Below are 144,179 nucleotides of genomic sequence, written 5' to 3' on the forward strand. Positions count from 1 at the left end.
TCCTCATTACCAAAGTACTTAAAGCCTTCGGTACCCAGGTTTCTTACTTAAAAGCATACGCATTATTCCTGAGTAGTCAGGGAAAACAAACACGAACCATAAACGAAATGGCCGAAGCACCGTGAAAGAGAATAGGAATGTAAAAAAAAATCCCAAAATGTGGACCACGAAAGGAACTTGCTGGACAGATGGCTCACTAATAGGATATCGTATGTGGTTACAAATGAATAAAATGACCCTGGGATGATGTTTCATGATTTTTCAACAATTGATGAAAATTTTAAAGTCAGTTCATGATCTTGATCCTAATTGAATTTTACTGTTAGGATATCTCGAATTGAAAATGGGTGCTTTCCGCTATAAAATATTGTTTTTTGACATTGAGAAACAATAAGATCATGATGACTGTACATGTATTACCTCAAATTGCTTCCTTTACTTTTTTTCGTTTCATGTGGTAAGAGAGAGAGAGAGAGAGAGAGAGAGAGACCAAACAAATGAAACACAAGGATATGGTTTACGATTACGATTAGATAGAGCATCTGTTCATTAAACATAGTATTGATAATAGGCGGATATAATACATTCTCATACCTCACACGGTGATAATAAAAATATTGATGAAGCGTCGCAAAATATTTATGATGAGGATTTTCCGTCAGGAAATGAATAATGTTACCTTGATCACTGCACGTGAAGTATTGTAGTATAGGATTTCGTTTGCTTTCTAGACAGGGTTACTCAAATTGCTTGATTTTTCGACAATCTTTATGATCGTTCTTCATCCGGTTTAATTCTGATTAAATTGACTTCTCTTTAAACGCAATGATAAGTCTGACATTTATAATGTTGTCTGATGACACATTTCTGATTCAGTTTGTGTATTCATCTTGTTTCGATGTCGCCATGAGGGCTGATTATGTTTCAATGATTTTCTTGTATGAGACATGATGAAGTTTATAACCAAGAGACCCAGCAGGTAGATTTCCTCTGACAGCGACAGACCACAATGCTGAAAAGGGTCAATTTCGGGCCAAGAAACAAGTCAATGGTGATGAGTCTCCTCACCTTTCGGAGCAGGAATCAGTAGGTCTACACGAAATGAAATCATCACGATCAACACCCCCCTCCCATCAAGGGCGTATCCAGAGGGGGTGATGGGGGCGCTCACCCCTCTATTTGTGGACAACTCCCGTACCATCAGGTTCTAAACTTTTTTCAAGATTGTACAAGTATAATGTTTTGAGGGCGCCCCTCTATTTTGTAAAAAATATCGAGGTTTCATGGACAGTTCCTCTATTTCAAACTCTTTACCCCGTGATTGCATCCTTCTCTCCTCCTACCCTCGCCTCCTTCCTCCCTCACTCCTCCCTCCTCCCTCCCCCCTCCTCTCTCCGTCTTTCACTTCCCCTCCCTTTTCCTCCCTCGCTCCCTCCCACCCTCGCTCCTTCCATGCTCCTTCCCTCCCGCGCTCTCATCTCATCCTCCTCCTTCACCTTTTAAATTTTTCTCCTTTTCTTCCCTCCTTCTACTCTCCACCGGCCCTCCCTCATCCCTCCTTCCCACCCACCTTCCGTCCCTTCGTCCCTCCTTCTTGCATTTCCTCCATCCTCCCATAGGCCATAGTACACACCCACTTCTCCATAGCAACATGGAACATGATGTGATTATCAGTCCAGATCTCACCTTTTCACAATGTATTTCGATTAATGTCTGAGGTCGGTAGATAAAAAAAAAATCCTCTGCTCAAGGAGTTAACCCTGGTATTACCCTAAATCAAACTATGATTGCCTTCGAGCATGTCGCGTAGTGATAGGGTGAAGATCTGATAGATCGGAAGAGGAGAAGAAAAAAGAATCTCCATTTTGTTTTGATGAAAAACATTTTTCTCATCACGGCATATATACGATAAGCATTACATTCAGTAAATTAAAAAATTAAAGGGTACCTGCTGCCCCCCCCCCCCATCATACTCATCCCCGCCGTAGATAACTCAGTGCATTTGCTCCCATTAAACATAGGCTATTATCTTACAACATCACGATAGCTGAGACCTTCGAGAAATCAGATTATGCGCGATTTCAAAACCTTCTTGCATATCCCATACAAATTCACGTTCGGATGGCATAATAAGTCATTGTAATATTTGCAAATTTCAGTAGATGATAAAAGGGACCAATGAACATCTTTGATACCATATTTACGGTATCTTGGAGGCCATGATGGACTATGCCTGGTAATACTATGTATGAACTGGTTCAACAGTCCACCATAAAAATACGAGATGAGGGGGCGGGGTGGGGCGTTTGGAACATCTTTCTTCCCTGCAGAATGCACCCCCCTCCCCCCCCCCCCCCCCCCCTCTGCCTATGGCGTCGTTGCGATCGTTCATGAAACCTTGATATAAAACCATTGGGGATGTGTTCAATGAAGGATACATGGCGTGTATGTGAGCAAGGGCGTTATGAATTCCTTTCCAATGCAATCCTACACTGTCCGTTGCACCAATCGCAAGGTCCTTGACGTAGGGTCATTCAAGAGTTAAAGGCGTTTTGAACACCCTTTCTTCTCTTCAGAATGCACACCCACCTTGCTCATGCCATGGTGACGGTAGGTAGGAAACGTCCTTTGAAGCCTTGTGTTTCATTAAAGGGTCATCGGTGTGTATGTGAGCTGGGGCGTTATGAACTCTTTTCCTCTCGAGCCCAGGTTTATCGCAGATGGTTCGCCTCAAGACGGAAGCCTGCCATTTAAAGCACTTCCGGTATAGACAGTCACGCACAAGATGGCCAGTCTGCCTATTACCAAGTTTTTTTTTCTCCTGTTAATTTCAATTTTGTTTTATCTTTGTATTATGGAACAATTTACCCCCCCCCCCTCTCTCTCTCTCTCTCTCTCTCTCTCTCTCCAAAACCCTTTTTCCCGATAATTATGTCATCCTGAGTTTGAGGTATTTCGAGGTCATTTCATATTTCGCCTTGAATCTATTTAGTACATAAATAATAATGTTTATCGTCGGGATCATTCTCGGCAGACAGAGAAAGGACGGATATGTCAACATATTTTGTCCATATCAAAATTGAAGGATTACTAATTTTTCAACCCTCCCCCCCCCCCCCGATCTCTGACATACAAGAAGTCGGGAAACGTCATCCGATTTACAAAGTTGGTGGACCTGCATGTTGATTTTAGAATACACTCAGGACAGTAATTAGATATATGACCAGGAAGATGTAAGCGACATCTTCCTGATATGATAGAGAAGGTTCGAAATTGACTATTTGCTACCCCTCCCATTCAAACAACAAGGGTATGGCAAATGATGATTATCTTTCATGTTTATTCTACATAATACACGCTTGGGGATTTATAATTAGTAGGGTCGGAATGTATTCTATTTACCAACTCCCCCCCCCCCCCCCCCCTTCCCCTCGGGTTGATTTTTTGAAAATATTTGCGATCGTTAAGGTAATAATAAAAGTGAATGAAGCAGTGACTCGAGGAGAGAGTAAAGAAGCGATTTTGATTTTTGTCCTTCAAATTTTTAGAAAAATGTGTTATTGACCATTGAACATTAGTTTCCATCTACATTACAGTGTAAATCACATTATGGGCCGTAGCTATGATTTAGCGATTTAGTATTTTATCAGGACTAAAACTGATATCTTTCACCGGTTACTAAGGTGATCCAATAGAACGCATCATCATAACAAATAACATGCATCCTTCCTGGTCACCTATATTAGGGGCAGTGGCGTATCCAGTGTACAGGGTGTAGCCGACGTGCGCCCCCCCCCCCCTTCTTGATTATATCGATCTTATATTATCTAGCTTGATAACTTATGTAGCTCCTTATGGTATTACATTATCCAAGAATGATCATTCTTTCCACCTTGTATTGTGTTGGGTGTTGTGGGGCTGTCAGGGTACATCCCCTCCCATCAGGATTTCACTTTGAAAAAAATTATCTTGGTGGCTACGCCATTTCCTGGAGACAGTCTATTGCAATCTCAAGGCAGGGCAGATGGGGACGAGTTCATCCCGTGTCAGCCCCTCTGTATTAATCCCTGTCCAGGCCGCTGAGGGGGACAGTATAAATCGCTATCATGGAGGGGGAGGGAGGGGTAGAAGTTCAACCCCTGTTCATTAAAGGAAACCAAAACCTTCATACTAGTTAATTTTATTGTAAAGTTTAAGATATTTGAAAAATATCAGTGAAAATTTGAACAAAATCGGGCAAGGAATAAGGAAGTAAGAGCTTTTTGAAATGACTAGTCACCAGAGGGCGGTATTCAATTTGATGACATCATCTGTGGACAACTCTCCATGCCTTTTGTACATCAAATTTCATGTTTTTCCTTCTTTCTTGTGATTGAGATAATGTACACCCCCGAAAGCAAGATATAGAATGCAAAATGATATTCTACTTTACATGTTATGAAGTCGGATCAAGAACACAAATAAATACGAAGAAAACAAAAAAATTGTGAAATTTTATGTACAACAGGCATGGAGAGTTGTTCACAGATGATGTCATCAAATTGAATACCGCCCTCTAGTGACTAGTCATTTAAAAAAGCTCTTACTTCCTTATTCCTTGCCCGATTTTGTTCAAATTTTCACTGATTTTATTCAAATCTTTTAAACTTTTCAATAAAAGTAACTTAGTATGAAGGTTTTGGCTTCCTTTAATCCCTGTCCACGCCACTGAGGAAGGCAGTATATCGCTATCACGGAGGGGGGGGGGGGGGGTCAGAAAGGTAAGATTCCACCCCCTTTGTTTTCAATAATCTCTGGCTACACCACTCACGGAGTAGAGGGAGATGTAGTCTATCGCAAACTCCACGGGGGAACAGATGCTCGCGTGATCAAATACACACAGCGTGTTTTCATGTCCATCCAAGGAGGCTTTTACTAGGATGACACTTTCCTCTGTGAGGATATATCCTACATCCTCTGTCACAGTTATAAGGAACCCCTGCAGTCTTGAACTCGACCAGAAGGGCTCACTCGTAAATCAGACGACTTTATGACATGTTTTCATTACTCTGCTAATCACCGTTCGGATGTTTAATTAGACAGAAATTGGTCAAAACGATGACAAATAATGCTGGGATTATGAGACACTATTATCACTGCTCTTCTTCACTACCCAGTGGCGTATCAAGACATTGATAAATAGTCGACTCACCGGAGAATAAAGTTCAAGTTAAAGTTTTATTGTTCCACATTTTACAGAAAAATATAGACATACCTATCAAATAAAAATTATACAATACATGTAGTATAAATGAGCACGTCTCAAAGATTCTCAATTCATAAACTAATTAGAATGTGAGGAACCTATTAAAAAGCAGTGCTTGTATATTGTAGGTTCTTGGCAAAATAAGTATTGTAGATGAAAAACCGTAGCAGTAGAGAAAGACGTAATGAAGATAGAAAGTAGTAGGAAATAGAAGACAGTATTCGCCCCCCCCCCCCTCCAAACGGTCAGCGAGTTGTGGGACTGTGGATCAGGACTCAGGTATATATTTTTGTGCTCCTCCCCCTACCCCGAGAGTTTTTTTAATCTTTTTAATGGCTGATTAAATCATATTATTTTGCCTGTAATATTAGGTCGACCTGGAAACAAACATTTTTCGACAGCGTTCACCCGTGAAATTCTGAAGTTGCTACCGAAAGGAAGAGATGGGCGGAGAGAGGGAGGGGGCATGTACCTGGATAGCCAAAAGACAACCATCATAATCAACAGATGAGAGTGACAAAGTAATTATCCTGTTTAATGTGGCATGATGATTTTTGATATGAGGCGTGTTTTAAAAACAAGCAAACAATCATCAACAAACAAAAAGCAAAATATCGAAAGATAGAAATCAATGTCAATGATGACACACACGAAGAGCAACATCGAGGAAGTTTCAGGACTATGCAGGCCTGTGCTTCCAAATATTTGTTAAAAACAAAATAAAATAAAATCGTATACGGTCATCACGTTTAAAGCTACAAGATATCATACATGTATGGACCGAATATTGATACAAGTTATAGACAAGAATTTGAAAGCCGATGTTCATTCCAATACGCTGCCTTACAGTATTTGATACACAACAATCCCACGATTTATTTATGAGTAACAATAATAGGAGAAATCGGGCGAACTGTGAAAATTTATGAGATACCTACCATAATTTCATCTACTGAGGTGTTTTGTTTTGTTAATCATGCCTGAGTAGAGCTCTATGGGGCAGAGTGTCAGAGCGCTTGGATAAAATCTTGAAGATAGTTACGAGGAGATGATTTGGTTTGTTTCCGCGTTGAGAAACTGAGAGGAAAGTCTAGCCAATTTCCCTGCTGACAAGCCTTATTAAGAGCCCGGATGCGCGCCAACTCCACTGCTGTTGCTTACCGCTTATTCAAGATCGTCTGCCGAAGCCAAGTCGTCTTTTTAGGAGTCTAAAAGTAGCACACCATGAAGAGCGTGATGAAGTCAGAAGAGTATTTGTAACATCATTATGATAAATAATGAAGGGAAGCCAACGAGGGGCCAAGTGATCCCTATCGAGTGGGAAAAAGGGGGAGAAAAAAAAGAAGAGAGAGAGAGAGAGAGAGAGAGAGAAGAGTTTTAGAAAGTTGAGTAACGTGGAAAGGGAACGTAAAAGAAGGAGATAGGACCACTCCTACTCCTTGCTGTGGGCGTTGTCAATCCATTCCATCCACGAAGTAAGAACGTTGACACCCCCCCCCCCCCAACCTGCCATGTTCAATATCCCCTTTATGGCTGAACCCACATTACACCACTTAAAAATGTGTCATTCTAAATCTCGTATTATTTCCTTCATGTTGCACATCCATCAATTTCGGCTGGAGATATTGTGTTTTTAAGTGCTATAGTCATCTACCCTAGATAGCGAAATAGTATTTTGAGGGGCATATATACATCTCAAACCTCTGAAAAGCAAGAGGAAAATAATCTTGTCACATAAAAACATACGTAGGCATGATTGACAAAATCAAAGAGAGACCCCCCCCCCCCCCCTTGTCCCCTTATAAAATACGACCCCTGCTACATCATCGACATTTATTTCCCCACTCCGTATTATTTAGCCTGACATAAAGTTCCCTCCTGGTTATTACATTAATTCACGATATGTTGCTTGTGTTGTTGTAATCGGTCAGCACTTGTTGGTGTAGTATCTTTTTCCTTCCTGAGTCAAATCAAATATTTATTTTGATATAATCAACTTCTTCGACGTCTTCTCAATCGTCTGTTATGCTTCTTCATTTTGTTCTATTTTGCTTCCTTATTTTCCCCTTTACCCCCACAAAGGGTACAACCGCTCCAAGAATACCCTGGCTTTAGATAGGCTGCTTATACTCACAGCATTCAAGGAATTCCTTCCTACCAGGTACCTATTTAGTACGCATGGGCGCAAAAGGGCAGATGTAAATTGCTAGTATTTGCTACTCTTAAATGTATCTGTACTATTTCCCATTTTGAGGGCCGCCCCCCCCCCACCCCCACCCCTCATTATTTAAAGGAAACTTTTTTCTAGTCTTTAGTGGCGTAGCGTATATTCAGTTTTTGAAGGGTCATGGTGTTCTGGTACGTGCGTGTGTGTGTGTGTGTGTGTGCGTGCGTGTGCGTGCGTGTGTATGTGTGGGGGGGGGGGTAACCTGTATTCCTCGTTTGAGAAATACGAGAGAACAAGGATATCGAGTAGTTTGCAGGCACAACTTGACCCTTATCAGTCCTTGTGTGTGATAGTGTATGCACTACGAGACTACAACAGGCACTGTACTTTAGCCGCTTCTGTTAGTAGGTCCTCGGTTTGACTGTAGTAGGTCCATGGTTTGACACAGCCAGAAACTGGCTGGCAGATCTAGGCTCTGTTTAAGGCTTTTTGAATCGTGATAAAGTGACAAATTAGAGTCTGTGCGTGCAAAAAGTCATCAAGTAAGGTTGAAGTATACGATGGATCGTGTTGGGATCAAATTGCATTGGTGTCCACCTCCCCCCCCCCCCTCTCCTCCTGATAACAGATAATAAGACAAATAAGATGAAAAGAAGGGCTCATAATTATTTTGCCCTGTTGTACACGTACGTTATCATTGTGGATGTTTTGAACTGGCAGTCTGTGTTGTATGCATTGGGTTTATCAGTCAATTCAGTTTGACCCTAGGATATGTAATATGTCTCTCGGATACAGGTGGACGGAACATAGGGAGATCGTAACACTGATATTTCAGTTAATCATACGTAAACCAATGGGGATCAAAGGTAGGTCAATAGCCCACTACTTGTGATGGCTAAAAATTAAACTGATTTAATCGTTGTGCAGCACAAAACGTACGACCATTCGGTACAAGTGTCTGAAAATCGGACTACTACTTGAGTGATTGTAATCACTTATGTCGAGTCGACAACTAATTGTCGCTTTCTCCCCACAAAAAGCTATTTTCCAACCCTTTCGTTTTAAAGGAAGTTTTAAATAAGCCAGTATAAGGGAGTTTACAGATACAATCTGCGCATGAGCAGATAAAGGTCATTTGTACCAAAATGGTAAACCCACAGAGATGAATACTGGATATGCGCTCATGAAAGTTATGTAACATTATTCATTTATGCACCAACGGTACATTCTATGATACGCAGGTGGAAGTATTCTTTTCAAGAGGTCAAACAAAAGGTATTCATGAAGCACATCTTTGGCAATTATTATTCTAAGATGCTCAAAGTGGAACTTCTCCATGTGTAAAAGATCTGTGGATATTTGGGGTCATTTGTACCATGTGCTATCTGTAAATTCCATTATTGTCTTACAAATGCCGTTGGAATTTATCTTTTCATTTTATTGACCTGCAAATGGGACATAGTTCCTTTAAGCAAGGTTGATAGGTGGAGGTATAATTATATGGTTATTATCCGATAAATCAACACTGAATCACCACTGCAATATCTTTTCCTTTAATGGGTCAGTTCATAGATGCTATCTCCTCAGGGCAGATAAAGGTCATTGCAACAACCGTAAAACCCATCGAAACGAATAATGGATTCGTGTTCATGAAAGTTATGTAATCTGTATTCATTTATACATAGGTGGTTGATAAAACTGCAATTATACGGGTTATCGACATACTTGGATTCAAAAGATGTCCAAGCGTCTTACTTCAATACAACACAAACGTTAGATGGCGCTGCAACAGCTCGTAACAAAGTCAGTGTAACAAAAGAATATCAACTACAACTACAACAACAAATACATGTCATATACGGTCAATAAAAGATATAGTTTCGAGATTTGTATGTAAAAATGTACTGGATTATATAGTTTTGAAAAGTTACAGGTACACTGACTAGTTTTTAAATCTTCATAATATCATATAAGGGCCTTTTTAAACGGAGTCTTCTTTTACTTTAATTATCGCTTTTGTAAATGATTTTGACGGGCAGAGTGTTTTTTTAAGTGCTGCAAATTGTCGTCATCAAAGTCATCGAGTATATCATTGACCTCATCTTAATTGAATTTTCAGTAAAAAAAATGTATTTTTTTATCATTAAAGGAGAGATGGGTAAAACATTTATTTCTAAATAATATTTGTTTATGTATATTTCTACGCATGCGTTACACGTATTACACCACAATATCATAAACACTTTCGGATTAATTTCTAAGGGAGTGGTGAAAATGCCCTAGTCATTGTCTGCAGGCCAAGACCCTAATTTGACACGTTACCGCAACTCATAAAGCCATGAGCAGAGCCTATGTCTGTCAGTCTCCGACTGTGTCCGGAGCAGCTAGTACAGAGGCTGGCCAGAATGTTGTCAGCCTAGTCTTATAGTGCGGACACTACGACGCACAGCGACTGATAGGGGTTCGTGCCTGCAAACGACATTAGTCACGTGTCTATGTCTTCTTCCGACTCAGAATCAACCTGTTCTCAAAATAACCACCTAGCTGTCATTCATAACAGAGGAATCTGTCATCGGTTGTTGGTGTTGAAGATATGACTTATCATGTGGAGTCATTAGGGAGTAGGCGCAGTGCCAAAGTAATAGAGTCACGCATTGAATACGTCCCGACATCGATGAAGTGTATCTAAATAAGCTGAGGACAATAAATATTTTGTGTAATCATTTCATCCTCAAAAAAACTTAGGGACATGCTGGGGTACAAAACATAAATGTAATTCCAACCTGCACCAAGCCTCCCTTCTCCGACCGAATAAACGTCTTGTCTGAACGCCAGTAGGTCAGAAAAGTAAGATATTCGTTTTATAAAATGTCATTTTCACGTAGAGATGAATTTACCTGGTATAATAACTGATGCAGAGTCGTTTTCAAACAGTGTCAAATGCAAACCTTTTTGTCTGACTGGTTCTTTTTTAAATTTGTATTTATGACATAACACTCACTTTAATTTGCAACATGGCTCTTTCCATGTCACTTTTTTATTCTTCACATGATAAATATTCTAAAACTATCTGTTCTTTTTTGTGACAGTTTTCCCAATCATCAGTATCCTCCCTTTCCCTTTTCTTTCTGGATATTTACAGGGTCCATGGTCTGTTTTTCAGTCTGTCTGTCTGTCTGTCTGTCTGTCCTTCTCTTACAAAACAGATTTACAGCGTGAGTCCTAAATGAATAGATGGAGAATGTGTGTCGAAAATAATTATATAAATTCATGAAAAGGATTAATTAAAAAAAGAGAAAAATAACGAGAGATGGAGAGAAAGAGAGAGAGAGAGTGATAGAGGGAGAGAGAGAGAGAGAAAGGGGGAGAGATAAAGGTTGAAAACATTAGGAAATCTCATGACTACTCAATAATCCATGCCAATTAGATTTGGCTGTACTGAAGACAGGCAGGATATTCGATGTGACATTACTTTAAGTTTTTAAGTCAATTGTAAATTATACTCTACCCGATATGTTTCGCGCATGTATCTCCTACTTTGGTGGCATTTGCACTTTATAATCATTTTATCCGTCAGCAATCAAATAAACAGATGATTTGTATTGTCATGACTGTACCAAATCCACTCTAGAAACCGCTGGTCTATTATACAAACATTTTGATTTGTATAAAATCCGATTTCCAAAATGAAGAGTAAAAGTCATTTGCGCATGGGCAAATTTTCGAAAGGAGAGCTGACGCCCAATGCCAGAATATCAACCATCTTATTATTCGTAATCAAAATACACAAGGGAAGATAAACAATATACATTCGTGCACCTTGCTGCCCGAATATGAGCATATTCGAATATATCGTTGTCCGGAATAATCCCGTTTTTTAAGTTTTCGAGTGAACGAAGTGAGCGAGCCAAAAAAAAAAAGTTGTTAAGTTAAAAATATAATTTTGTTCCCATGTAAGAAGTAACATTATATATTCAGATACATCGCTGCCGAATATGTACTGTTGTAAAATTATATTTAGCCTGTAACATTTTTGCCACTATAGAAGAAATTATAATTATGTTCTTTTCTCTCGTCACGCGTTTGCTACTTTTTGCTCCGATCCGCTATTGACTACTCTCTCTCTCTAAAAAAAAGTAAGTGATCACGGACGTCACTCCTCTGGAGAGTGAAAATGTAGTGAAAATAGAGTGAACATTCACTCTTTTCTTCTTAGAGAGCACTCAAAAATCAATCGATATTCACTACTATAAACAAGTGATCCCTGACGTCACTCCCAAGAAAGTGAAAATAGAGTGAAAATTCACTTTGTTTTTTAGAGAGAGTAGATTGTGTGTCCAATCACACCAACGTGTGTGTCAGAATGACTTTTCTAACTCAATAAACCATGACACTGGGGCCCCTCCTCTCAACATTATCTTATTTCTTCCCGATTTTCCATAACTTTAAAAAAAAAAACTGCGACGCTATTTCTAGTTTTGATAATTACATTTGTTTATATATCGACGAATTAAATCAATGTGATATGATGAAGATAATCCATTGGACAATCTTAAATGTCAGTCTCGTAAATTTTGACGCATAATGCAATATCTATTTCTGAAACCACGAGAAGTAACATTAATACCTCCCATCGAATGCGGTAACTATAGATTCGTACTTTGTTTGATAGGGGAAAAGGGGAATTGAATATATTACGCATAATCAACAAACTTAATAAAAAGGTCTCACGAAACTATCAGTGTGACATTTTGGAAAGAAACTCAGCACATTGTTTTTTTAGATAAGAAAGTTACATAAAAGACGAATAAGGAAAGATTCAGTGCTACGCTTTTAAAATCCTCTGTGACCTGCTCACTACTTTTCCAATTGCAGCATCCTTTCTTGTCATTTCATTTACACATTTTTCATCCCTCCTCATTTGTAGCGTCAACATCCAAAACTAAAACTTGTTTGTTGTTATTCTGTCAATCCGCATGTCCATCATATCTGTAAAGCGCTTATGCCTGGATTACATTTGCCCCGGGCGCCGTACGATAAATTAGTCTACGATTATTCGTAGACATCGTAGGAGGCTACGGGCTCCGATGTTTGTGTTTACATTATCTACGAGCATGGTGCCGTTTATTGTATTGGCCCTCGGGGGCAGGCCGGGGCAAATCGGTACAGAGGCTGCTCGGAGATTGTACGGAAATCGTGCAATTTGCATGCATTAGCCGTGCAGTCTCCGCAGCCTCCGCACGGAAATCATACGGAGCCCGTGCAGCTTCCGTGCAAAGGTTGCGCGGAGAAGGCGCGGTGACCGTACAGCAACCTTGCGATAGCTGTGCAATTGCCGTGCGAATGCCCCATGAGTCTACAATCTCCGTGAGATTTTCTTTGCCCCCCCCCCCCATGTTCACCGAAAAATCGTACGTTTGCTGCAAAATCAGTGCGAGCCCTCCGGGCGATGCCCGTGCGGGGATTGTGCAATGCCACCTACGACATGTATACGGGCTACGGGCTTACGATTTTTTTCAAATTTGTTTAACTTCTCGTAAAACAAAAATCGTAAAGGCTGCGGAGCCCATGAATCCGTACGAAAATCTCACGGCCGCCTCCTGCCACTGCACAGAGCCCGCACGGAAAAGGGGATACGAGCAGGATACGGGCTCCATAGACTTATCGCAGGCCAAATGTAATCCAGGCATTAGAGACTGTATTTCGTATTAATCGCCTATGTAAATCCACATTATTATTTTTATTCTTAACTTTTCGATTAATTATTATTATTGTTATTATCCTATTGTAGATTTTACCATCATCTGGCGGAATGATAATCCAAAGCTCTTTGGAAGCACATGGAAATATTGTTGAATATGTGATGTACCATAACCGACTAGGATTTGCAATATCATTAAAAAATGAACACGGTGTATAAAACGAACTATAGCCCAAAATGTCATAATCCTCATCAGTCTCCCAGTCCTGAAAAGGAAGTGAAAAGCCTTTAAAATTACCCTCATGATTAAATTTATGCTTGGGCTCGAGGCCAAGGAATGGTTATGAATAAAGGTGCCCCTTTATGGTCATTATACATTATTTCACAGGAACCCCTAATAATATTACACCCCTCCCCACTCCCCAACTCCCCTAAGGCCATTATACATTCACCCGCAGTTTCCCTTATTCGATTTTGTCTGCCCGTCTAATAAGTAATTTTAGCCATAGTTGTATTGACGCCGGTGTAATCTGTAGCGTGGCTGCAACAGAAAAAATACCAAGACATCATAAAGGCAACAATAACATAGATGATTGAAAAATACGGTGGCAGAAAGTGCAGATTTAAAAAGTTTGTTAGCTAGGCAGGAAGCATCGCCCCTTACCTAAAAATATTGAATTGCTCCAATTTGTTCTACTTGAAATCATAGTCTTCTGAGTCGGAAGACCTCAGCGAAGCTTCAAAGATAGGAAGGGTCGCTCGACCTCTCACATCAATATGGCATTTATCGACATGACTGTATGTAATATCCACCTGAAGGCAATTCAAGAAACATCAATTAGGTGGTACAGATTTTTCAAAATAATGAAAAAAAACATATTAAGCAGTAGGACTATATTATGTTTGTGATTAATAGAAACAGGCCTGTTCAACAAAGTGCATTTATAGTGAACGAAGTCGCCCATCGAAAATAAGAATTTAAAAGATAGACGTCGAAGACAGTTTCATTTTGTTTCATGCATTTCCACTGCATGGGTCTGTACAGTCCTGAGAGATCTTAGTCTTGTTCTTCAACGGGAAGGTGTGGCCTGTCGGTCTAGATCAAGAGAGGTTGCTGAAAGGGTAACGGGTTATTAAGAGACATAACAGACATGACATGCATGCATCAACACAGGGGAAACTACAACCTGGTCCATGCATGCAGGACGATGCTGACATTTTGGCGATCTCTCTCTCTCTTTTCCACAGGAAAAGGGAGAGGAGAAATGGGTAAAAGGAATGACCTTTTGCACTGGCAAAGAATAATAGGATAAGAGGACATATAGTGGACATATGGCCACCACATGAGTGTCTCTCTTTTGACACGTTAAGAATCTTTCGCATGTGGTGAATGTATAGGTTGTCCTCACGGTTTCACACACTGCAAAGAATTTATATACTATACATGGACCTGCAAACTGTGAAGTGTACCATCGACTTAACACACTAAAATGGTTTGCCTCAGTTTTTATTCAGAAAACTAATTGCATTATGACATGTGTTAGGTCCATGGCTGTGCGCCATAATGCTCCTGCGACAATAATATTGCTTCTCGGTCCTATACTAACCGAATTCCTAACTTAAACCCTGGACCCAATTAACGCTATACCTAACCATGGACCTAACCCTGACCATGGACCTAACCTGAATCCCAATTGCAATCCTAACCCTAACCCGCCATACAAACCAAAATAAAGCCTGATAAAATTTGTCACAGAAGCAAATGTCAGCTCACGCTTAAAATCCTTTGGGCTAAGATACAATCAAAGACAAAACGAGCTATTTCTCAAAACGGGGTTCGATCTGCAGGAGCGATGGCTTCGTGGTTCTGGTAGATCAGAACCGCGTGATCAGACGCGGATCCAGGATTTCTTAGGGGGGGGGGCACTTTTTTTTTTTGGTCCCCCCCCCAAAAAAAAATCGCAATGACTCAGCCAGCCGCTGAATAAGCGGGGGGGGGGGGGGTAGGAGGGCACTTTTTTGTTTTTTGGTCTCGAAATGTGAACATTTGACATTTTGTTCCGTTGGGGGGGGGATGAGGTCACCTTTTTTAGGTCAGCCATTGGCATAATTTATTTTTTTATTAAAAAAAACAAAAAAAACAAAAAAACATCACAAAAGGAGGGGGGTTTGCTTCAAGATACACAAATTAAAAAAATGAAAGGGGGTCAACCCCATCCCCCCCCCCCCCCGCCCCCTGCGTACGCGCCTGCTCGTCTGAATACAGTTTTCTCCCTCCCGCTTTTACATTTCATTAAATCATTAGAGAAAGAAGACGATTCGTTGTACGGTTTTACTCTTAATCCTCGTCTAAATTCAGTTGCCCCACCTCCTGCGCGAAGCGGATGCTTTTACGTTTCATTAAATCATTAGAGAGAGAAAACGATTCGTTGTACCGTTTTTTACTCTTAATCCTCGTCTAAATTCAGTTCCCCCCCCCCTCCCATCCTCGCGCGCGAAGTGCAGAAGCGTTTACGTTTCATTAAATCATTAGAGTAAGAAGACGATTCGTTTTACCGTTCTCGACTTTTAATCCTTATCTAAATTCAGTTACCCCACCTCCTGCGAGAAGCGCGGAAGCTTTTTTCTTTCATTAAATTATTAGAGAAAGAAGACGATTCGTTGTACCGTTTTCGACCCTTAATCCTTGTCTGAATTAAGTTTTCCCTTCCCCCTCCCGCGCAAAGCGCGGAAGCTTGTACGTTTCATTAAATCATTAGAGAAAGAAGACGATTCGTTGTACCGTTCTCGACTTTTAATCCTTATCTAAATTCAGTTACCCCACCCGCTGCGCGAAGCGCGGAAGCTTTGACATTTAATTTAATTACAGTATTAGAGAAACAACACGATTCGTTGTACCGTTTTCGACCCTTAATTCGTGTCTGAATTCAGTTTTCCCTTCCCCCTCCCGCGCAAAGCGCGGAAGCTTGTACGTTTCATTAAATCATTATAGAAAGAAGACGATTCGTTGTACCGTTCTCGACTCTTAATCCTCGTCTGAATTCAGTTCCCCCCCCCCTCCCATCCGCGCGCGCGAAGCGCAGAAGCTTTTACATTTCATTAAATCATTAGAGAAAGAAGACGATTCGTTGTACCGTTTTCGACCCTTAATCCTTATCTAAATTCAGTTACCCCACCCCCTGCGCGAAGCGCGGAAGCTTTGACATTTAATTTAATTACAGTATTAGAGAAACAACACGATTCGTTGTACCGTTTTCGACCCTTAATTCGTGTCTGAATTCAGTTTTCCCTTCCCCCTCCCGCGCAAAGCGCGGAAGCTTGTACGTTTCATTAAATCATTATAGAAAGAAGACGATTCGTTGTACCGTTCTCGACTCTTAATCCTCGTCTGAATTCAGTTTCCCCCCCCCTCCCATCCGCGCGCGCGAAGCGCAGAAGCTTTTACATTTCATTAAATCATTAGAGAAAGAATACGATTCGTTGTACCGTTTTCGACCCTTAATCCTTATCTAAATTCAGTTACCCCACCCCCTGCGCGAAGCGCGGAAGCTTTGACATTTAATTTAATTACAGTATTAGAGAAACAACACGATTCGTTGTACCGTTTTCGACCCTTAATTCGTGTCTGAATTCAGTTTTCCCTTCCCCCTCCCGCGCAAAGCGCGGAAGCTTGTACGTTTCATTAAATCATTATAGAAAGAAGACGATTCGTTGTACCGTTCTCGACTCTTAATCCGCGTCTGAATTCAGTTCCCCCCCCCCTCCCATCCGCGCGCGCGAAGCGCAGAAGCTTTTACATTTCATTAAATCATTAGAGAAAGAAGACGATTCGTTGTACCGTTCTCGACTTTTAATCCTTATCTAAATTCAGTTACCCCACCCCCTGCGCGAAGCGCGGAAGCTTTGACATTTAATTTAATTACAGTATTAGAGAAACAAGACGATTCGTTGTATACCGTTCTCGAAAATAATCCTCGTCTGAATACAGTTTTTCCCCTCCCGCGCATAGCGCGGGAGCTTTTACCTTTCATTAAATTATTAGAGAAAGAAAACGATTCGTTGTACCGTTTTGGACCCTTAATCCTTGCCTGAATTCAGTTTTCCCTTCCCCCTCCCGCGCAAAGCGCGGAAGCTTGTACGTTTCATTAAATCATTAGAGAAAGAAGACGATTTGTTGTACCGTTCTCGACTCTTAATCCTCGTTTGAATTCAGTTTTCCCCTTTGAAGCCCTTAGAAGCTCAGGGTTTTAGGCATTACATTACTGTAAGTTTAGCATCCAGTGGGGTCCAGGGGGCAGAGCCCCCGGAAGCTCAGGGGTTTAGGCATTTGATTACGGTCAGATGAACATATTTGTATACTTTATTTGTGACACTGGCAGGACACTGATTGGCGTGAGGTCCAGCGGGCGGAGCCCCCAGAACAGAAGAATAAGGGTTTTAGGCACTTAATTGCGGTCAGATGAGTATCAAGGGGCCTGCCCAAGGGCCCTTGGAAGCATAGGGGTTTTAGGCGTTTCATTACGGTCAGATGAGCAATTTTTGATACCTTATTTTGTTGTGACACTGGTAGTTAACTATTCTTTCTTTCTTGCTCTCTTTCTTTCTATTTCTCTTTCAAATGCTTTTCCAAAAAAATTGGGGGGGGGGGGGGGGAACTGGAGGCTCCCAATCCCCACCGTTCCGCGGGCCCTGACATGTAGGCATCTCAAGAAGCATATTTCTCGCCTGGATGTTATTTACAAACGCGTAAAAAAGTATAATTTACTAAAGAATGAGGAAAAATCTCGGAAAATTACATCATTATGTATAAACCACCGTTATGGAATTATAAATAAACTACGTTTAATTTTTATTTCCCCCGAGTCCCCTCCCCGATCAATACGCCAGTGCCCCGCAACCCCCCCCCCCCCCGATCTACACTTTATTGGCGGAAAAATCGCAACTGATCTCCCCTACCTATCTTATTTCTCTTTTTATCTTTCCCTTTCTCTCCTCTTTCCCTTTCCCTTCCCTTCCTTCTCTCTCTTTAAGGTTTAATGGGGGGAGGGGAGGCAAGGTCATTTCGGCCCCCACCCTTCTCCACACGTTGTTGGCGGAATTAACTGCAAATGATCTATTTCCCCTTCTTTTCACCTTTTTTCGGTCCCTTTTAGCTCTCCTTTTTTCATTTTCCTTCTTTCTCTCTTTTGTTAGCGGGGCGGGGGGAGGCAAGGGCATTTTGTCCCACCCCCACCCAGATACACAACTTGTTGGCGGAAAAAATGCAACTAATATCCCCTTCTTTCTATTTCCTTCCTTCTCTCTTATTTTGTTGGTTGGGGGAGGGGGTAGGCGAGGCTCTTTCGCCCCCCCCCCCCACCATCACTTCTTCCTCCTTTTCTTTTCTTCCCCTTCTTTTTTCCCCTTTCTCTCCTCTCTCCCTTCTTTTCCTTCTCTCTCTCTCTCTCTTTTTCCCTCCTTTTTTTCCCTTCTTTTTTTTTTCCTTCTTTTTTTTCCCTTTTTTTTTTCCTCCTTTTTTTCCCCCTTTTTTTTACCCCTCCTTTTTTTTTCCTTCTTTTTTTTCTCCCAGGGGAGGGGGGGGGGGCGGGCCCCCCTGGCCCCACCTGGATCCGCCACTGCGCGTGATCACAGGTTCAAACCGAAGTCAGTGAGAGCTAGTAATAATATCCGTTAAGATAATCAATCTTCGGATGAGGCAAATGTTGCTTCTTTCTTGCACATCAAGTAAAATTGATACTTGCGCCCCAAAATTGCAGGGATGCTTTGCGTGATTTTGGTGCTGCATTACTCTGAACAAGAATTGCCTTTGCACGCGAACAATACGGTCAAGGCATGAAAACTACATGGGTTGCTAACACCTCTAGCACAAGGTTTTGTAAATTCCAGACAGTATGTTATGTAACTATACCGGTTTAGAAAGGTCGTAAGTTCATTCTGAATCTATCTGTAGTCCACGTTTCCGTCGTTTGCGATATGCTTTCCCATTTCTTTGTAATATACTTGTTAGAGTATTATGGGTATTTCGTAAAATTCCTTATTGTTTATAAAAAAAATTAAAAAAAATTAAAAAAAAAAAAAAAAAAAAAAAATCGTTTTTCAGACAGAGATTCTATCAAAAAGGAAAGAAGACAGATAGAAAAGAAAACGAGAAAGAGAAGGATAAAAAAAAGATATGGAAATTGGAAGAAAGTAAATTTATGTTTTAGAAAGAAGAAAGGAATTAAAAGGAGACAAAACTTCATAAAGAGATACAGAAAATATAATATCATTAAGGAGAATGAGGAAAGAGAACGGTAATGAGAAATATATAGTTCAAGAAGAAAGAAGAGAAAGAGAGAAAGAGATAGAGAGAAATATACGTGAGTGAGATGTGAGAGAAATAGTGAGATAGATAGACCTACCAAGGAGAGGGAGAGGGGGGGGGGGGGTTCGTGATTATGTTATGAAATCACAGATCCCAGAAAGTGAATCGAATGAACGTGTGACCTTCTTGCAGTCACCATCATAGTTGGGTCACTTTGAAACCCAGCAGCACCCCGTCCCACTCAAGTTCAATTCACAGGTAGGAGGGTTTAATGCCACATCTTTCTTGCATGCCCAAGTTCGACACATGGAGAGAATTATCAAATAATCTGCCCCAACCCAGTGTTACAGACATGACCGCGAGACGGCAAATGTAAAGCACGATAGGGTGAATTTTAAATGCCCTTTGTAGCAGTGTAAAACGCGATTGATATTATTCGAGTAATTATTGTCTGATGATTATGTGTATGACGTAGAAAAGTAGGTGTTAAAATACAAGCATCATTATTGCGAGGTCGTCAATATGTTCTAAAAAATTTGGGCAGTACTTTGCGAGAGAGCGGATCGACGGAACGGGGGAGGGGGGGTTGGGGTGAGAGGTAGCTGGCCTATTAACACTGGAAAAATGTGGGTTATTAACCAAAAAGATAAAGCATTTCAATATACCATTGAGTAAAATTTAAGCAGAATGTACCATTATGCACAGAATTCATGTAGAAATACAGACACATACAAGTATAGATACAAGCTTTGATCGAAAATCCAGACATTTACTTAACGGTTTGCTTTTTAATTATGGTTCTGATCAAGATATTTTGGCAGGGGAACACGTGCCCCTGTTCCCCGCCTAGATGTTAACGTCCTTGGTTTAGAAATGTATTATTTTTGGAACATCAAGGTTCGACGGATAAGTATATCGAATCACATGTTTTCAATAATCATGGCGCTGGATTGATCAAGAAAATCAGATTTCATCAGTGGCGTTTTGTGTGGATTTTGTATAAATTTATTGTAAATCTTCAATAAAGGAACATAGTATGAACATAAAAGAATTGCACAATCACAGACATATTATAATAAGAAAGTCCAGATCATGGCTCATAACTGCCGAAGCAGGACATACAATACAAAACGTATAAAACATAGAGATGTTATGAAATATGATTGCCTAGATATTTAACAGTAGTTATTGTGTTCATGCCAACTAGTTTCTTTTCAGATTAAGTGTAAGCCACTAATTCATGCACCTTATATCCCCGTCACACCTCCACGCTGACCCTTAACCGATCGCTAGTTAGCCATTCGGGATGTTTTATTTTAATTAAAGTTTTTATTGATCAAAATCAAGGACTAATCACAATGAAAAAGATATGCTGACGATATTTCAGGCAGGTGGCAATGTCTGTTGTCTGTCTTCTCAAAGTAAATGGATCAGTGTGTTATGACAAATTTTCAGTTTATAGATTCGTGAGCTAAGCTCGAATTCGCATAAGGGAATTGCCTGAGTAACACAACTGTACCCCTCCCCCCCCCCCCTCCCAAATTTGTACCTGAGCAGGGTAGGGTACCATCCTACAACTAAAACATTTTCACAAATGAGGGCGATCTTCCACCAAATTTTGCAGTCTCCGTCTTTGACCCCTTATAGTTTTTAGTTTGGCTCAACTATACGCCAACTGACCTATATACATGTACGTGTATGAACAATAATTATGTACAATAGTGGCGGATCCAGGTAGGGGCCGAATCGGCCGCGAACCCCACCTTTTGGCGGCCCATTAACAAAAAGGGAGAGAGAGAGAGCGACGGAAGAAAGAGAAAAAATGGGCAAAAGGGAGGAAGAAAGAGAGAGAGAGAGAGAGAGAGAGAGAGAGTGCGAGAGGGGAAAAAAGGGGGGACGGAGGGAGAAAAAGTGATATGATATTAGAGAGAAAGAGAGATTAATTCTAACGAAATGAAAAGATACGTGCTGCGTGAATTTCTATCGCTAGTGACGGCCATTTTGAAGGTTCTACATTGTTAAAAACTTGAGGGCGTCCGTGGGGGGGGGGGGTGGCTCTTCCCCTGCAACTCAAAAATGGTCTATGGCGGGCCCTAGACACCCCTATTCGCCAGACAACCCTTTTTTACTATGTTATAATTGTCCTTAAGAGAGAGTCTGTGGGTGTGTGATGGTTGATTTTCAACGAAATAAAAAAAATATAGGGGCAGTGCAAATTTCAAGGAATGGCTTATAATTTGTATAGGTCAAGACGGCTATCTTGAATGTTCTGAATTATTAAAACTCGAGGGCATACGGGAGTTCCGCCCCTGGACCCCACACAATGGCCTCCCCCCCCCCCCCCCCACCCCCCTCCGTCTTTTTGAAAATCCTGGATCCGCCGCTGTACAATAATATATACATACAAAAAAAATCTTTATCCAGCGAGTCGCTGTTAAGCATAATTAGTAAATCACCATTTACATGTTTATTATTTCACTTAGTTCTTGTTATGATATACATGTATGTATCCTACGGGATTGAATGACTTAATAAAGTCCACGCATGCGCGTGTCTTATATATCTGAACTACGTCTCAATACATGGTGGCAGCGGCGGAGCCTTAGAATTTGACATTTTCACAGGATAGCTTAAATCCTACGAGAAAAAGGACAGTGCTAAATTAATAGCGCAAGTTTCAAGCTGAGGTGAATATATGTGTGAACAAATTTTGAGGTCTTGAATAAGTGAATCCAGCCGTCAGAAAATATGCCTACAACAGGCGAACATGAGACAGCCGCTCAGCAGCAGCCCGATGGCAATGTCGAGCAGAACGGGACGGCTGACCAGTCGCCTACGCAGCTAGCGACGGGTCGCACTCAGCAGAGAGTGTCAGCACCGCCTCCCGTGAGCGGGATACGACCACCACCCCAATTGACTATAAATCGCGGAGTGATTGAGGGGTGGAAAACATGGCGTCAGATGTGGACGAACTACAGCGTGGTAGCACATCTGGATCGCCAAGCATCAGTGTACCAGACGGCATTGTTTTTGCATACAATCGGCCCGTTGGGACTAGAAATATACAACAGTTTTGTTTTCGCTAATGCCAATGGGGAAACTAGCAACCTGGATGAGATAATAGAGGCATTTGAACGGTACGCTGTCGGTGAGAAGAATGAAACCTACGAGTACGAGAGATACCTCTTCAATAAACGGCAACAAGAACCAGGTGAGAGTTTTGAGTCATTTCTTGCCAATCTCAGATCTCTCGCCAAATCATGTAATTTCTGTAAATGCATGACAGACAGCCTCCTCCGGGACAAGATAGTGCTGGGCACCAATGATGCGCAGACGAGGAAGCAACTACTACAAGAAAGGAAACTGACACTCGGTGGCTGCATCGACATCTGTAAGAGCGCAGAGACAGCTGAATCGCACCTCAAAGCTTTCAGTGAGGCCGGTAGCAGCAGATCAGCGGCTCATATCCATAAGATCCGGCCAAGCTTTAAGAAAGGAAAGCAGAGCGGTGGACCAAAAAGAGATAACAGCAAGCGCAGCACTGGCAAAGCAGCAAAATCTCAATGCAAGTACTGTGGCAGGGAGCACCCGAGGGACAAAAACAAATGTCCAGCCTACGGACAAACCTGCAAGGCATGTGGAAAGCAAAACCACTTCGCCAATGTGTGCATGCTGAGCAAACGAATGCACCAAGTAAATGATCCAGCCGACAGTGACTCGAGCACCGAGTATATAGACAATGTCACAATCACCATCAACACCGTTAAACCGAGAGATGAGGTGTATGCCAGAATGATGATCAATGAGAAAGCAGTAGACTTCCAGGTGGATAGCGGGGCTAGTGCCAACATCCTGCCATTGAGACACCTGGAAGGGGCTGACTACGTCCTGAAACCTAGCAAGAAAAAGCTCATGATGTGGAACGAAATCACAATGGCCATCGAAGGCGTCAGCAGGGTCAAGATGCTAAACCCCAAGACGAAGCAGAAATATTCGGTGGAATTCATAGTGGTGGACAAGGACTTCACACCGTTGTTGGGAAGCACAGTCAGCCAGCATTTGAAGCTCATCACGGTCAATAATGAGAACTTCATAAGAGTTCATGCAGCTTCCAGCCAGAAAGACAAGGCATGCAAGCCTGAAGAACGCTATGCAGAAGTCTTTGATGGAGAGCTGGGAGAGATGCCTGGAGAGGTCAACCTGCAAGTGGATAAAGAGGTGCAGCCCACCATCTTACCTCCAAGAAGACTACCCCATGCAATCAAACAAAAAGTGAAAGCAGAGTTGGATCGCATGGTTGACCGTGAAGTGATCGCGAAGGTGACAAAACCGACGAGTTGGGTCAGCCAACTAGTGGTGGCTGAGAAAAAGAATGGTGACCTTAGGATATGCATTGATCCACGGCCACTGAACAAGGCACTCAAACGCGAGCACTACCCTCTACCTATAGTTGAGGATATCTTGCCAGATCTCAACCAAGCAAAGATCTTCAGCAAGCTTGATATGAGTTCTGCATTCTGGCAAGTGAAACTTGATGAGCCCTCAAGCCACCTGACGACATTCAACACGCCCTTTGGCCGCTACCGATGGCGCCGTTTACCATTCGGTACAAGTGCCTCATCAGAAATCTTCCAGCAAAGATTGCATCAAGCACTTGAAGGACTGCCAGGGGTGATTTGCGTAGCAGACGATATCCTTGTGTATGGGAAAGGGACAACGATGGAAGAAGCAATCATCGACCACGACTCGAAGCTTGAGCAATTGTTCCAGCGATGTGTTGAACAACACATCAAGCTCAACAAGGAGAAGTCCGTGTTCAGAGCAACTGAGATTCCTTTCCTAGGACATGTCGTCACAAGTGCAGGACTACAGCCTGATCCAAAGAAGGTTGCTGATGTCCTCAAAATGCCAAATCCCTCTGACGTACAAGGCGTGCAGAGGTTAGTGGGATTTGTGAACTACCTAAGCAGATTCTTGCCCAGTCTGTCCGATACGCTAGAACCCATCAGACAGCTGACACGCCCAGACATAGCATGGGAATGGTCTACAGAGCAAGCCAACGCAATGTCAAACATCAAAAGAATGGTTTCAGAAGCACCACTCTTGGCCTACTACAACCCTAAGGAAGAGCTAACCATCCAATGCGACGCAAGCAACAAGGGTTTGGGAGCAGCACTTCTGCAGAATGGACGCCCCATAGCGTATGCCAGTAGATCCTTGACCGACACAGAATCGCGGTACGCCTCAATTGAGAAGGAAATGCTAGCTGTAGTGTTTTCAATGGAGCGTTTTCATCAATACACGTTTGGTCGATTTACTAGCGTTGTGAGCGACCACAAGCCGCTTGAAATGATCATAAAGAAGCCGCTGGTGAAGGCTCCGAAACGCCTTCAGGGGATGCTCCTCCGTCTTCAAAAATATCATTTTGATATCAGCTATCAACAAGGAAAGCTCATGTATCTCGCAGATACCTTGTCGCGGGCAGTTGGTGGTGATCCAAGCGAAGTGAATTTCTTTGAAGAAGTGAATATGGTAGCACATTTACCTATCCGAGATGAGCGCCTTCAGCAAATTCGTGAGCAGACCGCTGCAGATCAAGTACTTCAGAAGCTCAAGAGCGTCATCGTCAGCGGGTGGCCGAATGACCGGCACACTCTGCCTGAGGAGCTAACACCATATTTCGGTTACAGAGATGAACTAGCAGTTCATGATGGTCTAATCTTCAAAGGAGAGCGTGTGATAATTCCAATAAGCCTTCGCAAGGAGATGAAGGAAAAGATCCACTCATCCCATCTGGGCATGGAAGGGTGTCTTCGACGTGCTCGCGAATCAATCTTTTGGCCTGGTATGGCTAGTGAAATCAAGCAGTTTATCGCGACATGTGATGTATGCCGATCATACGAAGTCAAGCAACAAAAGGAGCCTCTGATGGCTCATGATCTGCCTCAAAGGCCATGGGAAAAAATAGGCACAGATCTTTTCTCATTGAAGGGAAAAGATTACATGGTAACCGTCGATTACTACAGCAACTTCTTTGAAGTTGACCGATTGGATAACACAAGTAGCCAATTGGTGATTCGAAAGCTCAAAGCACACTTCGCGAGATATGGAAGCCCTACGCAAGTCGTTAGCGACAACGGGCCCCAGTATACATCAGCCGTGTTTCGGCAGTTCGCAAGTGAATGGGATTTCGAGCATCTCTGCAGTAGTCCCGGTAACAGCAGAGCCAATGGAAAGGCAGAATCCGCAGTCAAAACAGCAAAACGCATCATCATGAAGAGTGATAAGTCGCGGTCCGATACTTACCTTGCATTGTTGGATCACCGCAATACACCTTCGCAAGGTCTGGATACAAGTCCGGCCCAACGACTTATGAATCGCCGTACACGCACGCTCTTGCCTACTTCAGCGAGTCTACTCGAGCCAAGGGTAATACGTGAACGTGAGAAGATGCAATTACGTATCGCAAAGCAAGCGTACAACTACAACAAATCTGCAAAAGATTTGACCCCACTGCAGGAAGGTGATACCGTGCGAATGCAACCTCTTGTCCAGGGGCAAAAGAACTGGGAAAGAGCAATCGTGAAGCGACGCTTGGATGAGCGTTCCTACGTTGTCGAAACGCCCTCCGGCATCTACCGTCGCAATCGCGTACACTTGCGTCAAACACCTGAAAATCCTCCTGATGAAACAACCACGAGCAGCAACGAAACCGCGGAAATTCAACACGCAAATGACCACAATGCAACACCTGATGAAACTGAAGCGCGGCCTGCCCCTCAGGCAAGCCAATCAAATGACATTGAACTAGCGCCGAAAACTCGTTCAGGGCGTACGGTCAAACGTCCAAACTATCTGAAGGACTATGTTACTCGTTAATTTGCATGCCCGTGGATAAATATTCATGCTCCTATAACTGACATATTCGATTATCACGTTTATTTGAACGTTATACAGGAAGTGATATTTTCTTGATCTTTGAGTAAAATGTTGATCTATTATTGCCATGTGGATCTCAATTCACTAGTAAGAAGTTTACTACATTTTATAGATATGTTCAACTGCAAAGCAAAGGACCTACACTAAGTCGTGTATATGCTTTTTTTCCATACAGGATGAGATGGGAACAAACTTGTAAATATCATAGAGTTAGTTATTAGAGTTAGAAAGTACAAAGTAAGACATTACATTGATTCATGTTCCAGAGCTGTACTCATCATTTATTATGGTAAAATACAAGTTCATAGTAATCATAGCAGATGAAAGTGAAATGACATTGATTCGTAATTAAGCAGAATACGAGTAACGAGGCGACAATTTGTTAATTGTCTGTTACATATTTAGACATTGAAATAAATCAATAAGTTCAAATTACCGTAACATTTGTCAGAGACACGTAACAAGTGTTTTATACAAACAATGTGGAAATTTATTATTATTGCTTAGGAAAACAGTAGTAACTGATTATACTTGAGTGTAATTTTGAGTTGAATAAGTGCACGTATTTACTCAAAGTTGTATCAGACAGTACAAATAATTGGATAACAATATTATACAAGATCAGCAAATGATCAACCTGACCTCACATTCCAAAATCGTATGAAATTAATAAGTTTTACAACAATAACAAATATTTGAGTTTTATTTAAAGAAAATCATTTAAGAGTTTTTCTAAGATTTTCATATTAGAAAGGAAAGTTTTTTATCTAGCAAAAGGCTATAAGTGTACATTCAATAGTTAACATTTTAATTTGAAAAAAAAGGGGATGTTATGATATACATGTATGTATCCTACGGGATTGAATGACTTAATAAAGTCCACGCATGCGCGTGTCTTATATATCTGAACTACGTCTCAATACAGTTCTCCAGTGAGCTGCCGACCCACATACGTGTTGTATTTCTAACAAGGTACATGTACATGACAGAAACACATTATTTAATCGGTGGAAACACGTTCACTAAGCCCATACACAAGGAAGAAAATGAGTAGATAAGACGTAATGCAATCGTCTTTACTTTTCAGTTCATTATGAATACTGAACATAAACTTAACATTTCTCTAATCACTCTTCCTTTCTCGGTAGGCCTATATTTCACATTTACGCATTGTCGTGACAATTTGATAGAATTCGCCCCTATTTTCACGAAGTGACGGTAGTGAGGAAAATCGTAAAGCAAAGTGAATGCAATTTTTTGTCACTACCGTCACTTCGTGGAAACAGCGACGAATTACACAATACTGATACTATTAATTTTCTTTCAAATCTTTTAAATATAATTTTTGTGAGAATAAGACCAATAGAATATGCTGTTTATGTTTTCACTTCAGTGTGGTACAGTGAGTACCCAGGCCTAGCTCCCCCATGCAGTCAAATAAAGAAATGTCACGTGTAAAAATGTTCAGGTATAGCCCTTCTGATCGACAACACTTGCAGACGTTTCGTTCTCTCGTCATTCAATATTATTGTACTCGATTGTTGCCTGGTATATAGAACTATCATTTGACAAACCCCTTTTGTGCTGTACAGTCAGTCACATTTTCATAGCACTTTTCTGTAAAGCTCCATGTGTACCCTGGCGAAACACAATGACTGATTGCGCGTCCCTGATAAAAAGCAACTTCTTCTGCGTCTTATCCTCCCCTCCGACAACCCCTTCTCTTGCCTCGTCCGTTGTCTCATCAGGAACAGACGATGGGCAGATGGCGCGCAGGAACCCTAGAACCTTGTCACATATCTCGGGTGGTGCATTGGCCCTGAATCGAACAGTGTTGGTTAAGAAATCCAGGACTTTATTCCCATCCTCGGACTCCGGATTGAAACAAGAGCTCGCCTCGGTCCGGGTATTGACTGTATGCGAGGTGTAGGCGAGTCCGAGTTGTTCGAGAGCTTTCGTGATGTCTTTGCTGGATAACTTCGTGGTGGATGGCGTTTTCTGTCCCACGAGGAAAGGAAAGTTATCCAACATTCGGTATAAAACGTGATCATCTGCCAAAAGTGCAAAAAAAGAGAAACAAAAACAAAAACAAATGACTCATCTCGAGACGTAATATATAGTTATCATATATTATGTTCATCATGGCCCAAATAATATAGATATAACAGAATTTAAGAAAGTTATATCCATTTCAAACGGTGAAAGATTCATAATAGAGCCCCCAGTAAATGTGCAACGGCCATTGCCGATTGGACTTTCGTTTTAACTATTGTCTTTACCGACAAATCCACTGGATGGAGAAAGAAAGCTTGGCGCAAAAGAAACTTTACCAATGGCTCCCTCCCAATAGGTCACATGACCATAACTCACCCGTCATCAAAATGATGAGCATTGCTCCTCCTTCTTCAAGCATCTCAAACATATCCCAAATGGTACCATTCAAATCATCCGAATAATACAAGCTCTGGATCGCGTGGATGAAGTGAAATTTTGGGCGCGAATCGCCGGTTGACGCCTTTTTTGTTTCCGCGCAAAATTCCTGGATGGTCGTCTGCTTAAAATGAGTTTTGACCCCTTGAAGGTTGGCCTCTTTCTCTTGGAGGAGAGCTGTATACCTGGTGATTGCTTCTGTTGAAGGTTCGATGACAGTGTTAGTGATGGACGGATACCTGGATGATAGCCGCTCTAGGAGACAGACATCAATCTCACCTGAAAGACAACAACGGTTTAGGAGAAGCGAACTATATAGGAGGCATACAATTTTCATGCGAAGGAATTAAACGTGCAGAAATCCAGATGTATCAAAATAAGGATAACAAAAATAGCATGAAAAGGGGGTGTAAACATCCAGTAACATTTAGAGTGGGAAAAAAAATCATCCGTTCATTTTAACAGAGTACATCTGTTTGTCAATTAGAGGATTTTTTTCGGAATGATTCGAAGCAATAATTGCAGGCGAATCTTAGAGAAGGTGTCGGGTGGGGACCGCCCGTTAAAAACGGAATGCATTTTATCAGACCTGCTTGTCAGACAATTTTGAAAAACCTGCATGTGTCCCTTCCAAACCTTGCACCGTCTGGAAGATCTCTAGTTTATTATCAAATGCCCCATCTTCTTCTTACGAACCCCTATTATCTAGAGACAAAATACTTTAGTATTTCTATTTTATTTATTGTGGTTTTTTTTTTCTTCTTCTGTTTGTTTGGGTGTTTTGTTTTAGGTGTGCTTTTGCTAATGTAATAATTCATTTTCTTTTAGTTTTTTTCAATTGATCATAAATATTGTATGATTCAAAAAGTCTTATTTTTAAAAGATATAATTATTTTTTTATTTGATATTTGACATGTATGTACAATTTTTAATTGTTGTATTATTATACTTATGTTTTTATACTGTCATTGTATTATGAAGGGCTTTCTTGAAAAGCAGATCCACCGGCTTCCAGTGGAACTGTTGAAAGAAATCATGAATAAATAAATAAATAAATACCTCCTCCGCTCCCAATCCCGAGGATCCTGAACTCCTCAGCTCCTTGAAAGGATCCATGGAGCTTGTCCACAGCTGTCGGAATGAAGACATCGTCTGTCCATTTCTGATAAGTCTTGAGTTTTTGGCCAGAGAATCCCGCGTAAACTCGGTAAGCCTCCGCGTAGTAATCAAGATCAGATACCAAGGGTTTCATCTCAAGAGTTCTCATCTTCTCTCCAGACATCTCCATGGCAACAACTTGGTGAACTTAGAGACGGCAGCTGACTGATGAAAGAGATTTTACAGCAAGTGGAAATGAAATAAAATAGAAGTATTCAGTGCATTGATTTGTAACAAACGTAAACATAGAGGATTAAAGAACGTTAAAGAGATATGAATCAGAGGGGTAGAGGCATACTGATTTCAATAAAACAGAGAGAGAGAGAGAGAGAGAGAGAAAGAGGGGGGGCGAAAGATCAGGATCAAAGTTGTTTAACTGAACGAGATTTTGGCGGCCGAATTTGTATTTGGTCGAGTTTGCGGTTAACTCCGCCTCACGTAAAAAGACATCACAAGAATCGTATACAATAATTATGTCGACTATAGATCTACCTATACATGCTATATACTTACATTTTTATTTTTGCCGACTGCTCTTTGGTGTTTCGTAATCCTTGATGTAAGTCAGTCAACCGTGCATAAAACAGCTGTAATGCACTATATAGCCTATCTGTGTGTGTATATGAATGCTATACCGTCTCCCCACTGCGGATGTTTTCTGAAAGCCAGCATGATCAAAGGTTAAATCGTGTTGTAAAAGTAAATGAAAGGTACATTATCTGCAATGGTTAGTCTGGCTTACAGACGAGCTATTTATACCACTGTCATTGGCAAGATGGTGTCTATATTGTATAGTGACCCAAACATCGTGGAGCGTGTGTGCAGCGCTTTCTAACTGCAAGGAAAAGGCGCTTTTTCAAATATCTTTTGGATTGGATTGGATTGTAGGCCCGTATAAGTGCTATCTGAATTATATATCCCTCTATCATAATTATTATTACATCATGATATTTTTGGTTTAGTAAAATGCTAAAATATGAAATAATTACTTAATGTTATTTTAAATTAAATATACAAATCATAGATAGACCTATATATTTACAGATGATCAGGCCTAGATCCGCATAAAATATGCATGCTGTTTACAAAAAAAGAAGTTTGTTTAAGACGGATTAGTGTTCCTGTTGTTTTGTATGTTTTTTGTTTTTTTTAGAAATAAATTTTATTAAAAGCACAATCATGATATTTGTGTAGTAAAATGCGACAGTATGAACAATATGAATAATTTTCTTTTAGAGGGGTATGGGAGGGACCAGAGGCGGGCCCCTCCCCAGGCCCAATGGGGGGGGGGGTGTTGATTCGGCGCTAAATATTGTCTCACGAATTTGGAAGAACAAAAATTAGTGCTCCTCCGGCTTGATATGAATTAACTAATTTGTATGTGCATATTTCAGCTCAGTCTATTACACTTCCATACGCTAATGATATATTCCGGGAGAGAAGAGTATATAATTGCACACCTATCACAAAAATCCTACATTTTGATAAATGATGCAATATGAAACAAGGCACAACGGTTGCTCTAGTATGGATCCGCGTCATAGCTCCATCAGTATAGGATATATTCAACACCCTTCTTTATTAAATAAAGTTGGATGTTGAGCCCCTCTCGACATGGCAATCCCGTGTGGTCTAGTGGTTAGGATTCGTGGTTTTCACCCACGCGGCCCGGGTTCGATTCCCGGCACGGGAGACCTTCATTATTTTGGGGTCCCACAGTATAAAATCAGCCTGATAAATATTGTAATATATGTGCCTACATAATAATGTGCATGTCCTGAATATAGTAACGGCCTTCATATGAATTATTTAGACATAGGCTAATCAGTACCAACATTTTTTTCTAATATGATACACATGTACTTTGTTCCATTGGTTTTGGTGGTACAGTGCAGGTTGAAAATCAACCGTCCTTAATTGTTCTCTCTTTCACTATTTTTGTTTCACCCTGCCTTTGATTTGATTTGATTGATTGATTGATTGATTTATTTATCTATTTATATTCCATCCCATTAGGGCACGTTCCCAGTGACCCATGTAGCTACCTTGGTCCAGCTATATCGGAGGTCAGTAGTTCAGTACAGTGGCAGATCTGGGGGGGGGGGGGGGGGGCTTGGGCCCTCCCCTGGCAAAAAAAAAAAAACAGTGCTGGCGATTTAAGTCAGATCAACATCAGATCCTCCAATCAATAATAATAATAATAATATTTAAATATTTAAATTTTATATGTCTCTAAGCGCTTTACAATACTTATACCCAGGCGCGTACACAGTGGGGGGGGGGGGGGGGGGGGGGTTTAAACCCCCCTTTGGTATTTTTATGTGTGTAACCCCCCCCCCCCCCCCCATTACCCCCCCCCCCCCTAAACCCCTTCCCCTTTGTTTGTTTGTTTTGTTGTTTTGTTGTTTTAATTATTTAAAAAAATAAAAAAAATATTCCCATGGCTGGCCTAAAAAGGTAACCTTACACCCCCAACGGAGCCAAATGTCAAATTTTCAAATTTCGAGACCAAAACAAAAAAAAGTGTCTTCTTTTAACACCCCCCCCCCCCCCTTTAAATACCTTTAAAGGCAATACAAAGTTTTGGTATGGGGTCGTGACTTTGGTTCAAATTCACATATTGGAAGTATATGCGATCCTACGATTATATTCACTGATCGTTGTCGCGGTCGAAATCGACTCTAAAGTTATGAAATTGTAAACTTACACTCTATGTTGTATAGCTCCCTCTCAAGGTAAAGATATTAATTAAGCTATAAAACAATGTTTCTTGACTAAAATCGACCGATTATCTATTACCGTTCGAAAATTATATACCACAACTACATATTCTGAGATTTTCATGGTCGCAGCTACCATTGTATGGCCGTAGGAGCTATCTGAAATTCATCAAAATTTACCGGGAGCACCGGTTAATCCTTATATTCAATTTTTCTCGAAAGCAGAAGTGTTTTAGGGGCTAAAGATTCTAGTGTTTTTAATACATCCACAGGGGCATCCAAATATATCAACATTTTCCAAAACTTTGTAATACCTTTAATAAGCTTTGCCTCTAGTTTGCAATCAAGGATAAGATACCTAAATTTTCTACACCAAAAAAGTATACATTTGGTTTATTTGGGTAAATATGTCAAAAGTATGATTTATTTGATATAATTTATGCATTATCTTGATTTTTCTGATTTAAGTTGAATGAATCATGATTTTTAAATATATCCTTTCAATATTTCATTTGAAAATTATAATAAAAATACTACTGCGACTTAAATTAGACCATATTCGGAGCGTGGGGACGCATTCAAAGTTTCGTAACACCAGCCAGAGAATCGATAAAACCTGTCTTTGTCGAGCTTTCTGTAACCATAGGCATAGCATTGTATTTCTCGTAAGAATTCTGGTGAGTTTGGTCATGTTTACCTAGTTTTATGCAGATAAAATGATTAGATAAATCCGGGAACTTATCAGATTAAACTAGCAACAAGAGTGCTAATCTGTAAGTGTAATTTGTAAGCTTATTGTACGGATGCCTCTCCGCCATGCCATGGAGGCCAAGCGCAAGGCCAGGCCCAGGGGCGCGGCGATGCTGTGACTGTGAGCTCTCGCTCGCGCTCGGAGCAGTGCAGCTGCAGTGCAGTGCGGCAATTATTACATCCAAAGCCTTTGAGTTTGACTGTCACTGTGTGCTGATGACTCTATGCTTAGTCAGTTAGGCTTTCTTATTTATGTCTTTTGCGGTCATTAAGCTTAGTTTGAAGTTTAATTTTTATGTCAAAAAATCTAACTTTGTTAGATTTCAAAAGTCGGGTTGTTAAAACTTAAATTTGAAGTCACCATTTTTATTGCAAGTGTACTGCAAAATAAGTACTCGCACAGTCTCACTTGACTCTCAACTCATGCTGTCACTGTCACAGTAACACTGCACTGTAGTGTAACAGATTCTACATTTATAAACTAGATCTAAATAATGATTAGATTCTTCTAAGACTCCTCTTGAAGTTCTAGATTGACTGTGCCTAACACATCATGCATTTTGAAATGTAGATTTCTATTATAGAGTCTAGTCTAGATCTACATTGTTTAAATGCATTAGCCTTCATAAACATACTTTTTAGACTCTTTATACTTATTATAACTGTTAGCACATTTACCATTGTCAGGTCACAAAACTCAAAAGGATCTTTGAGTGTTTAGCTAAAGAAGATCTTGGAATATGGTTGGATAAATGACTGAGATCTGCCTCTTTTGAAACGTGTATTCCTCATTGTTGTTCCCCACTTCCCCAGCACTCAAAATCAAATAAAGATGGCTGTGGATATTGCATCTATCGACACCCCTGTCCTGGTGGGCGTTAGCCTCCTGGTTCTGGCTTTCCTGATTGGTTGTTCTAGAGGGCGTGACACCTGGCTCTTCGTGGACTTCCTGGCTACCACTGCGTTTGGTCTGGCCTGGTACTTTGTCCCTGATGTCATCTTGGGATTCCAGGTAAGTTTCTGTGATGATGATGATGGTGGTGGTAAGTAGTGGTGATGATGATGGCAGAGGTGATGAGGAGGAGGAGTTGATGATGATGATGGTGGCACTGGTAGTGGTAGTAGGGGTGATGATGATGATGGTGGTGGTGGTGATACTAGTAGTAGTGATGAGGAGATGATGATGATGGTGGTAGTGGTAGTAGTGGTGATGAAGACGGATGATGATCGAGGAGGAGGTGATGATGATGGTGGCACTGGTAGTAGTTGTGAAGATGACAGAGATGATGATGATGGTGGCACTGGTAGTAGTGGTGAAGATGATGATGAGGAGGAGGTGATAATGATGATGATGGTGGTGGTAGTAGTTGTGAAGATGATGATGAGGAGGAGGTGATAATGATGATGATGGTGGTGGCACTGGTAGTAATTGTGAAGATGACAGAGATGATGATGATGGTGGTGGTAGTAGTGGTGAAGATGATGATGAGGAGGAGGTGATAATGATGATGATGGTGGTGGTAGTAGTGGTGAAGATGATGAGGAGGAGGTGATAATGATGATGATGGTGGTGGTAGTAGTGGTGAAGATGATGATGAGGAGGAGGTGATAATGATGATGATGGTGGTGGTAGTAGTGGTGAAGATGATGATGAGGAGGAGGTGATAATGATGATGATGGTGGTGGTAGTAGTGGTGAAGATGATGATGAGGAGGAGGTGATAATGATGATGATGGTGGTGGTAGTAGTGGTGAAGATGACAGATGATGATGATGAGGAGGAGGTGATGAAGATCATGGTGATTGCTCTGGTGATGAAGACAAAGATGATGAGGAGGTGAGGATAACTGGTGGTGGTGATGACGATAGTGATAATGAGGAGGTGATGACGATAGTGATAATGAGGAGGTGATGATGATGGTGGTGATGGTGATTAATAGATGATGATGATATTGATGATAGTGATGATAATGATAAATATACAATGAAGGTGATGCAGAAGAAGACAATGATGATGGTGAGGAGAATGAAGATGAAGAGGAGGAGGGTGGTAACTGGTAATGGAAATGATTAATCAAAAAAGTATTATTATGATAATTAAGATTTTCAGGTAAATTATTTTCATTCTCTTGAGACCATATTGGGAAATAGAATTTGAAAATGTAGTACTAAAATGGGATAATTGTATATTTCAAATGATATTATACCTAGCCTCTAATGTTAATCATTTGAAATGTTTCACATGTATTTATCCTCTCTATTATCACATTAATGAGTTTGAAACACACTTCTGGTCAAAAATGGTAGAAGAACCTTCTGCATGAAAAGGATTATAGTCCTTTACTGAATAGGGATTCTAGCTATACATTGTTACATTTTTTCACTCCAGTATTCTCAAGACATCAGGTAAAACATTTCTTGTGGGATGTTATTACCGTGTTCCTGACAGCCGAGTAGGAGACTGGAAGGACCTCGAGGAATCGTTGGATAAAATTCCTCGGGAGACTACAAGCATACCACATGTAGTTCTGACTGGAGACTTTAATGCAAAATCCATCAATTGGGGTGATGGTATACAAACGGCAAATTCAAGTGAAATGCATCTGCTAGATATTGCCAATAAACATTTCTTAACACAGCATGTGCTTGAACCCACGCGCACAACTGAGTCAACCGCCAATATTCTGGATCTGCTGTTCTCTTCGATCCCGAGTAGCATTCAAGGAATCGAGGTTCATACTGGAATGAGCGACCATGATGTGGTTGTATGTTCTATCAAAACCAGACCAAAGCAGCTGCCTAAGCCTCGTCGCAAGATCTACTGCTACGGCAAAGCTGACTTCGGAAGAGTGCGCGATGGGATCACCAGATTTTCACAGGAGTATTTTAGTAGTGAACCTGAATCAAGACCCGTCAATGAAAATTGGACTAAGTTAAAGAGTCTTGAAGACTTGAAGGAGTCATTTGTTCCATCAAAGATGTCGTCAACGCGTGACACAATACCATGGATCAACACCAAGATCAAACGTCTCATTAGAGTTAGGAATCGTATCCATAAAAAGGCAAAACGGTCAGGCGATACTGCCCATTGGGAACAATTTAAGGAGGCTAGGAAAGCTGTAAAAAGGGAACTTAGGAAAGAACATCGTCATTTTGTACAGAACATTGTGGAAAATCTGCGTGAAAATCCTTGGGGTTTATGGAAATACATCAGAAGTAAGAGTATGGAGAATCAGGGTATACCGACACTCAGACACCAAGGAGTCCATTTCGTCTCTGACAAGGACAAGGCGCTATCTCTAGCTGACTACTTTAAGTCGGTGTTTACACAGGAAAACCTGGACCAGATACCTTTCACTCCTACCAACTTGCCAACTGTAGAAAATGTCAACCTTACGGTAGAAGGGGTTCTGAAGTTGCTTAAGACAGTAAACATTAACAAAGCTACTGGTCCTGATGGAATATGTCCCAGGATGCTAAAGGAAACTGCAAATGAAATAGCACCAGTACTGCGCGACGTATTTTAACAATCCTTAGACAGTGGAGATCTACCTGAGGATTGGCTTTTAGCCAATATCACCTGTTCGAGCGCTGTTCAAAAAAGGTGATAAAGCCCTACCATCGAATTATAGACTGGTATCCTTGACAGCGACATGCAGTAAACTTCTTGAGCATATAGTCCATTCTCATATAAGTCGGCATTTGGAACGTCACAATATCCTTACTCCCAAGCAACATGGCTTCAGAAAGCATCATTCTTGCACCTCCCAGTTGATACTTGCCTCCCATGATTGGGCTAAGGTACAAGCTCCGATTGGCACGACGTGAAGTCAGGCGTACCACAGGGGACAGTCCTCGGTCCCTTGCTATTCTTACTCTACATAAATGACATCACCGAAAATCTACAGTCTGAAATACGTCTATTTGCTGATGATTGTATTTTATACAAGGTTGTTAAAAACCTATCCGATTGTGAGAACCTACAGAGGGACATTCATCAACTTGAAAAATAGGGGGATGAGTGGCAGATGAAATTTAATGCTAAGAAATGCTTCGTCATGAATATGACCAACAAGAGGAAGAAGTTGAGTTTCCAATATACTCTTCATGCCCAAATCCTGGATCCAGTTCAACATCACCAATACCTTGGAGTCTTCCTAACCCACAAATACAAGTGGGATTTCCAGTATGCTCACATTACCAAGAAGGCTAACAGGGTTCTCGGAATGTTAAGGCGTAATCTTAGAGGTTGTTCGAGAACCATCAAGAGCACTGCTTATCTTTCGCTAGTAAGACCTCATTTAGAATATGCAGCTAGTGTCTACGACCCCTATGAAACCAAGTACATCAAGCAGCTGGAAATGGTCCAACGTCGTGCTGCAAGATTTGTCAACAACAACTACAACCAACGTGCTAGTGTCACGGACATGTTGAGGGATCTGAATTGGGACTCGCTGGAACATCGGCGAGAAGTTGCAAGACTTGCCCTCATGAAACAGATCCAGAGTGGACAATCTGCCATCCCGAAGACCCTAACACCTCTTGCTGTTACTAGATCCCGTCGTTCCTCAATAAGCAATAGCCATCATTTGAAACAGACGTACTGCAGGACAGACTTCTTCAAGTTCTCCTATTTCCCTCGTACGTGCAAGGACTGGAATAAGTTACCTGATAGCGTTATCAACACAGGATCAATTGATTCCTTTAGGTCCCATGCGCTACAATTCCTAAAAGATTGCTCTATTCCATGACCATGTGCTTCGTTTCCGTGTCTTTATATGGACTAACAAGTCTGTCGACACGTATAGAAGAAGAAGAAAGAAGAAGAAGGCAGCAGACAGCAAGAAAATGTGTAAAATAGAGTTTGAAACGCACTTCTGGTCAAAAACGGTAGAAGAACCATCTGCATGAAAAGGATTAATCTTTTACTGAATAGGGATTTTAGCTTTACATTGTTACAATTCTTCGCTTCAGTGATCTCAAGACAGCAAGAAATTGTGTAAACAATACAAGGTCCACAGGAGTGTTTTTTAGAAGCTTTAACTAGATCTAGATCAAATCAGGAATTTGTAATGCAAATTATGGGCATTATATGAGAAAGATTGAATGAAAAGATATTCAATTTTAAGAACAGTGCTGGCGATAAGTCAGATCAACATCAACATAAGAGTTGCAATTGATACAAATCAATCGCAAGTCCTCCAAAGAGATAGTCCAATCAATTGCAAGTTTGCAGTCTCCTTATCTATCGCAAATAAGTTACGATGAATGAGCGGTTTGCCTCTAGTTTGCAATCAAGGGTAAGAAACTTAAAATTTCTACACAAAAAAAGTATACATATCGTCCTTGTTTTCACGAAGTGACGGTAGTGAGGAAAATCGTAACGCAAAGTGAATGCAATTTTTTTTCACTACCGTCACTTCATGAAAACAGCGACGATATGGTTTATTTAGGTAAAAATGTCAAAAGTATGATTTAATTGACCTGATCTAGTTAGAACTTCTAAAAAACACTCCTGTGGACCTTTTACAATTTATACAATTTCTTGCTGTCTGCTGCCTTGAGATCACTGGAGCGGAGAAATGTAACAATATAAAGCTAGAATCCCTATTCAGTAAACGATTAATCCTTTTCATGCTAGATAAAACTCGAACTCTCTCCAATTTTATACAACAAAAGTTTGTCTTGGGAACCACTTCTTTCTTTACAGATGAGGTGCAGGGGGAGAGCCTTTGTCGGGAGTCTGGGGGGGGGGGGAGGGGTGACTGCCAATGCCCACATTTCCTGAAACATCACAGAGGAACTCCAAATCCTTAGTACTTTCTCCACTACTAAATGTCCAATCACTTTTGTCAAATTAATATACCGAGATATTGGCCAAAATTAGAGGGAAAAGATCTTTTAAAAAATCACCTTTTTGGTTTAAATTTATATTCCACACATTACATAACTCATTTAAACACCTAGCTTAACTCATGTTGGTATAAAAAATGTAGGTAATTTAATTTTCTTTTATATGACACCATATTTATGGTGGTAAAATATTATTCACAAAATACTATTTTTCGTCAAAAGGGCCTCTTTTTTGGACGCCCCCTCTAATTAAGGGGTGTTCGCTACAAATTTAAAAAAAAACACCTCTGAATTATTGTGTATCATGATAAAAAATCTTTCGAATGAAGAAGGTGTGCTTAGTTTGTGTGGTAGTGGCAGGCAACTCAAAAACTAAGCATGATATTTGACTTTGGCCCTCCGCTTATAGTTATACTTGCTTAATTGTCTAGAGTGCTTAGAGAATTTTTATGTATCAAAGGCTGTATACATATACAACTTCTTATTTGATATCATTATTATTTTTGTTTTGTTTTCATTATTATTATTATAATCATCATTATTATTATCATTATTATTGTTATTGTTACTATTGTCAATATTAGTATAATCATTATCATCATCATCATCATCATCATAATAATTATAATAATATTCTCATACCCTTTCAGATCAATGTCACACCAGACGGCACACACCTTACTTACTCTCGAGCCTTTGCTGCCTGTATGATCGGTGATGCTGTAACACGCTATTTCTGCCGCTCATCCAAGGATGCTTCAACCCTCGTCTATCTCCTCTTTTCACGTATAGTTGTAAGTTTTCATCCTATTTCTTGGCTTTAAGAGCGGTGAAAAAAAACAGCAAGCCAGCGACCACAATAAAGTCAAGTTTTAGATTTATGACAACTTGTCTTGCTAGCAGTAATCTGGCAGGAAATAACTGCTCATGTGTGACTGTAATGAAGGAAGAAGATGTGGAAAAGAAGAAGAAGGAAAACAGGAAAGGCGGAGGAAGAGGAGGAGGAGGAGGAGGAGGAGGAGGAGGAGGAAGAAGAAGAAGAGGAGGAGGGGGAGTGGGAGAGGAAGGAGGAGAAGGAGGAGGAGGAGGAGGAGGGGAAGGGGGAGAGGAATGAGGAATGAGGAGGGGGAGGGGAAAGAGGAGGAGGAGGAGGAGGGGAGGAGGAGAAGGAGGAGGAAGAGGAAGAAGAAGAGGAGGAGGGGGAGTGGGAGAGGAAGGAGGAGAAGGAGGAGGAGAAAAGAAAAGAAAGAGGAGGAGGAGAAGAAGAATTGTAAAGATGGTGATTTTTGTAGTCAAAAAAACAATTTAGATTGTGCCATTTAGTAATAAGCCTTTACAAAACTCTCCTATGCTTATCTTTTCTCTCAACAGGGCTGTACAATTCTCATCGTTTCCATGGTGTACATTCAATACTTTGGTGGAAATACTTGGAATCAAAACGTAAGTATCTTTTAATTTTATGAAAGAATTCATTGATAAAGATTAAGTGTTGCCTTTCGCAAATGCTGCAGTTCTGACATGACTATTTATATTGTAGGAAATAGATCAATCAAATAATCATGCTTAGTTCTTGTAGCACACTTCCACATACTCATCATTGTTGCTCTCTGTTTCCAGCCAGTTGCCCTATTGAAGGCACTGAAGCTCCAAGGAATTATTTCCTACTCATTTACATTGTACCTCGCCTGGGTTGAGTGTGGCAAATGAAGATCAATGGTATGTGAGTTTGGGAAATACTTGTTACTATGAAGTATATTAAAGCCCATGTGCACTAGTTTGGCCAGGGGGATTAGACCTCCCTGCAAGGTCACTGACAGGTGGTTACTTCATCAAATCAGCTCTCAGCTAACATAACAAAAAGGGGATCATGAGGGACTAACGGTCACCGCTTAGGCATTGTTTGCTATATAGGGCGCAAGTAGCTATAAGTAGTGCAGTGGGGCTTTAAAGCATAGTTACCAATTTCAAGCACATCCATCCTAATCAGTATGATCATATATGGCCCATTTGCTATTCCTTCTGCAGCATATCTTCTTTGGCATGGTTGGAAACATGCTATGGATGATGGGAAGTGTAATCTACTACTACCAGTCCCGCTACTCCGGTGGCCACGCCCAGCTGGAAAGCCGCCTCAACATGCACCTCCGCTTCGACGGATTCCTGGTGCTGGTGATCGGCCTTACGATTTTTGGCTTCCCTGATTTGTTCTTGAAAATCCAGGTAATTATGTCCTTTCTTTTCCTTTTCAACCAAGCAAATTTTGGATCTTTGCTCCATTTGGTAAATACAGTCGAACCTGTCTATAGCGACCGCTCAAGGGAAACATAAAAAGTGGTCTTTGTAGACAGGTTCCTTTAGTACTTTCAATGAGAAACTATTTTCAAGGGAAACAAAAAATGTGGTCTTTGTAGACAGGTGGTCACTAAAGCAGGTTTGACTGTATCTCACACTAGCCAACAAATCTCGACCAAACACTGTTCCTAACCCTAAACTCTAACCTAACCTGAAACCTAATACACAATCCAAGCTATCATTCTACATCTTTGAAAGAAGGAAAGTTTGCCGTGGTTAATGTGGGATCACTCTTCATATTGGACTAGCAGGATAGTTTTTCTTTCCTTCAAAGTTAAGATTTGCATACCGGTAATCAAATGGATACAAAATGTGATTATTGCTTCCTTGGAGACTAGGTTTGAAAATTTCAAATGTTATTCTTGATATATGGTTTTTTTTAATCATTTTTATAAGTATCAAAGTAAACTTTACACTGGACACCTCTTCCAGTTACCTGGGAAATAATACTGTCAGTGTTTTGGTTAGTAATGTTGCAACTAATAATAATATGTTCATTTTATATAGTGCAGCTATTTGATGAATATACTCTACTGCACTAAATACAAAGTATCATATTATCACCCCTCCTTTATAGCTGAGCCGCCGTTTTAAGGCGCTACAGCATTCAAGGAATTCCTTCCTACTTGGTACCCATTTACTTCACCTGGGTGGAGGGTGGCAAATGTAGATTAATGTCTTGCCAAAGGACATAAGTGCCATGACACAACTCGAACAGCGAACCGTGGGATCCAAAGTCTGGTGAGGTACCGGTATTCACTAGACCATGCAACCTCTACAAGGCACTTTATTTATTAAAGGTATAGACCAGTTTTGGAAACGACCCCCCCTTTCAAAAAATAAAATGGAAGCTCGTATTACCAATCATGGGAAAGAATATGTTTTGACTATTACGTGATGATACAAATTTACTGCGAAACCACCTACTAATTGATATATTTGGTAAATTATCATATCAATCCGGCCTGGATAAGTATCGCGGATGCACTTTAACATTGAATATTTGGGCATATATTTCTGCTTTTTTGTGAATTTAGGTTGTAGTATTGCCATCAAAACCTCTGAAGGCAATATTTAAACAATATTAAATGGATATTTTGTACCCAAAACCCTTGAACCGCAATATATTAATCTTTGCAGACTACCCTAGAGTCATACGATGGAGCTCATCTTCACATGGCAAGATCAACCGGAGCTCTCCTGATTGGCTCGTCTATCTTGAGCTTCATGGCTCCGGGATTCCTCTTTGACTGGGACAAGAGGGCCATCTTTGTCGGACGTATTGTGGTGAGTAATCTTTCAAATACAATTGTATTACATTTGATTGTGAATAGAACATCAATGGTTAAAGGTAATACAAAGTTTTGGGAAATTTTGAAAATTGGGTGGATAGTGATTCTTTACCATTTTCATATATTTGGATGCCCCTGTGGATGTATTATAAGCGTTAGAAAAATTAGCCCTTAGAACACTTCGCTTTCGAGAAAAATTGAATATAACAATTTACCGGTGCTCCCGGTAAATTTTGATAAATTTCAAATAGCGCCTACGGCCATACAATGTTAGCTGCGACCATGAAAATCTCAGAATAGTAGTTGAGATATATAATTTCCAAACGGGAATAGCTTATCGGTTGATTTTAGTCAAGATACACTGTTTTATAGCTTAATTATATATCTTTACCTTGAGAGGGAGCTATACAACATACAGAGTTTATTATTTACAATTTCAAAACTTTAGACTCGTTCTCAACCGCGACAACGATCACTGAATATTGTAGGATCGCATATGCTTCCAATATGTTCATTTGAACCAATTCATAACCCCATACCAAAACTTTGTATTACCTTTAAAGAATGGTTCAAAATTGTAGCATACTGACTTGGTTTAGACCATAATTTCCCATTTCCGTGACAATTTTTTAAGTCCTTAGCGTTCAATACCTGGTCATTTTAGTGTTCGTTTTCCCTTCTTACTACTTAATAAAAACAGGAGAATGAAAATAGTCTCTTAAAGTGTGTGTAGCATGACGAGCCTGACTCGGGGGCCAATCGGGTATAATACGACTACAGACGACGCGACCGCAGTATTCACGTGTGTTCAACATACGCGAAGCTGTAGCGTGAGGAGAACTTTGATCTGTTTTCGCTATCGCTAGCGCGCACTGACCGTTGATCAAGTCCATTTGTTAAAGTGCAGTCGTCCAAAAGAAGTCGTCGATGGGGTTAACCAGTATTTGCCATGCTACACCCCCTTTAAGGAAAAGATAATATTTCTGGACAATCACAGTTGATTTTCATCATCTTCTTTTTTTTTTCCTTCTTTTTAACAGAAACTATTTCTGACCGTGCTGGCCGTTCTGTATGCTGCCGCCAAGTATGATGCCTGGGGAGGCAACCTCCATCTCTACTTCCTCATGGAAAGCATTGTGACATTGAATGCGTTGCTAGGTTACTACGCCCCTCATGAGACGGAACGCTACAAGAGCAATTAAGAGGATGGTCAAAGATTACAGTCTTTAAAGAGAAGGTTGAGTTCTGGGAAGAGGTGAAAATAATTTGAGAGCATTTCCATTGTTATTGAGCAAGTGTGGAACAACATCACAGGAAAAAGTTCCCTGAAATGCATGGCTCTTCAAATGCCTTCATATTCTGAATATGACATGAAACAGCTTAAAAATGTGGGCCCTTATTTTTATGCTATATGTTTGTGTGGTCCCATACACATCTTTCTGTGTATAATGCTTGTTACTTTTACCAAGACTAGGCCAAATTTATATAAATTTGATGATACCAGAACCTTGCAGTACACACCATTACTCATGTGCTACTTATGTGATCAATTCCACACTGTTTCTTTCACAATGCAATCGCTGGACCAGAACTCAACTTTATCTTTAATCACTAAGGTGGATTAAATGGAGCCTGATTTAACTGGTAAGCATAATTCAATCGGTCGTTGAGGCATGTCTCTAGATATAGCCATAATGTTATGTAGCTACGGCAGTTAATTTGCATGCGATGCCATGTGCATCAGGTAAAGTTAGGGTAAAGGGTTAGGGTTGTGGCTGTTTTTGGAAATGTGCCTTTACGACTGGTTAAATAATGCCTACCAATTTTCACTTGGTCCACTGATTTACAAAGCGCCATGTGTCATCTTCTCTTTGCTGTAGACATTGTGGACATTCTGTAACAAAATGAAGAAAAAATAGTCATGAATTGGACATTGAATTCATGCTGACAAGACTTTTGTTTATTCATTTAGTTAAATAACCATGGCGATTTTAATAATGGGATGAAGAGGTTGACTTATAGCACTCTGAAATTCGGTAGACTCTCTCTACTCACTAACATGGGATTGAAACCCCCTGCCACAGACGAGAATCTCCAGCCATTTTGGTTCTCCTGATAAAAACATGAAAACTTTATACAAATGACACAATCTTTGAGTAGTATAAAGTACATCTGGTGTCGTTTAACATCAAATTGTTAATTCATTTTCACTGTTTCTTGTTTACTTTTTTTCCGTGGAAATTCATCAAAAATTATTTTCAAAAAGAATATCTGAAGTGAGTCTGGGAAAGGAGACTATGTATGAAAATGCACAACCTCCTTGCGTACCAGAAGAAGTGATGCAGTTGGAGATTCTCGCCTGTGACACCGGAATAAAGCTAGTATGCTTTTATGAATTCTTTCCAATGTGCTTGCAACGGTCAGAAATAAGCATTCCACAGCTTGGATGTCTTCACCTGTACAACATTATAAAGTCAGGGAACTAATATTGAAATATGTATTACAAGACTGTCTAGTTTCATACAGATATGTTTTTGACTGTCCTTGAGTGAATATCAAGTACAGCCGGACCTCATTCTGACGGAACACAGTTTTTACAAACTCTCTTTATATGAAGGTAATTTCACTGATCACATTCCTTTGTATTCCATTGGCTTTATTACCTCAAAGATAACAATCTTTCAGTATAAGAATATTTCTTTGGTTCTAGGAGTTTCTTACAACGAGGTACTGCTGTATACAAACAGATTGTTTGTTGATGATCTCAATTGTTAGCAGAGTTGTTAAAGAACCAAATCGCGTCTGACAGGTATGACATAAAGGCTTTATAGGTTTGCAGACAGTCAATAATAAGGTTGTATAACTGCTGTATGGAATCAATTGAATCGAAGAGTCGAATGTTACCAAATGTCACAGTCTGCACCTCAAAGAGGGGCTATTTGCATTGATGAGTGAAGGTGACAAGCTCTACTTGTTAAGAAATGGGATGGCAGGTTTACCTGGACCGTGGGAACATACTTCAATTCCTAATGCATAATGATGCGATTCCATGGATGCTTAACATTTCTTCCATTTTCGACAAAGTATTATCTTAATGTTTAGAAACGGTCTTCCTATATAGTAAGTAGGAATTCTAATTTTATTTTGAAAAGATGATGTTGGGAGAGTAAGTCTTGCGATTATGCTTGAAAATTCTTGGAAGACATGAATTTATTTAAGGATTAATATATGATAATGATGATGAAGAGTAACAATGTGTATTGTAAATTAAGGCACCCAGGTTCATTGAAAGTTACTAAACACATATATAATAGCACATAAGGTACATGTTTCATCTGTTGAGAGCCAGCAGGACATTAATTCTGTGTGAGAGTATATGGGTTAACGCTCTTCTGTCTCCATACAAACAATGAAGCGCTTTCGCAAAGACGACAGGAGAATTACGGCAATACAGCTCCTCCGTCGTGTTAAGGGAACGAACGCTATCATGGCCGCGTACAGTCGTGAAAAGATTCTTGTTCGTTCAAGCGCAGATTATTTTTTTCGCTTGCATTACCGTCATCTTTGCCTTCCGTTGTCTTTGCTAAAGCGCCCTAATATCATTTAAGGTAACATATTTTTCAAGAAGAGGTGATAGATTTCAGGGTTATGTTATAAGAGGCAATAGATGGCTTGATTTCGTGTGCTGTATCTCTCACTTTATAGACACATGGGGAAAAATCCCCCCCACCCTTCCCCCCCCCCCCCCCAAAAAAAAAAAAAAGAGAACAGGGTATTTGCAGTTTGGCTTGAGTTTGATTTATCATGAATCCTTTTGAGAAATAGCACGTTTTCTGGTTGAGGTGTGTACCAAATCATGATAAGTCATTATTTTTATGAAGAGATCTGAATCTTGTGCTTTACCGTTTTCGATGTTGTAGTGTGGAGAGATTTTGAATTCAATTCCCTTTCCATTCAAAGCAATCCACTAAAATACTTTTTTTTTTCTATGCTATTCAGTATGAAAGAAGATGATGTATATATATTTTTGTTTCAGAGGAACCAGATATTTTCTTACTCTTGCTTGGTAATATATAATTCAATGCAGCAATTGTTATCGGTGTTTACCCCAGGTGAAAATATTCTTCTCTTGACCCCTCATACATGCTGTATTATGTATATACAGTCAAACCTGTCTGTAGCGACCACCCAAGGGAAACACAAAAAGTGGCCTTTGTAGACAGGTGGTCTTTGTAGATATGTTCCTTTAGAACATGTTTCGATGAGAAACCCTTTTCAAGAGAAACAAATCATGTGGTCTGTGTAGACAGGTGGTCACTAAAGCAGGTCTGACTGTATTCTTCTTTCTAGAGTTGTTACATTTTGTCCTGATCATGATGCAGTCCTGACCAGTTGATGTGGGATTCAAAGATCAAATAATAGATTTGCAAGAAGGCCGCAACTACCAGTGACAATACATGGCTCTTACAGCCTTCTTGCGTGTAGCCGACAAAGTTATTGTTCACTCAGTCTAATATCTATAGAAAATCCCACCATGCTAATATGTCACGATTGTTGTGATGTAAAGAAACTGGAAATGGTATCAACTCTAATTACTCTACGCATATTTGTAATTTTGTAATCGTTTATTTAAATTTTATTTTCTGTAGATGTATGTATTCATTACTTGGTCATAGACTATTTATCATTTTGTATACCGGTATGTGTATATGCTTTGTATTTGCACGATTTTGCTAACGTATTTAGTTTATATTTGAAGGGCATTGTATACAAATGAGAGGCTGGGTTGCAGTAATGTATTACTGATGTATGATGTCTATGTGCTTTGTATTTGGGACCCTAATTAATATGCAATATCCAACTAAATATATCTTATATGAATATTTCTTATGTTAATATTAGTCGAAAACCTAGTTTTTAGGTAGACAACTTCTGATTTTCTAAGCTTTAGATTTCAAGGTATCACAGTGCTGTTACTCCTCTGACAGACACTAAAATAGCTTATAAAGGATATTATTGCAATCTATGGCTTATAAACTTTCCACTGATATATAATTCATCTATTACATTTTTCACTTCCGGACAGGGTCTTTAATCTTTCAATGTTACTATTATTTGTATTATTAAATGTCAAGCTTTTTAGTGATGCTTGGTGTTTTGATTGAAAAGAGCCTTTCTTTCAAACACGGCTGTATAAGAACAAACCTTGTGAATTCTTTCAGTACTCCTATAACACCTTGAGACTTCAGTTTATTTCTCAGGATAATCACCTTCCATTTGTATTGGCTTTCTGCAGGGCATTAATGCCATTCGCCCTTCGGTACCCAGGAGGGGGAACATGTCCATATTTAAACGCCCTCATGATTAAAAAATACATCCATTTGAGAGCCAGAAGGGTGTTAACTCTGTGTAAAATGATACAAGTAAACGACCTTCTGGCTCCGAACAGATGCCTTGCTCTTTGTTATGAAGGAGAATTCGGAAATATGAAACTAATTCATCAAAGGGTGAATGCTCTTTTGTATAGAGTTGCAAAATAATTTATAAACACAAACACTTTTTGGTGTTTAATCCTCCCTATGTAACAATCACCAGAAGTGCTGTCATGATTATCAGGTTGTAATATTTTAGCCCCTTTTCATTTTTCTATCCAGTGGCGAAATTGAATGTACAAAAACGATTTTCAGTCTAAATATGTCTGCAATACCCACTTCTGTATGTTAATTTTGTTACTTCTTCTTGTGCTTTAATTTGGTTTCTCTGCGAAATACAGATGTTTGCTTTTCCATAAATTTTGCTCTCATGTTTCTTACTTTTGTGCCATTTTGTGTTTGTTTATCAGCGTAGTGATTAAAATGAGTATGATTTTGTGATATATTATTGAAGAAAATTCAATGGTAACACTTTCAATGTTAGGGGTGGATTTTATATTCAATGATGATAGCTAGCAGATTATCTGTTGCAGTTGCTTTATATCGACAACATAAAAAGATGAAGACAAATTTAGACGTTATTTTTTTCTTTCAGTCCGGTCTTTAATCACATCAAAATCAAACTGAAAGAAGTCAACACATGCAAATTGATATACAGACAACAATAAAACATGCAGTTACATGTATGTACATGTCAACGATTGATGGCAATAAGGTGGAGAAATTGAGAAAAGTGCTCATTTATCTTACCAAAAGATGAAACAACAAAAATTGCATTTTACAATATGCTTTTTAAATGACAAAAGATCAAATTTACAACGGACTAAAAAGATACTTGATTTAAAGACAAAATGTCGTGATATTTGGCTCAAACTAATACAGCAGTGACTTATTTTAGTTATGATGTAATATGCTGTCATGTGGATCACGAGTAGTCTAATTGTCAGAAGAATATATTTTAATCAATTTGTTATCTACTCTTAATATTTCAATAAACTTGTTATCTACTCTTAGTAGTTTCAGTAACGTTGTAAGATGCTCCCTTGTGAGTCGCGATGAAGTCTAAACTCGAGAATAATAGACAATAATATTACAAGTTCAATTCATTAAAAAGTTTATTATTACATGCGAATACAGATGATAATATACAAAAACATTGTAAGATAAACCCATCGCGGGTAAAAAAAACCGATTTGCGGAAATTATCACAAATGAAGAGATTGAAAACGTCAAGTACAAGGAAATAAGTAAAGAACAAGAAAAGAAAATCAGTTATTACTAGTATAATTAAACACTGTAAACTGACATAATAAGCAAACAATAATTGTTTATCTGTTGTTTTTAAGTTTAAGACCTGCTTGTGATGAGTCCAACGACTATAGTATAATTTAAGCCTCCGCCTCTTGCGTTTCCAAGCTGGAAGTACCCACTGTATTCTGTGGATCAGAAAATGACAAAAACATTATCTATATACTTTCGAAAAATTAATCTGAAGCAAATTCAACAGCCTTGTGCTTATAACCTATTGAACTGTGTGAACATGACAATGGCAAGTTACTTAATCTAAACATGATTTATAAAGGACGGAGTTGATTTTTCGAAAATAATTGCGATCGTGTTCAAAACATTTAAAAAATCTCAGAAAGCAGATTAATTTCTATTTTTTTGTATTCTTCTTTTTTCCCCTTCTTTTTTGAAGGTGTCTTGAAATAAAAGGGGGTATGGGGAGAGAACGGGGAATGAGAAGGAAAGTTAGAGAGAGAGAGAGAGAGAGAGAGAGAGACCTACTGAGTAGCAATCAAAAAAACAACTTACATGTTCATATGAAGGGTTGGACATACCAGGCGTCATTTCATTGCTGATAAGCTTTCTGTAAATAAGACAAAATAAATATATCGATTTACATGTAGTTGGGTAACAAGGGCGATTAATTGAAGTTTTGTCTGTTGTTGTATAATAGTGGTGAAAATAGGGTATGCTATTAAGCAGAGGTAGATTAACATGTTGGATTGATAACTGGAAATAGTGGAGAAACAGCTCTTTAAACAAGTTGCAAATGGTTATACATGGGGGAACACATCGAAAGAAAAAGAAGACATCATTTACCAAATGTTATTCAGTACCTCGAAATATAAACAAAATGAGAGACCATTTTTAATTGACAATTAATTGCTTAACTGGACAATTGGAGATGGAATTTAAAGAATATGTGTGCCAGTAAACATTTCGTGTGAAAAAACATCCTGTTTTCTTTCACATAACATTGTAATGAATTGTTAATTAAACTGCAGATTTCTAGAGTGACTTACTGATTTTTCTTTGAGTAAATCCTGACGTAATAGAATATACCGCCAGCCGCGGCAGCTAGGAACAGAAGACCGAACGTTACGCTGAGACCAATAACCATCGCTGAATCTGCAGTATAAAATGGAATGTAATTAGTTGGATTGAAGTGATACAATCATAAACGTTAGGGGCACAATTTCGCCATGGGGGCTGACTTCTCGCGCCCAAACATCAACTTTCAAGTTTCTAACGTTTGCGAACGAGAAAGCAAAACAATCCGCAGTATTTTTGTGAAAATTTAATGCGACGTCGTCATCGGAATGAAATAGATAATTTCAAATTTCTCAAGAGCCCCACCCCAAACCCACCTTATATATACACGTTAGTTCCCACTTGATACAACACAAGATTAATCAGATCATTTATGAGTGAAAATAAACTAAACGTCAAAGAGGGTAGTAAACGAATATATGATAAATTGTATAAACCTCATGACGTCATTGTTGGTGAAAGTAGAAAATATTTAATATTGTACATCGATATTATCATGAATATAAAGAAACTGAATTATTCATATACATATAAAAGAGTAAAATCTCGCACGTCTGAATTATCATTTGTTAATGTTTTATATAGATCATATAGTTTTACGTTAGATAGGAGATACAATTACAAATGCTTCAGAAAGGCTTTGACAATTTTACGTTCTCGGTGCCATTTTGAGGTGAAAAAATGTAAATATACTTACTACCCGATGTAGCTGCAATGGGGAAACAAAATGAAAAGAATTGGTTAAATTTCATTCACATATAATATATATTAAAAACAAAGTGGCATCATTTTGGTAACAAAATCAACTAAGCAATATACATGCAGACAAGTTGATTGTTTGTACTATTTTTATGAATTTAAATTCGGTGGTTTATAATATATACTCTTTTAGTAATTTAAAAAGAAATTGGTCGAGATACAGAACCATCAATCATTGAAGCAAAGGAAAAGTCCGGATGGGGGACTACACAATGACACCCCCCCCCCCCTACTCCGAGCTTTGACCAACACTCGTTTCCATTTTTATCTCTTTTACAGTCAATGTAGGTCTATTAAATTTGTTTAAACATTGGCAGGCTGAGAAGATTCTTTTAATTTTCAATGGCGCGTAGTTTCGGATGTCGCAAATAATATGTACTTTTTTGCAGTACATCGCTTTGTCACTGACAATGTCACATCAAAGAGAAGAATAAGAAGGTACCTAACGCGATTATCTCCACGAATACCGAATTATCGTGGTTCTGACTGAAGTTCAGTTTCCAAGAGGCAAGCAGAGGCAAGAAGATGTGATAGACGATAGGCATATGCCTAATCGCCGTGAGTCGCAGCAAAATGAAAAAAAGAAGAGAAGAAATCGTCTTAAGACAACTGTGAAGTGTTCGCAGTCTATTCGTGGTCTGTTCGTGCTCTGTTCATGGTCTAGCTGTTCATGACCAGTTCGTTGTCTGTTCTTTAGTTTGTTAGCGGTATGTCCGTAAAGTGTTCTTATAGTCTTTTCGTGGTATGTTCATAATTATATGCATAATACTTACGACAAGATGCCTCGTCTTGCGAATCTGGACAGTCATTTCTTCCATCACACAACCAGCTTTGATCAATACACGAACCATCTGCTGTACATGTAAACTTCCCCTGTAGACAAGAAGGCAGAGTGGGCAGATTACCTGTCAAAGATAGGTGAGAAATAGTTTAGTAAAAACAAAAAATACTGTACACTCTTCGTAAGATTTTTATGTCAAATGCTATCTACTATAATGGCTCCGTAGTTAATTGTTTACAATAATTTAATTCCAAATTTCAGCCCCAACGCAACAAGCTCCTTATCCATGACTCTACTGAACCTAACTTAAACCCTAAATGCAACTATAATTCCATCCCTAAATCTTTGACGAATGAATCCTGAAGCGATTGTAGCCAGTGCAAATATCTGGGCCTTGTTTCATAAAATTTATTGCCAATAACAAGTTGCAATAAGCGTTATAAGCTACTAAAATCGTGGCATTTGATTGGGTGAGAGCAAATCTGTCATAGAATTTAATAATTTTGTATTGTTAATAAGTTTTATGAAATAGGCCCTTGGTCACCAAAGTAAAAACGTAGACAGACGTAAGGAGAAAAGAAAGACACAGACAGAGGGAGAGAGAGAAAGAAAGAGAGAGGGGGAGATGAGTAAAGGAGGGAGGGGATGATAGAGAGAGAGAGAGAGAGGGGGAGAGAGAGAGAAAGAGGGAGAGATGAGTAGGAGGGAATAGAGAGAGGGGGAGGGAGGGAGGATAGAGAGAGACAGAGAGAGACATAGAGAGAGACAGAGAGAGAGAGATACAGAGAGAGAGAGAGAGAGAGAGAGAGAGAGATAGAGAGGGGTAGAAAGAAAGAAAGAAAAAGAGAGAGAGAGAGAGATGTGGGGATAGTTAACTCTTACGCTTTGGTGTCGTGATTTCTTCAGTCGGGCTGACCGGTAGACCAGCGCCTGAACGAAGACAATCTGGTGTAAAGCTGACATCGTCCAAACCTATATCACTCTCAGCTGTAAAGCCGACAACTACTTCAAATATTACCTAGAGAGGGAAAGAGAAAAGGGTGATTACAAGTTCATGTGAGTAGCTAGGCATACCTTACTGTATGATTAGATGATTCGAGACATAACGATTCTTCAAAAGTAAAGGACGTGAAATATGGAGGATAGATTAAGGTAGAAAAGGAAATAACAAGACATGCTTTTTTTCATCCTGCAGTAAATTTATAGTTGTTGTCTTTGCTTTTAATTTATAGTCTACAATGCATGCTTTCATGATGTCGTTTCAGATTCACGTGGTTGCAATAAGCCAATAAATGATGTTCTACGCAGGGGCTTTGTCGACTGTTTGCGAAAATTCAATTAAGGAAAAGAAGCATAATAAACCAATAAACAAACACGACAAAAGAATAGAAAAGAGAAATTCTCCATTTGTTTTGATTCCCGGCAAACATCTAAATATTTCTTATTTGGCAAGAAGAATTACAGCTTTTCTGAGATAAACTTTGAAAAGCGGTACCCCCCCCCCCCCCAACGTAATATATAGCAATGCCCGGTCTTTATTATACTCGGATATTTCTTAGCCACCAGAATCTCAGCAAAAATATTGTTGCAATGTCGGGCAAAATACAATAAAACCGGGTACTGTCAGTAACTGTTGAGCTTACTTGGAAATCATTAGAGACTTTGAGCTGTAGATTGGCGTAATTCCACTGTTCTCCGAGTGATTTGTCTTTGCTCCAGAGCTTCTCCAGAGGACCGTTGACTGCTTGTCTGGTATACACATTGAGTGTGCCGATACCCTGGCCTTCCATGTGGTAGAAAAATCGGATCTATAAAATAAAGTAAAGGGAGATCAACAGAAGCATTAAAAAGTGGTAAAAATTTACTTTTAGGAGAAATGTAACCCCCACTTAACTACTTATAGCTATACTTGCGCCCTAATCGGTGTATGTTGGTTCCCCTATGGTCCCTTTTTCTTATGTTAATTGAGAGTTGATTTGATGAGATAACCACCAGTCAGTGACCTTACAGGGTGGTCTAATCCCCCTGGCCGAACTAGTACAGACGGGCTTTAAAAATATTTTTTTTTAGATTTTCTTTTAAAAATGTTAGTTACTTGAAAATAAGTGAAGTTGTTCCTGATTCTCTTTGTAACGTTCAGTTGCAAGAAGATGTTTTTAAGTTCCCTTTGTAAAGTGTTTGTTTCAGAAAGGATGATCTACAAATAAGCGTCTCATTCGCTTTGTAAAGTTTCTATTTTAAGAAAGAAGGTCCAGAAACTGATTCAGTATTGATGAAAGAAGGAATATCTAGAAGAAAACAAATCTGATTCTACTTGAGTCCGGGAAAAAATATAACGGAAAAAAGAACACGATAATAAAAACAGATAGATGTTATAATTTGCACCGACTATATTATAATTGTTTCAGCCTACATCGACACTAATCAATATACACCAACACCTCTATACATTAGTTTTCAATAAAATTTACACTGATTAATTTTGTTCAAATTGGTTCATATTTAAATACTCCCTTCAGATGAACAAGAAACCACTGTGAAGTGGTAATGGTGTCCTTCGATATTACTTTTTTCCCGGGACAATGTATTTCCAACTCCATTAAATAGTATACATACTCGTATGGGATTCGTATCATGAAGCTTTGGAATAGAAACACCGTGTAATGATCATTTCGACATCCGTTCGGCATCCCTATCTATGGCACAATAATGAAATAAAATATTTGTGTCGACAATAATATCGATAGTGATATTCGTTTATCTCGCAATGTATGGTCAACAAGGGATCTAAAAGATCACGATGTTTCGTGCGCCGCTGCACCACTTCGTCAGGTGATAAACTATTTGTTGTTCGAAATTCATGGCATTGATTGCCATCCATTATAATCTATCTTGGATGAGAGCATACCACACAGCTGCCCGTCGTTGTAGCCGCGATAGCAAAGGTAGCCAGTCTTGCTCTTTCCCCGTTCTTCCGTCTTTGGCTAGACTCTGTATAGTAGTACCAACCTAAGTAATATCAATACGAAAAAACAAATTATGATTAATATTAAAAAACCCCACTGCACTACTCATAGCTACTTGCGCCCTCTATAAAGCATACAATGCCTAATCGGTGACTATTGGTCCCCCATGACCCCCTTTTTCTTATTTTAATTGTGAGCAGATTTGATGAGATAACCACCTGTCGGTGACCATGATGGAAGGTCTTATCCCTCCTGGCCAAACTAGTACAGAGGGGCTTTATCAACAGAGTCATAGGGTAGCATGTGTCTACGTTTGCTGTACATTAAAGGTAATACAAAGTTTTGGGAAATTTTGAAAATTGGGTGGATAGTGATTCTTTACAATTTTGATATATATGGATGCCCATGTGGATGTATTATAAGCACTAGAAAATTTAGCCCCTAAACTACTTCTGCTTTCGAGAAAAATTGAATATAAAAATTTACCGGTGCTCCCGGTAAATTTTGATAAATTTCAAATAGCGCCTACGGCCGTACAATGGTAGCTGCGAACATGAAAATCTCAGAATATGTAGTTGTGATATATAATTTCCGAACAGGAACAACTAATCGGTCGATTTTAGTCAAGAAACATTGATTTGTAGCTTAATTTATATCTTGACCTTGAGAGGGAGCTATACAACAAGAGATTTTATTATTTACAATTTCATAACTTTAGACTCGATTTCAACCGCGACAACCATCACTGAATATTGTAGAACCGCATATGCGTCCAATATGTTCATTTGAACCAAATTCATGACCCCATACCAAAACTTTGTATTACCTTTAAGGGAGATGAATGTATTTTTGGTACTCTTAAATAATGTTCCTATATACCTGAGGATACCTGAAAGTGCCAGAAATAATCATTTCATGCATACTGTAGTGAAATATTAAGGAAATTATCACTTTATGGATATTAAAAATTAAAAAAACGAGCTATTTGAACCATACATTTCTTTAAAGTTATAAAACGATTTCACACGCCTTTAAAAAAAGGTTGTTGATTTGATGTATTCACTTCTTCAAGTGTATGACCAGGACTGTCAGGAGGAGGAGGGGGGGGGGGCAAGATTGTAATATGCCGTTATTTTCCTACTTAACTCCCTCTTCTCCTTTTGAATTCCTATGCTAAATTTCCTGTCAGTTCTCCCACTTTTGCAGACTCTCTCCTTGAAAGGGAGGGGGGGGGGAGTCATTTTCCGCCTGAAATCATTCCTTTTTCCATTTGTTCTTTGTTCATGGGGGGGGGGGGGGAGGCTGCCTCCCATTTGGCCCCTAGATATTTACCATCTTGATTGCCTTTAGTGTGGTCAAACTGCGGTCCCGTTCTCCTCCAGTTGTCCGGGGTACCACCTTGTTGCCAAGTCCAGTCAAACTCATCGGTTTTTAGCTGCTCCAATTCATCACACATGCCCTGTTCAAAATCACATTGAATGTAGCCTTGGGACTCTGCGAAATAGAGAGAGATAGATAGACAAGAGGCATACAGAGAGAAGGAGACAGACAGACAGACAGAAAGGGAGAGAAAGAGATAAGGAGGGAGGGAGGGATGGAGAGAGAGAGGGAAATAGACAATCAGACAGACAAATAGATGGCAAAAGAGATAGAGAGAAGTATGAACAGATATTTAATATTTATGAAATGTTTTGTTGACTTCCAATGTGAAGCGCATTTATAAGAATGTGGCATATATTGTGAGAAAAGATCGAGATAAAGATTAAGAGAGGTAAAGACTGACATAAATTATGAGGTTGAGGGAGATAATGAGAAGGAGAAATCGGAGAAAGAGATCGAAACAACTTTTCGGACAGGTTAGCAGGAAAAAAAGACCAAAAATTAGTCATCACAAACCTTTGATTTGTGATTTGCCAACAAGGCTTAAAAACTCAAAATTTTGACCCGAAAATTGTCAGGAGGAGGGGGGAGGTGGTATCACACCCCTCTACACCCGTTTCGCGACGCCCCTGAATCTACTGTTGTCCTACCACAATTAGTTTCATCGGTCATGTCACAGCAATCTAGCTCCATGTCGCAGTGTTGGTCAGCCGGGTAGCACTCCCGGGTGCCACACTGCATCATATCCGAGGGACAGGTGCCGATAGCCACCTGCTCAGTGAAAGCACAGTCCGTGAAGAATAGATCATCCACGGCGAAACCGCTCTCAATAGGAACCTGGAGTTTGTCCTCTGATTCTATCACTACCTGTGAAGGTATAAATGAAAATCAACTTTGTTTGTTTGTTTGTTTGACCTGACTGCTAAGAAAGCATGACTGTGTATGCTTGATAGTAAGCAACCAGGGGACCGACGGCTTTAAGTCCTCTCCGAGGGATTTAGTAATGACGATTGACGCCTTACCAAAGGGCACTAACGCATCCAATTGTTTTCGGACCCGGGACCTGCCGGTTACGAGACCATTGCTCAACCACTTAGCTATCTCAAGGTGAGAGCGCTCAAACTTATTTTTCAATTTGGGGTAAATGAGAAGCAAATAAAATGTTCTAAGATTGAGAGTAATATTTTATCTCACTTGGAAGAAAGTACAACTACAGCTGTATCAAAGATCACAGGAATTGAGGAGAGAAATATATTTATTAACAAAATTAGGGTGGGGGTGTGGGGGCTAAACATACGAACGAGCACAATGCGGTGTCATATTGCCAGTTTAAATTTGTTTAATCGCTCCTGAATAAAATTTCATTTCAAGAGAAGCAATTTTCCTCCACTTTCATGGACTTTCCTTGAATTCCATGATTACGTTTTGTCTGATTGTACTTTCTCTGAAAATTTAGTTTATAAGTCATTAATTTCTTGAACGATGTAATATATATATACTTTTGATTGTTTTGACAAACTGATGTAAAGCGCTGAGAAACATTTGTATTAAACGTTATCATAGAAATATAATATATTTTTACATGCACTTATTATTATTATCGATGTAACAATAGCAGAATATTTCTCCTTACCTGAAAGTTTGCTGAACAGGTACGGATTTGCGAATCCCAGAAGTACCATACATTGTACTGCAATGCGTTGTCTAAAACTTTGGTCACATGATCCTCGCCAGTGTCATCCACAAGTTTTACTTCCAGGTCACCGTATTCCGGGCCGAACATGTAGAACCACATGTTGAAGTGACAACCCCTGGGTGCCAGTTTGTACTGGGGACTGATCAGCCTGGCTTTCTGCCCCGTTCTGGAGGTAGACCCGTCCACATAGATATACCGACCTGGTTGGTGGTCAATTTAGGACACCATGAATATATACACTTTATAAACAAGTCATCATCACTATCATCATCATCATCATCATCATCATCACCATCGTCATCATCATCATCATCATTATCATCATCATTATCATCATCATCATCATCATCACTATCATCATCATCGTCATCATCATCATCATCATCATCACTATCATCATCATCATCATTATCATCATCATTATCATCATTATCATCATTAATAACAACGATGTCATTGTCTTCAACATATGCGATGAGGATCAACTTTACAATGAATATTACTAATTAAAAAATCCTCATCATCATGTTTATCATCGGAATCATCGTCACCGCCGTCATCACTGCCATCAGTATTGTAGTATTTATGATCTCATCAATGTCATCACCACGTTCATCAGCATGATCGTCACTTATAATAATAATAATAATAATAATAATAGTGGGTTCTTGTATAGCGCTCATGTCAGTCAGATTTGACTCTTCTGACGCTCCCGATTATTACCCTGGCTTTAGTACGGCTGTCATACGGCGCTCTAGCATTTCAAGGGATAAATTCCTAACAGGTTCCCATTTACTTCACCTGGGTGAAGTGTGGCAAATGTAGACCAATGTCTTGCCAAAGGACATTAGTGCGGCGGCGGGACTCGAACCGCGGACCGACAGTCCGGCGACGTAACCACTCGACCACAACACCTCTACATAGCAGCATAGTTTCGACACCACCAATAATATCGTCATGAGCATGTCCTAGACATCATCATCGCAGACATTTTCATGCGTATTGACATTGTATAAATACATAACATAACCATCATAATCATAACGACATCGTCATCATTACCATCGACTTCATCACTGTTATCATTAGTAACACTGCCATCATCATCATTATCATCATCATCATTATCATCATGGTCGTCATTACCATCATCATCACCGACATCACTTTGATAAGTAACATTATCATGACGAACAGATCATCATCATCATCATCATCATCATCATCAACAACAACACAGTTATCATCGTCCTCGTCATCATCATCACCATTATCATCATCACTTGCATCGTAATCATCATCACCGTCGTAGTCATCATCATCATCATCATCATCATCATCATCATTATCATCATCATCATCATCATTATCATTATCATCATCATCATCACCGTCGTAGTCATCATCATCATCATAATTATCATCATCATCATCATCATTATCATCATCATCATCATCATCATCATCGTCATCACTTTGATTGATAACATTATCTTGACAAACACATCATCATCGTCATCACCATCACAATTATCATCGTCGTCATCATCACCATCATCATCATCATCACTTGCATCATCTCATCATTGTCGTCCTCGTCATCATCAATCACCATCACATTCACCGTCATTATATACTTTTTAGGTAACATTATCATGATGAACACGACATCATAATAATCATCACAATCATCCTCATCCAGGATCATCATAAGTCTTCCATGTCACCATGGTTACGTACCCTGTGCAGTTTCTGTAGTATGGTCTGTGGCTGGTCCTTTGTAACCTCCAGGGACCGTCCTAGATGTGTAGACGGACCAGTCGATGTCATCCGTATCATCCTGAAGCCATGAACATAGATCTCTCTCAAAGTCACAGCTATCAGCTATACATCAATCGTGAAAAAGATGGTTTAATGATAATAATGATAACAACAACAACAGCTATAATAATGAAAACTACATGATAACAACAACAATAGTGATTATAACGATTTTTTTTTTTGTTGATTTTTTTAAAATATTTTTTTATAGTATTATTCTTTTTATTATTTTTTTTTTAAATTAAATAAATATAATAATAATAATTATAATGATAATGTAAGATTTGTAAGATTTGTCATATTCCCCCCTACGATTAACATCGAATTCTACGACCTTTTGACATGCATAGACCTCCTAAGTACCCGAAGTAACATAGCATTTGCAGAGGTATACTATATGATTATTGTTCGTTCTTCTCCAAACAGAATGAGAATTGCTTGAATTGTTGACATAATCTTCTTCTGGTAAAATAAGATTTGTCGTACATATTAATATGCTTTGAGATTTGGTAATAAACAGATGCTACGCTGGTGTGCTTTGAATGGGGTTTAGGGCGTCAGAACAAATTTACTCGACAAGGTGGCCGAAAATTGCGGACTGGGGTTCTGGGTAACTTTTCAACGAGCAAATAAAAGAAAGAACAGGGAAAATATAGTCACCACTAAATTTTCGGACGAAGCTAACAAAAAAGTAGAATTTCTGCCAACAATTGCAATGTATTTGACATGAATCTTGAGTGAGAAAATATTTGTTAAAGTAAAAATGGAAAGGGAGAAATCTTACGGCAGTCCTTTTCATCCTCGTTATCGTCTTCACAGTCTTGTTTAAAGTCACAATACTTGGCCCGGTCGATACAAGTATTACCATTGCATGGAAGCTCTTCTGGGATACAAAATACTAAAATGTTGAAGCAAAAAGAGAAGAAAGAGATACAAATCAACCTTAATACAAATTGATCAAAATGAACTGGATATTGTCGTACATATTATAGCTAAGAGTTGTACTCTTTAGCCACCCTCCGTAATATTTTGTTTAATTGTATAGCCCACATAAAATACGTAGTTGTGAATAAATTATTTATTTATTAATGACAATAATGTATTGTAAAGTTCATATATCCATCTTTAGAAATGCTCGTCTACAAAATAACGTTAATGAAATACTACAAAGGAAATCAACATTATATGAAGTCAATTGTAGTTAACAACTGCTCTATTTGTACCCCTTAAACTTTGATGTGTTTTTGTTGGTGTGTTTCGTATAAAGTCAAGAATGAAAGGTGGACTGGTTGATTTAGGGCCTTTGCTGAATGTTTTTAGGTGTATACTTTATTACCGTAACGTCACATTCTCAACAATCAAAAATCGAGATAATTATTTTCCACGTACTTAAACAAATTACAAAAACTTGGTAAGGGTATGAATAATTTAGTTGTTAGGACATATTGCATAAAATTGACATTTGACCCCACTAGCCGTGTTGCCCTCCTCCTCTGGCTCCGTCCCTGTTATTTACCTCCATCCGGAGTTGAAACCTCTGGTAGACTATCTGTCCTCGTACAGTCTGGTGTGAAGCTGATATCATCTAAGCCAATATCACTCTCAGCAGTGAAACCCATCACACCTTCAAATACAACCTAAAATGTAAACGCAACCATATCAGAAACATCCGGGATATAATCTTCGTTGGGTCTAGATAGTTAATTTGTGTGTGAAGTATTATCTATTTTCTGTAAACTGTAATTAGTTTATGATGACTTTGACTTTCTGCTGTCTGGAAACTAATTTTTATAAGATTTCTCAGATTGCAAATTGTCATTACCATGTCACTCATTGTGATTGTTTTATATTGGAAACACATGTATTTGTGCATGTTGAATGAACACTTCATAATTTAATATTATCGAATCATTTAAACTTATTTAAACCAAACCATATCTTATCGACACGAGTTTAATCGAAGAAAATTAAATCAAATCAAACCAAAGAAAAACACATTTAAATCAAATCAAATCATATCGAATCCAATGGAATAAAATATAAATAAAATTCACATAACCATATCCGAAATACCTCATATCATATCATCATATCGTATAATATCATTTCGTACCAGATCATATCATATCATAATTATCATAACATACAATTTCATAACATATCAAAACATAGTTATTAAGCAAATAATTACCGTTGGTGAAGGTGATGGGACAAACTATCACTTCCGAGGCGATCTGGATGTAGCTATCTTTTCGAAGCGAAGCTGAGGAAAGATAGCGTATGTTCTGATCGACGAGGAAGTGATAGTTTGCCATCGCCTGAAAACCAAAAGGTGATTATTTACTTTATATTCCACATCTAAAACAATTTAATTACAAAAAGAAGAGGACGTGTATGCATCTACATAAAAGACACCTAGGCCCAAAACTCACACCAAAAAAGTTTAAGTTTAACCCAACCCCTTGAGGGTAAGGTGCGCGCATGTGTTTTCTTTAATTGCGCTCATTGGTAATGCGCGCTTAATTACGCCTGTTTTAGTGCGCGTTTGGATAATCTTCAATGAAAGTGCGTTGCACTGTGTAGATAGTAGTACTATCTACACAGTGTAACAAACTTTTTGCTTCTCCCATCAATAATGGGCGAACTATCTTTCCTCACGTGATTTACTTTTCACCAATCGTAGAGCAAGATTCTTAGTATGTGGGATATAACATATCATATCATATCATATAATATCATATCATATCATAGCTTATATCATATAATATCATATCAAATATCATATAATATCATATCATATATCATATAATATCCATATCACATTACATTATATCGTTTCATTTCTCATCATATCATAACATATCATTTATCATATCATACCATATCATATCATATAATAACATATCACATATCATATATATAATCAAATCAAAGCTAATCAAATCAAATTAAATCGAATCGAATCAAATCAAATCATATCAAACCAAATCGTATCACATCACCTCATATGATATGATATGATATTATACAAATATTGACTGCTCATGAGGATGATGGTGGGAACTATCACTCCAAAGGTGGTGTTTACACCGGCCCTTCTATCACCCCCGAGGCGAAGCCGAGGGGGTGATAGAAGGGCCGGTGTGAACACCACCGAGGGAGTGGTAGTTCCCACCATCATCCGATTACAGAGCAGTCCATATTTGTTTTATATACCTCATCCTTTTTATTGATTCATGATTAGGTCTAGCTGTAGGTCTAGATCTAGCTCTAAAAACAGGAAACGAGATCAAGAGGAATTTACTAACCCAAATAAGAAAAATCCAACATCAAGTCCAAGGCAAGAGTATTGAATTCCTACGCGCTGCGCGTAACCGCGCGATTGCGGTAGCCTAGCAACTCAAAAAATGTGTGTGCGCAACTAAGTCGCGGGAGGGGTTAGGGGTCCTATCCCAGGGTTTGATAGTAGCTATCAATCCCTCTGACGTAATGATACTTGATAGATCGAAATGCTCCTTGACATGTGATATAGTCTTGACCAATCAGTGAATGACAATCTATGTATGAGGTATACATTTCATATCACATCACATCATATCACACCATTAGCATACCATATCAATATCATACCAAATCTAATCATATCAAATCCTGTCACATTATAATCACATCATATAAAGCTAACCTGGAAGTCATTCTGTTCATTCAAATCTAAGTTCGCGTAGTTCCACTGTTCGCCTAATTGCTTATCCTCAGACCAAAGAAGAGTTAAAGGTCCATTGATGGCTGTCCTGGTGTAGACATTTAAAGTCCCGATTCCCTGGCCCTCCATGTGGTAGAAAAATCGAACCTATTGATGATGTGAAAGGTAATACAAAGTTTTGGCATGGGGTCATGAATTCGGTTCAAATAATCATATTGGAAGCATAATGCGATTAAGCAATGTTCAATAATCGTTGTCGCGGTTGAAATCGAGTCTAAAGTGATGAAATTGTAGAAATAATAAACTCTTTATGTTGTATAGCTCCCTCTCAAGACTGATATTACTTTCGCTTTAAAACAACGTTTCTTGACTACAATCGACTAATTTGCTATTCCCGTTTGGAAATTATATATAAAAACTGTATATTCCGAGATTTTCATGGTCGCAGCTATACCATGGAATGGCCTTAAGCACTATTTTAAATATTCGAAATTTACCGGGAGCACCGGTAAATTTTTGATTATTCAATTTGCTCGAAAGCAGAAGTGTTTTAGGGGCTAAATTTTCTAGTGCTTATAATACATCCACAGGGGCATCCAAATATATCAAAATTTTAAAGAATTACTATCCATCCCATTTTCAAAATTTCCCAAAACTTTGCATTACCGGTTAAGGTTTGGAAAATGGATTATCTGTTAGTTAACATTTAACATGTTTAATGTTTAATATAATGTCTCGTTACTCCGGCCCTCCATACATGCAGAGAAGAATGCAATCAATTCATGGTGGTTTGGAGAATGGACATGTGTTTTACAATTAAAGACCCGATTTACTGGCCCTTCATATGGTAATAATAATAATAATAATAATATGCCTTGTTTACCCAGGGTAGATCTCTTAAGTGGTTTAAATATTTGGAGAATGAACGTATCTTGGTTAACATTTAAAGACCCGCTTCCCCATCCCTCCATGTTGACATGGTAAAAGAAACAGTTCTATTTACAGTGTTACGGTTGGAGAATTGATATCGGTTAAAGAAGACTCATTTAAACAAAGTTGTATCGGCATTGGGGTAAATCTGATTTAAAGTGTAACTGGAAGCACTTTAACCATAGTTAAATAAACATTCGATAAAATATTATATATATATATATATATATATATATATATTATATATATATTATATATTATATTCCCGCATCAAAAACGGAATTTGTAGGTGTTTGCAGGAAGTTGGAAAAAAATTACCCCACATTTTCGAGATGTGTACGCACGAACAAAAAATTAAACTTCTGACAACTCGAGTTTGAAAATAATTTCCCATTACGTACACCATTACTAATTGTTTTCCCTCAAAGGATTTTTTCTTCAATCTTCGAAGTACAAGATTATTAACTATATATCCTCGTTTTTATTACCCCCCCCCCTCTTGCGCAACAGTATATCTCAGATAATCTAACACACTCTCTCTCTCTCTCTCTCTCTGCAACATACATGTATCAATATTCTCTTATTTACAAAAAAACAAATAAATCATATAATCATGACATGGAATAGCATAAAATAATTGGCTAAGAAAATCTTCAATCACAAATGTAATAATTTTGCATAGAATGTAATAATAATGATTATTCCCCTTGTAGTCTAAATATTTCTTCAGTGAAAGTATATCAAACGAAATACTTACGGAACATTGTTTTCCAGATGTTATGCCAACGATTGGATAACTGACTATGATAGCTCTGTCTCCATTTCTTCTCCTGTCACTGGACTCAGTGTAAATGTACCAGCCTAGAGTGATAGAATAATGGCAATACAGGTTGATATATTACTTGGTTGGATTGTTTGTTTTACTTGACTGCTGAGAAAGCATGCTTAAACGTAAGCAACCAGGAAACTGACTGCTTAGGTCCTCTCCGAAGGACTTGGTTTTGAGGAGTAATGCCTTACCAAATGGCACTGGCGCAGGGTATTACGAGACCACTGCTCTACCACTGAGCCATCGCGCCTCCTTAGATCGTCAACGTCTATCGAAATCAATAAGGATATGACAGAATGCTATTGGGCACTCAAATTAATGGTCCTTCGATGAGGCATTATTCTACATGGCAGGTTGATATATTAGTTTGTTGGTTTATTTTACTTTACTGCTAAGAAAGCATGCTTCTACATGTACTTCAGCAACCAGGGAACCGACTGCTTTAGGTCCTCTCTGAAGGACTTGAAGATCAATGCCTTACCAAAGGGCACTGGCGCATCAACTTGGTTTCGATCCCGGGACCTCCAGGGTACGGACCACTGCTCTACCACTGATCCATCGCGCCTTCTTAGATAATCAACGTCTATTGATATATATTGTATAAGAATATGACAGAAGGCTATTGGGACTTGTAAAAGCAATGGATCAAATGAAATATGACACACTTGTCACTTTTAGGGATGTCATAGTCTGGGGGTTTGAACACTTGGTTGGAGGAGCACCGGCACGGCACTCAAATTAAAGGTCCTTCGGTGAGGCATTATTCTACATAATTTGGTACCATAAGGAGCGAGAAAAGACCATGGTATAGGATGACGAAATGATGGCGAATGCCATTATCAGAGCCATCTATACACAGAGTTTGGCCAACCCGGTTCGAGTTGGACACAATATGGCTAATACTGCTTTGTTGGGCAAGCAAAAAACAAAAGAATATACGCCATGTTGTGATCTAGTGAAACCAAGTTGGCCAAACTCTAGTTGTAACATGCCCTCACGCTGAGGATAAGGTGGAAATACTCCCAGGGCGTGGAGATGGGGCACACATTGTGTGCGTGAATGAACTGATTACCGATGTCATAATGTTTATTTTTGTAAAAGCACTTCGGAACGTTTTATCGTCTTTTAAAAGCAAAGTAACCGTTCAATTTATTTTACGTGTCCAAGCAAATTTTATAATGTGAATCTCTTAAATAAACTGATATTTCACGGCATCGTCATTGGCGATGAAAGCATTCTATTATCAAACATACTATAATGTGCGGAAAAGGGTCCTATCGGCTTCGCAGTATCAGTCAGGAAGATGATATTATATATATACCATGTATACTCTTTATTTTAAATGCTCTTTTTATATTTTTCAACCTTGCACATATAAAAGTTGTAACTAATGGAACTAGACTCGTACCTTCTGTAGTTCCTGTGGTATGGTCATACTGTGGGCCGGTCCTTCGCCAGTTGTCCGGCGTACCGCCTTGTTGCCATGTCCAGTCAAACTCATCATTCACAAGCTGCTCCCAGTCACAGATGCCATTCTCAAAATCACATTGAGAGTACCCCTGCTGATCTGAAATACATCAATAGTCTCATTTTCATTATTTACATTATCACTGTATCACTGTAGATCTAGATGTGTCGTGGTCGAGTGGATAGGTCATCGAAAGATCCGCGGTTCGACTCCCACCGCGGCACTAACGTCCTTTGGCAAGACATTGATCTGCATTTGCCACACTCAATCCAGGTGATGTAAATGGGTACTTGGCAGGAATTGGCAGGTATATTTGTAAAGCGCTTAGAGACATTTGTATTAAGCGCTATATAAAAATTAAATATTATTATTATCATTATTATTAATATAAATTCCTTGAAATTGAAATGCCAGAGCGTCGTAATGGCAGCACAGCTAAAGCCGGGGAAATAATTTCCAAGTTTGTCAAGGCGCCTTGTATTGAGCATCCCTTAGGGGTGGATATGTACGCATTATAAATGTTGTTATTATTATTATTTTTATATAGGAGGGGTCTACAGATAAACTTTTAATGAAATAAATTCGGTTACATATAATCGGTTTTAGGATCATCCGCTCTCAGAGAGATAAGTTGACATTGGTAGTTGGTACAGAAAAAATAGTGACAAGTTTTCAAACCAAATCAAATCCCAGTTTTCGAGGAAAATAATCTCCTGCTTCAGGGGTGGCTATCTTTAAGTCCTTCTTTAAAGCCACATTGCACTACTACTAGCATCCTCTGTGTAGCAAACAATGCCCAAGCGGTGACCGTTGGTCCCCAATGGTGCCCCTTTTCTTACGTTAATTGAGAGCTGATTTGATGAGATAACCACCTGCCAGTGACCATGCAGGGAGGTATAATACCTTCTGGCTAAACTAGTGCAGACAGGCTTTAAAGATAAAACATTTGAGATTGGGTGAGTGTACCTTTTCCAGAACATCTCTGCTCGTTCGTTAAGCTTCCTCTCATATCGCCATTCATGAGAAATCCACCCCTCCCCCCGCCCATCTATCTACAAACAACTGGGGGTGTTTCTCAAAACTTGTCATCAGTGACAAATGACAGTTTTTGTTATGAGCTACTGAAATCCTTGCTTCTGATTGGTTATCAACAGATTCGTCACTGATTTTTGTCATTTGTCATTGAAAAAAGGCTTTGTGAAACGGGACCCTAGTCCCTTACCACAATTAGATTCGTCAGTCAGATCGCAGCAATCCAGCTCCATGTCACAGTGTCGCTCTATCAGGTAGCATTCCCCTGTGTCGCACTGCCTGTAGCCTAAGGCACACTGGCCAACGGCTACCTGGTCCGGGAATTCACAGTCTGTAAAGGATACATCATCCAGCGCAAAACCACTCTCGACAGGAATCTGGAGTTTGTCTTCTGATTCTATCACAACCTGAAGGGTGAAAATACAGGGGGTGGACAGGATAAGTGTGGGGGGGGGGAGACAAATGTATTTAAAAAGGCTGTTGCACGTTGCATATTATTCTCGAAAATGGTTATATTACATTATCTTACTCAAAATTTCGTTACGGTTGTAGAGGCAGCTGACTTGTTTACTGATTTGGTTCAAATTGTAGGAAAATCATCCGTGTAGCCCACCCATGGAATTACCTATATGTCTAGCAAACCACATCGGTCGTATACCCTAGTATTAAACACAAATATGACACACCCACTTTTGCCACGCCCACCTGTGAACTTTCCTGATCCATCTATCAACGACATAACCTGTGGATTTCGTTCAAATATTGTAGGAAAATCATTTGCTTAGCTCACCTGTGGAATCACCTATATACAATATGTCTAGCAAGCCACATCGGTCGTATACCCTATTTTAAACATAAATATGACACACCCACTTTTGCCACGCCCACCTATGAACTTCCCTGATCCATCTGTCAAGGGCATAACCTGTGGAAACACTGGCAGTTCTCTCATTACCAACTATATGCCCTGACCCATGCCACGCCCATTTTATGCCACGCCCATCCGTCATTCGTGTAAGACCCCACCCAATATGGTTGTACTCACTTGGAAGTTCTTGGTACAGGGTGGAACCTGAGACTGCCAGAAGTACCACTTGTAGTACTGCAACGCATTATCTTGAACTTTGGTCACGTGATTCTCGCCACTGTCATCCAAAAGTTTGACTTCCAGGTCACCGTATTCCGGTCCGAACATGTAGAACCACATGTTGAAGGTACAACTCCGTGGTGCCATCTTGTAAACGGGGCTTATCAGTCTAGCCTTATCTTTGATTCCTGACGTTGTCCCGTCGACGAACAAGTAGTGACCTGGTTCCAAAGAGCATTTTGTAATTAACTTAATATCATGCATTGGCCTTTAGCTAGATCATATCTGTTGTACTTCAATCATATAAATAGAAAACACACCTATAGATAGACCCTCTAGAGCTACTTAGAATAACTCTATCTCTATGACATTCTGATACGAGTATATTCCAAACAAGTGTGAATATACGACATTCAAACTTTGTAATATTAATCGAAGGGTAAATTGATGACATATCTGATTTCATTTCTCAAATCGTTTCATATTGACCGAATACTCGAGAAATCCCCCGAAAAACACCTTTTTTACTTACCTCCTTTGGACATTGTTCTCGCATATTTCTCAAAAACCTGGATGATTCCTAACATCCCCACTATCAATGTCCAAGATTGTTCCGATATGAAAATTATTCATCAGAGGTTTTCTCACCCTCTCTTTCTCTCTTTCTTTCTTTCTTTTTTCTATTTTTTTCTCTTTCTCTCTCTCTCTCTCTCTCTCTCTCTCTCTCCCTCTCTCTCTCTCTCTCTCTCTCTCTCTATATATATATGTATATATATATATATATATATATATATATATATATATATATACTATTTCTTTCTCTTTCTCAGTCTTTTGTTTCTCCCCATCTTCAGCATAATCCGTCTGATTTGAAATTATAGTTGTGCTAACGATAAATTATGTGTAGGCCTATATTATTTAAAACCCAGTTGCTGTCGTTTAAACTCACTTGATCATAATTTGTATCAATACAATATCGTCACATCAGGTACCAACGTAATTTTTCTTTAACCTTTCGAATCACTCATTGTCTTTACCTGCTGACGTTTCTGTGGTATGGTCTGTAACTGGTCCTTTATAATCATGGTATATGGTGTTGACGTCGAACCAGGTCCAGTCAATATCATCGCTCTGGTCCTGGGTCCAGTGACACAGGTCTGAAGTCTCAAAGCCACAATCAACAGCTGCATTTACGAAGCAAAATAATGATTAAAACAAAAAAGATTATTATACCGTAGCTAGATTGGTCAAGTGTGACGTCATCAAAAAACTGTTTTTAGAGTTTCCAAAATTGAACTTCATTTCCGAAAGAGCATCAAAAATAATGTCCAAATGTTGGAACCAATTGAATATGTTAAGTATTGGCTGAGATATGTCTATTCGAATGAATTTATGTCAATAGGAAATCACTGTTATTTTGCTCATGTTCATAATAATTAACATTACATATTCCATTGGTTTTCAATATTTGGACATTATTTGTTATGCTCTTTCAGAAAATGAAGTTCTAATTGAGAAATTTTCAAATTAGATTGTTATGATGTCACAGCTTCGGTACTCTATTATCCCAATGTGTGACAATGGTGTAGCTGAGTGGGCATGGTAAGCCCCCCCCCCCCCCCCCCCCATCGAATGACCAAACAAAAAAGGGAGCAGAACAAAAATACGTAAAGGGAGAGAAAGAGATGGTAGAAAGTTCATGAAGGGAGAGCGGAGAAGGAACGTGAACAAAAGACAATGGGACCCCTTCCGGCTTCCTTTGCTGCTCAATTACCTCGTTGCCTTGCTTTTACTCCGATGCCCCGATGCCCCCGCCGCCCCCCCCCCCCCCCCTCCCACTCCGGGGTCGGAATTTATACCAATGTTTAGAGCATGGGTCAAGCATTCTCAATTTCCTTTTCAAAATTGTCAAATGCTACTATAATGTTTTCTTCCCTTTGTTTGTCAAGCCTAGTGTAGTGCAAATCACTCGACTTCGACAATTGGTTTAGTCTCTATTTTGAAACAGGACTGCCATATATTTCATTACCACAAAACTAAGCGTATCCGTAAATAAGATGACTCTATGCGATCAATTATTTCGGCAAAGGTATGTTTATTACGATTCAGTATCTATAGGAAATTTAATCCCGCTGATTTGTTTTCAATATCTTGAGTTTGAGTTTCTGTTCCTAGAGCGATCAAAGGCCACGAAGTTGGTGATTTACAAAGATAATCTAATCTAAGCAAGCTATTAGCAAAATCTGATAACCACTCAGTTGAAGTGCTGTTTTCATATATCTTCTCCTCAACTGATAAAATTCGCAAATTAATTTTAAGATATAAATATGGTACCTCGTCGGATTCATCGCCGAATCCGCCCACCTCGTAAAGATAGGGTATTATTTATCCAATTACAAAAAATACATTGTTGAAAAATGTGTTTCAATTTCCAATCATTTTAATACACAATTTTACTGCCCAACGGAACTTTGCTTTACTAGCATTTGGTATTTAACTTTACAAACACATATGTTTTATGACATAACACAATTTAAACATTATTAATTGTTTTGAATTCAATTGATTAAGATCATCATAAAAAAAAATACAAAGACATTCCTTGATTAATAAATAAAGACCAGCCGATGACAGAACTACAACAGTCGTTGCTTTTAATTTTTTTTTTTTTGTGCTCAGCATTTCTTGTCAAATAATACTCGAATTGGATGGTTTTAATAGCAATATTCAATGTAGGATACTCGTGTTATAGAGGGTTGACAAGTGCTTTGTATTATCATAGTAATCATATGAGCATAGACAGGGGCAATAAAAGTAACCAATATACAGTTAGAAAATAGAATTAAATTCAAATTTGTGGATGACATGTATCATAAATATACAAATAGCCTTAATACAAAAGAAGGATCAAAACGAGAAATGTTGAATAAACAGACAAAGTGGGATTCGAATCATAGTTGAAACAAACGAACAAAACTAATTGCAGGAAAACAAAGAAGTACAGCAATAAATCAAATGAATGTTTAGTGTTTATATGATTGTCTTTGATATTAAGTTATGGAAATAAACGTACGGCATGTCAATTCATCGGATCCGTCTGTACAGTCTGCCTTGAAGTCACAAACTAGGTCGTCATCTATAAGTGGTCCGCTGGTACATTGAAATGCATCACCTGTAGGAGTATTCAAATTTGAAATCGAATCCTAGCATAATACTGTAGGACTATCATGAAAATAAAACAACAAACAAACCAACAAAAATAAAGCATGATAATCATACATACTTTAAAGATAAAACATTTTCCCCCTTGTTATTCTGCTTGTTTGTCTTTATTTCCTTAACAATATGCTAAATCATGAATACGTATTAAACCATGGATAATCAATTTCATTTGCATTTGAATAACACCGTGCGTTCCTAATCACACGTGTTTCATGATTCATGAGCAGAGGATGAGAAGACCTAAAGTTGAACACAATATATTTATTTAAAAATGTCCGGTGACCCATTTTCTCCAGTATAGGTGAAACTACTCGACCCAGTATACCATGAAGCAGAAATGAAAGCATCTTTTACCTGAATTCAAGTGGAGGATTACTATGGCAACCAAAAAGAGCAGAGCCGAATTCGCCATTATCATCGTCAGCTTTGCAAAACAGATGAATAGTTCACAAAATGTCACTGATAATGACGATGAGCCCTGTGCTATAGTTGTTTGCAATAAATGAATAATGTATATTGATAATTTCGGTAAGCACTAAAATGCAATCAGCTCTTTCTGTGTGTGATTTGAGGTAGGCAAGACGGACAAAGTTTTGTTTGTTTGTTATCGTTTTAGCACCCTGTTGACCCTGTTGATCATCATTTTATCTGATTTGTAGACACCGATAGATGATATCAACTGAAGTAGTACAAAGTTTGTGGATGAAATATATCCCCTTGATTAATATTATTAAATGGGAAGTCCACACTGACATTGAATTGGCTTAAATGGAAGTAGAACAATAAAAGGTACAGGTCCATGAAAGTTTGAGCAAATTCCAAACAAAAATAAGAAAGTTTTGAATTTTGAAGTTGCGATCAATAAAATGAATATAATTATAGAAAATTAGTTTCTATCCAACCTTTTATGGGAAATTATCTATTTCGTCACATAACTATATATGCAAATAAAAGTTCATGAAATTTTATGTACAGAGAAAACAGAAAAGGAGCTCGAAAGATACGTCACAGGGTTGTCAATTTGTGTTTGATTGATAGCAATTTCAAATTCATAGCTTTCTTATTTTTAATCGAAATGTGCTCACATGTACATTTCAACTTCTATTAAAGCCAACTTAATATCAGCGTGTACTTGCCTTTTAATCAGCAGCTTTAATTTGAAAGGCGACGGAAAGAAAGATTATGTGACTACTTTGTACCACGTACTTGAAATGTCACGATCTGGAATGTCAGCATCGGATAACTACCCCTAGAACCAGGCGCGTACGCAGGATTTTTTTCGAGGGGGGTGGGGGGGGGGGTTAAAATTTGAAAATCACGCCGAAAATTTCGCAACGACTCAGCCAGCCGCTGAATAAGCGGGGGGGGGGGGGGGTAACAGGACGGGAGGGGGGTAAGGTCGGCTTTTTGGGGTCACCCATTATCTTTTTTTTTTTTTTAAATTAAAAAACGGGGTTTTTTTTCCCTCCAAAGCACACACAACAAAAAAGTTAAAGGGTTAACCCCAACCCCCCTGCTTACTCGCCTGCCTAGAACAAATACCCTCTATATAGACTATAACCCCCGGATATATCATCGGGCAATAATACAGCCCAAGTGGCGTAGTTCTCTGGCGTAGCTGGATACGAGGAGCGCTTTTTGTGCGCCCAAAGACAAAAAACATGGTATATGTTTGCCTTTGATTCATGTTTGTTTTTCTTTTCTTTTCTTGGGAAAATAACACTGTTTTATTATAAGAAGTATTTTTCGTGTTGTCCATTTGTTAAAAGTGATATGGCTATCGCCGCTATCCTGGGTAACTTCATAAGACCAAATTAGTGTTCATTTTATTATAACAACCGTGATCTAGCATGATAAGAGGATGAACATCTTTAAGAAGTCACAAGTTCTTCGAAAGGTATATATGGATTATGAATATACGGCGCAGAAACATCAAAAGTAAGAACATTAAGTTTTAACTTTACTCCACTTTCCCTTCCAACAGTTACTTTTGAGAATAATTTACCGCAAGATATTTAGTAAGTCTTTAAATACAATTTGTGTGTTTTCTTCAAGATCGCCTTTTACAATATTCAAGGCTTCTTGAGTTGAATATCAACGCATCAAAAGCATTTCTGAGAAAGAGCAGTATGAGCAAATATCGTAAAATCTAAGTTAAATCGCACCTCTTTGCTTGTTTGTGTGAACAAATTCTGCGTTTAACAACGTAATACCAAACAATTGAATATTGTAGACAAATTATATCAAAACATTTTCAGACACTACCAAATTACTTTTAAACACAAGTCATATAGAATAAAAATATGGGAAATTAACATTTTACAATTAACAGGATTTGTGAACACAGGAGACCACCATCATGAGCGATTTGCTTGTTTTCGATGGCGGCCTATTCTCCGAAGACCTTTGACATTTTCCCCAAATAAATATTTTAATTTGGCATCTGAGATTGATAGAGGAATGGGACAAAGGAACTATATAGGGATGAAGATAACGGTAGGAATGAGATGGTGATGAAGATGAAAAGAGAATGCTGTTTTTTCAACGGGATAGGGAAAAAGTGAATGCATAAAATCAAAGAATATGCTTTATATAGGCATATCATCTTCCTCTGTTTCCAGTATCTTTGGACGGAAAACATATATAAACTGAAGTGTATCAAATTGTTCGTTCTGAAATAAGAAGAATGCAATCGTGAATGAGCGACCAACAATCTTTTCTTCTTCGTAGAAATCATCGACTTTTTAAAGAATTGATATTCAGTTAAAATTATTATAATGTTTTGTAAAAAAACGTGGATAATTTTTAGTATTTGAAAAAGAGCATTTTGTTTACTCAAAGATAATTATTGTTCAGGTAATAATGGCTAGAACTCACTATTAACAAAGACTTATTATCTTCCAATTTGAGGAAAAGCCTTTTGTGGTAATATAAGTTGTCAATAATTGTCTAATATGTACTTGCGATCTCAGCCTTCTTAGTATGATAATTACGACGTGTAAAAATTCGTGTCCTAATCTTAAAAATCCACCTTCAATATATCAGCAGTATCTTTCTTTATCACGTACTTGACATATTTGCCATTTTATCTAGCTTCATTTTTTTCCATAAGTGTTTTAAACAAACTTTGAATTTTTAATCCCAAAAAGCATTGGTAAGTTAAGGGGGAGGGCCACCTTGCTTGTCAATCCTCCTCCTCTCTCGCAGGTATGTTTACATTTAGCAAATCATATTTTATATATTCAGGAAAATAAAACTGGTTTGATTTTCCTGAATATTTGTCTCGTTAAACACACCGTAGGGCCTACAGTCTTTGCCTCTTCGCCCTCTTCGACTTGGTTTTGTGAAGAAAAAGAAAAAGTTTTGTTTTTTCAAGCTCAGTGAAGCATCAAATAACTTTTAAGACCTCTTGTAGCTTGACAGTCACAAACGATTCTAATTTGTTGTGGTAAGTAGAAATTTAATGCAGTTAGATATTGGATTGAGAGTCTCTAATCCGAATTGCGGGCCTAGGTCTAACGACCAGGAGCTCAGGCCCGCGCCCGCCGAGATCCGGGGTAGTCGGACCGTGCTGTACGCTGGAGCTCGCGGGGCCGGGGCTGGGGGGTTTAATCTGGCCGGGAAATCAAAAACAGTTTTTATTTCTACAAACGATAAAAACATGAGCTTATTTTGTGTCCGTAGAGTAACATTAGGGGATCTCTTTGTCGAGGTCTAGATTGAAAGTGATAAGCAGTAAATTTAACTGAAGTTACTTTTATTTTCAAACCAGCTAATGTTAATTTTGTTTGGACTTTGCACTATCGTGCCAGGGGCCAAATGAAAAAAACTATATTTATAGTACCATGTTAACATTCAAGTAGACAATTTAAGCTAAAAATTGATGTATAAAAAAAACAAGATGATGAATAAGACACATTAAAAGATGCATAGACAAAGTACTATTGTAGTGGGTTCTCATCACTAGCTCCTACAGACAGTGCAACAATGCATAAAGTCTAACCTTAAACGGGATGGACCTCAGAGTCTTACCAGCTACAAAAGTACAATAAGCAAGTTTTCACATGTTGATTTGATTGTTGATCCGATGTTTTTTTTTAAAACCAGGTTGATGTTAAAGGACTGTTTGTAACGTGAATCGTTGGTATCAGATGTCACCATGGTTACCAAGAAATGGGCCAAGATCCTGTACAGGGAGCAGGGAGTCCCAGACAACTATGTAGATGACTCGTTCTTAGACGAACTAAAGAAGAATTGTAAGTACCAAAGTAGCTTGAACTACATGTAGTTACTTCATAACATCTGTTTTACTGTTTTCTAGTGAATGAAAACATGCATATTTCTCTCTCTCTCTCTCTCTCTCTCTCTGTCTCACTCGCTCTCTCTGTATATATCTTTCTCTGTTGCAGGGCTTTCCTTTTTTGTTATTGTTATCTGCCCAATCATATATAAATTGCATAAATGTCTTTGTTCAAAGTAATTCTTAAATTTTGTCATACTTAATATCTCCTCATTAGCAATATGAAATGGTAAAAATATGTAAAAGGCAAACTTGTTCAGTCAATGATATTTTTCTTTGACTTGTCAATGAAAGTGATTTAATTGTGGTACTAAATCACATACTGTGATCATAAAGTAGTTTCTCTAACTTTATTATTTATTTCAGTTATAAATCTAAAATGGGTTATTAATTAAAAAATTTCACAACAGCCTAGAATATTTATTTTTTTTAAAAACCTTCCAGGGTAATCTCACAAAATATAAATACACACATTTTGGTAATGTGTAATTTTGGGAATTTGGGGGGAAATATCAGGGTTAATATAAGGCCATGTAAAATTGATTACATGTTGATCGTCCGGATTTTTTGAAAAAGAGGAGGAGGGTGTACCATGTTATTTGATATTTGATATTTCAAAATGGCCGCTCAAAATGGCCGCTCGGTACATTTTCCCTGACAGTCGAGGCTATTTTTTTTCAAGATGGCCGCCGACAATTTTTTTTTTTTTTAAATCAGAAATAGAGCCATTTTAGCAGTGTTTTTCATGTTTTTTTTTCTTTCAAAAAAAAAAAAAAAATCAAAAAAAAATTCAAAAAAAACAACAAAAAAAAACAAAACAAAACAAAAACAAATAACAAAAAATAGGAGGCGGCCCCAAAAAAGGAAGCGGGCGGGGACGATCAACATGAAATCAATTTTACATGGCCTAAAGAAGAAAAGAATATCAGAATAAAGTGCAATAATAGATGATTATACCGTATCAATTGAACTTCATGTTTCATGTGTAATAAAGTAAGAAATTTACTCTCACTTTATGATATTTCTATTTTCTTTCAACAGTGCACACAAGGACCTATGAGTATTGGAATGTTGTGTATGAAACCGGAGTGGTTACCCAACAGCTGAGCAGGTAAGTTGAAAACGGCCTTTGCTTATTAGAATTTCCTAGACCTCATTTTATAGTCGGGGAAACCACAAAGCAATGGTTCGCATTTTGTTTACTATTACCAAAACTTGTCATGTATGCACTTGGAAAAGAATTTTCTCATGATTAATTTTAAGATCAGTAATTGTTAATGAAAGTTATGATGCAAAGAACTGCTGCCATTGCCCTTTATCACATCTTCATGGTAAATTTTACCTTTTTTTAAACTTAGCATAACGAACTGCTTTGTGTTATTAATGGTGATTCAGTCTTTTATCCATGTATTTTCTCTCTTGACATGACAACTGACCAATGCTGCTGTGTGGCAACTTTAGCAGTGATTGGTCAAAGATCGTTCATTTCTGGATGAAATTATTTCAATAAAAGGCTGATGTTGTATTGGATACATTTCATAGAATTACATATCAATGATAGATTGATGAATTAATGAAAATAGCTATGTATTTCTCATTTCAGTGTGTGCATGTTTGTAGTGGCGTACATCTTTATGTTCACTGGCCGACTGTCTCCTTCATCCTTGCTATGCGTCAGCGGGTGGCTCACCCTGTGTGGATATCCTGTGTTTCGATGGCTGGAGAGGTCAGACGACAAGGTCAAAGTTCAAAGGTCTGGTAAGTGTTATCTACATGTATCTTCTATAAATGAGGTCATGTATCATCTATGTTTGAGTCATGTTCAGAATGTATTATTCATATTTGGAAAAATCTGCAGGCTTCTGATGTACTTTTAAAGAAGACACAGATGTAAGGAGATGGTGAAAGAGACACGCAGATAGGAAATGAGAGAGAGAGAGAAATGGAGGGAGAGAGGAGAGGAGATGCAAGAGAGATAGCAAGAGAAGAGAAGAGAAAAAGTTTAATTTTAATTAAATTATGATTATCAGAAGTTTTTAAAAATTTGTACTTACTGCTTAAAGATAAAGTTGAGTTCTGGTCATGCGATTGCATTGTGAAAGAAAAGGTGTGGAATGGATCAGAAAGTCAGAATGGAGTCATCAAAATCATAATAAATTTGCGTGTCCAGTCATGGTAAAGTTACTGTACACAGAAAGATGTATATAGGACTACGCGATATCTATACAGGCCGGATAGATATGATAATTTACCAAATATATCAATTTGTAGGTGGTTTCCCAGCAAAATTTGTATCATCACGTATCAGTCAAAACATATTCTTGCACATGATTGGTAATAAGAGCTTCCATTTCATTTTTTGAGAGGGGGGGGGGCATTTCCAAAACTGGTCTTTAACTTTAATTATGTTTGTCACTTATTCTTCTCCCCCCCCCCCCCCCCCCCCCCCACCTTCAGCTCTGGATGACCTGCGCTCAAGCTGTATCTTCCTCACATTCTCATTCGGGATGTCCCCGATACTGAAGACCCTGACTGATTCCATCAGTACAGATACCATCTACGCCATGACAGTGAGTAAAACTCTCTGGCCCGAATTCACAAAGCAAGGTTTGAGCTCAGACCGGGTTTGAGCTCAAACCTCCTTTTGTTTCGCCAAACCTCCTTTTGTTATTTACAAACCAGGTTTGTAAATAACAAAAGGAGGTTTGGCGAAACAAAAGGAGGTTTGACCTCAAACCTTGGTCTGAGCTCAAACCTTGCTTTGTGAATTCGGGCCTCTGTGTTTTGCATGTTTTCGCTCTCTTGCAACATGAGGCCTATCCTTGTCATTCACCTGTTAAAGGCCGTCTGTACTAGTTTGGCTAGGAGGGATTAGACCACCCAGGGTGGTAATTGACAGTTGGCCATCTCATCAACTTAGCTCTCAATTAACATAAGGAAAAGGGGATCATGGGAGACCAATGGTCATCGATTAGGCATTGTTTGCTATATAGAGGGTGCAAGTAGCTACAAGTAGTACAGTGGGGCTTTAATATATTAAATTTGTATTTATTGCTACAGTCTTAAATGCATAAGACTGAAACTGATTTTGATTGAAGAATGCAACAAAAGATGAAGTGATTGAATTTAGGGTCGTCGGTCAAAGGTCATTTAACACATAGAAACAATCCTAAAATATTGTTATGAATTTGGATACAGTGATTACCTGAAAACTTGACTTCCTAAATTACAAACACCATTGAATAACATTGAGCAGTAAAGATTCAACATGTCAATTATATACTTATCTAAGAAATTAGAATGAAATGCTTGTAATGATGAATTATTTACAACTTTCATCCATTTTTTTTGCAGGTGTTTATGTTATTGGGTAATCTGATCTTCTATGACTATGGTACTACTAAAGTTGTGTGAGTATCAGACATGGATTTTGTAACAATAATGTTTACTTTCAAATCAATGTATTTTTCACATTTTGAATTAATAATTTTAGAGCAATAATTGTGAGTATGAAAGGTTCCATATTTATTTGAGATTTATTTGTGAAGGATAATATATTGTGCAATATTATAGCAAAAATACTGTACATTATTATAGAAATTTGTTTGTAGTTTGATTTATGCAGTGTACGGTCTACCAACCTATTAAATTCTTTATTTGACTTATTAGCCATTCTGGCCAATAAGCACTATGCTATAGGTCAGTGGGCAGTTGCTTTACAAAATGATTGCAGTTTTAGTTGTTAACACCATGTGTAGAGTTCCACTTCTGGGATTAGCAGTCTTCATGTTACATTCAATCATTTCAATGCCCACACATTTTAAAGCATTTAAAAGCTAATCTTGAATTTATTTATCTGGAGAACAAATGCATAAGTGCATCTTGGTGTGCCATGAAGGTCATATTTATCTTAGGAATTATTTTTATCACGTAATTTTTCTTGGCATTCATTTACCAGTGCATCTCAGCATCTCTCCCTGAACGCATCAATATTTGCCTCGGTGTGCCTTGCATCGAGACTACCCACGACACTCCATGCCTTTGCCACTGTCATTCTTGCCATGCAACTCTTTGCCCTGTGGCCCACACTTAGGAAGAGATTAAAGGTGAAGATCATACATCATCTCGTATTTAGAGACAAAAGGGCATTAACTCTGATGAGTTAAAGCCCTTCTGGCTCCAAACAGATGATATATCAAGAAATAGTGGTGAAAATGAACATATAATGAAAATAATAATATTAATACTAGAAGTAGTAGTAGTAATACAAATAATAATATAATAATGATAAAGATGATAATAATAATGATAGTGATAATGATAACAATAATTATGATAATAATAGTAATGATGATAGTAATAATAATAATAAAACACACTTATATTGGTCCATCCATTAAGCGGTAGTAGAAGTGTTCTGAGTTAAAGTTAACATCACTTATTCTGCATTAATTTCAGTCTGAAGTAAAATTAGTAATGAACCAGACAACAACCCATAATTAAGTTTAGAATTAAGCTAAATTAATGTTTTTATTATTTTATTTTATTTAGACTGTTGTTAAAAAACAAGTTTAGAACTTTGTTTCCTTACACATAAGGAATTCAACATTTTACTACTAATAAAATGCTCTAACAGTAGTTTCACTACTATTTCAAAGATAATCCGAACAAAATGCAAGCTGTTATTCAATTGCGATAATAAGTATTTACTGTAATAAACTGTAATATAAAGCTTGAATTAGGTACTGCACAGCATGATTTTAAAGAAAACCCAAATTGATTGCATTTATCGGGTTTCTTGTTTGGTTTTCTCTGTAGAAAGAGGTTCCATGGACCCACTCCATTATGACATGGGTCAGTGCTGGTGTTGCTTTCATCGCTCTGTACTCTGTGACAGTTGTTCCTGCCATAGCGTTTGGATTAGCTCACCTCTTTATAACCTACATCTGCCCTCTATGGCTCATAAGATTACAACCATACAAGAAGTAAGTACAGTCAAATACTGTGTAGTGCCCAATTGGATATACATACCTTAGTGAAATGTCAACAATGATCATTTATGAGCCAAGAACCTTGTGCATGTTGCAAATTTTCAGTTTTATGATACAGTCATTTACTGTTCAACTTTTTTGGGCATGAAATCTTTTTTTGGCAATCTCGCGAGTGATGCAGACTCGCAATAGTTTCATGCCACAAAATAGTTGGATCACAATAATTAATATTTTTGTAATTTCGTGAAGGCTTATTGTAAATAAAGTTAGCAGTGAAGTAAAAGAAACCTCCATTTTGACTAGTAATTCAGTACTTAAATTATTGCTGCATTACATCATCATCAACATCATCATCATTATCATCATCATCATCATCATCACCACCACCATCATCATCATCATCATCATCATCATCATCATCATCATCATCATCATCATCACCATCATCATCATCACCACCACCACCACCACCACCACCACCACCACCACCACCATCATCATCATCATCATCATCATCATCATCATCATCATTGTTAATATCGCCATAATCAAAATTTGTATTTTCAATTACCTATCATTTCTGCTTGATAAATGTGTTAATCTATTTCATGAGTTTTGTCTGGGGCTGTCGTACTATCAAGCAATCTGCTTACAATGACAGTCCTTCTTCCGCAAATGATTTTATAATTTTTTATTGAATTTAGTAGTTATGACAGTTTATCGTTTCATATTTTGAAAATAACAATAATAATTATATCTATATTTGCTTATTTATGATTCATTGTTATTGAAAAACTGTGTACTTACATGAATGCAGAAGAAATTCAAATCAAAATCAAAATCAAATCAAATCGTGATCCATAAACCCTTTCTTTGAAACCATATCCCAACATTGTCAATATGAACATATCAGGTAGTATTTTATCTTTTTTTCTTTTGCAGTAATATCCATGGTCCGTGGGATGAAGCTATTATACAACACTAGCAGCACTCACATCCGCTGAATTCACCAATTAAAGTCTTTCACAACTATGGACAGCTTTCTGAACATGCAAATGCTATATCACAAGAATTCATCTCTAGCAGCACAGCCGATGAATTTATCTATCAAGTCTATATATGGACGGCTCTCTGAACATGTGACTGCTTTACTATACCACAGAGATAAAACAATAGCAGCACATGATGAGTTCATACATGTATATTTTGTTTCTTTTCACACCAATAGAAAACTTTCTATACATGCATCTGATATATGTGGAAATCACAGCATCTCTTCATAGAAGAAAACTAGATGCCATGTACAAATAAATTATATGTGCAAACGATTGTGGTAGAAAGTGTGTTATATCTGTAGCTTTTAATAACAACGATCAAAGAAAGATTTGAGCAAGTAGTCTTAACCATGCTGTCTTGTGTACTCATACTGTGCTTTTCACTGAATTTGATTTCCCACAATCTGCATCGATACAGTATTGGCTGGTCCAAACAACTCATTAACTGTAATATGATGAACGATTCACAATTCAGATTTCAGAACTACCTTTAAGTCAGTTTCATTGATATGCAATATGCAATTACTATACAAATAAGTGTCCTTCTTTGCCTTTGAGGAGCATTGTGATTTCCCATTCAGGATGAGGCCAAGCCTGTCATTCCTTCAAATTACAGAACTGGAATGGTGAATGATGATAACAACTAGATATATCTGTGTTTCTACCTCCATTCTAGTCCTGCTAGAATGGATTTGCCAAACTTGAATCCCATTTTTTACCATTGATTTCTTTTCTTTTTTAAGAAATGAGGAATGATTACCAGTATGCCATTGTTTATATTGAAAAACTTTCTGATCTGGAATCATATTTCAAAAGTAACAATGTGTGTTATTTGAGATTTCTACTTTGTCCTTCATGGAGAGCATTTTATCATCAAAATGGCATAGTACTTTTTTGTGAACAGAGGACCCCATTTTAGGGACTGATTTTAAGGTTTTAGGCAAGAACTTTGAAGATTTATTTGTGCAAGTCCCTCACATATTATTCTAAAGGAGGCCTTTTTAAAACTGGGCTGGTTCCAGTAACCTCCTTTAAAATTGTCATTACCAGTATATGTTATTATTATTTTGTATAGATTTTGTTTATGAATTTGCAAAATAAATAAGTGTAAGTGGATTATATATTTTTTTGTCCATTTTGTGTTTTTCTGTAGATTTATGTGTTTGATAAATCAGATATACAATTGTATTTTACCTGTTGGTAGATAGGAGCCCTTTATGAACCAAGAGAAAAAAAGTTTGAATGTCTTAAAATGTTTAAAGATCGCATCAGATAAAAATGCATCTTTATATCAATGGAAAGTGGAATGTATGTAGAATACAAATATTGGAATTACAAATATTTTTCCTTTCAGCATTGCACAAGAACCTCATTTTCTGCACCCCTCCAAATTAATGCAAGTCAATGTGAATATGCATACTCCACATAAGATGATGTCATCAAGTCCAAAGCTAGTTAACAGGTCAACAATTTCAAATTTCCAAAGCTTTAGATTTCAACCTCGTTGGAAAAAGTCTTTAGGGCTAAGGGATTACCTTGTTACATTGAAACCTCCCCTGATAGGTCAGAGCTTCAAAACAAAAGAATTAGGAAAATGGGACAAGCATATTCTGAGTGTTTGTTTCAACAGTGTTGATTGCGAGGCTCTGTTGTTCAGGTTATGGTTTCTGTTGAAGCAAGAATCGGATTCACAGATAGAACAGGTATGCGAGGGTGTGTATAAGTCTCTTTGTTCATTGTGATATTTAGGAATGGCGGTGATATATATATGCAAAAATCAACAATTTCAATGGATGATTACCAACACACTGTAACTAAACTAAAGTTTAAGATTTTCATCCTCTTCATGCTTCACCCTCCCAATTTTACATTGTAATGCCCCTTTCTCTATCAGTCTGCATCACTTCCTCCATTTCTCAATTGTTTACCTTCCATTCTATCTAACCCATATCTAATACTCCTCTCTCTCTCTCTCTCTTTAAGATATTGATATCTTCCAATCATATCATTTTCTCTCCATTTTACCTTAAAATTGCTCAATTTCATTGATTTCTCTACCTATCATTGTCTCAATCTCTCTCTTTCTCTCCCTCTCTCTCTTTTTTTTTTGTATATCACTTTCTCTTCATTGAGTTCTCTCAACCATTTTCAATTCCTACATCTTCCACATACCTCACTTTGTGTCATCTTAATATCCAACTACTATCATTGTTTCTATACCATATATCCCATCTTTAGTGTATAAATGACAACAAAACATTGAAATTCTGACACAAATGAACACTCGGCACTTTTTGAATTCCTTGTGAAACCGTACATGTTTCTAAACAATAAAGCACTTTTAGAACTAATCTTTAAGATCTACATGTAATTAAGAATGATCTGGCACAAACTTACATGGAAATCTTTTATTTCTACTGAAACAAAACTATTGAAACAGTGATTCCAAATAAAATAAAGGACAGATATGAAGTGTGGTCTTGTCTTTTTTTTTATTTGTTAAATGTCCATAAACAAAATATTAAAATGTGTCTCCTTTATAACTTGGCTTGCCATGCAATACAAAAAAAAACAACATAAATCTAACCAATTTGTATCATACTTAGCAGTGGGTTCAAGAAATGAATGTACCTCATTCTTCAAACAGCGGCTCACAATAAAGCATAACAAGAATAAATCTATATCTTGTAAGGTAATATAAAGTTGTTCATAAATTAGCACCAGCATATACATGTACATGTAGTAACACAAAGATCATGCTTAGAGAGATGAAGTCAAGTGAACAAGTGATCTTCAATGAAGCCATGTGGATCATCACTGGCTACCCACATCCTACTCCAATGGACCTCCTGGGGCCCCGTTTCATAAAACTTGTTATCTATAACAAGTGATAAATTTCTATGACAAATTTGCTCTCAGCCAATCGGATGCCCTGATTTCAGTAGCTACTTATAACAGTAGCTTGTAACTTGTTATTGATATCAAGTTTTATGAAACAGGGCCCTGTCTGTCCTTGCAGGCATCCCATCTCCAACTTTGCAGACAATGCCTTACCAATAAGTCATCAACGAGTTGTCCTGTATCCTTTGCACGGAAGCCTTTTAATTGCTCCACCAAGATTTCTTGGTATGCCACAAGTAAAAATCAGCAAAATTACTGTGACAATAAATGAACTTTAAGATCTGGAAGACAATGCACTGAATTTCTGTTAAAGATAAAGACCACTTATGGTCATGCGATTGCATTGTGAAAGAAACGTTGTGGAATCGATCAGAAAAGGTTGATCACCTAGCATATGTAAGTATTGGTGTGTACTGCAAGGTTCTGGAATCGTCAAAATGATAAGAAATTTGACCCAGTCTTGGTAAAGTTACAAGCACTGTACACAGAAAGATGTATATGGGACTACGCACATGCACGACACTTGCGTTTTATCTATCAAGTCCAAATAGATATAATAATTTATCAAATATATCAATTAGTAGGCGGTTTCTCTGCAAAATTTGTATGATCACGTATTAGTCAAAACATATTCTTTCACATGATTGGTAATAAGAGTTTCCATTTCATTTTTTGAGAGGGGGTCATTTCCAAAACCGGTCTTTACCTAGGTCCTCCGTCTGACTACTCCTTGAAAGCTATTCAACAGCTCTACCCGGAGTCTTAGTTTCTTGGTATGCTACATCTAAGATGAAGACACCAATATCATCATTGTCATGGTAACGTCACTGATTTAATAGCATTTAACACCTGGATGACATTGCACTGACTTTCTGTAGAAGTGTCGACCTCTGTCCACTCCTCGGAAGCCATTCAATGGCTCTGCTCAACGTCTTCATCTCTTGGTGTGCCACATCACGGACGACAACACCATCATCACTATGGCAACAATGGAGTTCCTCCAACATCATTAAATAGCATTCAACACCTGGATGACATTGCACCAACTTTCTGTAGAAGTGTCGACCTCTGTCCACTGCTTGGAAGCCATTCAATAGCTCTACTCAGTGTCTTCATCTCTTGGTGTGCCACATCACGGACGACATCAACATTATTATCACTATGGCAACCAAGGAGTTCCTCCACCCTCGTGACAAGCTCCAGACACCAGACGAAGAGCTGCTCCGTGGCCAACCCAGGGACACGCCTGGAGACCTCGCATGATTGACAGAAGAGCTGGCCAATCAGGAAGACTTGAGGAGCAGCATGGGCGGAGCTTGATGGACTCGATGAGATGCTCTCTGTGGCATTGGACAGGATCATCTGTAAAATGAAAGAGCATTGGGATAATTACAATAATATGATTACAGACATGAACAAGTGCACATACAAAATGTACGCGAGAGAAGATATGGACTTCAAATCTGAAGCACGAAAATGACTTTGGCGTGAAAAACCTTGGTTAAGAGGTCAATCATTAGTGCACTTACTCACACTTCAATATTTCAAATATTTATAAGAAAATGCATGATATTGAAATAATTTGATAGATCAATTCAATGTTCCACAGTTATTTCGACCAAGCTAGGCAACTGATTGGAATTTCTGAACTAATTCATGTAGTAACCCACAATACATGACATGAGGTAAATGTATGTCTCTTTTTTTGGTCATAAATTGACAAATAACTTAAAAAATATATATCACTTTGTAAATTCTGACCACTTGAATGAACATAGAAATGCAAAGCAATATAAACATGTAACTCCTGTTCATTGTTAGACAAGCTTTTGTTACTTGCCTTCATAAGCTGCGCATAGCTCTTGGTGATATGTTGCCATTGGTCATCTTTCAGCCGATCAGAAAAACCCGCTTCACCCAACAGCTGGATCACTGTGGTGAAGACTTGACTCAACTGTAAAGGGCGCTGACACACTGAAAATGGAAGAAATTTGTTTTAAATATCAGTAAAGTATCGTATGCATTACATTTCAGAGAATGAGCAGTGTCTAACCATCTACATAATGTATTCCCAAAGAAGCATTCAATTGAGCCCTGTCAATGAAGAAGGACAAAAAAACTTCTGCCAGAAAAATCATCTATCAGCAACAATCCAGAAGAACAAGAATATGTTACACAGTAAGTAGTCCCTGCTCTAAAAACTATTGCTTTGGCCATGGTGTCCAAGATATGGGTTCCAGTTTGGACATCAATACGCCCTCAATAGCTTTTCGGGGCACAAAGAGAAGAAAATCAAACTGGGTTTCAAACAAGACTCATCCTCATTCAAAGGAAGAAAATGTACCACATAATATGAAAACATACTGTAGTTCAGCAATAAAACGGGAACAAATCTTAAAGATTTGGAAACCTTTATAAATCTACCATTTGTGCACTCCTTTATAGAGGCATTCCTAAACGATTTGCTACATGTATAGCCACCATTTACCATTATAGCATAAACATGGCCGGGGTATACAGAAGTATCATGTTATGTTTTTTATGTTACACTGTAATGTAAAAACACATGATTGTAAGTGTTAAACAAAATGATTATTGATATTCATTTATTTTTTGCAAAAAAATGTAATAAATATTCTGTAAATCATTGTTTTCTGACCAATAAAACTTATCAAGATAAACAAAAAATAGCATAAACATGACATTAATGTCAATGGCACATAAATAATATTCCATCCCTATTCCAATTCCAATCATTTGAAGAACGAACACAATTTTTTTTTAAACTCACCCGTGATATCACATGAAGGTAAGCTGGTCATGAAGTGGGAGGTGTAGGAAACATGAAGCAATCCCTCCGACCTCAGCAGATCAAGGGTGTCAAGAACGTTCAGCCATTCTGGAGTGCTACTATGAGGAAGCACTTGGGCCAATCCAAGACAAACCGCTCGGTAGAAATCTGCCCTCAAAGCAGACGTTTTTGGTAGGAATGTTCCTGATAAACTCTTCACGGATGTGAAGAAATAGAAATTAGAAGAAAAAAATGTTGCTATGAACTATGAATATTTGTCAAAGTAATGCAAGTGTTTGCATGTCAGGTATAATGCAAACCTATTCAAATGATGTAAATTAGTTGAATGTTGAATTATTATAATGAAAGTGGCTGTAACATTGCCCTTATTTTCTTCCGTCTGTCCATGGAACCGTCACCATTCACCGATACACCCACCTTTCAAACGCATCTACTCTCTTTTCATCTCTCCTTACAATGGAACTAATGCTGCTCTGTCCTGTTATGTTATAGAAGGAATATGGATACTACTTTGACACTATCTAACAGCCCTGGGGAGTGTTTCACAAAGACTAAGATCGACTTTAAGCTGGATATAACTATGGCAGGTTGTTCATGCCACTGTTTGCTCTCACCATAATGATCTTTATATAATATTTTTTCCTTAAATAGTGAATTGTCAAAAAATGTAAATTCTGTAGATTTGTGACCACGATTTGTATGTCCCCTGGGAGACCCATGCCAGTAAATGGTGAGAGAAAACAGTAGCATGAACGGCCTGTCATAATTAAGTCAAACTTAAAGTTGATCTTAGTCTTTGTGAAACAACCCCTTGCTTGAATACAACCATTCTATACAAAGACAGAATAGATGCCTCTCACCTTGACAAACTGCTTTGATAACCGAGATGATATCCTAGCCCCTTGGAATAAAGCCATCAGAGAGCAACTCCATTCTCCATACAATGGTAAAGACTCGATGGTTGGAGAGGGCTGTAAGCAGCCAGTGATTTGTTCTATACATGAGATGACTTCCTGAAAAGAAAACACAAATCAGAGAAAGACAGAGAACGTGGTTTAGAGCTTCAAGGAAGGTTAATCCTTATAATTACATGTACAGTACAAATACGACAGAAGTGAAACCTTCCACAAGATTTAGGATGTATCATAGAACACAACTTACCGGTAGGATAAAATACAGTTCTTTGTAAAAAATCATTATTCACTACAGTACATGTACATATCCCTATATACTCAAACCTGCTTTAGTGACCACCTGTCTACAAAGGCCACATTTTTTGTTCCCTTGAAAATGGTTTCTCATTGAAACATGTACTAAAGGGTTTCCCTTGGGTAGTTGCTATAGACAGGCTTGACTGTACTAAGTTCTATACATGCTTTGCATTCAATAGTGGGAATCATGTAATTGCAGCACTTTCCTTATCATTTCAAAAGAAAACCTGTAAGAAAATTCTATACTTGCCCAACCAATAATGCGATTAAAAAAAAAAATTCTGGTCAACTTTGGTATTGCATATGGATCGGTATGGCACCCCATGATATGCAGCATTTAAAGCAGGACTGCACTACTTGTAGCTACTTGCGCCCTCTATGCAGCCAACAATGCCTAATTGATACCTGTTGATCCCCCATGGTCCCCTTTTTCTTATGTTAATTGAGAGCTGATTTGATGAGATAACCACCTGCCAGTGAACTTGCAGTTAGGTCTAATCCCTCCCGGCTACACTAGTGCATATAGGCTTTAAAGACTGTCAATACTACTGGACCAGAAGGGATTAGACCACACAGCGAGGTCACTGACAGGTGGCTATCTCATTAACTCAGCTCTCGACTAACATAAGAAAAAGAGGATCATGGGGGACCAACGGGCACCGATTGGGGAAGTTTTCTATATAGAGGGAGCAAGTAGCTACAAGTAGGACAGTGGGGCTTTAAACAAACCTTTCTACAGGAAGGAACCGCATCAGAGAACAGTGCGTTAATGGCGAGTCTCACAGTCCAGTCCAGATCCGATGTCTCTTCAACCAGCCACTCCAAACATACTGACAGGTTATCTGCAATGGTATTAAATTCACTTGAAATGGCACACATGTACATGGGCAATGATGATGGGGCCCAAGGGGCTAAATTGCATAAAAAATACCGTATATATTTTGTAGCTCAAGAATAACAGGTGGACCGGTCGAATTAGGAACTTCATTGGATACTTTTAGATGTCAGCTTAAATACATGTATATAACATTCTCAAGAAACGTACATCAGGACAAATCAATTTTCCACTTACTTAAAAAAAAAAACTCATAAAACTTCCTCAGGGTATAAATAATTTAGGTGTTTACTGTACTGTACTGATTTAACGCATGTCATAACATATAGAAATGTGAAGACCACTGCACTTTTCCCATTTTAACATGTTTGTAGTTTTTTCAAACTTTCCATAGAGGACATTGACCCAGCCATGTCTAATAACTATGAATATGACGGACAAAGAAAGCGGACAAAATATACAGTTCCTCATTCTACCCTCAACAATTGCTATGGTAGACAAAGGAACATCCCTTCACTGCTATTATGTAAAAATGTGTAGAACAGGTGAATATGCATGTGACACCTGTTCTACAGATTTTTACATACCGCAATAGCAGTGAAGGGATGTTCCTTTGTCTACCACAGCAATTGTTGAGGGTAAAATGAGGAACTGTATATTTTGTCCGCTTTCTTTGTCCGTCATGTTCATAGTGAATCCAACTTCACGAGGTTCTTTGACAAAGGAAGGGAGCTACACACCTGTGTGAACTTGTCGGACATATGCGGACACCCTCTCGAGTAGGTCAGAGGTCATTTCCTTGATGAGGAAGTTATACGTAACATCTCCATCATCTGGGACAGTACAGTCCTGTAATATCTGGCACAGGCTGAGCATGGTAGAGAAGCACACACTGATATCAAGCGCATCTGGCTCCTGTCAAGGAACAAATGAAATAAGAAATACTGCTAGACAGGATTAAAGATGGATACCAGGGGAGTGTTTCACATAGACTATATAATATTTTTTCCTCGTAACATTAGAGTAATTTTAATAGTTTCATTCTTTTAATTAAATGTAATGTTAATTGTTATTGTATAATTGTGTTAAATGGGGGCACGCTACAAGAGTCCTATCTCGACCCCGGGGCAATGTGTCTGACACGGCCGGTTGTAGCAACTACTCCGAAGATCAAGATACATTAATCTTGATCTTAGGAGACACAAACGAACGAACAAAGACTAAGATCGACTTTAAGTTGGACTTAAAGTGTTTCACATAGACTATATAATATTTTTTCCTCGTAACATTAGAGTAATTTTAATAGTTTCATTCTTTTAATTAAATGTAATGTTAATTGTTATTGTATAATTGTGTTAAATGGGGGCACGCTACAAGAGTCCTATCTCGACCCCGGGGCAATGTGTCTGACACGGCCGGTTGTAGCAACTACTCCGAAGATCAAGATACATTAATCTTGATCTTAGGAGACACAAACGAACGAACAAAGACTAAGATCGACTTTAAGTTGGACTTAACTATGGCAGGCTGTTCGTGCCATTGGTTGCTCTCACCATTTGTCTCTCAATTATGATCTTTAGATAATATTTTTTCCTACGATAATGAATTATCAACAAATATAAATTCTGTAGATTTGTGACCATGATTTGTACATCCCTTGAGAGACCAATGCCAGTAAATAGTGGGAGCAAACAGTGGCATGAACAGCCTGCCGTAGTTAGTCCAACTTAAAGTTGATCCTAGTCTTTGTGAAACACCCCCCAGTAGGAGTATGTTTTCATTATAAAAGTGCACTATTCATGATGGGGAGTATGTTTTACAGTTAAAAAAAGAAAACTTCCTGCCGTATATAAACCACAGGCTATCATTTGTTGCAAATATCATGATCTTTACATATAGAGATATCTTGTCACATACCAGTAGATGAATGAGTATACAATTTTGGTATAACATTATAGAATCTGATATGTTCAAAATGTACTATGAAACAATTTTTCCCGATATTCAAATCAGGATACAACCTACTTTGGTTTAAATAAAGTTTTAATCAAATGTTCATCACTGTCATTCTTACCAGTCCATCTGTCGAGGACAAGCTGGTTTTAAGCACAAGATCCAAGAACTTCAATGTTATACGTCTGGGAACGGAAATTCTGGGAGTGGGAGACTCCGGAGTTACATGTAGATACAAGGAGGGAGGTCCAGGACCAGGTCTATGGGTGTGGTCCAGTGATGCAGGACCAAGGAAGGGCCAGATGCACGAGTCGGCCAGGTGGAGAGGGCTGATGAGGGGTGGGCAGGTGAAGGGGTTTCCTGGATGGGTTGGTGGATGGTAGCTCTAAACAAAAAATACAAAAGCAAAAACAGCAACATAAGATCATTCATGCATGTCTAAATATTATATCAGATGGTGCACATTTTGAACCAATTTTCCTACATTGCCTTTCATTTATACTTCATTTATATTTGCGTTTAACAGACTTGCTTATACACGACACGTGGGCCTACCTGTATGACTAGAAAAGAGACAAAAGCAAATTCAGCAACAAACATTCATGAATGTCTGAATATTCTATATATCAAATGGAGCACACTTTGCACGAACTTTTCTACATTGCATTTCATATACTTCCTGTATATTTGCATTTTCAAAGACAACTTGCTCATACAGTTCACTACATGTGGGCCTACCTGTATGGCACTGTCTGCAAACTTGAAGAGGTTCAGTTCCTCAGAAGTTGAGAGTTGTCTCACACCAAGAGTCCTGACAAAGCTGCTAAGCTCTGTGAGGAAACATGTGGCTCCATCAATTCGAAGCTGTACCAAGAATGGCATACACTGCAGAACCTGATCAACAGGAGAAAAAAATGTGCATCAATGCGCTTGCATAGATGGTAATGGCTATTTGATAAAATGATCTAATGGCAGAGATGTATTCCCTAACCTTAGGGATATTCAGTCAATATATATAAAATGTACAAACTATGAAATGTGTAACTTACATCTAGTTATACATGTCAATCCTACTCATATGACTGACAAAGATGATATTTATGTCGTTCATGAGGAAATTCTTTGCAATGATTGTTCATTAATTTGTGTTAAATACACTAGATTCTGTTCCGTCTCATCTAATTTAATCCTATTCTGGGTGGGGCGATGCAAATACGATACACTGATGACACAGACACCGACTGCGAGTTTGGAACATCTGTGCAATCTATGTCACACTTATTAAGATGCCCACTCCTAGATGACCAATGCTGCCTGGAAGACCTAGTGGCAGCAAATGAGAAGACTCTTCAGTGTGCAAGAGCCTGGCAGAACATTTGAGCTCAGATGATAGACACGAAAGAAGAAGTGTTTACCTTACAAATCAAGCTGCCTGCCTCTGCATTGCTGATAGCCTCTTGTATAGCCTTCCGCAGGGTGGAGCTTGGACAGTGAAGAGCAATGCTACAGATCTCTCTGGCTCTCTGCATCATAATGGATGTGAAAATATTCACAGAGAACAATGAGGGATCGTCTGATTTACCCTATCAATGCTCATTTATTGTTAACATTACTACATGTTTTGAGATAAAAATGAGTCATTATGATCCTAACCATAATGAAGAGTATCTTTAGGACACATTCTCTCAGACTTGATTTTCACAACCTGAAATCCCTCAAAGTGACACGGTAACATTGCCTCAGATTCTGAAACAAATCCTGGATTTAGCTCATGCTGCAATCATAATTATAAACCGTTAGGTCAGTCAGGAATCCCATGACTTTTACAAGCCGATCCCCTGTCTGATTATCAAAATAATTATGATTGGAAATCAAAATCAAATTTTGCGTTTTCCTCATGGTTTTATAAGGGAAATTGGGTATGGTAAAACCGGTCACTCAAAGATTTTTACCTTTTTGAGGCACTTCATGATCATTTTGAACCACACTTTTTTTTAGGGTTTCAATATTACACCATATCACAGACACTCATAACATGTAGGGCAATGCAATCTCATATTTAACATTGTTAAAAGATGCCTTTAAGAATTCTTCTTCCAAAAAGAGAATAGAGGTCTTTAGAATTCAATATGGAAAACCTGCCACCCCAACTCATGAAGGAAAATCTCTCTCGATCACCTCTGTGAGTTGAGTATCTGTTGAACCTGATACCAGTCGGTTGAACACATGTGTTAGTTCTTGTTCTACATTGATAACCGCGCTGTCCTTGAAGAGGGTGGGTCCGTTTGGCTGGTCCCATAACCACTGAAACAGTGTGCTTTGTAGAGGCAGAAGCAGGGCAGCAAAACAGTCTGATGAAAGCTGTAGGATAAAAGAAGAACTTTGTACTCCTTGCTGTCTATCTAATATCTATTATAGTGTAAACATGTTCAAATGTTCAACTAGCCGGTGACATTGTTCTTACAGGGATAAACAATACAGAGAGTAACAATTAGATATTTTCAACAACTCAATCTTGAGTATGGTGCTGCTGCTGTTTCTTGATTTCCTTTAAAACTAGATGGAACTTCGACTGCGCGCAGTCAAAAATGATGCCTCCGTCATAGAGCGATTTCACAAACCAAAACAGAATCAATTTTTCAAATTTAAGTTTAATGGTAGTCCATTAACAGGTTCTCAGAATATCGTGATTACAAGCTATTTTTCATATACATGTATGACCCTTTTATCTTTTATCTTTGACCTCATGACCATAAAATCTAATCATTTCATGGCTTTGCAAGATACATACATGACCTAAGTTGGCAGGAATCCATCAATCGGTTCTTGAGATAACGCGATCACAAGAACGGGACGTACCCGAAAACATAATGCCTCCGGCTACTTCGTAACAGAGGCATAAAGATTATTATCATTATCCAGTGATCGTAAAACCTGGAGGAGGGATTCTGCATCCCCCAATTTTTGTCTCCTTCTGAGTATACATGTATCATTAAGCTTGTGTAGTTGGAAATAATATATGATATGCTCAGACCACCCCCCCCTCCCCCCCCCCTCTCCCCCCCCCCCCCTCCCCTCCACAACACCAGCTAATTTTAACAATTACTCCACAGCCCTGTAGTCCACCAGTATGACTTCTGGAGTACAAAGGAAACGCAAAAGGGGTAACATGGACATCTTTCATTTCATCTTCCATTTACCAGCTGCATTCTGTTTGATGATTCCACATGACTGGACTTAAATTGAACCATCCTATTAGTCTTTCTCTACGTGTGATTTGATACATTTCATTCGATTTGATTTGAAATATTTGCAATACTCACCTTCAGAACTCTTTTATGCCTCTCAGTTTCATCTCTCGTAGTGGCCGTTTTGCTCCTTTGTCTTTTGAACTCTAAGGCCAATGCCATGAGTTTCTTCACCCATCTGCAAAGTCAGGAAACCAGACAATAATCCTATCAAATACAATTGATTATGGTATAACCTTCGCTTTCGATAGATCGTAGACCCCAACACAAGTTACCTCTGGCTTATATTGGTTAACATTAATATGGCTTAATTAAGTACCCAAGAAAAATTATTGTGTTTTATGTGGTATGCCACATTCAGAAGACAAAAAAAAACACTTTACTGAACTTACGACTTAAAATTTACTCTGATAGTGGCCTTTGAAAGACAATTTGTGATTTATTACTATGGGTTAAAAGCTGTATTGAGGGTCTAATTTATCAATCCAAATGTTTAAACAAGTGACACAATAATGCGGAAAAAAACACTTTACTGAACTTACGACTTAAAATTTACTCTGATAGTGGCCTTTGAAAGACAATTTGTGATTCATTACTATGGGTTAAAAGCTGTATTGAGGGTCTAATTTATCAATCCGAATGTTTAAACAAGTGACACAATAATGCGGACCATTTCTTATCAGTGCGCTTAGGAGGAAAAAAGAAAAGCCTGAACAAAATTGTCTCCTTTCTAAAAATGAAATATTATTTTGTTATCTGATTACTAATTTGTAGGCAAAGGGAGTGGTAATATGTGGTCAGAAAGATCAAACTTCAATTTAAGGCAGCATGATCATCCTTTTAAAGTACGAGTAGTTGGATCTACATTGGAACTTCTTTTCTTGTTTTCTTACTACCGGTAAACAATAATGATTTGAACTGTTTGTACCTTGCTTCTATGAGCAGCTGTTGATTATCTTCTAGGACTTTAATCCCCTGATCATCCGTCCAGTCCCATAGATCCCTCAGTAGTCTGTCCAAACAATCTGAAAATCAATCAAATCAAATATAGCAAATTATCATGTCACACACCATTAACACCAAACATAATTCTCAGACAACAAACTACATTGTACCATCGGACCAATCCACAGAGCTAATATACAACCAATTACAATGTCTGCTCTTTTCAATATGAATGCATACTACATATGTGCATGACTAGCAACAAATTCAACAGTACTGTATATAATATATACATATTAAAGCACATATTATGTGTTTTAATTGGCCTTCAAAATGTTGAGCATAATAATAAATCAAGTTCTGCTTTCATAATTTGCGTCTGAATGAGTTGGAAGTAATTTTAACACTAAAATCCATCCAATGAAAAATGTATTACTATTGTAAATGAAAAATTTGAAACAACAATAACCTTCATATCCGGCAAGCCTTTCTGTGATCCTCCAGGCACATTCCTTAAAGCTAACTACCCCTCCATCTCTGTCTCTTCCTAGCAATGTTTCTTTCACTTCTCTGGAAGTCTTGACAGCAGCTATCGCTTTCTCCTCCTCTTTTGCTAGCTTCTTACACCTTCCCTGTAGAGCATTGAGCTGCTGAATGAACAGTTGATGGCACTGTTCATCTAGGAAAGAGAGATCCTTGGAGAAAGGATCAGACTTAGTGCCTGAGGTTTGTCTATGCTCAGAGTCAGACAGATGCTTCCTTTCACCATCACACAAGTCGCCAAGAGATGATACGACTTCAAGGAGTACTAGAAAGATAGAGCTATCATCGAGTTGATTTGAATCGTCTTCTCTGGAAAGGGATGGTTGCAAGGAAACTGACCGGAATCCTAATGGAGCATTTGCTTGAAGGGATAAACGCTGGGTATAGAGTTGAAGAATGGTGCTTGGGTATCCTGACTCTAAACTTCCAGCAAAAGGCGATTCGTATACAGAGTTCTCCTCCTCAACTATACCTTTGAAACAATGCAGTTTGTCTTCCTCATAGTCTAAAATGTTAGAAATTGCTAGAAGTGTTTGGTACAAATAACTTGTTTGTTCCCCTTCACTCATCCCCCATGACTTGGCATTCCTGGATAATAATGCCACTTCCTTTAAAACTTCAATGCTCTCCATTGCATGCATCAAAAGGCACTTGTGTCCGTATGATAAGAATATCTGCATTGAGAGGGTAAAAATTTAAAATAAAATCAGTTAAATCAGTTTTAAATGTAAAGGGTGGGATGTCAATTTGTACTAGGATATTGAAATTAATATGGATAGGAATGAAATTTATGGAAGTGGGACAGGTCAGATTCCAAAAGGAGAGAGAAGAGGAAGAAATGGGAGTCAATGACGAGCAGGGGTAAGGAGTAGTTGGTACAGAATGAAAGAAAGGAGTGAGAATTAGATATTGGGTGGGGGGTGTCATGAAAAATACATTTAAAAAACAAAGAGTTTCTGGCACAAGAAGTTGATCAACAAAATAATCAGGAGATTGAACCGACAAATAATGGTCAAATTAGAAGTCGAACTTTAACTTCTTTGACCAGTTTTTTACCAAAGATGGTAACATTAATTTTACCTTTAAAAGAAAAAAACGGCCCCTGGCTCACACATAGGAGCATCACTATCCTGGCTGTGTAGTAAAAGCTGTGCTTTTGATTCTCAACATTTCAAACACCAACATACAAAACTCAACTGATTTCACTCAAAATCGGTACTTTAGTGATGATTGATGACACCTAGCAGTAAAATACATTTTTTTTAACTTACTGATTTACAAAGAATAATTTAAAAATTCAAATTGTAAGTCTAGTGTCAAACTTTGCTTACAGCTGCAACGACATGATTGTGTAGAGTCTATGCAATATTGTGTGGTGTGTGTATTTGTGTATGGGTCTAATAATACCTGCCTCACAGCAAGCATGCAGTGCTAGAGGTCAATACGCATTAATACTGGCCATGTCGCCACTATTATAAAAAAAATACTGGCCATGTCGCCACTATTACAAAAAAAATAGTGCTGGTGCTCACTAACATGGTCAAGATCAAGGTTTACATATTAGATGAAATCAGGGAAAAAATACACGGGGTTCGAGGCGAATCGGCCCCCAAAATGCCCAAAAGAGCCCCTGAAAAAAAGAGCCCCAAAATTTGCATAGAGTTCAATGCAAAACAAATTAGGCCTAGATCTAGATCTAAAGAGTGTTATTTTCATGCAAGCAAGCAAGCTTGAAAAGTAGCCCCTGAAATGTTTTTATTAATTTTTCCCTGGATGAAATGCAATGACATATGATGTACATTTATATACCTGGGTTCACCATTCACAAATTCACTGCACGATCGTGCACGGCAAAGAACCATGCCCCGTGACCCCCCCCCCCCTTATTTTTTTCCTCCACAAAATAGACCACGTCTGACATATAATTTAACACATGGGACTGAACGTAAAATTTCCAAAGTATCGAGAGATTTCCAAACATGATCACAACAGACCACATGAGTCTACAAATACTAAAATACTGATACTCGTATTTTAAATGGCTCTCATGAACTTAGAATTTGTACTTTCATTACCAATTTATTTCGTAAACTCCCGAAAAACTATCAAATGAGCAAGAAAATGGGTTTGAATTACCCTCCACAGCCTTGACTGAAGTAATCGACTAGTATAAGATCATATGCTTGATCTGCGTGATTGAGCGCACGAGCCGCGCGCGGCCTTTGATAGTTTTGTTATGCAATGATCACATTCTCAATACTGTATTGTGAAAGAATCGAATTTGATCAATTCACTTATTATGGACAGTGGCGGATCCAGGGGGGGGGGGTCCGCCCCCCCCCCCCCACGAAGAAAAAAACGTGTAAAAACACGTTAACTTTTTGGGGGGAGATGCCCCCCCCCCCCCCTGGCGCTCAATTTTTCGAGGACCCCCCCCCAAAAAAATGTGCTCACTACCCCCCCCCCCCCCTCCCCCCTCCCCCCCCCCCCCCCCCCCCTCTGAGCGAATTCTTGGCCGACGCGATTTTCAAATTTTCGGGAGCAAAAAGGAAAACAATTGGGCCCCCACCCCTAAGAAATCCTGGATCCGCGCCTGATTATGGATACTTTAAAACTTAGGAAAGAGTTTTTGACACCCTGTATGATATTTGTCTCCTTTTTTCTGTGAAAAAATAACTGAAATGAATCAAACCCTATTTTATGCATATGCAATTTGCATTTAACAATGGATTTACTAGATCTAATGAAATCCACGAATTAACACAATCGATGTTATTCATTTAATATCAACAGTGGTATTGGCCTACTTTTTTTTAATTCCTTCTTTCACGTTTGTTTGCCCTTTCACCATTCTCCTCCCCCTTCTCTCTCTCTCTCTCTCTCTCTCTCTCTCTCTCTCTCTCTATATATATATATATATATATATATATATATATATATATATATATATCTCGTCGACATATTGGGGAGAAAGAGACTTCCTCATTATTGTTACCTATATATTCCCTTTCCTAGATCTTAGCCCCTCTCTCCTCTTTCTTACTCTCTCTCTCTCTCTCTCTCTCTCTCCCTCCCCTACCCCCCCCCCTCTCTCTCTCTCTCTCTCTCTCTTTCCCCTCCCCTCTCCCCTCCCCCTCTCTCTCACTCTCTCTTTCTTTCGTTCTCTCTCTCTCTTTCTCTTTCTCTCTCTCTCTCTCTCTCTCTCTCTCTCTAGTCGACAGCCCAGCGATGAGAACTTAAAGAGCAGTACGGGGGGGGGGGGCATTTTCATTTTTAGTTTGTTTACAAAGTCAAGTTAAGCATCGCTTATGATTGCAGTCTGCCAGTCTCCTGTACCTTTTCAACAGATAGTTTGGATGATACTTTAAATTTATGATAATAATTATAAAAATATTAAATTTCGTTATTATATGTACGGATGTAAAAAAAAAAAAAAAATTGAAATTTTGAAGTTATAATTGTTTGTATATTTTGTATTATACCTTACGTTTATATGTTCTTTGTTCTTCAGTTATCATATTTGAAAAAATGCAGAAATAAAATTAAAAGGTAAAAACGTTACTATCTTTTGTTTAAACCTGTTTTTTGCCAGGGGGGCGGGCCTGTAGGGCACCCCTAACTCCCCCCCCCCCCCCCCCCGTGGATTCGCGCCTGGTTGCACTGAAGGAGAGGATCGAGCGGGGCTTTAAAAACAATATATTATTGCTAACCTACTGACCGGAAAGTTTATGGGAAACTGAGCGCAATCGATCTGAACTCATGTTCACAATTTCACAATTCATTGAAGTTAACATCACATGAAAAATGAATATAATATAAACAAAGCATTTTCAATTTTACAATCCATTTGAATTGACTTCACGTGAAAAAAAGAATATAACAATGTTTTATCAATTAAAGACAAGTTGCAACTAATATACAGTTTGAAGAATGAACACACAAATGTGATGAAACATAATAAGCAAATAGCAAATAGCAAATAGAGCTTGAATCGTTACAACACCTTTCAAATATATACATGTAGTATATGACAAATACAATTCCTAAAGTTAGGGATCACGAAGTTAGGGGGGGGGGGGGGGGTAGTGAGCACATTTTTTTTTTTTTGATCCTCAAAAAAATTTCAATTTGCACCCCCCCCCCTTGAGCGCCAGGGGAGGGGGCCCAACCCCCAAAAAAGGTAAAAATCCCGTGATTTTACATGATTTTTTTCTCAAGGGGGGGGGGGGGGCCGGCCCCCCCCCCCCCCCCTGGATCCGCCACTGCATCAACGTGCATCAAATTCTACACATGTCCGCTCCCAGAGAGACCAGAGACGCACGAACCCAGCCTGTCACCTTTATGCCGACTTGCACATGCTAACAAGGGCGTAGCCAGGATTTTTTAAGGTGAGGTGTTTTTTTTTCCCCCAATTCGTGAGAAAATATTAGCGATGAATCAGCCAGCCGGTGAATAAGCGGGGAGGGGGACTGCATTCATGTTCCTAAAATCTCCGGTAAAGGGGTACTTTTCAAGCAACAAAGTCCGGCTCGTAATATACACAACAACAAAAATCAGCCCGTATTGACTTTACACACCGGACTTAAGGGGGTGGGGGGGGGGGGGGTGCTTTCAAAGGAAGGAAACATGCATACGCGAACCCTAAATAACACTGAGTAGGGGGGCGGTAAGCACTATTTTTGTTGGCTCAACGGGGGGGGGGGGGAGGGGTGAACACTCCTTTTTTTCAACATGTTTTACTTTTTTGCCAGGAGGTGGGGGGAAAAGATGAAAGACAGATAAAGGTTGTCTTTAAAATGATAAAACACCACCCTTTTGCCAGAGGGGGGGGGGGGTGTTGAATACCTAAAACACCCCCTGTTTGCCAAGGGGGGTGTTTGTGAACACCCAAAACACTCCCTCGATATACGCCAATGCATGCTAATATAATCACAGTGACACTCGCATCCTACTGGGTACCAATTTTAGCACCTGGGTGCAGGGGAGGAACATTGTATGCCTTGCTCAAGGATGTGAGTGCCATCACGCCGAGGCTCGAATCGACGATTTTTGCATTCTTAGTCAAGACATAGTGATTAAACCACTCTACTACGACACCTAAAACAGATTCAAAACGTTAAGTTGAACGAAATCCCCCCTTTCGTGCGTTTTTTCATTCAGTTTGAGCTAATATATATAATTTTCCATATCATCGTAACATTTTATGGCTGACACGAAATTTTGGTTGAAGGGTTGTTATCCGTATAAACAAAAATCGGCCGTACTGTGACGTATCTTGCGGGGTCCTCTCCAATTTGCTTATTACATAAATTTCATGAAACTTTCATTTTCTTAATTGTGGTAACAAATATTTGGCTTGCACCCAGTATACTGTATGGGGATCGCGTGCTCGATATTGTGAACTCAGAACAAAGCACGCGATCTTTGTCTGTTGTTGGGTGCAAGCCAAAACAAAAAAACTGTATAACAATCGAAACTTCTCCCAGGATCGAAGCCTAACATTCAAAATCCATTTTTTTTTTTTTTTTTTTTTTGGGGGGGGGGGTAAATTATTAATGAAAGAACAAACATGTTTCTTACAGGGGTTGATAGAAATATATTTGCAATACTTCTTTTCAGGTTGTATGTATGATTTAAAAAATATGGATATAGTTCACGAAATTGGCATTAAACTGGGAATTAGACTATAGGTTATAAGACTAAATGTACAATAGCCCAGAAGGGTAGTAAACTTATTGGATATTAGATCAAATGGAAATTAGACCCAATAATTATTAGCCAACATGGTTATTAGACCGAATGATAAGTAGACGAAATAATTATTAGACCATGTATAGTAGACGGACTGTGTGTAGACCTATACGGGAATAGACTAATTGGGTAGTAGACCAAACGGCAATTCACCAATATTTTGAAACACTGGTAAATAAACAGCTTAAACAATTTGCTGATTTTTTTTTTCTTCCTACTACTAAGTAATCTATAATACATCATTGTCACATACAATAGTCATGGGCCCAAAGTAATCTATATTTATTTCGGTTTATGTCATTGCGAAATACCCACAGCTCTAATTTTGACCATATATGTATACCATTAAAATAATTAAAATACACAACATGACATTTTCTCTTCAGTTTTGTTACAAAACGTACATTTGTAGCAACAATCTTGCCATGGTTCCGTAATCGATTAGTAAGGGCATAAATATATGTAATTATAAAATGCTGTGCAATCATTATTATGATTATGTTGATTATCACTTCATTTCCTAAACGTCTGCCAACGAAATAATTTGTGTATACAAATATATGTCACGTAGACTATGTCATCTGCGCCGACATGTATATTTATTCTTCTGCTCCTGGCAGCCAGTGGAAACTTTATATTGACTTCTCCTGTCGCTCGAAAGATTCTGCAAATGTCCGCGTATCTAGAGCGAATGATGATATCCCCATTTGCAAGTGTCCCGCAACCCATAATTGGTATGTATTATCCTTGATTGAGCGAAGATGTGACCCTGTCTTAGGGTCACTCACATGTATCTCGCCACTGTTGTGGCTAGCAGCGAGAAGTTTACCCTTTCTGTCTACAGTTAGGAAGGCAAACCGCGATTCATATCGTTAGGTAAAGCTAAAGACCTTTCATCGTTTCCGTCTCTGTCACACTGATCTGCAGGAAGCAGGCGTCATAATCACTGTAAACAAAACCATTGTCAGGTAGGACCGCTCAATCCCAGATGCCTCAAGATTTCTTCTTGGTCATCAATGTTTTCATGGACCCGGAATCTACGTTTAATTAGTAGAGTGCCGACCCTTGGCCGTTCCGGAAGACCACTGTCTGCTGATCTATCGATCTGATTTTTAGACGAAATAGCTCTTGATTGTCTGAAGAAATATTAAAACCGTCTCGACCACAAATGGAGTCTTCTTCCCAATCAAGATGTCAATTCTTTTGACGCCATTTTCTAACACCTTTGATAGCTTATCCTGATAGTCATGCTCCAAACATGGTAGCTTTTCAATAGGCCTACCCATCTCATGAAACTCGGCGACTCTAGCGTAGAAGGCTTTCCCATCGCAGTCATCCGTAATCATGGATTTTGCGACCTTAGCTGCGTTCTCCAATTTAGCGTTGATTGCCAATGCCGATGTCTTAGCATCTGAGCTGAGTCGACAAATACTGTCTGACCAAACTTTCAGCTCTTCAAGAATTGCATCGTGTATTTTAATTCGTTTTTCATACATATTATCGTAATGTTCATTGCTTGCTGTAAGCTTCAATAGACGCTTTTCATTAATCTGTCTTATGAGCTCTTCTGCCTCTGCGTTTATCCTGGACTCTGCTACAGCTTGTCGGTCTTTGTAGCCTTGTAACTCCTTCCGGAATGCGACAGATATCCTTTCTGTGCCACCTTCGAAGTGACCATCCATCTGCTGCGAAACGTACTCTATCTTGCCAAGAAAGCTCTGCGTCTCCTTCTGCTTTGCTGAAATCTCTTCGACATTTTTTTTCACGGTTTCTCTCTTCTCAGCGAAGAACTTCTCGATGTCTTGCATCTGATGCCCATGGTGAGACGTCAAGGCACAAATATGGCACAGTGCCACATTGCATTTGCAGCAGAGCAGTTCTACTTCTTTGCGCTCGTGTTGTGGACACGGCCACTTTATAGCTCCATGGGATACATCCGCCAAAATGGCGCCGGCCAGACTGCGGGCACAAGTTGGACATAAATGACGTTGTTCAACAACTTTATACCCTTGTGTTGCATCAGTACCATCATCGCCGCATTCGTCGCACTTAAATCCAAGAGAATCGAAGAGGCTTGCCATCGTTTATTAGGCCTAGCTATACCAGGAAGGTGAGCCTGATCAATAACCTCCTTTTCTAAGATGAATCTAAGCGCTGGCACTGCACAATGAATGTACGTAGTGTTCGTGTACCTCTCCTTCGTATAACCAGGGTTTGTGATAAAACACCTCCCTGGTATAACCATGGAGATTCGTATCTCCATGGTTTCACAATCATCGAGAAACTCACATACACACGAAAAACACGCACGAATAGAATATGCATAATGCTGCGTCAGTATAATGAACTGTACGTAATTATATTCAGGTACCAGATGTATTTTCTCTCATGCTATATGTAAACATAATCTCATTGACCAAAATTATGTCTCCGTACTACACCGTAGCGGAATGCGAAAGTCCTTATATTCCGAGGGGTTGTGATTGCGCGGGAGAAATCAATTGTATATTGTGGACAACGAGGGAAAGTCGATTATAATGATGTATACTATTGTATTATTTATATTCGATATTCTCTGGTAAGAATTGTGACCTTATGTTTAATTCTATATAGACTTTGTAATTTACTTATTTTAGTTGGAATAGAAAACTTTTTTTTTGTTTAATTGCCCCCCCGATAGGTTTTATTTGCTGTGAGAGATCAAACTCTGAAATTGATAAATTCATGAGCAACATATCAGAAACATAGTTTTATCGTAAAAATGTATAGCATCATGAGACTGCTTAACATGATAATATTGTTTGAAGGATATTTGGTGCAGGGTTCATAAAAGGTGTGCTGGCAATCTGGTATATATACGACAGTTTCCAGCGGGGTCCGCGCGCTATTCATAAGGACAGCTATTCATATTAAGAACCGCTATTTATAAGGACCGCTATTGTTAATTTGAGAAAAGGGTCATTATTCATAAGGGCCGCTCTTCTTAATCGAAGAAGAGGGTTGCTATTCATAATACAAAATCGGGGCCGTTATTCATAGGGGTCCCTATTCATAAAACGAGAAGATTGCAGATGAATCAGTAACGACCCTCATTTCGTATTATTCATATTCATATTTATTTCATTTCCAACAGAAAGGTAAACAAAGGCATTACATTTTTGTCATACATAATTCATTTTTTCAGGAAACTATACAAATAAACTTTGCACATAATAAAATTATTACAAGAAATTCTTAATATCTGAGGAAATGGGGGGATCCTACTAAAAATCAGTGCTTGTAGTTTGTGGATCCCCAAAAAAAGAAAAAAAGAAAAATGTTTCAAATTTTGCCTACGAAGATTTAGAAAACACAAGACAATATTACAAAACAACATACATGTACAACCACGAAACGAACAAGGAGAAGTAAAAACAGATAAGAAGGAAAAGGGAAACGGGTGAGGAAGGGAGAAGAAGCAGGACAAATCATGACCCAAAAACGGGTAGTTATAATGTTAATTTTGGGCAGGTAAGATCATAGGACCAAATAAATATTAAATTAATCGAGCAGATGATGAAGACCTCAATGAAAAATTAAGATGATTACCAACTGCTATCAGATTATTCTTGTATATTACTATAAGATTTGAGCAAAAATGTTTTTAGATTTTTCTAAATTATGAATAGTGCCCCTTCTTAAACCTTGTTTTATCTCATTCAATCTTATTATTCTATGTATTTACTTCCTTAAAACCAAATAAACATGAAAACATGAACAATTCAAAATATCGAAAAATGTTAGAAATTGATAATGTAAACCTGATCACAAAATATGAGTTTCAAATTAATTTTCCACACTGTATTATACATATTATACATGTACGAAGCCAACCTGACGAAGTACAATACACAGTCATTTATAAAATATACATTATGATATGGAAGAAGGGAATATATTAAACTAGCCCCGTAGCTTACTCTCGACCTTTGTGTGATAAAGTGCTGAGATATTATGATAGCACTGATTTTTACCCCGGCCTGTTTTTATATTTACCTCTGACATTTTTACACCGAGCCGACACCATACCAAAAATTTGCAGATTTAACGCGACGCGTCAAAAGTCTCTGGTCAGGCCATCATATAGTAGGGTTGATATTCTTTATAGGGCATATTAAAGCATGTTTCGTGTTTCTTGTGGCCCTCCCACTAATGCATATTTTTTGAATGCAAGGAATTAAAAAAAATCTTACAGTATGAATAGAACTTTTTTTGTGAAAAATATGGAAATATGAATGGAAAAAATATTTTTACGTTACAAAAAAATTTAATGTCGAATAATTTCACAAGCATATTATGAAGGAACATAATTTTTTTTTTTTTGCCTTTTTTTTTGGGGGGGGGGGAGTAGGTGAACTTCTTACTGAAATAAGTCAAGTGCTAATCAGTGTATTTACCCCCCCCCCCTCCCTCCAATATCGTGGATCTGATTCTCAAGAATATTTTCATTTTTGTATTGCCTAAGCCATACTGTAGTAATTTTGGCTCAGTGTATGCTCCTGCTACCAATTCCACACTACAAGGCTTACTTCGAATCATCGGATCGTCCCGTCGGGTCGGGTGGTCGCGTTACCCGACCTTTTGGAGAAGCGTGCCCCTTTATTCATGCACGAAATGTCAGGGGTAATGTTTATGAAACATCTATCATCTACAAATGGTCTGTCTGGCCCAATTTACCCGACACTTTGTGAAAACCCTACGGCAAATCTACGACAGGTGGCGTCCTTAACGGGCATGAATGAATGAATGTGGTGGTGGTTATTTTACCTGACTGCTAAGAAAGCATAAATGCTTGTAAGTAAGCAACCCGACGGCCGACGGCTTTAGGTCCTCTCCGGGGGACTTAGTAATGAAGATTAATGCCTTACCAAAGGGCACTAGCGTATCGACTTGGTTTCGAACCCGGGTCACCGGATCGCGAGACCACTGCTCTACCTACTGAGCTATCACATGATCTTCCACTTTCGTTTCTCATCACGAGAGCTCATGTAACGCGACCATCCGAGCGGACGCGATAACCCGATAATTCGGAGTAAGCCCATTACAAAGGTCTAGGTATCATAGCCAAATACTATACACAACTACAAAGTTTGTGAATTCTTGGTTAGAAAGAAGCAACGAGGATCTTATATTAGGTGATGGTTCTTTTGCAGAATCGTTGCCATGCTACAGGGGTGATGATCAAAATAGCGGCACATATATCCAGAGCCCCCATGATGCAAAATGCGATGTCATACGACTGAGTACGGTCATAAATTGATCCTGCAATACAATTATAAAAAACAAAAACATTGAAATTAATATAAATCCATCAAATCCACGTCCATAGAAAATTAATAGGTGATATTTTGTATACAGAAGTTAATATGCGAATATTGCTCAGCTTTAAAGGGATGGGGTATCTTTGTCTCAGATTCTGAAACAAAATCCTGGATTTAGCTCATGCTGCAATGATAATTATAAACCTTTAGGTCAGTCAGGAACCCCATGACTTTTACAAGCCGATCACCTGTCTGATTATCAAGATATTTATGATTGAAAATCGAAATTTCAAAAGCCGTTTTTATAACACTACAGTCTTTGGGGAAAATGAGAATGGTAAAACTGGTCACTTAAAGATTTTTATTTTTTGAGGCACTTCAGATCATGATCATTGTAAATAATTTTGGAGGTTGCATTCTCCAAGTATGATATATAGTTCTTTACTGCAAATTTGAAATTGAGAATACAGGAATAATATATAGCAATTAGACTTTGTACAGACCTACAATGAATCCAAGGACTGGAAAGGAAGAGCCGCTAGTCAAATATAGTAGCCCCAGCCCCGTCTTGTAGTGCTCATGGCCAACTGCATTCATCACGAGGGTAAATTGTGCAGGAATCTTGAAACCGATCGCAAATCCAAACATTAGGGAAAGAATCACCAGGAACAAGAAAGAATCAGCCACATAGTTCACGAAAAATGCAATCGATGATATTATGTTCGCGATTAAATACCAAACTTCTATTCTGGCTAACTTTCTGGAGGTGATGAACCCAAAAGAGAAGCGCCCAAAAAAGTTTGCCACTCCACCAGCGATTGAGAGCTGGGCAGCCCTGAGGTCAGACAGGCCTTTAGCTTGAGCGTTGGGGATCGTAAACAAGAGCCAGGTACCGTAAGGAAGGGCAAACAAATATACCTGGATACAGACTATGATCATGAGGGGATGTTCTTTGAAGAACCTTACAGGAGAAGAAAGTAAGTTGCAAGAACATTTCCTGTTATCCGTGACTTCAATTTCCACGTTTACGTTAGAATCAGTAGGCCTATTGGGCGAACTGACTTCATCATCTTGCCAATGTGCTGCCGATTTTCTCTTTGTTTCGGTTGTACGTTTAGCAATATCAGTGAACTCATTGACCGTTGAACTAACTGTTGACAGGTCTCTACTGTTGCCATGTTCCACAGTATCTAGACCCACTTCTTCTTCGACGGGATGGGACACAAGGACTGTTTCAATTTTATGAGTAGAGCTTGAACTGTACACTTCTGTTTCCGAACGATCAGGCAAAGGGTCTCCGCTTTCGATGGTTTCCACATCGCAGTCATCGGTTTTAAAATTGATGTTGATGTGGCCAGAAGCTTCGTCACCGTCCTGAGTTGCGCGTTTGTCTTTTCGTGAACGTTGCCTTTTGGTGGGTTTTAAAAGTAAACCGATTATAATGAAGTGGGTAGTCAACGCACCAAGCAGCAGAAGGCTACCTCTCCATCCGTATAAGCCCATTATGGTATCGAAGAGCAAAGGCATCAACATGACTCCAACACTTGCACCTGAGGAAAAGACTCCTGAGGCGATCTCAAATCGATGATCAGGGAAATAATCGGCGAGAGAAGAGTGGGTTGGCAGAACTATGAAGAAAAATCCGAACCCTGGCTTGGGATGAATAACAAATACAAAATTAGAATGGTAGCAATCAAAATGTTTCTTCGTATTTGATAAATAATATGGACGAATCAATATAAATGCAGACTTATCACTTCTTTTTGTTCAATTGTTTGGGTATTTGGACTAATTATGCTCATTAAAATGTATCTTTTCACGTTTTATCTACAACTACGGGGTGTCTAAAAAAAAAGAATGCAATTGTCTTTAAAAGTGCTGCATCCTCCTCAATGCAATTTCATAGGTAATAGTATAGTAATATTATTTACATTTGTTGTAAATTTCAGGTGGATGTAAGCTAAAACTACAAAGTTATGTTTATTTTCGTAAGACACCACAGCATTTGTCAAATAGTACAAAATGTAGCACGTTGAATAGCAATGCACAAAAAGTGACTTATCGTCTGAGCATTTTGCGACAAGCTCTCAAATTAACTTCATTTCAAGTTAAGAGTTTAGAATATAGTTATTCAACGAAATAATTGTTAAGATAATTCAGTATCTTTAGTACTTTATAGAGACATTATATCCATTTGAAATAAAAATCGAAATATGTGGAAAAACCTAATGGACATGTTGAGCAATGTTCATACACCTTATGAGAATAGACATCAGAAATCAATGTTTTTCTTTATTGATATTGGAAGAGGTAGTAATACATTTCTTCTACTACCTTTAAACAAATGCTTGGGCATTGTTGGTTTTTTCCTACAGTATTTTGCTCATGTCAAAATGATTGAGATATAAATAGGTTGCAGAAGTAGACCATCAGTCACATTAAAAAAAACACCTTGGAATATTTTCTTTTGCTTGTCGTACTGAAAGAAATTTTGGATACATGTATCATCTTACAAATGAAATATCAATTTCATTCAGAAAGTACAAGTTAGAATGACTTGAAATGTTTCTCGTAAAATGTAGATGTGGCAGCAATACTTTTGTCTTGCTTGCTTTAGGGGATTTTGTTCATTCTTTTAGGGTTTTTTTTGTGCACCAATTCTATTTAATGCGCTGTTTTTGTAACATTTGGAAAATGATACGTCTTACAAAACCAAGCACAACTTTGTAGTTTGTAAAATCCTCGTTGAATTCACACAAAACTAAGGGGGTGCTTCTCAAGTATTACCTATGAATTTATACTGAGGATAATAATAACAAAATGAAAAGATATTGCCAATCAAAATCTCGTTGCCTTTTTGACACCCCATTTTAAAGCCCCTCTGCCCTAGTTTGGCCATGAGGGATTAAACCTCCCTGCAAGGTCACTGGCAGGTTGTTATCCCATCATATCAGCTCTCAATTAACATAAGAAAAAGAGCATCATGGGGATCAACGGGTACCGCTTAGCATTTTGGCTGTATAGAGGGCGCAAGTAGCTAAAAGTAGTGCAGAGACTTACCAAATGCAATCAGAGCTGTTGTTATCTGTGGTGTTGTCGCGGTAAACGAAGCAGCAGCAATAAGCCCTCCTGATGCCAATATACCACCAAATATCGTAAGCTGCCGAACGGAAAAGCAGCGCAGTAGAGGTATGTTGATTAATCCTGTAATGACGATTTAGAAATGACAATTGACTAATGCAGTAATGAAATAAACCGACACGACTAAGATAATGGAGACATTACTACATCCTTTGGTTTGAGAAAACCATAACAACTAAGCATGAGAAATATGATGAGGAACAAAGGAAACAGTTTACCAGAGAGTACAATTGGCGCAAGGAATTTCAATTGTTGGCATCTCTCATTTTGTTGTTTCAGTTTGAAAGCAGAAAATGTAGGGAAAATATGTTTATGATTGTGCTTTAAACATGAAATCAAATTGTTTTATCGTACTCACTTCTTAAAGTATCGTTCTATCTGCATAATCGCGCATACCCTGCTTTGCCATTGCCTTAAGGAGTGGTCATTTCTTAACCAAATAATCGCTTTCTGGTTTTTAAAATCTAGCGAAATAAAGGAAAAGAGAGAGAGAGAGAGAAAGAGAGAGAGAGAGAGAGAAATAGAGAGAGAGAGAGAGAGAGCAAAAGTGATTATTATTTTCATGGGGCTTAATGATGCCTTCGTATCGGTTTATAGCAACGGGATAAGATAAAATACAAGGAAGTTTGTGTATTAAAACTATATGATATAGCATTACTAACGAAGTGTATCCGCTAAATTAGCGACATGTTTTACAACATAGCAACGTTATATTCATGCAAATGAAATGTGTCATATTATAATCTCCATGGTTTTCAGATATGAGGTGACGGCCGTCTGCAGTCGCTAGCGGATTCGTCAGCGACAATTGAAGGCAACACACGATGATTGGCGGGAAATTCAATATTGCAATTCGCAGCTTTAATGTAGCTTACGATACCCCCTATTCGTCATAGTGTGAGCTGGCCTTTATGGGGATGTTTTCAAAAGGAGGAATCATGTATACGCGTACCCTACATAACACTGAGTGGGGGCGGGGCGGGGCAGGGGTGACGGTTGTCCGACTTCTCGCTTCTCACCATTCTCACGTCAGGATTTATCAGAATTTCGGAGAGACAAAACGTAATTACAAAGTGAAGTTTTGAGTGTTCTGCTTGACCATTTGTGTTATAGGCACTCTGTTTTTTCTTCAAAGTTAACTCCTGTGCCTTACCTAAGAAATATGGCATTCCAGTGATAAGGCCGTATATTGCCCCCATGTAAGAAGTACTGACATCAAACTGAAACGTAAGGTCGTCTAGGAAGAGAGACAGTGTCCTGATTGATCCCACTTCTAGAAAACTCACAAAGAAAAGACCTGCCAAGATGAACCATCGCGTCCATCCCCCAGACGGCCAACATCGTCGAGTATCATCCTGATCTTGTCGTGGTGAATTGGCCATCACTGGAAGGAAACAAAATCCACAGAACCATTAATAATTGATTCGTGTATTTTGTTTCTGTGTTATAGTAATTTGATCCATGGAATCAAATACAATAATAATGATGATAATAATAATAATATTCGGCTTTAATACAGCGCTTAATGCATCAACGATGTGTCTATGCGCTTTACATATATTATTATTACCTCGGTCATCGGATTCAGGCTTACCCGCACACAATGCATGCATTCTTCACTCCCTGGGGAGCATCCCAGCCAGGCGTCTTTGTTTAAGCGCACACTTGCTCATCTAACCACATTAACTTTTGCATCCGCCCGGGTACCCATGACACCTGGATGGAGAGTGGCAAATGTAAATTAACTTCTTGCCAAAGGATATTAGTGCCGCGGCGTGACTCGAATATTCATATTACAGGCATTGTGTAAAATGTATAAAGTTGAATGAATAGAGTTCGTGTATCGTCAGGAGTTTACATGGGTAAAAGAGTACTAGTGGGGATGAGTTTGATTGCTTGGATTGTTCATTATTCTTTTATGAGAAAACGATTTATTAGGAATTTTGAACTGTTCCTCCACGCAAGTATTCCGTAGTTCAAAGAAGGTAAGATTAGGAATTTAGTTGTTTCGACTTGAGCGAGAATTGAGTTGTTTAGTATTATTGGTCATGGTAGATTATTTTACTGAATAAAAATGAAGTTTGTCTTGTTTATATTAAGTGACAACTTGTTTATCAATAAATGGATCCAGTTCATAACAGTTTTTAGTTTGTTGTTTATTATATTCAGAAGGATTTGGGGAATTTCATTTGAAAGGAAAATGTTCGAGTGTCATCATTCAGCAAATAAAAGGAAGGAAAGAATATTCGAACGATTCTAGAAGCCGTTGAATTGAAGTACAAACAACAACGGGCCAAGTAAAGACCCCTGTGGCACTCCGCATGTAACGCTTTTCATTTGATATTCAGGACCATTGATATAAACATACTGTTGACGGTCAGTAAGGTATATAGCGGAGAAGAGAATTTGTAATCCATGGAGATCTCGGAACTCTTTTTGTGATTCGTACGAGTATATTGTAAAGGTATGGGGGTATTACACAGATCCATGATTGTGTAAATAAATATATTGAATTATTCATCAGCATCGACATCGTTGTACACCTGGGACCAGTCAGTATGTGCTAAGCTTTCTCTAAACCTATCTACGCTCTTTACTGAAAAGTAACGGGTCATTGTTCCGGCAGAGGGTGCTACAGGAAGAGGGGTAGTAGTAAATGCAAATACAGGGAAATGAGACATATCACTTATTATTATTCGGAGTGAAACTTTTGTTGAAGGAAGTTGATGAAAACATTGTCAAATAGGGTTGAGGAATCATTGGATATTCGGGTGGGTTCGTTCCTGATATAAAGGAAACAGGCGCGGATCCAGGGGGAGGGCCGAGCGGGCCTTGCCCCCCCCCCCCCCCCCCAAAAAAAAAAAAAAAAAAAAAAAAGGGAGAGAGAGGGAAGGAAAAGAAGGGAAAGGGAAAGAGGAGAGAAAGAAAAAAAAAGAGGAAGAAGAAAAGAAAAGAGGGAAGAAGGAGATCGGGGGAGGACTTGCCTCTCAGGCTGTTGCCTCCCCCCCCCCCCAATCAAAGAATAAAAAAGAAGGAAGGAAAGGGAAAGAAAAAAGGAAAAGAGGAGATAAAGGGAAGGAAAAAGAGGAAGAAGAAAAGAAAAGAAGGGGGATATCAGTTGCAATTTTCCCGCCAACAAGTTGTGGATCGGGGAGGGGAGGGGGCAAAAGGCCCTTGCTCCCCCCAACCCCCCCCCCCCCCCCGTCCCCGCTAAAAAAAAAAAGAGAGAAGGAATGAAAAGGAAAAGAGGAGAGCTAAAATGGGAACAAAAAAGAGGAAGAAGAAAAGAAAAGGGAGAAAAGAAGGGGAGATCAGTTGCGGTTAATCCCGCCAACAATGTGTGGAGCGGGGTGGGGGTCAAAATGACCTGCCCCCCCCCCCTAGCAAACCTAAAAGAGAGAGAGAGAAGGAAAGGAAGGGAAAGAGAAAGAGGAGAGAAAGAGGAGAGAAAGAGAAAGAGAAAGAAGAAAAAGAGAATGAAGAAAGGTAAGGGATATATCAAGGTGTAGATCGGGGGGGGGGGGGGCTTTGGGAACATAAAATTCAAACGTGTTTTATTTCTAATTCCATAACGGTGATTTACAATAATGCTGAAATGACATAGTTTTCCGAGATTTTTCCTCACTTTTAAGTAAATTATACTTTTGTATGCGTTTGTTGGAAAATGACAAATTCAAAAATTTACAGCCAGGCGAGAAAATGCTTCTTGAGATTCCTACATGTCAGGGCCCGCGGAACAGCGGGGATCGGGATCCTCGAAGCCCCCCCCCCCCCCCCCCCCCCACTTAAAAAAAATATATTAAAGAGAAATAGAAAGAAAGAGAGCAAGAAAGAAAAAATAGTTAACTGCCAGTGTCACATTATAATGAGGTATCAAAATATGCTCATCTCACCATGATTAAATGCCTAAAACCCCGAGGGCTCTGCCCCCTGAATTCCACCTAAGGCCCTAAGGCGGGCCCTTAGATGCTCATCTGACCGTAATTAAACGCCTAAAACCCCTGAGCTTCCGGGGGCTCTGCCCCCTGGACCGAACCAAGAGCCCTAAGGCGGGCCTCTTGATACTCATCTGACCATAATTGAGTGCCTAAAACCCTTGAGCTTCCGGGGCTCCGCCCCCTGAACCCCACGCCAATCAGTGACCTGCCAGTGTCACAACGAGGTATCGAAATAATGGTCATCTGACCGTAATTAAATGCCTAAAACCCCTGAACTTCCGGGGCTCTGTTCCCTGGACCCCACCTAGGGCCCTAAGGCGGACCCCTGAATGCTAATCTGACTGTAAATTATTGCCTTAAACCCCTGAGCTTCCGGGGGCGGACAAGGTATCAACATAAATTATGTTCATCTGACCGCAGGCGCGTAGGGAAGGGAGGGGGGAACTGAATTTAGACGAGGATTAAAAGTAATAACGGTACAACGAATCGTCTTCTTTCGCTAATGATTTATTGAAATGTAAAAGCTTCCGCGCTTCGCGCGGGAGGGGGAAAATAAATTCAGACGAGGATTATTTTCGAGAGCGGTACAACGAATCGTCTTCTTTCTCTAATAATTTAATGAAACATCGAAGCTTCCGCCCTTCGCGTGGGAGGGGAGGGAACTGAATTTAGACAAGGATTAAGAATCGAGAACGGTACAACGAATCGTCTTCTTTCTCTAATGATTTAATGAAACGTAAAAGCTTACGCGCTTTGCGCGGTAGGGGGGAAACTGAAGTTAGACGAAGATTAAGAGTCGATAACGACACAACGAATCGTCTTCTTTCTCTAATGATTTAATGAAACGTAAAAGCTTCCGCGCTTCGCGTGGGAGGAGGGGGAACATAATTCAGACGAGGATTATTTTCGAGAGCGGTACAACGAATCGTCTTCTTTCTCTAATAATTTAATGAAACGTCGAAGCTTCCGCGCTTCGCGCGGGAGGGGGGGGGGGAAAATGAATTTAGACAAGGATTAAGATTCGAGAACGGTACAACGAATCGTCTTCTTTCTCTGATGATTTAATGAAACGTATAAGCTTCTGTGCTTCGCGCGCGCGGATGGGAGGGGGGAACTAAATTCAGACGAGCATTTTTTCGAGAGCGGTAAAACAAATCGTCTTCTTTCTCTAATGATTTAATGAAACGTAAAACTTCGCGCGGGAGGGGGAAACTGAATTTAGACGAGGATTAACAGTAATAACGGTACAACGAATCGTCATCTTTCGCTAAATGTTTTAATAAAACGTAAAAACTTCGGCGCTTCGCGCGGGAGGGGGAAAATAAATTCAGACGAGGATCATTTTCTTGAGCGGTACAGCGAATCGTCTTCTTTCTCTAATGATTTAATGAAACGTAAAAGCTTCCGCGCTTCGCGCGGGAGGGGGGAAACTGAAGTTAGACGAAGATGAAGAGTCGATAACGACACAACGAGTCGTCTTCTTTCTCTAATGATTTAATGAAACGTAAAAGCTTCCGCGCTTCGCGCGGGAGGGGGGGGGGACATAATTCAGACGAGGATTATTTTTGGGAACGGTACAACGAATCGTCTTCTTTAATAATTTATTGAAATGTCGAAGCTTCCGCGCTTCGCGGAGGAGGTAGGGGAAAAACTCGCCCCTCCCTGCTCCCACCCCCCCCCCCATTACGTCACTGCTGGTCACCATTTCGTACCAATATTTGGCTCGCATAATTTCAAATTTGGGCCTCCCCCCCCCCCCCCCCCCCCCTAAGAAATCCTGGATCCACGCCTGAAAGGAAACATGGTCATATGGATTGGTTGTTTAGGAACAAATGACATCAGTAAGACATACAGTTCCCATTTTAAAGCTGTGTAATCAAAGAGCATTAACGCTGTTCTAATAACATGTGTAACCTACTAATTTAAATATTTGTATAAATATGAATATTGTGAAACAGAACAAAGTATTCAAAGAGTAAAAATAATGATTTTTGTTATGTACAAGCCTTACGAAATAAAAAAAACTTTATTTGTAGAATCTTTTCGAACAACAACCCCCAAAATCAATTAATGCTACCCTGCGTTTTGGAACCGATGTCACCATTCATATCGTCGTGCAAAAATTATGATTTCAACGACCAAAATTAAGATGTTGTTATACTTGCCAGTACTCATGCTTGCTTGTGCTTATATAGATGTAGAAACTTTATTTGTAGAATGTAGGAATAACACCCCAAACAATCACAAAGTAATACCCTGCGTTTTGGAATTGTTTGCCTGTGTTTATAGATGTAGAAATCAGCGAATGAAATCTATATTTCTTTTGAATGGTAAACGGTGTACGTGTATTGATGACGGCTGGATATTCGCGTGAAGACCTTTTGCATTATCACGATTATTCTCACACAAATGTATTATTCATTTATTGACATCACAAAATCAAAATCAAAATTGCCGTACTTGAACTATTTTTTTCCTTCTCATTGAACTCTTGCATTCCCCCAAGGCTTACTGTAAACATGCTCCAGTGAAGCGCACCCTCGCCTACGTTCATTGTCCATCAGTTCTAATATCAGGAGGCCTATAGGGGGTGTTTAACAAAGGGAATGGTTTCCCAGGTCGCTGAAAAACAAGTTGAAACCAGCAGGCAACTGGTCAACGGGTACCAGTTAAAAACAGTATAATTTAACTGGTTTTTGATTGCGCGGTACAGTCCAGGTATTGGACTATTGTTGAGTAAGAATATCGTAAAAATGCACATGTACTCTCTTTATTTTTGCATTAAAAAAAATCATACCCAAAGGTTGAATGACTGTGCCCATCCAGCATGAGTGAAAGTTGAAAGCTTGATCTTAATTGATATTGGTAGGTAACTTTTCTTTTAATTTGATGTATATTTTATTATATTTCATTGACGATTTATTTGAAATTAACAAAATGCATTTTCATGATACAATGATACAATAAAGGTTTAAATATGTTTTGTTCCAATGGGTGACATGTTCGTGCCTACATGGTTTTTCTTCACGAAATGACTTTACACGCTCTCCTTTTTTTTCTCTCACTCTCTCTCTCTCTCTCTCTCTCTCTCTCCCTCTCTATCCCTCTCTCTCTCTCTCTCTCTCTCTCACTCTCTCTCTCACTCTCACTCTCTCTCTCTCTCTCCCTCCCTTTCTCTTAAAATCTCGAATATATTATGAATATGGTATATCCATAATCCTCAAATATATGCCAAATAGCTCTAATATTCATTTCATGTATCCCATCGGCTCGGCCCGCTGTTATTTACTCTGTACACGAGGCAATTTCATTACTATATATGTATTATCCAAAATAAATTCCATTGAATATCATACCACCGCTACGCATATGACACAGAGATGTATTTGACTTTCATGCCTGATGTACTTGCTCAAGGGCACAGCATCTCAACCATAGAAGCATGTGTGGATTATATATGAATGCACGTGCAACAAAGCAAACTCATGCGAATAAAATTGAATTGTTGTTTATTGGCATTTCTAATAAACAAGTATTCAAACTAAATTTCAATGGGGTATATGTCTGAAGTTATTTTATAAAACCATCACCCATTGCTAGAAATCTAGGATTACTTTTTTGATGAACATTTAATATGCAAGTTACAAATTACAAAATCTGCTCATAGATTGAAAAATTACCAACATAATTAAACCAACATATACCACATGATATATAATATCCGACGTATTCAATAGTCTTTTGATCAGGTCAGTATGAAACGATTGTTCATGCTTGGATCACTAGCAAGTTAGAGTACTGTAATATGTTATTGTATGGACTCCCTGACTACCACATAGGGTAACTGCAGCGGGTCTATAACACTTGTGCAAGACTGAATTGTGGTTTTTCAAATTTGAAAACAAAATTATGTTGTAGTCTTAAGCAAAATAATCAGGAACTATTGCAGCGCATTAAAATATATCTGCATAGTTTTCTGCAGTTTATACATGTATATTATCATCATTATTATTATTATTATCCGCAAATAAACTGATATCTTATTACATCGTTAGGGTTATTTGTTAGGTCAATATAAGGTTTGACCCCCGCGTGAAAATTGCATCAAAGAGTTTTTCAATGGTTTTCCGGTAATGTCTGACATATCAGGAACAACATACCAACAAATGAGAACATCGGAAACACGTTATTTTCAAAGTGGCTTCCATTATGGGCGCCAACATGCCTTATAATAGCCCAAAGTCGTGTTATATCGGGTGTAATTCTGCTGTCTATACCAAATAGGTTTTGTTAGTCGAAGAATTTAATCATACCACATACATACAATGGGTTATGGCCCCCAGGAAACCTGAAACATCCAAGATAGCGTCCAAAATGGCCGCCAGTCTCCTAAAAAATAATCGAAAGTTAGTGCACCCACACCTCTTCTTTCTGACAAAATCGAGTCCGTAAGGGTTATTCTGTTTCCTATTGAGAAATTGTTTTGTGCATGGGAAAGACGGGGTAAGGTCCATCGAACCGACTGTGGGGTCTGTTTCGAAGGCTTTTTTTTGGGGGGGGGTGGACTAGCCCCGCCGGCTACAGTCAGGCTAACCACATTAATGCCGATGTATAAGATGGCCTAAGTTACTAAATGGGGTTACTATTTCGGGACAGAGTCCCAAACTTGTCGACAACAAAGAGAAAACAATAAATTGTAATGTTCAGCTGCATAGAAAAAAGTGACCGTTAAAAACACCAAAATAATAATTTAATATCATAACCTTAACCCGACATAAAAATATCCATAATCTAGATAAAATTTATAAAATGTTGTTGATGAGTTTAGAATAAATCAGAAGCGAAGTTCAGAACGTAACAATGTTTAATGTTACTATTTCGGGGTTCGAAATTCCACTATCGGAATGAATGTCGCTAACTCCTAATCAGAAGGATGGGAGGGAGCGGACACTGTACGCGTAGAGGGAAATGTTGAGTGTTTCGTCGAAGGGCAGGTCAAACTACAGATTGCACTAAAAAAAAACTTGTCTCCCCTCACGACACAAGTGCCCCCCTGGATCCACGCTACGCCACTGCTCTGTCTGAAGATTATTCCCGGATGCCTCAGTTTACAGTTTTGATGTTGTGTGGAATGATGCACAAGCCGCTTTAAGTCTCTTCATTCCTGGAAACAGGGAAATCGATATTGAAAAGAAAAAATCATTCTGGATTATTTCTGATAAGATCTAAATAAGACACATTGAAAAGAATATCTCGATGCCGGAAGATGAGTTGACTATTTTTTCTGAATATTGTTGATTTCAGGGTGCTGCAGACCCCTCAGCCCTCCCTACTCCCCGCCTCATACCCATATGAATGATATCAAGGTATTATTACACTATAATTAAAAATGAAATTAACTAGCTCATCATTACCTTCGATGAGTTTGTATTTCGGTAGGGCATGGACGAGTCTAATCCAACCGAATTCGTTGTAATAGAAGGCCGCCCCTGGTGCGATGGCGAGACCGTGATTAAGACAGTGAATGGCAAACTGCTTTTCGGATTCTTTGCTTGCACTCCTGATGATCTGTGTGCATGAAGGAGGAAGGATAGCCTGTTATTGTGTTGTCCCGACATTCGATCCGGGCTTTATTTCAATAAAGAAAAGAGTCATACCTTTCACACCGGCAGGACCGGCAAGACGACAACAGACCGACAACAGAACGCACGAACATATTACATTTCGTCCAAGAACCAAAAACTGACACGCATGTATAAATACAAGTGTATATTGGTGAATGAAACAAAATACCATAAATACTATATAACACATACTATATACCCACCTTTCTAAAGTCGGCCCAAATGAATAACCCTGCACTGGGTTTCACAAATGGCACATCAAGCTCTTTCAGAGTTTCCATTACGATAGTTGCCGATTCCATCAACATCTTATTGTGAGTTGGAAGGTACATCTTCAACCATTCTAAGTAAAAAACAATATATATATAAATATACCCACTATATTATATATAATTTGATTTTGATAATCCTTCGTCACGGCAATATACAAATAATAATTAAGACAATTGAAATAAAAGACCTTAATAGTACTTTTCTTACATAGCCTATATACAATATATATATATATATATGTATATATATATATATATATATATATATATATATATATATATATATATATATATATATATATTTAAATACATACATACATTCATACATACATATATATTCATAATCATATATGATCAATTACTCCTACCAAAAATACTTAAACAAAATCCATTATCCACCGATTAAAATTCCACCGAGTCTGCTAAAGAAACTGCGCACTATAAAGAGTCAGGTGAATTTGCTGTCGATTTAGAACATTTTATTGAATATTATTATCTTTAATGTTGCCATTATTATGATGATTATCATAATTGTCACGTGACTTTGAACTATCAGTTTTATAATGAAAGTATTTATTCAAGGTCATGATCTGACGCAATCATGCTCCTACAACGATATTCATGATATGATGACAAGATCTCAAATTCTCAGACAACGGTAAATTCCGCTTCTATAAAGGCGATTGATTAAACATCATAAGACAATAATCTGTTAGATAATTATTGACTAGTTTAAAAGAAGACTCTTTGAGAGAAGTTGAGAAAAAGTTCTTCCTACACAATTTTTGTTTTCTATCTTGGTAAAATTTTCCTTGCAGATCCGCTTAAGCTTTCATATTATCCGGAACTCTTGCTAATTACTGGTAATTGTATTTTTATATAAATATGTATTGTTTTAAATCAATAATACATCACCAACTAGGTAAATCTCGTCAAAGGTCTTATACTGGTATAAATTACATGTGTTTAAAAAGATGGAAATAGGACTCTTCTTTACCTTTGTCCTCAAGTAATTTTGCCACAGCTATTTGGATGAAAATTGGAACCTGGGAGAATTCAATTACAAGTCCTAGGCCAGCTAAAACTCGAGGATTTAACGTATAAACGACTCCGAGTGGACAACCTGGCATTCCAAAATCCTGTCAAATAAAAAAGCAGACGAATAAGTAAATAAATAAATAAATAAATACATGAATGAATAAATATATACATGAATACACAAATATATACCTGAACAAATAAATGACTACATACACTAAATAATTGATGAATAATGAAGAAAAAAGCGACCAGGTCATTCGGAAGTAAATGGTCCGAATTCACAAAGGAGGTTTGTCGACAAACCTTGGTTTTCGTGCGTCATATGACGCGTTTCGACGTGTCTTTACAAACCAGGTTTGTAAAAAAAAAACGCGTCATTGTCGCCAAACCTCCTTTGTGAATTCAGGCCAATAGGTACAGAATAATGACCATTACAATGTTTCATTCTTGTAGACCACATCAAATCATGATACGTAGTTCATGAACCGTGAACGCCACGGGTCTGGAAGAAAAAATGTCACAGGGCGGTCACTTTACCCACTTAGAAGAGGTAGTCAAATATGTGATATTTATTTATATAAAGAACAATGTAAGTTCTTTACAGGGGCATGTATCCGGGCTTTTTCAGAGAGGGGGTATGGTGAATATTGTCTCCGACAATGCTGTTTCTCAGGTTCATGTTTTCAGGAATCCCGCCGGTCTTCCTTTGCTTCGGAAAGAGGGTGGGGGCTCCTTTTAGCCCTAAAATTAACTTAGCCTTAAAAGGCTATATTTTGTCTCTACAGGCGAAGGTCATTTTGCCTCCCTTCCCTCCGTTCGCCCATAATTTGTAGGAATAATATTAATGGTGGCGCGATGGCTCAGTGGTAGAGTAGTGGTCTCGTTACCGGGAGATCCCGGGTTCGAAACCTAGTCGACAAGCTAGCGAGTATAAAGGCATTAGGACTAATCATCAGTACAAAGTCCATCGGAGAGGACTTAAAGCCGTTTGTCCCCAGGTTGCTTACTGACAGGCATGCACATGCTTTCTTAGCAGTCGAATATCAACAAACTATCAAACCATAAATATGGATGGTAAAATTGATAACCTTTGCCATTCCCCATATGACATGTGTCTTTGTCTTGTCCGGTAGCTCATCTGAATGCCAGGTGAATATACTTGAACTCTCTACAGACTCTTCAAAGATACTAGCAGCATAGATCTCATCAATCACGCAATGTAGACCATGCCTGTAAATGAAAAAATGTATATAACAACATTTGATTAAGCTACTTTGTTACACTTTTTAAATTGTTACTGTATTTTGTATTTTATAACTTAATTCACAAAGGAAACGTTTATAGGGTGAAGTAATCGTTACATGTATTTTAAGCTTCTACCAATCTACTAAATGTTGTTATTATTTGTTTTTTTACACTTCATTCGTAAATATACATGTACTAACATGTAGATAAGCTTACTTAATTGCATGTTAGTGCATGTATATTTACGAATGTAGTATAACAAAATATGGAAACAAATACGTATAACATACATGGAAATGATTATTATACAAATAATGAATGGTTATGAGTTCAATAGTGCGAATATGTTCATGAGTTGAAAGATTAACATTCTATTCAACGAGGCGTCAGCCGAGTTGAATAGAATTAACGTTAATCTTTCAACGAATGAACATATTTGCACTATTGAACGAATGAAAAACATTCATTATTTGTTTTATACAACATCGAAGAAGACCTAATAGAACGTTAATCAACAAATTATGCTTTACTCCTTATAAAGATAAATTGAAGTTCGAGTCAAGCCTTCTCGATTACATGCAGATTGCCTTCGCGTCAGATACACGCAGGGATACGCGCGCACATGCAGCAGAGAGGTACGCAGTCTGCATATAACCAAAAATGCACGGCGCATATAACCAAAAATGCACGACCGTGCAATATACCATCTATTGAATATCATGTGATCAACAACCGTCCAATCAAATGACAAGGATCCACGTAGGTGTTGTATAAAATTGAATAAGTATAATCAAATACAGAAGACGGCCGATATACTTGATATTAAATCCACTGTATTGACACTAAATATACTTAAGTATTTTGCCAAATCGTATTCGGGTAAACCTGATAGTAATTAAATAACGTATAAAACGGAAATTACTATGTAATTATTTGGGGGGTAAGATTCGAACATTAAAAAAACCATTCTGTGATTTAATTTAGTGTGAATATAATACATTTTACATCTTCGTTATACCACAAGGTAATCTCTTCTACCCTATCCTATTTTATCCTATTCTATTATATTCTATCCTATCCGGCCAAAGATATCCTATCCTATCCTAACATATCCTATCATTTTCTATTCTATTATTCTTCTGCATTGCATCTATATATCGTATATCAGTCGAAAACATACCTTTTACAGAAAACTTACCTTTTACAAAATGTGAGGTATTCCAAAACTTGTCGTTTGGTGTACACGGTTCCATTCGGATTGGCAGGATTGACCAGAAAAAGAGCCCTGACGTTATGTCCCTAATATTTATTGCAATAATAATAATAATGATAATAATATTAATAATAATAATAATAATAATAATAATAATAATAATAATAATAATAATAATATAATAATGATAATACAATGATAATTGTAATGATAATAACGACTATTATCATAATGAAAAATAATAATAACAATGTAGTAATGATAACAATAAAATAATAATAATAATGATTATAATAATAATATTAATAATAATAATGATGATAATAATGATAAAAAGAAGAGTAGAAATAATGCTGATAATCGAGAGGTAATTTGAATAAAAAGGGACATAAAATATGAAGGGGAAAGCAAGCCTTTTATGAACATTTCTGCTTTCTTTCAATATAAATTCGAATTTAATGGGAAATCCAACCTTAAAGTAAATAATTATAAATAGAGCAGACAAATCAGAAAAACAGACTGGTGAAATCGGACGCCAAATTAGAAAGTTATGAATTTTTCAAAGTTGTAATCACTATACGTATAGGAACTTCAAATTATCTGAATCGGCAGTGTCACTGTGACGGAAATCTTTTACATTTTGTTCCAACACACAAAATGACTCAAATGTAAGTTTTTCAAAATGTATGACTCGGGATGGCTTTTTCCTTTTTTAGAAGACTTACGATAATATGCTACCCACTATACATTTTTGGATGTGCCCTAAGGGAGGAGCTGCTCAGGGGAAAAACAGAAGTTTATATTTTCATACACGAACAACGGGATAGTTAACCGACAACCGACTAGACGTCACAATCCAGTTATCAAATTGCTAATTTTCGATTCGCGTAGAAGGAGTGATCTCATATCTAAAACACAAATAACTTTATTATAATTGTTGTTCCGATTTATTTCGAACTTTCGTCATTTTGTTTATCTTATTTTCCGCTTTCATACAAAATTAATAAAATTATCACAAGGGTTGGAGTGCCCTTTAATTACACCACCTCCGTCCTCAATGTAAATGGGGTAGTTATTAGCAGGTGGTGTCGGTGAGTTTTTTTTTGGGGGGGAGGGGGGGCCGGTGGGGGCAATTTTCATAGGGATAGTTACAAGAATAAAGTTAGAAAGGTATTTTTTCTCTCGGGAATAGTTAGAGCGAGGGAAAATTTCCACCAAGGTAGTTGTCCGGGTAAAAAAAACCTCCGGGTGCAATAATAATTGTCCGCGGGGAAAGTTTTCTCGGACTTAAGGTTTGGGGTACTTACATTACGTGGAAGACCTGATCGAGTAAAGCTAATCTAATCAAAAGCAAAAACAATTCTTGCACGGACACCACCTTAAATAAGCCGGAAAAATTAAACGTGCGACGAAATAATCAGTGGGGCCATCCTTGTAGACCAACAACCCAGAAAACTGACAAACAAAGAATACGAGATAGAAAAAAATGTTGGTTTCATGGGCTGCCTGTCTAGTTAACCCCCTGAAAACGTCATCAGAAGGTCCACGAGACCGACTGTCGTTCTCATAGGCTGTAGCCATTGTACTTACCTCCTGTTTTGCTTTTTCCAAAGCTGACTCAAGAAGAGGAACAGTCAGTTCAAACGGTTCTCTTCCATCTGGTTCTGCCTTCAGTATTAATGACGAAAAAAAAGAAAGAAAAAAAAATTATCTTATAGGTCCTGCATTTTTGTTAACAGTCTTGAAAAGTAACAAGGGGGCTGCTGAAGGGTTTAGGGTGCGATGCTACTATTTTATTTTCAGTCAGCAATTCGGATATACTTGAGCATTCTTCTTTGGTTGGCAAAATCACGAAATATGATCTCTTTTCTTTTTTTTCCACCTCAGTGAAGCTTGAAAGAAGAAAACATAAATGCAGAAGTGAAAATATTGGGAGGATGCATTTTATGCTGACCTTGCTGCTAAGATGCACTGGATAGGTCTTCGCTCCATACTGGAACAGAAGGTCACGTGGTATAGCTCCATACATAGGAGCAGGAGTCAAAATGGTGTCTGCAGTTTTTAAAGGCAAGTGTGAAAATGAAAACATTTAAATCGTCATGACTACACAGGATGTGTATGGCATTATGTTCAAGCTATCCACCTCAAGCAGACCACTCACATTCCCCATCTTCTCACGTTTGCCCTCTTTCCCTCTCCACCCCACCCTTTTTTCCTCTCTCTCTCTCTCACCCACCTTACGTCTCTTTCACTCTCCCTCCCCTCTCCCTCCCCTCTCCATATGCTTTCTTCCTTTTTTTTTACAAGGAGCTTTAATTGAGAACGGAAGTTAAAGCAGTTCATCCGTTTAGGCTCCCCCCCCCCCCCCCACCAATTCTGAGTTTTGGAGGGGGTGATGGGATGTTTAAAAAACGTATTCTGGGGAGAAAAAAAATGATGTGGGCAAAATTATGTGCATGGTTTAATAACATTTAAATTGCAACCACATTTTCTCCGACAGGACTCGATCTGCATTGATATGAAGCCGATTTTATTTGAAGACATACATTTTTTACAAGTGACAAGAGCAGTGGTTTTGCTATTAGATTTTCATTGAAATCCTGTAAAATTAGTGCTTTATTTCAGACATTGGAGAACGAATAATAAGTGAGACGCATAAATAAATATATACCTCCTTTGTCACATAATACGTAAGCCATCGCACTCAGTGCAGACGTCACTCCATTCAGAACTATGAACTATACGAATGAGAAAGACCAAACTTTGTAAATCACGGTGCATAATTTGAAGAGCTCGGTTCCAAAAGTGATAATTTGAGGTAAATTTGAGGTCTATTGTCAAAACATTTAATTAAGTATTAAAAGTGCTAGATCCTCGAGTAATAATAGGATTGCAGTACTGTTTATATATGGAAGGTAATAGCGTTAAAACTGTACAGGCTATCGTTAGTAAAGAGGGGGAGGGGTTGGAGGAGACAAAAAGGACACATACATTTCCCCGATCGTATTGCGAGAGAGAGAGAGAGAGAGAGGGGGGTGAGATAGAGAGGGAGAGAGAGAGAGAATGAGAGGGTAGAGAAAGAGAGGGTAGAAAAGGGAGAGAGAGGGAGGGAGAGAGAGGGAGGGAGAGAGAGGGAGAGAGAGAGAGAGAGAGAGGGGGAGATAAATATATATATATAGAGAGAGAGAGAGAGAGAGAGAGAGAGAGAGGGGGAGAGAGAGAGCATTGTCCGGGGTTCAAATTCAGCTTTCTTTAAAATTATTAAACCTGGTACTAATTAAGTTATCTGCCATGTGATTGCCAAGTGATGCTACATAAAATAGTACCACAATATTGTCTATGGTTGTAAAGAAATTGTTTGGCTTGCACCCAATAGATTAAGATCGCGTGCTCGATTTTGTCATTGAAACCAAGTCAGAAAAAAAAAAAAATCTTGGAATCAGCGTGATCTACTGGGTACAAAACAGAAAATTCTTTACCACAATAGAAACTTCTTCCAGGTAGCCATACATTAAAATAACAAATGTTGTTTACTCAAATAGCATTGTAGAGACGATGAACAAATTATCCTGCGAACAATGGACTCAACCGAGTGGAATCAACTGTTAAACAAATTATCATGAGTCCTATGAAAGGGTATATTGCTACCCCATATTATTATTATCAATTGTTTGGAATCACTGTAACCCTCGGGTCTCTCCTCCCGGTATAACTGACTGGGGGTGTGCAAGTGGACCACTACACCGGGGTTTTCTCCTACTCTTATACAAATAGTGCAGTGGGTTTTTAACTTGCAAAGGTGGTGACTCTCCTCTACACGCCCCCCCCCCCCCCCAAAAAAAAAAAAAATAATAACAATAATAAATAAATAAATAAAAAATAAAAAAAATATATATATATATATATATATATTAATAATAAATAAATAAATTAAAATAAATAAATAAATAAATAAATAAAAAATAAAAATAATAATTTTAAAAAAAATAGTAATAAATAAATAAATGAACAAATAAATAAAAAGAAGAAGAATAATTGTATACCTTATCCGGATCGAGAGTTTCTGGAGCTTTCTGACCACTGCAGCTGGATAAGAACCCAGATAAGGCTTTCCGGAGGCGGAGACTACCATTACGATCCCCGTATGGTAGCATCGTTGAGTTCCACGTCATGAAGTCTGGCTGGTTCAACTAATAATTGGTCAAAATATGATAATTGATTTCGATAAGTAGCGAAACAGGTTCATTGCGATACAGGGTGGGCCGGGCTTAGCATATAGCTTTTGCTATGCAACTTGTCATGCTTGTAGTAGGCTAGTAGCTGGATATTTATCATGTATGTTGATTTTTTTTTTTGTCCATGAGCGGCACAAACTATTTCGATCTTCGCTTTTAATACGTGTCTTCCCTACCTTAGCACTCTCATTCTCTCTTTCTCTCTCTATCTCTATCTCTCTATCTCTCTCTCGTCTCTCTGTCCCTTGTTGCTATTCTATCTAAACCGCGACTGTTTCTCAACTTTCACTCATTTATTACTTTACAAACCAAAAAATCATGTGACCACCTTTTCTTAAACTGTCACACGTTTGATCTGCTGTGATTTTTCTGCCTCCAAGGGAATTTAACTAAAGGTTAATTTCCCCTTTTTGTCAAACGTATACGTCAAATTATTTCATCATTTTCCTTTCTGCAAATAAGCCTTTGCTCATGTAGACCATGTCATATTTTATTGCATAATAGTGTCTAAATATCGTCTGTTGAGAGCTAAAATTCGTTAATAGTGCTAAAATAATATTACTTAAAGAGAAGGTTGAGTTCTGGGAAGAGGTGAAAAATAATTTGTGAGCATTACTCATTCTTATTATGCAAGTGTGGAAGAACATCAGTTAAGAGATGTTCCCTGAAAAGCATGGCTCTTCAAATGCCTTCATATTCTAAATATGCATGTAACATCGTAAAAATCGGGGGCCGGCTTTTTACGCCACATGTTCGTGTAGTCCCATATACATCTTTCTGTGCAAGTGTTTGTAACTTTACCAAGACTTGGCCACATTTCTTATCATTTTGATGATTCCAGAACCTTGCAATACACACAAATTCTAATATGCTAGATGATCAACCTTTTCTGGTCGGTTCCACACCGTTTCTTTCACAATGCAATCGCATGACCAGAACTCAACTTCATCTTTAATGCCATTTTGGCTCTAAGCAGACGTAACGATCTATTACGATTTGAGAGCATCACGAAAAATGAATGTATAGCTTTACCTTTTCAGTGATGAGATCTCGGACTGCGTCGTTGTATGCAGTCGCAAGATTTATTATACCCTTGAAGAAAAAAAGGAAAGTGGGTTAGAAGGAAGCATTACTCTTGTGTTAATAATTAACGATAATCATGATTTTGTCTTATTTTCCTCATTTCCTCTTTTCATGTCCAGAGCACATATCCTTGCTGGCGACGCATAAAACGCTAGATCGGATAGTGTTAATGGCATGTGAGCATTAATTTAAAAGTATTTAGTTTTGGGAAATTTTTTGAAAATGGGTGGATAGTGATTCTCTACAATTTTGATATATTTGGATGCCCCTGTGGATGTATTAAAAAACTTAACACCAGAAATTTTAGCCCCTTAAACACTTCTGCTTTCGAAAAAAAATTGAATAGATAAAGATTTACCGGTGCATCCGGTAAATTTTGATAAATTTCAAATAGCTCCTATATACTGCCGTACAATGGTAGCTGCGACCATGAAAATCTCAGAGTATGTAGTTGTTATAGTTACCGAACGAGAATAGCTAATCGGTCGATTTTAGTCAATAAACATTGTTTTATAGCTTAATTAATATCTTGACCTTGAGAGGGAGCTATACAACAAAAAGAGTTTATTATTTACAATTTCATGACTTTAGGCTCGATTTCAACCTCGACAACGATCACTGAATATTGTAGGATCGTATATATGCTTCCAATATGTTCATTTGAACCAGATTCATGACCCCATACCAAAACTTTGTATTTTGGCCTTTAATGCTCACATGCATGAAAGTCTAATACGAGTATCGACCAGCTTACCTCTTTGTTGTGATTTTCATCGAATTTGTTCCTCCCATACGCTGTATTGATGTCTCTCAACTGAAATTCGAAAGAAGAACAACTCTCAACGCGCTTAGAAATGTCCCGTTCCGATGCCATGGCACAAGCTAAAAACTAGTGAGGATTTTAATTAATTCAGTCTTCTTAAATAGGGTGAGAACAGTTTCCCCACAGTATTATAGTCTCTCAAGTGTATGACTGAACTTTACAAACTTTATAATAAATGTTGTGATAGTGGTCTCAGCTAGATCCGTACACCGAAAGAGTCAGTCTGTTATACATATTGTCGGTCGGTTCCGATCTGCTGTGATAACGTCTGGCTGGCTCCATGCACTGCCCACTTGTTAGCTCTTTCGATAGATGCTTCTCCAATATATATATATATATATATAACAATATAACTTGCCCATCCAAGTGTAGTACCGACACTCAGCCAGTTCAATTGTATCACTTTTCATGCATGCACAGGCAGTGCACTCCATGATACACAGACCAGTATTATTTGAAAAGGGGAAACAAATGCTATTAATTGCAGCACCTCCATCGCTGTATATAGGATGATTATTTCAAAATGTACAAAGTGGGACGTACCTCTTCATGTTTTGAAGATCTATGGATATCCGGGGTCATTGCAGTAATGTGCTAACCGTGAACTGGTCTGACAGCTCCTTTCAAACATGAGGGACTAATTTCTTTGTAGACAGGTGATCAGAATTTTTTAGATGATCGGCCTGATTACTTTTTCACTTATATTAGATGTTTGACGTCTCTACGTCATGTTATGCTATGGTCACATTACCCAAAAGTAGCCTGCTCGGCGGCCGAGCGGCGAGTTTTTAACCAATTCTGCCCGGCGGCTGCCCGGCCACCGAGCGGCGGCGGCCCAGACAACGCTCTTTTTTTGGGCATCGCTCGGTCGCCGCTGAAGTTTTAGCGCGGAGTTAAAATTTGGGCGGCGCCTGCTCATTTTTCACTCTCCGCCCAAAATACGCTCGGTGCCTGGGCGGTCGCCGCCCGGGCACTGACCTAATTGCTGGGCGATGCTTAATTTCAGCAGCGACCGAGCAGGCTACTGATCGGTCGGTCGCTGCTCTGATTTGTGACCATAGCTTAAAAGAAGTTAGTTTGAAATTGAATTTGTTGTAGTAGCTCTGCTACGGCGAAGTGATTTTTTAATAGGATGATGACATGGTGTCAATGCATTTCGGCAGCGTGGTGAGTTAGGTCATTACATGCTCTGATCTGGTTGAAGTCGGGCTGTAATCACAGACGGTCAAGAGAAAATTGCATCTTGACCTGTGTAAGAAGCCTTAAAGGGCCACTCTAACCCAATAATTATAGCCTTTTAAAACATGAATACACCTCTACTTATTAATATGCCAGCCTCTGATTTTTTTCAGAAAATCTCTAAATTGACCAATAAATGAAAATAATCATCCATTTTTCATAGATCTCACGTATGATGGGCTACGCCCCTCGAAAAAAGAAAAGTAATACGGTCACGTGGCTTGATGACGCTTTTGGCGTCATTGCGGGAATGTCCGATTTGTAAGGATATTACAATCTCATTGTAATTCATAATTAGGAATGACGGAATTGCCACAAACGGACTGGGATTATCGAGTGCATATCATTTTTTCGGATCAATTAATGTCTTTCACCCCTAATTTATATCATAGTTTGCTTTTTTAAAGACATTTTAATGCCTAAATCACCCTCCTTTTCAGAGGCTCCTGCAGTGACGCCATATGCTATTGCGTCATACAGCTCCGAACCTGGGTTTTTTCTGAGCGTTCTGGGTCGTCCTTTTTAAAGCTAGATTCCAGAATTATTGATGATTTCTAAGAAAGATCATTTTCATGTTCGGAATCTCCGTCAATTTTTGTTCTACATGGCTTTTTTCTTCTTCACTTTTTAGCCCGTTTTGGTTAGAGTGGCCCTTTAAGTCATGATGTCCTGGTTTCATATGCGGTTTCTGCACCAGTAGCCCTTTGAATTTGGGTTGTTTTTATACATGCAAACTTCAATAAAGACTTGAAGTAACTGGATCAGGGGCCCGTTCCTAGAAAACGTCATAAGTCCAGGGATAATCACAAATCCCTGATAAGTCTAACTTCTTGACTAAATCAGCGTTAGTGAGCAACTTGTCCGCTATGTGTTTCACCAAGCCCTCTTTGCTAAGATCAACGAAAACATCCTGACTAAGTAGTAATGACGCCTCTGACACCGTCGTATCTCTGTCATAACTATTTAGTCGATGGGCAGCGCCATCACATGTCATTTATTGGGTAGACTATGGCTGGCAAAAAAGGACAATAAATCCTTCAACTATGATTTTTCTACACATTCATTTAAAGGTATTATAAAGTTTTGGTATGGGGTCATGAATTTGGTTCAAATTAACGTATTGGAAGCATATGCGTTCCTAATTATTCATTGATCGTTGTATCGGTTGAAATCGAGTCTAAAGTTATGAAATTGTAAATAATAAACCCTTTATGTTGTATAGCTCCCTCTCAAGGTCAAGATACCAATTTAGCTATGAAACAATGTTTCTTGACTAAAATCGACCGATTAGCTATTCCCGTTTGGAAATTATATATCACAACTACATATTCTGAGATTTTCATGGTCACAGCTACCATTGTACGGCCGTAGGCGCTATTTGAAATTTATCAAAATTTACCGGGAGCACCGGTAAATATTTATATTCAATTTTTCTTGAAAACAGAAGTGTTTTAGGGGTTAATTTTTTTAGTGCTTATAATACATCCACAGGGGCATCCAAATATATCAAAATTCACTATCCACCCAATTTTCTAAGTTTCCCAAAACTTTGTATTACCTTTAAACAGTGAGTAATCGTTTTTTGTATTTAAAGATTTTCCCACTTAAATACACTGATTATACGCCTTTATTTCCACATTGTAAAATCGTCGAAGGGATATGTATTTTGCCACGGCAGGCAAGCCATAGTTCGAAGTGTGTTCTTTAGTTTTCAGACCCATTGCTTTCGAGATCAATTCTATCTTCAAATGTGTAAAATGAATAGTTTAAAACATGTTTTTTTAACGTTTGGAATGTTGAAGTTTTGTCATTTGATTATTGAACTGACACCTAAAACATTGGACACAAACTTCATTACATCGTATTTTTCTAAGAATAATATATTGGTGTATTTTTATAAACTATCAAACGAAAATATCCGGGGGGTACCTATCTCAAGAACAAAACTGATTCACCAGTCATGTACTCATAATTATATTTTATAAGTACCTTTTTTGTATAATCTACACGCATTTGGTAGTATATTGCATCTTTTATTTCTTGGTATCATTTTCAATCTTTTTCATTACTAATTCATTTAAATAATTGCATTTTCCCTAATATTAATTTTGTAATAATCCGGTGGTATTGCGACTAAGGCTAAGTCTCGGCTCCTCTTCTCTCTGATATTATCGATCTCACGAGATACTAGCTAGTAAGCTCTTCGTGAAACGACAGATCAGAGATATCTCCGTAGTTGGCGGATAAAGTTATGACTGTCTTGTCGTTGGTTTCTAGGAACGAGCCCCAGTGTCCCCGAGCTTTCATTAGGGACTTTTAATTTGCACGACGACATAGTGGACTGCTACGCGTGACGTCCTTATAAGGCACTGACAATGCTTTAAAAGGACATTACAGTGCCTTATAAGGACGTCACACGTAGCAATCCACTATGTCGTCGTGCCAATCTAAAAGTTCCTATTGAGTTCACTCTGCTCCCTAAAACGGTCCAACCCTGGTATCCCAACCCACCCCACGACACATGTAACGGGAACTTTTCATTCATTAGTACCCATGCAAATGGTTCACCCTTTTTCTGTCGGTTCCACAAAATAAGCGTTCACGCAAAACATTACAAATATCAAGCACATCACAATCCTATACAAACAATTCAATCATATCACAGGCATCAACAAAATATCACATACTACACAGTCAAAGCAATAATAGCCTAATAGTCCACTCCAAATTTTATTAAACCGAAACGGAACTTCTTTTTGCCCAATTGATCGTGAGCCCGGCAGCCACTGAGCAGCGCCAGATCGAAGAGTCTGGAAATTTAGTCTATTACTATATAGTGCGTCCCAGAAAAAACGAAACAGAGAATTATCGATGTTTTATCATAACTTAATCACAATTATGATTAATAAATGACATATATTTGTAAAGCTTGGATCCTTCTCTTCCATTATTTTGATGCAAGTTATTATGATGCATATTTCACGCATGAGTGATTAAAAACAATTTGAAGAGAGGAAACTAAAACGTCATTTTTAGGGCGGTATCTAAATTTCAAAGAGAAAATCACATTTCTAGAGAGTTCATTTCCTGCCCTTTTATATGACACCTCAATCCGGAAAAAGGTTCTGTTGTTTCAAAGTAATGCGTGCATTTCCATAATTTGATTACACGAATTCGTTTTCACTTGCTGCCTGCCAACATGACATGGGACCAAGCGTTGAACGGCATCAGTATGTCAGTTTCAAGGGCTCCACCACACACTGCTTGATTAAAATGATGCATAAATTCTACAAGGAATCAGACAAACAGGGTATTGTAGGAAATCTTGTGGTCACAGATTTCTCAAGGTTCTTTGACACGGTAGACCATACCGTGGTTGTAACCATAGACGTTGTAACTATAAGCTGCTCATGGGAGTCCGTCCAGAAATCATCCCATGGATCGCCGATTTTCTAACGAACCGGCAAGCAGAGAGTATTAAAGTACTAAAGCGCTATCTCCTCCTGGAATGAACTAACCTGTGGCGTTCCACAGGGAACAAAGATCGGCCCCTAGCTTTTCTAGCAGTCATCATTGACGCATGTACTGGAATCGACAGAGGTGCATACATGATACATTGAAATACGTGGACGATCTTAATTAGCATCGGGGAGACAAAGACCGTTAATGAGCCTTCTCATCAGTTCTACACGAAGCTGTCAACGATCACGACCTGGTACAATGGGCTGACCAAGACTACTTTCACCTAAATGCAGCTTAATGTAAACAACTCAGATTTGCTTCAAGAGAACCAAACCAGCACCAAGTACCGGACAAATCTCTAGGCCCTAAAGTTTCGGATGTGGTCAATGAAACGAAAATCCCCGGTCTCTGGGTTCAAGATGACCTGAAATGGGACATACATGTTAAAGAAGTGTTTTTGAAAAGCAGGAAATGAGTACACATATTGAGCGAACTCAAGAAATTTCAAATCCCACGAGAAGACATAGAGGCTGTTCACACCGGCAGAGATAGCGCGCGCTAGACCGCGCTATCTCTGCGGTTTGGAAGGTACGTCGTTTTGGTCCGCCCAACAGCGAGCCACGGCGAGCCAAAACGGCGTGCCACTGGAGCACCTATTGGAGGTGGTCCACGAGAGAGAGCGCGGTCTAGCGCGCGCTAGAAAAAGGGGGTGCTACGATAGACCGCGCTATCTCTTTGCGGTGTGCCTCTGTTCACACCGCAAAGAGATAGCGCGGTCTATCGTAGCACCCCCTTTTTTCTAGCGCGCGCTAGACCGCGCTCTCTCTCGTGGACCACCCCCAAGAGGTGCTCCAGTGGCACGCCGTTTTGGCTCGCCGTGGCTCGCTGTTGGGGGGACCAAAACGACGTTGTACCTTCCAAACCGCAGAGATAGCGCGGTCTAGCGCGCGCTATCTCTGCCGGTGTGAACAGCCTAAGTTGCCGTTTACAAGTACTACGTCGGACCAGGCACCCGTTTCACAAAGCCTTTTTTCAATGACAAATGACAATTATCAGTGACGAATCTGCTGATAACCAATCAGAAGCAAGGATTTCAGTAGCTAATAACAACAAATGTCATTTGTCACTGATGACAAGTTTTGTGAAACACCCCCTGCTCTGGAATACGCAGCACCGGTGTGGCGCCCCCTGGACTCACAGGGCCGAATTCACAAAGGAGGTTTGTCGACAAACCTTGGTTTTCGTGCGTCATATGACGCATTCGACGCGTTTTTACAAACCAGGTTTGTAAAAAAAAGCGTAAAAACGCGTCATAATTATGACGTACGAAAACCAAGGTTTGTCGGCAAACCTCCTTTGTGAATTCGGGCCACAGAGTATTGAATTACACAATCACCATCTGAGCAAAACCTCTCACAAACTCCATTTAGATCTCACCACTTTGTTTGTTTGTTTTTATTTCCGAAATCCATACATACATACATACAAGTTTTAAAAACATACATATATAAACACAGTTCAAATGATAAGAAGGTAGGTAAATGTGTATAAGTATCTGGTTGGAAAGCCCACTTCATGACCATTTTCAAAATGGTCCTGTTCTTCCATGGGCTCCAAAAGCAAAAAAAAATTATTTACATACAATATCTATTTTCAATCATAGTAATTTACTTCATGTTTCCCGTCGGCTGGACCATCTGTTATTCACTCTGTACACAGTGTGTGCGGGTAAGTACTAAATCAAATGAACGGGGTAATAGTATTGTAAAGCCCTTAGAGACATTTGTATTTTAAGCGCTATATACAAATTAAATATTATTATTATTATTATTATTATTATTATTATTACACAGAGCAATTTCATTACTAATAGCAAAATAAATTCCCTTGAATATCATGCAACCGTTACGCAGATGACACAGAGATGTACTTGTTTTTCACGCCTGATGTACTTGCTCTAGGGCATAGCATCTCAACCATAGAAGCATGTGGTGATTATATTCGTGGATGCGTGTGCAACAAAACAAACTCATGCTACATGGCAGCAGATGGAATGTAAGTCGAAAGTTCTGTTATAAAACCATTACTTAGTGCTAGAAATCTAGGATTACTTTTTTTTCGATGAACATTTAATATGCAAGTTACAAATCGCAAAATCTGCTAATAGATTGAAAAATCACCAACATATGTAAATTAACATACCACATAGTATACAAATATACACTGCCTTGAGAGGTTCTGGTTAAAACTATGCGCAAGAGGTGACTCCAATAGTACTATTTGCTGAGGGGCGCAGCCCCGAAGCAAATGGTACTTTTGGAGTCACCGAGGCCCATAGTTTAACCAGTACCTCGAATAGAAGGCATGGTATATTTGTTTTATATCCTGCATCAAAAATGTATTTTTAAAAAAAATTTAAAAAAAACTTTTTTTGGAAAAAAAAATTTAGAACAAAAAAATGTCAATTTTTATCTAAAAAGATTTAAAATATTTTGTTTTCATTAAATTAAGATTTGAAAAAAAAAATTGACTCAATTAAAAAAAAAAAAAAATTCACATTTTTTTTCAACTCCCAAATAGTAAACCAAAATAGTACTCTCATATAGTACTTTCTAAAAATAGGTCAAATATTTCTGGTCATGTGACAAGCTCTCAACCAATCAAAAGCCAACAAATTTTTGATGCACGATATATTAGATAATATACGACGTATTCAATAGTATTTTGATTCGGTCAGTAATAAAAAGATTAACAGTTTATGCTTTCATGTCTAGTTATGATATTACTGTAACGGGTAATTGTATATGACTGTATGGAGTCTATGGACTCCCTAACTCCCAAATAGGGCGACTGCAGCGGGTCCAAAACACTAAAATAAATCATTTTCGTAACTTAATCAAACATATTGCCCAAATCTGTGTTAAGTGCCTCGTTACAAATTATTTCATTCACATCTGACGCATAATGTATTTCAATAGTCAGAATGCAAATTGCATACATTGATTGTTGCTAGGAAAGAACATATACATTTAAACACATCAGGAACTCTTGCAGCGCAGTAGAATAATATTTGCATAGTTTTCTGCGCGTTATAAATGTATGTTATTATTATTGTTATTATCCACATATGAAGAATTTTTTTTTGATTGCAGCATGACAGTTATTTTTCAGGTCAATACCATATAGAATTTGACCCCCGAAAATTGCAACAAACATTTTCTCAACGGTGTCCGTTAGTGTTGGACATCGGGAAGAACATACTAAAATCTACGAAAAATCGGACCCGTTTTCAAAATGGCGTCCAATATGGCCGCCAATACTTTAAAAATAGCCATAAATCATTATATTATTTTTTTTCAATTCAATTGAATTTTATTTCGCAATATAAAATCAAAATATACAAAGTAACAGTAAATTTTAACTATGTTTACAAAGGTTATATGCGGGGCTTTCCATGAAGGTTGTGAAAACCTGTGAAGTTGGATCGCCCATTAAAGAATGAAAAACAATACAAAAAGAAATATAACATATTATAGGCACACAACAATGAATTAATTAAAATAAGCAAAGTACAAACACTTCAACTACCTATAAGACAAGAGAAAGTAAAATAGGGAGAAGAAAAACAATAAGGGGGAAAAGAAAGGAAAGGAAAACAAGATAACAATATATCCATCTTAGAGATTTCGTTGTGCTGTCTAAACCTATGTTTTTGGAGTCGAAGAATTTAATCATACCACATACATACAATGCGTCCAGAATGGCCGCCAGTCTCCTAAAATGACCGAAAGACGGTAAGGACATCCACAACTCTTCATTCTGACAAAATTAATCCATAAGACTCTATGATATTTCCTAATGAGGAAGTGTTGTGCATTTTTCTGAATTTTTTACTATTTCGGGGTTCGAAACTTCACCGTTGGAATGAATGTCACTACCTCCGTAGCAGAAGGATGGGAGGGAGGGGACACTATAAGCGTGGAGGGAAATTTTGAATGTTTCGTCAAAGGACAGGTCAAAATGTTATTGTACATGACTTGTTATGGGACAGGTTGATAAAAGATTGCCCTGTCACATCCGAAATTCCCTTGAAAATGTCATTCCCATAGCGTCTCGGCTCTAATTGAGTGGCATTGTTACAGGGTGAAGGGAAACGGAACATGACGAAAGTGACCCCCACTTAACTCGACCGCCTTGCTCTCTCGGATTTCATTCACACACAAAAAATGCGCCTTCGCCCCCACGACACAAGTGCCCCATGGATCCACGCTACGCCACCGATCTGTCTGAAGATTATTCCCTGATGCCTCAGTTTGCATGAGTGATGTTGTTCGTTTGGAATGTTGCACATGCCGCTTTAAGTCTCTTCATTCCTGGAAACAGGGAAAAGATATTGAAAACTAAAAAAATACTAAATTATCACGTTTCATTTTTTGTTAAAGTGAGCTTTCTTGATCCAATATAGCCATAGACGCATGGTTACAAATATAAATATGTCGGGGGAAGTCTCTTACCTGGATTCGAAATTTCCCCTTTCTAAATGTTTTTACTGTGAATATTGGTAATTTCAGGAAGCTGCAGATCCCTCACCACCCTCCCCTCCCTAATCCCCCTGGTTGGGGGGGGGGGGTACTCACATATTAGGACATGCGGGGACTGCCGCTGTAATGGGTCACTTTTTCACAAAAAATCCCTAAACATAGGTCCCACTTTTAACGAAAATACCATTGAAAATGGGTCAATTTTTTCAATTTTTTTGTGCAAAATTTGCAAATTCCACCCATAGATTTTGAAAAATGGGTATGGGTTTCGAGGCTTGAGCGGCACTCCACCGTCCAAACCAAATATGAAAAGCCCCCCCCCCCCCCGGTCCTAATCCTCGCCTCATACGCATAAAAATGATATCAAGGTATAATTACACTCTCATAAAAAAAATGTAAATAGTATTTCATTGTTACCTTCGATGAGTTTGCATTTCGGTAGGGCATGGACGAGTCTAATCCAGCCGAATTCGTTGTAATAGAAGGCCGCCCCTGGTGCGAGACCGAGACCGTGGTCAAGACAGTGGAAAGCAAACTGCTTCTCGGTTTGTTTGCTTACATTCGTGATGATCTGCGTGCATGAAAGAGGAAGGATATTGCCTGTCATTGAGTTGTAGAACTAAAGAGTTGTCCCGACATTTCATCCGGGCTTTATTTCAATAAAGATTCATACCTTCTTCACACGGGCAAGACCGACAACAGACCGCACGAACATATTACATTTCGACAAAATCATCTTTGTTTGATCGGTTCAGAGACGGCTGAAATATCCATAAAATATTCGATCATTTGAACTACCCGTTGAAAAACGAGATAGTGTCTTATATGTTTTATTCCAGCCAATGCCAATGTTGGCTTTTTGTTGGCTTTTTCGTGTTAGTTATAATACGCACGACTACCCGGCCTCTGTATTGTTAATATCAATTAATTAATTAATTAATTAATATACGCTCACCATATTTTGTGGAAAGTGGATCTGAATTGGTATGATCGTATTGGCTAAATTTCACACATTTTGGGGTCTAAAATTACCTTCATAGCCATTTTAGATACATGTTTAATACAACTGTTTGTACTTTGTGAATTAAAAAAAAATGCCATAAATACTATATAGCATAGACTAATATACCCACCTTTCTGAAGTCGGCCCAAATGAATAACCCTGCACTGGGTTTCACAAATGGCACATCAAGCTCTTTCAGAGTTTCCATTACGATAGTTGCCGATTCCATCAACATCTTATTGTGAGTTGGAAGGTACGATTTCAACCATTCTAAGTATTACAAAAAATATATAAATATATTTATATAAACATGTATAACCTTATTCGTTTTATCAACAAGACATTCATATGTAACCCCAAATGGTACATCAACAGGAAATCACAAAAAATTGTATATTACCCTAACCCTAACCTAAATTATTTTGAAGAACTTAAACTCTACAAGCTATGCCTTTTTGATCAAGTTCCTTTTTTCACATGTAATTTCGAGAATATCTAGTGTAAATGCAAACTTATACTGTGTATATGTATTTGTAGTCCATGAATATCAATTTTGTTCATATGCTTTGTTTTGTTTATCTATCGTTTTTCATGTGAAATAAAAGGTTAAAAAAACTCTCCAATTCATCAAGAAAGGTCAACTCTGCTTTTCTACTTTATCTAATAAGGCGATTGATTTATTATAAGACAGTATTCCTTAAAGGATTTTCGACTAGTTACATAAAGACTCTTTGAGAGTATTAAGTTAGTTCTTCTACACAATGATTATTATCGTATATTTTTAAATTTCACTTGCAGATCTTCAAGCTTCTTCAGACTTTCAACATAGCTGGCGCTCTTGCTAATTGATACATTACCAAACAGATGAATCTCATCGGAGGTCTCTTAGTTGTATTATACGGGTATAAAAAGATGTAAATACGAAAATGACACTTCTTTACCTTTGTCCTCAAGTAATTTTGCCAAAGCTATTTGAATGAAACTTGGAATCTGGTAGAAATCGACTAATTGTCCTAGGCCAGCTAAGACCCGAGGATTCCATGAATATACGGCTCCGAATGGAGAACCTGGCATTCCAAAATCCTGTAAAAACAAACAAACAGATAAATGAATGAATAGATAATCAGGATTTGGTGAAGAATAAAATTATTGTTTGTTGTTTCACTGTAAAAATAAGAGGTAGGAAATATGTGATACATTATTTAGGGAAAACATAGGTATGTAGGGCCAACACAAGGGCGGATCCGGGCATTACAGAAGGGGGAATGGGCTTGGGCCATGGCCTTTTATTGGGGCCTAATCACCATCACCAAGTCCCTCGGAGAGGACTTAAAGTCGTTGGTCCCCTGCTGCTTACTGACAGGCATGCACATGCTTTCTTAGCAGTCGAATTTTAACAAACTATCAAACCATGAATATGGATCGTAAATTGTTAACCTTTGCCATTCCCCATATGACATGTGTCTTTGTCTTGTCCGGTAGCTCATCTGAATGCAAGGTGAATACACTGGAACTCTCTACAGACTCGTCATAGATACTAGCAGCATAGATCTCATCAAGCACACAATGTAGATCATGCCTGTAAATGAAAAAATATATTACAACAATAGATTAAGTTACTTTGTTACATTGAAAAAAATATTGTTGTATTTTGCACTCTGTATCATATATTCACATATACCATGAATGATGAAAAAAACTTTCATTGTTTGAAGTATTGATTCCATGTATTTCAAGCTTCTACCAACCTACTCAATTCTAAGGTTGGCGGAAGTTTAAACTTCATTTTAGTATATTTATGTTTAAGAATGAAGACAGTGTAATAACAAATAAGTACAAAATACGCGAAAGATACATAGAAATGATTTCAATTCAATAAGTATATGGAAATGGGCATCGTGTCAAATCAAATACAGAAGACTTGATATCAAATCAACTGTTTTGACACTAAACGTACTATATGTACTAAGCAATTTTTGGCAAACCATATTTAGGTAAACCTGATAGTAATTAAATAACGTATATAAAACGGCAATTACAATATTCCTTTTGGGGGTACAGTCTGAATATTCAGAAACACATTCTCTGATTTAATTTAGTAAGAATATAAGGCATTTAACATCTCTTGTTATACCGCAAGGTAATCTCTTCTATCCTATTCTATTTTATCATATTCTATTATATTCTATCCTATCCGGCCTAACATATCCTATCCTATTTTATACACCTCTCTTTAGAAATCTAGCCATCTGACTGGTCGAAATTGCAGTCGTGAATTGGGATATTCCCGCAAAGAGATGAACACATAGTCAATAGTTCATGGGTGATTTTCCTGCAAGATTCCGGGTACCAGAAAAATATTTAAATTTTGTTGCGATCTCCATTGAAACTTTCAGTCATTTTCCAGCGAAGATTAACAGACGTTAGATTTTACGTGATGTTTAAACCAATCTTTACTCAATAAAAGGATCAGGTAAGAATTCTTGGTAGATTTTTGTTTCAATTCGACTGCTTTAATATTCGAGGTTTGGCTTTTTATAGGCTCTCGGGAACTAGCACATCTGCCTGCGGTCGACTATTCTATTATTATTCTTCATTGCATCTATATATCGTATCTCAGTCGAAAACACACCTTTTGCAAAATGTGAGGTATTCCAAAACTTGTTGTTTGGTGTACACGGTTCCATACGGATTGACAGGATTGACCAGCAGAAGAGCTCTGACGTTATGTCCCTAATAATAATGATAAAAAATAATAATAATAGTGATAATGATAATGATAATGATAATGATCATAGTAACGATAATATTGATATTAATGATAATGATGATAATAATAATTATATAGTAAATAGTAATAATAGTAATGATAATACTAATAATGATAATTATAATAATAAGAAGAAAACGACGAAGAACAAGAACAAGAACAATGATGATAAAATAATATAATAATAATGATAATAATAATGGATCAAGTATGGAAAATGTAGATTAATGAACTGCCAAATGACCAGGCACGTAGCCAGAGTTTGATATTTGGGGCGGGGGCACATACATGTAATCGATCGAGGTAAAAAAAACGGGTCTAAAAAAATGCAACCGATCCTGGCTACGCGCC

The 144,179-nt window shown here is 38.4% G+C and overlaps 8 protein-coding genes, 1 long non-coding RNA gene and 1 other non-coding gene across 10 annotated transcripts in view; 4 read left to right on the forward strand and 6 right to left on the reverse strand.

The window, feature by feature from the left end:
• Positions 1 to 22,165: 22,165 nt before the first annotated feature.
• On the forward strand, positions 22,166 to 26,296 carry LOC105438503 (uncharacterized protein K02A2.6-like). Its single transcript, XM_011666410.2, has one exon. It carries the CDS (start codon positions 22,166 to 22,168, stop codon positions 26,294 to 26,296), a length of 4,131 nt encoding a protein of 1,376 aa, XP_011664712.2.
• Positions 26,297 to 27,652: 1,356 nt separating this feature from the next.
• LOC100891191 (histamine N-methyltransferase) lies at positions 27,653 to 30,671 on the reverse strand. Its single transcript, XM_003727075.3, has 4 exons — positions 30,458 to 30,671; positions 29,846 to 30,109; positions 28,727 to 29,065; positions 27,653 to 28,407 (listed from the first exon to the last, which is right to left on the reverse strand). The coding sequence occupies exons 2-4, from the start codon at positions 30,072 to 30,074 to the stop codon at positions 27,953 to 27,955; spliced, it is 1,023 nt and encodes a 340-aa protein (XP_003727123.2). The 5' UTR covers positions 30,075 to 30,109; positions 30,458 to 30,671; the 3' UTR covers positions 27,653 to 27,952.
• An 894-nt stretch (positions 30,672 to 31,565) lies between these two features.
• Positions 31,566 to 31,637, forward strand: TRNAE-UUC. The gene has a single exon. It is a non-coding gene; the product is annotated as a tRNA-Glu (tRNA).
• A 1,674-nt stretch (positions 31,638 to 33,311) lies between these two features.
• Positions 33,312 to 48,702, forward strand: LOC105445402. The gene is made up of 7 exons (XM_030997410.1): positions 33,312 to 33,341; positions 34,228 to 34,426; positions 39,917 to 40,060; positions 40,638 to 40,706; positions 41,292 to 41,486; positions 42,759 to 42,905; positions 43,951 to 48,702. Exons 2-7 carry the CDS (start codon positions 34,247 to 34,249, stop codon positions 44,110 to 44,112), a joined length of 897 nt encoding a protein of 298 aa, XP_030853270.1. The 5' UTR covers positions 33,312 to 33,341; positions 34,228 to 34,246; the 3' UTR covers positions 44,113 to 48,702.
• A 738-nt stretch (positions 48,703 to 49,440) lies between these two features.
• On the reverse strand, positions 49,441 to 50,742 carry LOC115929131. Its single transcript, XR_004066332.1, has 3 exons — positions 50,652 to 50,742; positions 50,158 to 50,212; positions 49,441 to 49,778 (listed from the first exon to the last, which is right to left on the reverse strand). It is a non-coding gene; the product is annotated as an uncharacterized LOC115929131 (long non-coding RNA).
• Positions 50,743 to 51,308: 566 nt separating this feature from the next.
• LOC100891043 (MAM and LDL-receptor class A domain-containing protein 1) lies at positions 51,309 to 72,817 on the reverse strand. The gene is made up of 19 exons (XM_030997197.1): positions 72,708 to 72,817; positions 72,205 to 72,303; positions 70,169 to 70,315; positions 69,090 to 69,352; positions 68,235 to 68,451; positions 66,953 to 67,111; positions 65,473 to 65,576; positions 63,768 to 63,932; positions 61,599 to 61,719; positions 60,867 to 60,980; positions 60,002 to 60,145; positions 58,199 to 58,461; positions 57,216 to 57,432; positions 56,518 to 56,679; positions 55,128 to 55,228; positions 53,863 to 54,027; positions 53,102 to 53,237; positions 52,212 to 52,343; positions 51,309 to 51,388 (listed from the first exon to the last, which is right to left on the reverse strand). The coding sequence occupies exons 1-19, from the start codon at positions 72,769 to 72,771 to the stop codon at positions 51,309 to 51,311; spliced, it is 2,853 nt and encodes a 950-aa protein (XP_030853057.1). The 5' UTR covers positions 72,772 to 72,817.
• A 2,867-nt stretch (positions 72,818 to 75,684) lies between these two features.
• On the forward strand, positions 75,685 to 85,167 carry LOC587900 (phosphatidylinositol N-acetylglucosaminyltransferase subunit C). Its single transcript, XM_030997860.1, has 9 exons — positions 75,685 to 75,801; positions 76,461 to 76,609; positions 77,695 to 77,764; positions 78,257 to 78,411; positions 79,111 to 79,223; positions 80,008 to 80,063; positions 80,612 to 80,759; positions 81,472 to 81,638; positions 82,587 to 85,167. Exons 2-9 carry the CDS (start codon positions 76,513 to 76,515, stop codon positions 82,627 to 82,629), a joined length of 849 nt encoding a protein of 282 aa, XP_030853720.1. The 5' UTR covers positions 75,685 to 75,801; positions 76,461 to 76,512; the 3' UTR covers positions 82,630 to 85,167.
• A 1,453-nt stretch (positions 85,168 to 86,620) lies between these two features.
• On the reverse strand, positions 86,621 to 97,428 carry LOC586900 (gem-associated protein 4). Its single transcript, XM_030997198.1, has 13 exons — positions 97,074 to 97,428; positions 96,588 to 96,684; positions 95,735 to 95,837; positions 94,590 to 94,772; positions 93,827 to 93,934; positions 93,150 to 93,305; positions 92,533 to 92,796; positions 91,199 to 91,373; positions 90,353 to 90,465; positions 89,273 to 89,425; positions 88,392 to 88,605; positions 87,441 to 87,574; positions 86,621 to 86,962 (listed from the first exon to the last, which is right to left on the reverse strand). Exons 3-13 carry the CDS (start codon positions 95,819 to 95,821, stop codon positions 86,621 to 86,623), a joined length of 1,929 nt encoding a protein of 642 aa, XP_030853058.1. The 5' UTR covers positions 95,822 to 95,837; positions 96,588 to 96,684; positions 97,074 to 97,428.
• Positions 97,429 to 119,405: 21,977 nt separating this feature from the next.
• LOC100888915 (1-aminocyclopropane-1-carboxylate synthase-like protein 1) lies at positions 119,406 to 131,285 on the reverse strand. Its single transcript, XM_030997199.1, has 12 exons — positions 130,745 to 131,285; positions 129,940 to 129,999; positions 128,716 to 128,862; positions 127,344 to 127,410; positions 126,627 to 126,724; positions 126,263 to 126,340; positions 124,658 to 124,758; positions 123,303 to 123,444; positions 122,171 to 122,312; positions 121,105 to 121,244; positions 120,692 to 120,845; positions 119,406 to 120,441 (listed from the first exon to the last, which is right to left on the reverse strand). The coding sequence occupies exons 1-12, from the start codon at positions 130,862 to 130,864 to the stop codon at positions 120,386 to 120,388; spliced, it is 1,305 nt and encodes a 434-aa protein (XP_030853059.1). The 5' UTR covers positions 130,865 to 131,285; the 3' UTR covers positions 119,406 to 120,385.
• A 7,863-nt stretch (positions 131,286 to 139,148) lies between these two features.
• LOC576060 (1-aminocyclopropane-1-carboxylate synthase-like protein 1) overlaps positions 139,149 to 144,179 on the reverse strand; it is a 14,163-nt gene continuing 9,132 nt past the window's right edge. The window contains exons 7-12 of the mRNA XM_030997694.1: positions 143,691 to 143,791; positions 142,496 to 142,637; positions 142,000 to 142,141; positions 141,189 to 141,328; positions 140,473 to 140,626; positions 139,149 to 139,887 (exon numbers count right to left, since the gene is read on the reverse strand). Of these exons, the coding sequence (XP_030853554.1) occupies positions 139,823 to 139,887; positions 140,473 to 140,626; positions 141,189 to 141,328; positions 142,000 to 142,141; positions 142,496 to 142,637; positions 143,691 to 143,791 (744 nt within the window). The 3' untranslated portion in view covers positions 139,149 to 139,822. The remainder of the gene's footprint in view (positions 139,888 to 140,472; positions 140,627 to 141,188; positions 141,329 to 141,999; positions 142,142 to 142,495; positions 142,638 to 143,690; positions 143,792 to 144,179) is intronic.

Source organism: Strongylocentrotus purpuratus, unplaced genomic scaffold, assembly GCF_000002235.5.
Source record: "Strongylocentrotus purpuratus isolate Spur 01 unplaced genomic scaffold, Spur_5.0 spur5_scaffold_4, whole genome shotgun sequence".
Classification (NCBI taxonomy): Eukaryota; Metazoa; Echinodermata; class Echinoidea; order Camarodonta; family Strongylocentrotidae; genus Strongylocentrotus; species Strongylocentrotus purpuratus.

Excerpts from the sequence above, each read along its gene's own strand:
- LOC100888915 (XM_030997199.1), bottom strand. The coding sequence starts at position 130,864 with ATGGCATCGGAACGGGACATTTCTAAGCGCGTTGAGAGTTGTTCTTCT. Across the intron at positions 127,411-128,715 it reads AAACTCTCGATCCGGATAAG|TTCATAGTTCTGAATGGAGT; the intron begins GTATACAATTAT and ends TCATTCGTATAG. Across the intron at positions 124,759-126,262 it reads TGGAAAAAGCAAAACAGGAG|GGACATAACGTCAGGGCTCT; the intron begins GTAAGTACAATG and ends AATAAATATTAG.
- LOC100891191 (XM_003727075.3), bottom strand. The coding sequence starts at position 30,074 with ATGGAGATGTCTGGAGAGAAGATGAGAACTCTTGAGATGAAACCCTTG. Across the intron at positions 29,066-29,845 it reads CGGGATTGGGAGCGGAGGAG|GTGAGATTGATGTCTGTCTC; the intron begins GTATTTATTTAT and ends GTTGTCTTTCAG. Across the intron at positions 28,408-28,726 it reads GCTCATCATTTTGATGACGG|ATGATCACGTTTTATACCGA; the intron begins GTGAGTTATGGT and ends CACTTTTGGCAG.
- LOC100891043 (XM_030997197.1), bottom strand. The coding sequence starts at position 72,771 with ATGATAATGGCGAATTCGGCTCTGCTCTTTTTGGTTGCCATAGTAATC. Across the intron at positions 65,577-66,952 it reads TACCACAGGAACTACAGAAG|GCTGGTACATTTACACTGAG; the intron begins GTACGAGTCTAG and ends CTATCACTCTAG. Across the intron at positions 53,238-53,862 it reads AAGTCTCTAATGATTTCCAA|GTAATATTTGAAGTAGTTGT; the intron begins GTAAGCTCAACA and ends TTCCCTCTCTAG.
- LOC105445402 (XM_030997410.1), top strand. The coding sequence starts at position 34,247 with ATGGCTGTGGATATTGCATCTATCGACACCCCTGTCCTGGTGGGCGTT. Across the intron at positions 40,061-40,637 it reads TCCTCTTTTCACGTATAGTT|GGCTGTACAATTCTCATCGT; the intron begins GTAAGTTTTCAT and ends TTCTCTCAACAG. Across the intron at positions 42,906-43,950 it reads TCTTTGTCGGACGTATTGTG|AAACTATTTCTGACCGTGCT; the intron begins GTGAGTAATCTT and ends TCTTTTTAACAG.
- LOC587900 (XM_030997860.1), top strand. The coding sequence starts at position 76,513 with ATGGTTACCAAGAAATGGGCCAAGATCCTGTACAGGGAGCAGGGAGTC. Across the intron at positions 77,765-78,256 it reads GTTACCCAACAGCTGAGCAG|TGTGTGCATGTTTGTAGTGG; the intron begins GTAAGTTGAAAA and ends TTCTCATTTCAG. Across the intron at positions 78,412-79,110 it reads GGTCAAAGTTCAAAGGTCTG|CTCTGGATGACCTGCGCTCA; the intron begins GTAAGTGTTATC and ends CCCCACCTTCAG.
- LOC586900 (XM_030997198.1), bottom strand. The coding sequence starts at position 95,821 with ATGGCATTGGCCTTAGAGTTCAAAAGACAAAGGAGCAAAACGGCCACT. Across the intron at positions 94,773-95,734 it reads GGCATAAAAGAGTTCTGAAG|CTTTCATCAGACTGTTTTGC; the intron begins GTGAGTATTGCA and ends TTTATCCTACAG. Across the intron at positions 88,606-89,272 it reads TATCAAAGCAGTTTGTCAAG|AGTTTATCAGGAACATTCCT; the intron begins GTGAGAGGCATC and ends ACATCCGTGAAG.
- LOC105438503 (XM_011666410.2), top strand. The coding sequence starts at position 22,166 with ATGCCTACAACAGGCGAACATGAGACAGCCGCTCAGCAGCAGCCCGAT.